The 144,179-nt window shown below is 45.3% G+C and overlaps 3 protein-coding genes and 2 pseudogenes across 3 annotated transcripts; 2 read left to right on the top strand and 3 right to left on the bottom strand.

The window, feature by feature from the left end:
• The first annotated feature begins 5,297 nt into the window (after positions 1–5,297).
• On the top strand, positions 5,298–9,533 carry LOC115332456 (juvenile hormone acid O-methyltransferase-like). Its single transcript, XM_029994839.3, has 3 exons — positions 5,298–5,930; positions 6,168–6,333; positions 8,827–9,533. The coding sequence occupies exons 1-3, from the start codon at positions 5,427–5,429 to the stop codon at positions 8,985–8,987; spliced, it is 831 nt and encodes a 276-aa protein (XP_029850699.2). The 5' UTR covers positions 5,298–5,426; the 3' UTR covers positions 8,988–9,533.
• Positions 9,534–26,642: 17,109 nt separating this feature from the next.
• LOC120839017 lies at positions 26,643–28,038 on the bottom strand (annotated as a pseudogene).
• A 34,159-nt stretch (positions 28,039–62,197) lies between these two features.
• Positions 62,198–62,998, bottom strand: LOC115317890 (annotated as a pseudogene).
• A 1,298-nt stretch (positions 62,999–64,296) lies between these two features.
• On the top strand, positions 64,297–102,024 carry LOC121046485. The gene is made up of 4 exons (XM_040500745.1): positions 64,297–64,344; positions 99,669–99,792; positions 100,273–100,435; positions 101,871–102,024. Exons 1-4 carry the CDS (start codon positions 64,297–64,299, stop codon positions 102,022–102,024), a joined length of 489 nt encoding a protein of 162 aa, XP_040356679.1.
• A 2,107-nt stretch (positions 102,025–104,131) lies between these two features.
• Positions 104,132–105,957, bottom strand: LOC121046487. The gene is made up of 4 exons (XM_040500748.1): positions 105,770–105,957; positions 104,952–105,065; positions 104,366–104,613; positions 104,132–104,235 (listed from the first exon to the last, which is right to left on the bottom strand). The coding sequence occupies exons 1-4, from the start codon at positions 105,955–105,957 to the stop codon at positions 104,132–104,134; spliced, it is 654 nt and encodes a 217-aa protein (XP_040356682.1).
• Positions 105,958–144,179: the final 38,222 nt, after the last annotated feature.

The raw sequence follows: 144,179 nt of genomic DNA, 5'->3' as shown, positions 1-144,179 counted from the left end.
CTTATAACCTATGGTGTGTTAAGAAATCAATTTTTTTGGTATTGTGACTCCCCCTACTGTAATGCCCTTCGGGGCGATGTAGGAAATACATAAATACAATAATACCGTAACGTGAAGAAGTATGTGGTCTAATATCTTCGTCCTTACTAAAACATGGCTTTCCCCCAGTTTTGATGACTCAGGGGTATTCCAAGATACTCCTGGGTACAAGCTTTTTCGTAAAGTTCGGACAGCCGGTCGAGGTGGGGGTGTGTTAATTGCAAGCAAAGAGAATTTTGCCTGACATCTTGTCAATGTACCGTCACCCTTTGGGATGCTTTGGAGACGCTGCAGCTCTGCTGCCTCCACAATCCTCGTCGGGGTGTGCTACCGTCCTCCTCCCAGCGACGCTTTATTTCCATCGTATGTCAATAAAGCCTCTCATTTCTGGCCAATAAATTTCCTCGACCCAAGCTTCTGCTCTTCGGTGACTTCAACTACCCTGAAATTCAGTGCTCAGAAATATTAGTGCAATCAGCCTCAAATCCAACCCAATGCTTTCAATTCGTTTACGTTTGCCATACTTTTAATCTCGCGCAGGTTGGGAATCAGCGAGGAAGAACCGCAACTCGTAAACCTAACGTTCTTTACTTTATCCTGACATCCGAACCTGACAGCTTAAAATTAATTAGATTTCTTCGTTAAATCAGCGATCACAGGCTAATGCATGCCACCTTCGGCTTCCCACTTCAAACCCGTATTGACAGTACAAAAATAATTAAACTCTACCGCAAAGTTAATACGATGCAAATAATACATAATTAAGTAATTTCCTTCCATCGTTTGAACATGAATTTGATGGGCGCTCTGCTAACGAGAACTGGGAATTATTCGCAAATAAAATACGCCAACACATTGAACAATACATGCCATCCATAAATACAAAAAAGTAATTTATCTTCACCATAGTACAATGCCAAGCTAAAGCGCTTAAATAATAAAAAAAGGCGAGCATTTCGAAAGACTCGGTTGTCTGGATCAGCGCGACTATGGGACACATATAATCATATTACATTATCACACATATTAGAGTGGGCACGGCGATCCCTCTTGGACAATGCATCCAAAGAATTCGTTCAATTTTATCGTCCAGGTTTCGCTGCTCGGTCCCCTCTTGGTGCCATCTTTCGTCGGAACGGAGACGGAAATGAACATCAGCTGCACGACTGACGATCTACCGCTGGCGACAAGTCTGGCATGCACCCTCACCGCATGGAAATGACGCAGCCGCCAACGTTGCACACTTCCTGCCAGCAGTCTCCTACGGTGCTACTGTATTGCCTTTATTTATTATCGTGTTGCTGTTGTTCTTTTTTTTCTGTCATGTTTTTCTTGTATTTTTCTCAAGCAATGCTCACCCTTGCCTTGGCCAACTTGTAGGTGGCTGGCAGTATCTTCAAATAAATAAATAAATAAAAACAAAGCATGAATACAAACATACAATCAGGGAAACCAAGCGAACCTTTTTTGTTGTATAAAACTCCCGCCAATTCTCGAAGAACCCTCAGAAAATTTAGGAAAGCGATAAATCCCCAGACGCCTGATACGGCGGTAGCCAAAATAGATGAGTCAGGTGCTTGTGTTGATAACAACCAGTGTTCCACCGTTCTTAACAAAGCATTCTGTTTCATATTGCCGCGCGCGCAGCTGGCCAAGTAGGCTGCACGCGCCTGGTATTATGCCTGTCTCTTTCACGAAAAGCCGGGGTTCGACTCCCGGGAGCGACGCACCTTTGGTGTATTCCTGCAATTTAGTGTTCTGGTAAATTCGAGAATCCTGTTCCATGTTCGAGGTCCGAATGCTCTACGCGTCGAGCCTTCTACGCCAATAATTCGAGACGCCCACGCGTGTACATAGGGGCTTCGCGCGGCGAGCCAAAGTCAGATTCGCCTCAGCGTTCGATCCTGCTGTTCCGCCGCCTTCGAGGCCTGCGACACTTTGTTGTTATCCTTTCTTCTTCTTGTTTGAGGCACAAGTACGCCTCATTAAACGTTTCGTTTCTTCAGCTATTCTTTGTTTCATTACCTCTTCATTCGTGACAATATTTACTAAAGAAAATCTTGACACACTACCCTCCATCATCAGCGCTCAGTATCCAATGACGGATCCGATTACTTTTGCTCCCACTGGTATTGTTAACATAACAAAGAAACGTTCCTCCTCAATGGGTATTGACGAAATTAATTCCATGTTCTGAAAAACACTAAAAATATCTGCAGCGCTTTGCTCTCAATGATATTCGTCCGGGCTAATTACACAGGATAGGAAAGTGGGGAGGGTCATTCCTATCTTCAAAAAGGGGACCGGTGCTCACGACATAACTACCGTCCCACTTCGCTAACTTGCGCATCATCCAAAACTATGGAACACAATATTGACTCTCACGCTGCGCGTTTCCTTGAAACTAATAATTTTATTCATACATCGCTACATGCATTCCAAAAAAGGATTCTCATGCGAAACTCAACTTGCCATACTTGCCCATGACATGCACATGAACCTCGATAACAACATACAAACCAATCTAAATTTCTTACATCTTGCAAAAACATTTGACAAGGTTCCTCATCAACGCCTAATGCTCAAACTTTCCCAACTTAACTTAGACCCGCAGATACTAACACAGATTGGTAATTTCCTGCAGGATCGGAAACAATTCGTAAACGTCAGTAATCACTAATCAAACTACGTATCTGTAACCTCCGGCGTCCCCAGGGCACCGTTTCGGGTTCCCTTCTGTTTCCTATTTACATTATTGAACTTCCCTCTTCGGTTTTCTGTAACATCCGCCTATTTGCTGACGATAGTGTTGTATATCGTAACATTACTAATATAGGTTACCAGGTATCTCTTCAAAATTATCTTAATAGTGCTCAAAACTGGTGCGATTTGCGGGAAATTTCATTAAACATTAGTAGATGCACATTAGTTTCCTTTCATCGGCGCTCTAACCCACCAACCTACAACTATTATATATATAAAACCGTAATTCTATCAGCACTAGGCTATAAAAACCTAGGTGTGCACATCGCTAGTAACATATCTTGGGAACTGCATGTTAGGCATGTCGTCTCTGAATCTAACAGATCACTCGGACAACTAAAACGTCACCTCAAACTCCCACTATTAAACATAACACTTGCCACCTATAAAGCACTAATTCACCCAAAGCTAGAGTACGCTGCCGCTATATGGGACCCATCCCAAAATCACTTCAGTCATCAAATGGAAGCAATTCAAACTCGTGCAGTCAGGTTCATTTTTTCTAGCTATTCACATGAAATAAGTTTCACCGGCCTAAATAAACGTGATCAGCTAGGTCACTTCGCCTAAAATATTTTACGCTAACACTCTTTTAGAAATTATATTACGATTTCCAGCCAAGTTCACCGTACATTATGCCATCCACACGAACTCATCGTACCGATCGTCCACTCAACGTTATGCGCACCAAAACTAGGACAGTGACCTAGACTGCTTCAATTTTCCGACGCTCAGCGAAATAATGAAATGACCATCACCGCAGCATCGTTTCCATATCTTATCCTCTTCATTTCAAAGAGGAATTGAGCGAAGTCATTCTCACCGATTCCTCATAGTCGAAAAAGAGGAAATGAAGACAACGAAAGTGTCGTTACGATGTTTTGCTTTTCACTGATTTCAGTTTAACCATGTGTACTATATTGTTCGTTTTTTTACTAATTATACAAACGCGAGTGGTTAAACCTTCTGTAATACCCTCATTGGGGGGGCCTTGAAGGTCAATTGAAATAAATAAATAAAAAATAAATTTCTAAGAACGTCTTGTTCTTAGTTGTAATTTTCAAACTACATGATTACTGGCCGTGACTTGTTAGTAGACATTTTCTGAAGACGGTGAATCCTTTCCATGGCTGCAACTTCGAACCTCAATGTTGTTTCCGGAGTCGTTGAACTACTTTTTTCATTATATATTACTCTGACTTTCTCAGATTCTACTAATCTGTTGGTTTCCAAATTACTTCGTCTACTCCTGTTTCTCAGATCAGAAACTTTCGTTTCAAGCTTTACCGTGGTCAATTCTCAACGCGCTAATTCCCATTGTGCGTCGATAATTGTTGCAGTGAAAATATCAATTTTAGGTATAGATGCTTCAGTAGCACCCAGTCTTTTATTAAGGCATTTGTTAGTTTCAGATAATTGTGATATGCAAGCGGTCATATGTTTCTAGAATTCAAATATATCCTACCATGTGATCGGATATGAATTCTTTTTGACATCCCAGCCCCTTATCAGTACACGTGAATCCCAACGGCAACGGCTGTAGCAACAATTGTTTGAGCGAAAAAAATAATCATCAGAAGTCTCGCATACTAGCATGTCAGCAAAGAGAGGTATCTGAAACATGTCTTCTTCACTGTCGCCTTGCTTCCTGGCGGGTGATCCGCGCATTTATTATATTCTAACCCTGAAGGTTGATGTGGATGTGCCATCCGGATTGCTGATTGGTCGATGAAACACTTGGTTAGAGTTCTCGTCACTGGACACTTTTGAATGACAGGCAGTTTGTTTACTGCGTGTTCTTGAAGGATGTTCGTTCAGCTTCGCAACCCTGCGCGTTCTTTTCAGCCGATAAGCTTTTGTCGGACAGCAGCAGCAGCAGCAGCAGCCAAAAGTACATGTAAGAAAAGAGTGATCTCTAAAAAATGTCTCCTCCGCTGTCGGTTTGACCGCTCATAGGTAGATGTGGTTCATGCCGGAATAAGATATATTTTATTCCACTCCATGAAGAATATGACATAGTGTGTGTTTTCACTGACATAAAATACAAAACAGATTAAATTGCATTTATTATATTTAGTGCATTTCTTTATTATCAGTGACACTGTTTTTCTTTTTTTCAAAGAGGATATCTAGAGCAGAAGTTGAAAATATAGAAACAAACACATTTACAATCCGGAATGAGTGAGTCAGTATGCTTGCCGGGTATTATATGAGAAAAATTGATGTTGCTCGCGGAGCAGATTCCCCAGCTTTCAAGATATATCTCTTAATCAATCTAGGTCGCTGAACACAACGCAATACAGACGATGAATATTCGACATGGTTCAGCACGTCAAAACCTTGTTTTTCCAGCGAAGGGGCCGACACACTTCCAGGTAGGCGTATCTTTATCGTCAGCAAGATAAAGTGACGCCATCCGTAATCTCAATACTTAGAACGTATCAGATAAGAGATAGCAAAATGTGTTGTAGTCGACGCCATGGTACAAAGGTTCCAAAACCACTTTGCATCCCAGAAAGCTTGTCGCATATCTTTCTGGCAACTTGTGGGAGAAGTAAACTGGAGCGTCCTAGGCGGCGAAAGTGAACTTACAAGTTAGACTAGATTTTGGGCGAACTACCGTGATGGCGAATATTTATCCAGACGCTTACGTACAAGGCAATGACTGGATGAAAAAGGAGAACCTCGCCGCATTGACGAAGACTATCTTTCAAAAACCTGCTGCCCAGTGTGAACAGATCCTTGACGTTGGTTGCGGGACGGGGGACTTCACAAGGGATGTGCTGTTGCCCAGTCATCATTCGTGCAGCAAGATTGTAGCTGTTGACGTATCATCAGCCATGGTAGACTACGCGAGAAGAAATCACGGACATTCGCGAATCAGCTACGAGGTCCTCGACGTAACCACGACGGACCTTTCCCTATTTCTGGACAAGCACGGAAAGTTTGACCGGATTTACTCCTTCTTCTGTTTGCACTGGATCAGAGACCAGGAGGCGGCTTTCAAAAATATTGGTAGGCTTTTGAAACAGGATGGCGAATGTCTGCTTTTGTTCTCCGCTCCATTTTTTTTGTACCGGGTATGGCTCGAGATGGCCGGAATGGAACGCTGGAAGGGCATCCTTTGTGTGAGTATGAAATTATGGTTGAAAAAATATAAAAATCGCTAACTATACATTGTCTACGGAAAATGCACATGCAGCTCCTTTTTGGATTGTGTGTAAACTTCTTTCAAACGTGACTAGTTAGCGCTTTGTATGTTTTTATTTCATTGTGAACCATCTTAAATCAAAGTATAAATGTTTAATGATATGCCCGTGAATGCAAATTGAGCTGAACATGTGTCTTTTTGTTTTTCGGAACAGGACCCCAAAGACTTCTTTGCCGATATCTGGCATCGCGATCCGTTGCCAAGCCTGAGCGACCTCGAGAATTCTTTGCGGAACCTGATTATCAACTCAGGAATGACAACCCTCGCCTGCGAGGTTTGCCCAAGTGAAGCTTACTTCCGCAGCGAAGCAGAAGTTCTCGGCAAGTTTATCTCGTTCTAATTGGAAAGCTTACAAAATGTACAGAGAGGACACTTATTGCTGTGCAGAGTTACGCCACTTCGTTATTTTAGATCATTAACTGTGTATCACTAGAAAACATGCCGATGTCCAGTACGCCAGATCTCAAGTGAAGTACGGCTCCATCGTAAGCGAAAGCGTTTTTTTCGACCAACGTGAATATTTGTGCCAATCACAAGTAGAAAAGCCTCTAAAGTCTCGTAATTCAATATCCCTGCAATTCGAGAGTCTGAAGCGGTGAAACATAGCCTCGTTTTTAAAAGATATTATTGCGTGCGTTTGAGCGTTCCGAAATTTCCCTAACATCGTAATTAAAAAAAAAAAAAAAAGAAACGTCATTTTTTATTTTACTTGATGCTGAAAGCTCACACAAATTTGAGTTTTGTAGTTAGGCAATTTTCTGATTTCTCACTATAGGAGAAGTGTATGTGATTTGATATAACTAGAAAATTAAGGTGACCTGCATAAGAAGTAACATTTTTTACAGAGCTGAAGCGCTGATCGATCGGGTGCGTGCGATTCTTCGATGCGTCTGTTTCATTAAAAAAGTTATGTAGCACACTGAGGCTAAGAGAATTCCCCTTCGTCGCTTGGTACTTTGTTCTGCGTTTTCTAGTCGTTTTCTGTTAAGACGGCAATTTACAGTTGTGGCGAAACGGTCTTGATGGACGCTTGGATCGCCGGGCTTGTCCTTCGTTGCTTGAGAAAGCCTTTTGTGTAGTGCATTTTCCAGTCGATCTTCCTTTCACTAGGCGTGAATGGTGATATTCACAGCCGATAGCAACCTTATCTATACAATTGCACTTGTCTAATACTCTTCACTGCTAAGATGTCAGACACGGGTCTATCAGGCGTCTGGAATTCTCGGAACAAGTCTCTGGCAGAGGCAGTAACACCTGTGTCTGAGCGACTCAACTGGGGACTGCTCCTTGCATGATTATAAGTCGGGAATATACTTAAATTATTTCGAGAAGTTCGCGATATATTTATGCTCTGTCATGCGTAGGGTTTAACGTTTCAAAAAGACTGCGGGATCAAAATTAACCATTGGGCTAGTTGGATATACATTGTTAAAATAAAAAAAAAAGCCCAAATGCCAAGGAAAAGAAGAGAGGACAGGACAGGGCGCTCTGCCACTCTTCCTTTCCTTGGTGTTTGCGCTTTTTATTTTTAACAAGACTACGGGATGTCGCGTCCCCTAAAGGCGGGAGTGCAGTGTGTCACCCGGAACGTCGGAGGGGAATTGTGTTGACCTCAGCTTGCAACAAATTTTGCAGAAAAATGAGTTAGGCGTCTTTGATATTACCGCGCGCCATGCAAAGAAGCGTTTAAGCTCATATTGGCCGTGATAGTACAAAGTGTTTCTCCAAACGCAAGTCATATCATTCCTGGGAAAAGTACGCTTCTCAGTGAAAAAGGTAGACGCCGCATTGGCGTCTGCCCAATGGCCTATTCTGAAAAATGAATAACATTCGGTTTAAATAGGTGATTAACTAATTTCAGGTAATTAACATTATAATTACAATATTTTCATAAATCGTTTTAATAACAAATTCTCTAGGTGTCAGCAAAAATAACACTAACTCACAGTTGTTTGTTTTAAATATTTCATATCGTTGTAGTACATGGAGTTTTTGACATCTCTGACAGTGGAAACAATTAGAAATATGCCGATGATTGTCCATGCCAGACACTCAGTTTACTGAAGAACATCGAATAATGCCGGAATACAGTTAACCAGAGTGCATTCATTTTGTTCTGTGGAATACTGCTGGACTTCGAAATAGGGAATGAGATGTATTTCACACGAGGATACTGTTTCCTTTTTTTTTTGTGGCTCCTCGTCTCTTCTGCAATAATATACAATAGACATGTGCAAGGAATCCCTACTTTTTTACAGCGCACCCAATCTGATTTAGGTAAGTTTCATTTTGGTAAATATGGTATATTGTGTTCGTCTGATAAAGCATATTGTGACACTTTACAATATCATCGCCTGCGTATTTAACTTGTATTAAAGCGAGTTTGAGGAGCAAAGAAACCCTGGCAAAGGAGTGCAGTAGTTATAAATAAAGGAGTGAATATAGGAAGCAAAATTGGGATGAATGTTCCCTTCTCGGGTAAGGGTGCAGTATGTTTCACCGCTTCGAGTGCACAACCTAAATAGCTAGATTATTATTACAATGGCTGCGATCTGGAAACCAGTTGATCGCAGTGCTTCCGATGACTTCTGATGGTAACAAAATGTAGAGTTTTAATTTGGAAAGAAAAAAACACGCAGCCGAGACGGTCTCAAATTGTTCCAACTCAAAGGAGGGTAATGGACAGAAAAAAAGTCGTCACTATCAAACACAACCATATAGAGTGCGGTTTGAATGATGCAATCAAGAACGAATATTTTTGCTGTATTAATAACGACCAAGTGTTTTACTACCGCTGTTTACATTTCATGCAGCGTTGGTTCTTCCGGTCGTTACGGTGAAGGCGGGCACAACAGAGAAGGAGACGTCGATCATGAGAAGCGAACTGTCGTCAAGGCTGATGGAGAGCTTCAAGATTACGCCCACGGGTTGTAGCGTCTCCGTTAATCTCTTTCGTTTTTACACTAGAAGGTAAACCGAGAGGCACATACAGACATGGAAAGCAACGTGAAGTATTATAAAGTACCTTTGGAGACTTTAGAGGTCAATGTCAGGACAGGCGCTGTCACTGACCGGCCCGTAAGGCTCAGCCCAACCAGTTAGTTATCTTCGAATCTAGAGCACGTTCTATAGCAAAGCCGAGAACATGGCTGTTAGCCTTTAGGCGCTACATGGCGTCTGTACTCACACGTATCTTTAGAACAAACTTTATTTCATGATGATTCCAATTGTAATATATGAAGTGTTGCCATACCAGCAGAGGCACGCACTGACGCATGGCGTGTAGGATGTATACATACTATAGAAGCCTCGTAACGTTTAACGCGGCAATAATTGTGTCCAGTATGGAAAGGGAAAAAAAAAACAGGACAGTTCTCGACCAGGGTTCAAGATTGCAAGTCAAGTCCACGTAATCCTCATTTCTTCCGACGGGCTTGTTCAACATCGTATGTGGACGTCACTGCGTGTGTACTAACAAAATAAAACATGATTAAAACTTACAAAAACACTTTTTCCATGCTATGAGAGGGTTGCATGAACTTATTGAAAGATTTTGTAGGGAAATCGACGATATTTGAGAGCCCCGGGTTCTCATTCCACGATCCGGCCTTAGGCCCGCGTGCGCAAGTCTGAAGCCGCCTGGCTGCCGACCGGCAGCCATTCCGGTGGTCTACTCTCACCACTCCTTTGCCCATCTTCCTCCCGTACGAGGTGGACAAAGGGAAATTTCCTCTGGCGGGGTCGCCTCTCGGGGTGCGAGGCTGAAGCCGTCAGCGAGGGAGAGAGAGCACGTCCTCAGGACTTTCTCAGGGGACTGTTCGGCCCGACTTGAAACTGTTGGTACATGCGGTCTCGCACTCTGCTGACCCACCTGCCATCAGGCGAAAGTACGACGGAGTAAGGACAATCGCCACCTTGTCGTTACTAAAGTGACTCTGTCTGTATCTAACCGAAGTCAAGACACCCCCGAGTGCCCCCCTCTTCTGCGTGCCCGTCGATCACTCTCTCCGTGAGTTCCTGTTAGCGGGTGCAGCCAGCAATCGAACCCGCCATAGCGACGAATCTGATTGTCTGCGGGGTGGTGGTTTCGCGGTAGTACTCCTCTTCACACGCCTCGCACCCCTTTGAGGCATCCACAACCTCTAACCTTAAAAATAACGGTAACAGAACCAGAACTTTGCTTATTTCGTACGCTCATGTTCCCAACTTAAAAGATAATTAAGGACGCATTTTTGAAAGGGTAGGACTTTTACGCATGCCGTGCTTCGAAGCTGTTCTTATCGAATCGTCCTACAAAGCTGTCGTCTTTTTACTTTATTACAATAATGAAAAACATTATACCGTATGTTCACGGCAGTTTACGTTCCGAAGGCTTCAGTCGAGCAGTAAATCGTTCCGGAACACATAGAACACACATTGAACCATCAATACCACACATCTGCGTGTCAGAAAAGAAATGTCTAATAAAATGAAGAGTGTGGCATCGCCAAATAACGGGCGTACTTGCCGTCAATCTAGACATTAAAGGGATACTAACACAGCCAAAAGATTTTTTTTTGCCAGGCAATTTATTATGGTTGTCGGCAGTCTACCCAATTAATATTTTGCGACAGGTTACGCATATTTTTAATAAGGCCAAAAAAACGCCACTGCACGAATCCAAAACCAAAACCTGCGAACGGAGGCCGGAGAACTGGAGAGGAGAGAGTGAGTGGCGGAAGTCACGTGGCTACACCCAACCGTGCGCTTTTCTTTTTCCCCTCCGTTTTTTTTCTCTCTTTTTTTTCTTTTTTCTTTTTGCGCGGAGCAGAGGACGTGTGTGGCGGGGAACCGTTTGCCGTGCAATTCCTTTGCAGTTATCTTTGTTCCGCTCGCTGTTCTGTACTTCAAGATGAGTTGTTTTGTGCATTCTAGATTTGGAGATGAGCAGTGAGTGCCCGTGGTGAATTTCTTTGATCGACTCCGGAAAGAAAGCCCCCAAGACGTTGCGTGAAAAGCTGCCTCACATGTTATGCGTCCGAAAATAGTGGCATTGCGCGGCAGAGTCTCCATGTGTCCGAATGACCAATGGGATCGGGGCCAATGGCTGGCTGCAGTTCCGGCAGAACATTTACGGGCACCTCGGAAAGCGGACGTTACACGATTTATATGTTCCTTGTATTTTGTGGTATATTGAGTTCGCAAGTATCATAAAGAAACCCCATGACATTTAGTTCCGCGAAGTTTCGTCAAATATTTTTTTTTTCAGTTATAATTGTAAAAGACGAAATGTAAATAACGCAATATTAAAAAAAAAAAAAAAAAACCATACGCCCACATTTAGGATTGAACCCCGTTTCGCCGCGTGTGAAGAGGACATCTTTCCACTGAACTACTGGGGAAACACTTCCATTAGTAATAATTAGAGCCCTGCGCGGATAACAGTTTGAGTATCCGTATCCGAACCGCATCTGCATACTTTGTATCCCTATCCGAACCGCATCCGCAAAATGTGGAACCATGTCGATGTTCTTACTAACCACCAGAGGTTACGATTACATTTAGACTAGCAAAATCAGCGTAAATCACGCCGACCGCGTTCTTCCCCGCCGCATGCGGAATCGGAAATTTGCACCTGTGGCCCCTTAGCTCTCACCTGAAGTCTAAACACCTGAAAAAAAAGGTAATAAAAAATAAAAATAAAAAAAAAATTTGGGAGGAGAGGAAGAGAAGCAGTGCTAGGAAGACAAAATCTTTTCTGTGATGTTACCGAGCGTATGCGGCCGCCTCGAGGGTCATGACGTTTCGTGTCAGCCCGCCGGCAGATGCGCCGCTGAGTCGAAGTCCAAGGCCTGAGCGGATCAACTAACGTCTTAGCTATAGAACTCTAAGCACACAAAGAAGAAATAGGCAATTTACGGGCTGCCTATGTGTGTGCGCCGCTGATTCCGAAACTTGCAAACCGTGGCGCCACAGGGTCGCGCTCGCTGTCGAAGCACTTCTGTTTTTGGTATTATAACCACACAACTCTCTGCGGAGAGGGGGAGGTTTCTTCTACTTCCTTGTGACTTGTTCGTTTGAGGTTTCCTTTGTCCAGAGAACGTTTTCCGCTCTTTTCCTGCCAAAGAACTAGCTTTCTCGGGACGATTGATGCCCTGCATTCTTTACTTTTTTTTTTTCTATAGATAGGATTTTTGACGAGATGAAATGCATTAACTGAAGCGGTCTTCAGTAAGAATCAGATCTTTCTCAGGACCCATATCGTTTCTTCGAAACGCGTTTTGTGGAAATACGTTGCGTAGACAACTTTTCACTGAAATACATTTCATGAACACACGGTTCGTCGACGCTGTACGTTTAGTGGGCACATGCCCCTGCGACGTTTTGTCGACAACGTACTTCTTCACTAAGCCGCTAAAAGCTAGCGCGCGATTCACTAAGGCGTGCTTAACCAAACCATGTCCTCGTCCCTCGTGTAATCCAGGCGAGACGCAAAAATTAGTTACGAAAATAGCTGGGTTGTGAACGACGAAACGTCTCAGGTTTTTAATGAAACGAACACAAGACGCCTTTCGATCAGACGTCGCATGTCGACGAAACGATCTGTAGATGAAACGTCAGTCGACGGACTGAATGCCACCGGGCAAAAATTTAGATCCGGATCCGCGGATGTCCACATCATGAGCCCCTTACATCCTCCCCCATCCGCCAAAATTTGTCTAATATTTATCCGTATCCACCAGTTTACTGCGGATATCTTCGGATATCCGCGGATAACCCGCGGATATGCAGGGCTCTAGTAATAATACAACCGGTCAACTGTAGATTGGAAAGTTTGCTGGCCACTTTCCCCCAGGAAAGCCCTCCCGGGTCAAAGTCGGGCCGCACCACGGATTTGCCATATTTGCACCTGCTAAGGCAGGTCATATTTGCCCTATTTGCCATATTCGCAACTGCAATGAGAGGAGATCCCACTTTGTTCTTGACCTGCAATGGCAGGTCAAGAACAAAGTGGAATCTCCTCCCACCCCTTTCCACTTCAGCGGAATGATTGGTGGAGAGGAGGTCGCATCCTCTCGAACGTTCGCTCTTCTAAAGTGGAAAGAGGTGGTAGGAGCTTCCACTTCATTCTTGACCTGTCACCGACTACAGTAAAGAAATCGTGGGCTTGCATATTCAACTCGAGGTACGCACTTCGTGCTTGACGTGCGCACGAGCGATGTATTTAGAAACGAGAAGGGGGCGCGGGTCGGCGACGTCTTCGTGCAGATCGGCTGGATTCGGGATGAATACCAATTCTTTTTATCAGTCCGAAATTTCTCTTTCGAAGAAAAACAGAATTCGCCGGTACCTCGAACGACAGTTCTGAAGTAGAGGTTCCACGCCTGTCGTCCACTGCCATCGCCTTCCCCGCGAGCCCCACGATACGTGAAATGACGCTATCTTGAGAATTACGCAATTAACGCACAAAATGCTTCCAACTCCCTGTGCAACTTTTTTTTTTTTTTTTTTAAATCAGCGTATTTGCAGTTTTTTTGAAAACCACAAAAAAAAAAATGGGTTTCATGTTTTTTTTTTTTTTTTTTAATATCGAGTGTCTGTCTTCAATGACCAACAACTTTGTTTCAACTTGCTGGTTGTTTCTAAACCTTACAAAACGGCCCGTTACTACGGAAAAGAGACTGAGAGGGACTCAAACCGGCCAGTTCTTGATCGGCGGTTTTCGGGCGAAAAGAAGCCGAACTTCGAGCCGCAAATTCTGTTCTGGGTAGTTGGGCTCTCATATCTCACGTACAACTAAAAACCTCGGCGAGCATAAATACCCTGTCAGTGTCCCTTTAAATATTCATCCAGGTGGTTGTTCTAGCATCTTAATGGCTACGTTTACATGAATGCGATTGTAAGTCATCAAATCAAAAAGACACAAATCTCACGCAACCTCTCTTCCTAATTCTTCCCCTTCTATCCGTCTCTTACAAATCAACTGTCAAATCTCGATTCAAAACGCTACGGTTGCATTCGTGTAAATGCAGCCCGCATGTATGCAGCCAGTGAATAATTCTTTGTTTTACGTGCTCTCGTGTCTTCATGCGTGTGTTTGCTTGTGACCCTGCACGTGCGTGTCCGTGTGCGTGACCGTGTTTGTGCATCCATGTGTTTCTGTGCGTACCTGTATACTTCTGTGCGCGCGTTGGCGCACGGAAGCAAGTGGTATGACCGATATGAGTGGGTACCTAACAAAATTTTATATCTTGACCTCCATGCAAAGCAGAGTCAAGTTTATATCGAATTTGTGGTACAAGCATATTTTTTTTTGTATCTTTGAAAGAGCGAGCTGCGAGAATCGCGCTTTGAGAGTCAACAAACAGGTTTGTTGACTCATCTTCCAGTTGTGACGTTTTGCAGCGAGAACAGCATTTCTTAATTAATGCGTTTTGTGAACATTTTCGAAACTCATCACCCGTGATGATATTCTGTAAAATTTGAATTGATCCTGTTACACTTATGTTGGGAATAATGCTAAAGCAATTATTCATCCAAATGGCCAAAAGCCCATTAAAGGGCTGCAGTTAATTATTTCACATGGCAATTATTTAAGCGAGAAAGAACCGTAAGAATTCACAAATATCACCGTTTATGTTTTTAATTAATGCAATATTCTATGTTAGTTCTTAGGAGCATAAAAACCCTTTCTTTAAAGAGACACTTAATACACCAAATATGTTTAAGTTCCTATATCGTAGACGTATGCCAAAAAATAAAGTTTCAGTGAACAATGTTTTAAGCTAAAGACAGATCTTGAGATAGGTGGACTATTCAGGCCAGCAACTGGTATATAAGCATGCATATCCCACCCTCACTACAACCGCCATTTCGCAAAAGGAGTAGCCCAACTTATCGACAGTTAAGAGTCACGAATATAATTATAGGACCGTGGAGTTATCCAGTCAAGATCAAGCAGGGCCAGGCCAGGAACCGAAGGACGACTCCAGGCAGGAACGTCAGGAGACTGGGTGGTGTCTGACCATAAACCCTCTTTAATATATACAGAAGCATTTTCATCGTCAGAAAGCACACTCTCGCAGCCTCTTGGTGCTCCTTTGAAAGGGACACTTGCCCCCACCTACTCAGTGAGGAGTCCCTGCAGTAATGCTCGCAGCCATTGGTAGCAAAGCGTTCGTTCCCGGAGCCCGAGCCCCGCCCTGGTCTCTCTTTCCCTGGCACACACGCCCATCTCGCATCAGCAGACGTCCCTGAACAAGGCGCCTTGTCACTCTTGGGCCGAGACGGCCGCCATCGAGTCTGGACTGAAGAATAGACACCTTCCGAACACGAAAGATATTCCGGCTCATCCCTCAAACGTCCTTCGCTGCAAGAGGTTTAAAGGGACCATGAAATGACCTTTTTACTTTTTCCAGATAACTTTTACATTAAACCGTCAATGTTCACTGAATGCCGAACAGGCATCCGTTTTCGTCTCGGTTTATTAACTTTTACACAAAACATTATTGAAATATCGACTTTTTCATTCTCTCCAACTGACCGCACAAGAAGCCGTGACGTAGACCGTTTCCGGAACCGGAAGTTCTCTCGGCAGTAGGAGAATGGGAGTGTTAGCGGCAACGAGTTGGGGTGCGCCGGTAGGTTTTACTGTGCTGATGTCACCGACGTATTTCCTGAATCGGCGCCTCTCATCGCCGCATCGCAGCTGAGCGAAATTCAATGAGATATGTTGCGCTACAGCGACAGCATGGGACTAGTCCCATACGCCGGTATGCCTGTTGGGAAGTGCAGCGAGTCTTGTCACCACCCCGTCATTGTTGGCAGAAGGGCCGGCCCGTGTCAGTCGTTTGCAAAGCGACGTAGATGGCGTTTTTCGCGGCCTCGCAGATGCAGGAGCGAGCCGACGTTAAAAAAGATACGTTTGAACTACGAGTGTCAGCAAGAGCCACGTAAATACCTGCTTACACTCGGAGCGGACGCGCGCGCTTGATGGAAGTCTTGTATTCGCGCTGTTGGTAAGCGCTTCGGGACCGTTCTTTTACGATTGCAACTCGATACTGACGCGACACTCGGCAAAGAAAGGTTGGACCGGGGTCGACAGTGACGTGCAGTCTGTCAGAATAAAAATGGCATACCAATAACAAAGTGTACATACCGTGTTACGAAGGCAATCCATACGGCGTTTATTTCAGCTCTATATCACACAAAACAAGAAGATAGAATCGACGAGAGTCCCTTTTCGACGAGTGTTCGTCAACACTGCCTCGGAAAACAAGGGGAAGAGATTGACCTCCTCACCTCTTAATCTAGAATTGAGGTCAGTGATCAAACTATAATACGGGAAGGGTCCACAAGGGTCGCGCGGGCATATTCCATTTAGCACGCCAGCCGGTCGTAGGCAGACGGTCTTGCGACGAAGCAACGCAGCGCCGAGTCGGAATGCCTGCTAGGCCTATACGCTTCGTCGGAGTCGGTGAATCCAGCGTTCTTGTTCGTCGTGGTCTGTTTTAAGTACTGTTTTCTTGCTGCTTGAAGTCGGCACGCGCGGGAAGAACACGTAGAAATATAAACGTTCAGTCAGTCAGAGTTTTGAGAGGAAGGAAAACAAAGAAAATAAATGTTCTTCGGTCGCCGTCACCCAAGTAACTGGCGGCCCTGCCCTACTGCGCACGCGCAGTAGTTGCTTCGTTTACCACACGATAGATGGCGCTTGGCTCTCAGCATTATCAAATTTGGCAATTTTCGCCACACATCTCTAATTATGCTACAAAATGTGGATCTGAATATTATTTAACAAAACTTTTAGGAAACATTCGCCGGCTATTTATTGTTTACGATCGCGGTGCTGGTGAGGTAGGCTCTTACCCAATAGGCGATGTGGATTCGGCTGACGTGCACCGATTCTGCGTATGCATCGTAGTGAACAGGCGAAGGAAGGAAGGCGCAAAAGAGTCCAGTTTTCTTTTAAAAGTTCTATAGCAAATAATTTTTTTGGGCTCCCTATTTTTGTGTTTTTGTGTTTCTTTTCACACCTTTTACGACGTGCGGTGGATGAAACTCGATTTTAAAATCATTTCATGGTCCCTTTAACTCGGGGACTCTGTCAGCGGGAAGAGACTGGGTTAATCTCTTGCCCAGATGTGGCGCCGTCAACACGGCGCCGGGCGATGTTGTCAGTGATTAGCGGCTCCGACAGCCGGTCGCCGACTGTCAATGGCATGACACACCCCGTCCCGGAGGAAGGGAGGGGGGCGAGAGGAAGGAACTCGACCTCCACAAAGGCCAGTCTCAACAACAGGGTGTCTCTCTTTTCCTTCTTAAAGACCGACCAACGAAACCATTTTCCGCAAGGTAGGAAAATGGCCCTCGCGCCCTCCTCTTTTCACCCTCTCCCAAAAATCACGTGACGGCAGGGGCTCGTTTCGTGTCGGCATTTTCTGTAGGGATAATCCTCAAAAACCGCGAAATGAGCGGCTAGCTGCGAGCGCCATAACGACCTTGAGATGTCCAGGTGTCTTCCCTCGTTGACGCGGTCACGCTCAATCCGCGAGATTGAGGAAGCCGGCGCGACCGAACGCTTTTTTCCAGGAGCTGCAGGTCCGAAGCCGCTCGGTCGGTGAAGATCGAGGGGTCTTGGTATGCTGGGTTCATTCCAGCAGCCGCTCTCTGGCATCGCGCGGCTGCTGGAACCATTCCCGTCTCTGCAAGAGGATTGACTTGCGCAATAAAGGATTCAGGTCGTCGATAATACTTTGGTTTCCGAAACTTATAAATCAAGTGGCTTTCCCTAATCTCTTCATTACTGTTTGAACACACATCTCTTATAGGTTGTTCATCCCATTTTGTGCTCTTTTACGTATTTATTCGTCCTTACCTCTGCTTGATGACTGTTTTATAACTTGATAAAGACCTTTAAATATTGGCGCGGGCTTGCGCGATCAACGCTGTCCCAGATTTATTCAAAATTGGAAAGATTAGCGTCAGGAGGGGTTGAAGCGCACCTCGAAACGCACAGTGTTCGGTTTCTAAACGCTGTTTTTATTTTCGCAAAGAAATAAAACAAAAATACGTAATAATTTTCACACCAGTGCAATGCAAGAGAGACTTATATTTCCAGCAAGCTGCTTTACGCCGTGCTTCCATGTCATCCTTCAGGCCGCGAATGTTTGTGCACACTGATTAAACTATTTACGTGTAGGTTGACATGCACTAGAAATCTGGTACTTTCTTTTAGAAGCAGCATGTTGGTGCACATAAATTCCTCCAGCGTCTTGACTTTTAATCGCGTGGAAGGAAAATGGAAATATCCCGGGCATGGATGTGCCGAAGGCTAGATCCAATGGTCGCCTTTTATTTCTACAAACTCCCTGGCAGATTCACTACCCTATAGCCTGGTGTACTTTCTCTAAGAAGCGAGGTTTTGATAGAATTTCGTTGCTCGGCCGCTATTTTTTTGTAGCGGCGCGAATAAAAAAAAAAAAAGAGAGAGAGAGATAGAGCACTGCCTCGGGTGCTTTGACCTTACGCAGTAGAGCGTCACAGGAGCGAGTATTTCCACAAAATAAATGCGAGGACCTATAGACCTTTTGCAAAATGCGCGCGAGGAATTGTGGGAGAGACTGTCCCTCGCCTGGCCGCTCTGCCTTGAGATCGCATTGCCTTTTCGCTTGCCTCCTCTTAATCCTCTGTCTTTCGATTTCCTTACCTATTTTTATCTATTCCAGTGTATTTTTATAGCTTCTTGGTGTTTCCATTCTATTCTGCGCGCAATATTTCTTGTATATATATAGTGTTTGTGTCTTTATTTTGCCTTTTTCGACGGGAGTGCCGACGGACAACACTCCGCTTCGCGCGTCGTTCCCCGGGTGAGTACCGTTGCTACCGACTCATATCGAGCGGTTAGCTGTTCATTTTGGTTCATTTGACCAGCTTGCAGTCGAGTGGAGCCGTTTATGAACACCCGCGCACGTCTCATACGGGTAGGCAGAGCTCTGAATCAACGATCGCGACCCGAGAGCCGCGAGTGCGCTGTGATTTGGCCGCCCGCTCTCGCTCCGTTGACTCGCACTGTAGCGTGTGCCTTCGAGTGCCGCTTACTTGACCAAGATACAGCACGCCGCTTTGTCGCCGCGAACTATTTGTCCGAATGTTTGCGAGGCTGAGGCATATGCAACGCTGCGGCGCCTGACAACTGCGGTGCGATCCTTTCGCAAACGCCGACGGCTCAATGTCGCGGTTTGAATGCGCCTATGGCATGCCTTCGTAATCCTTCTGCTAAGCGGTTGTCATTTGCCAACGCCTTTTTTCAAGTGAAGAGGTGTATTGCCGCAAATCATTAATCCGAATGCCTGCGAAGCCGTAACACCGTTCGTCATATCCAACGTGCGATGTGCGTGACAAACTGCGCGCAGCGGCGCGAGCCCTTCGCAAGCGCCGGTGGCCCAATGCCGCGTCTTGTATGCGCTTATGGTATGCTTTCTTAATCTATCTGCTAAGCGGTTGTCAGTCGCAAACACCCTTTTTCAAGTGCAGAGATGCGCTGTCGCCCAGGCAGTCAACTTAAAACTCGTAGTTCCTTCGACAATTTTATTTCTCGATTCAAGATGTCAGCTTATGCTCGAGTCAAGATGTCAGCAACTGACAATCGCCGAGCAGACTGATCATGAATGCATGCCAAAGGCGCATACAAGCCGCGACGTTGAACCGCCGGCGCTTGCTAAGGGCTCGAGCCGCTGCGTGCAGTTGTCAGGCGCCGCAGCGTTGGATATGCCGAATGGTGTTACGGTTTCGCAGGCATTCGCAGAAATTATTCGCGACGGCAAAGCGGCGTGCTGTATCTTGGTCAAGTAAGCGGCACTCGAAGGCATAGGCTATAGTGCGAGTCGACGGAGGGAGAGTGGATGGCCAAATCACGGCGCACTCGGCTCTGGCCTCGCGATTGTTGATTCAGAGCTCTGCCTACCCCTATGACATCTGCGCGGGTGTTCAAAAACGGCTCCTCTCGACTGCACGCGGGTCAAATAAACCAAAATGAACACCTAACAGCGCTATAGGAATCCGTAGCAATGGTAGTACTCACCCCGGGAACGACGCGCGAAGCGGCGTGTTGTCTGCCGGCACTCCCGTCGAAAAAGGCAAAATAAAGACACAAATACTCTATATACAAGAAATATCGCGCGCAGAAGAGAATAGAAACAATTAGAAGCAATAAAAAACACACTGGAATAGATAAAAATAGGTAATGGAATCGAAAAACAGAGGATTAAGAAAAGGCAAGCGAAAAGGCAATGCGATCTCAAGGCAGAGTGGCCAGGCGAGGGACAGTCTCTCCCACAATTCCTCGCGCCCGCAGGCCGGGGCGCTTGGGAAAATTGCAAATCATCTATTTCTCCCTTTGTATCAATCACTTTTGTGGCATCATGACGAACACACTTTCACCATGAAATCGTAACAAATAATGATTGATGATGAAATTGATTGGGTCCCAATAGTATAGAGCCACATTATTTAGGTTGCAAATAAACTGGGCGTCATTCATGCAATGCGTTTACTTCCACGTTCGAATCTGTTGAGAATGAGTAGCCGAAAAGCGCAATCTGCAGGCTGCTTCCTATCTCCCCAACTCAGGAAAGGGAGGGGGGAGAAAGGGGTGGATGTTGTGGGAAGGTGATAATATTTATTCTCACTCAGGAGAGTCGCCGGTCGTTAAAAAGTCGACTAGCTCATAACGGGAAAGCCTATGGGGCCATATCTATAGTAACCATGAGTAAAATGTGGTATACAGCTATGTTACTGAGAAGTTGCGATAGTGCAAACGATGGTGCGTTGTGGAGGCAAGTGAAGCAAAGACCTATCTTACGATTGTGCCGTCTTCATTAGAAGCAAGATTTTCAGTTTGCTTCTTCAACTCCTCCTGACGCCAATCTTTCCAATTTCGGGTAAATCCGGGACAGCGTTGATCTCGCAAGCCCGCGCCAATATTTAAAGGTCTTTATCAATTTAGCAGACAGTCATCAAGCAGAGGTAAGGACGAATAAATAGGTAAAAGAGTCCAAAATGGGATGAACAAGCTATGAGAGATGTGTTTCAAACAGTATTGAAGAGATTAGGGAAAGCCACTTGATTTATAAGTTTCAAAAATAAATGTATTATCAACGACCTGAACCCTTTATTGCGCAAGCCAATCCTTGTGCAGACACGGGAATGGTTCCAGCAGCCGCGCGATGCCAGAAAGCGGCTGCTGGAACGAACCCAGCATACCACGACCCCTCGATCTCCACCGACCGAGCGGCCTCGGACCTACATCTCATGAAAAAAGGCGTTCGGTCGCGCTGGCTTCCTCAATCTCGCGGATTGAACGTGCCCGCGTCAACGAGGGAAGACACCTGGACGTCTCAAGGTCGTTGTGGCGCTCGCAGCTAGCCGCTCATTTCGCGGTTTTTGAAGATTATCCCTACGGAAAAAGCCGACACGAAACGAGCCCCTGCCGTCACGTGATTTTTGGGAGAGGGTGAAAAGAGGAGGGCGCGATGGTCATTTTCCTACCTTGCGGAAAATGGTTTCGTTGGTCGGTCTTTAAAGCGTAATGGCAACATGAATGGGATATGTGTAGGTGAGTTATATGGTGAGAGGTGTATAATATTAAGGTATAATCGCCAGAACAAACAAATATATAATGTTATTTCACTTTTCAATGAGTGGTAATAAAGATATGGCTCCAAATAAGAACATAATGAGAGTCAAAGAAAACCCAGAAATCGGGTATTTTTAGAAATACTTTGAGCGAGTGGGAGGCGCAGTAATTTCAATAATGTGTTGACATTAACACTCGTGCTACAGGCACTAGGCTGGAGTTGAAATAACGTGTGTGAGAATTAGGAGACGGTAAATCCGCGCGGGCACGGGATCACAACGGTTGTCTTGCTTCTGCTGCTCGATGGGTTGAATTGTCGCTCCACCCTGCTTATCCCGTGCTTTAAAGGGATGGTGAACCGAAATTTGGATTTCAAGGAAACAATGCAGGAGATGTAGACGGGACGCTACAATCCCTAAAACACTATTGGTAAGGCGATGTCTCGAATGGACGGCCGCATTTTTAGAGAAATAGCTCGAGATTGAAGCAGGCCGACTGGGCGCGTGACGTAGAGATATCTCGTTTCCACTTCTCTTCGCTTCGCACCCTCAAGGCGGCGAGGCGGAGAACACGCGAGGTCATTCCCTCTCCTTCTCGGAGAAACATGACGTGTAACCTTCTGTCAAATGCGCCTCCTTTCTTTTTTTCTTTTTTTTCAAAAATACGGTCATCCGTTCGATATATCGTTGTATGAATGAGGTTTTGGTGTTTGTAGCATCCGGGTGCACGCTTTTGCCGCGTGTTTTGTGAAATACAGATTCCGGATCAGCATCCCTTTAAATATTTCTAAAATTGACAGATTTGGGGTTTATGAGGACGCCCAGCACGTTTCTAGTTAGAAACATAAGTTTTATCTAACTATACAAAATGCCATTAACATCTCATTCAATTAGCCTACTTATCGCGCCGATTAGCCCCCTTATATCATGCCCCCTTGGCCGTATAACTCACCCGCACAAACCAAAGTAGTGTAGCTTTCACGGCTTTCTTTGACAAATCTTTAAACCCTAAAACAACAGCTTGTATAGGAAACTATGAGTTGGGTAATATTCAGGAATCATAGCTAATGACTTTAAAACTAGCTGTTGATGAGCAGTTTGCACTAGTTTTGTTATTACATTCAGCTCAAAATATGTGCGCTAATCTCTTATGTATTCCCTTTTTCCTCGGCTGTCATATCTGATACACCGTTTCTGAGATCATAAAACGTGGACAAATGTTGTTTCAATAGAAAACTCTCGTGACATTCGGACTTTAAAAAATAATAATATTGCTCAATATCAAGATGTCATGTAATGTTTGTGCACCTATTTGAGTGAAAGAACCTCGATGAAGAGGCAAGCGAAAAAGGCTGTAATGCTCAGAATCACTTGGAATGCTTTTAGCAGTCCAGCGTAATGCGCGTTCCGGGATGTAACGCTGTCACCCTACTCTTTTAGGCTGCGTCCGTGCACGCCCCCCCCCCCCCCCCCCCCACCCCCAAAGAGCTCCCTGTAATCTGCAATTCACACAGTCAGCGGAAAGCAGCGCGGTCGCACGAAGGCCGTACCAAGATTAAGATCATCGGGGAAGGCAACGGCGCACGCCCGTGGATCGAAGATGACCACGAAAAACACAAAAAGCAGCTGCTGCTGTTCAACAGTGCAGTCTAGCGGAATGCGCGCTCCGGGATGTAACGCTGTCAACTTGCTATTTTAGGTAAGAATATAATTTACTTTATACTGTGAGCAGTTGTTTAGATTCCGCTGGGCTGCCCAGTGTGTGACATGGCGAGTAAGAGCGATTGTCTAGTTTGCTTTAAGGCCGACGTACAGACCGGCCATTCTGCAGGGAAGATAAACCCCCTAGCTTCCTCCTCTCCTGCGAAGATAGCGGAGGGTGGAAAGAAGGGACAAGTAGGGATAAACTGTCCCCGCAACGTGGGAAAAAAACAAAGCTGCCGCGGCGCGTAGTTCGGGGATGGGGGATGTTGATGCGTGAAGAATGGGCCTGTCAAAGCGTTACCTCGGACGCCGGATGATGGGTATGTTTGAGGATTTGGCAAAATTACCTGCGACTTGAGGAGGCACAAAGCGACCGGACACAGCGACATATTCTTGGAGTAAGAACGTTGAGCGAGACATGAGTATAAAAATTTGGTTTTCTCGTGGGATATTTGGTATTCTGTGTATAATAGGAACATGCGTCCAACTTTTACCCAAGAAATAAAGCAGCTCACATATTAATATGTTTTTGCGGTTCACTATCGAAAAGACGGAAGATGTTTTGAGTGTATTTCTTCTAGACATTTTGTAGCCTTCCAAAACACTTGAAAAATAAAATTTGAAATAGATCTAGAATCTTCGGAATATAACGGTAGTACTTTTACTTTCAGAGAAGTTACAATTGTCACAAAATTGGTCGGTAAAATGATTGTTTTCTTTGTTTGTTTTTGTTTTTCGTGCTTGCGTATTAGAAAGGTTATAACTTTCGCTTCAGCCTGTAATAAGACATAAATCATCGGTGACACTCTGCTTTCGAAATAAAAACAAAGATCACCGTTTTTTTTTTCTGCTCACAGATTGATGCTGTTACATTCCCAAAACAACAGAATGCATGGAATGCTTTTGTTGCCCTTGCATTGTACTGCAAAGCCACATGAGGACTGGCAAGAGTCAAGAGCCGTCGCCTAAAAATCCCGGTCTGTGGAAGATGTACTACATTCTCTACTGGGGGCGCCTTGCTAACCTAGGAGTGTGGTGTGACCCGAGATACTTGGCAAGGAAGCGAGAAGGCGGGCATGAAGTCTTCACGAAACAAGAAATGATGCCGGCATGCGTTGTGAACCATGTCCGATCTCTGTGCCCGAATACTCTTGGTGTCTCCTACATGAGGCACAAATAGGATTAAACGTCAGTATTGATCTATCAAACAACGCTTCTATTGTTTATAGTTGTTTTACGGATCTGAAACCTGCAAACTATGAGAAACGTGCGTGTAGTTGTGGCAGAGAAGAAACCATGGCACGCGCCATACGCATGAACACTTAGCACGACACCTAATGAAAGCATGCGCCATACACTGATTTACCTGAATAAACGCCACGAAATTGATACCCCTGATTAGCAGTGCTTAGGCATTTAAACAAAAGGTATATTTACTTCAGCACATAGCATACACCTGACGTCACGGTCGGAAAGAACGGGGCCCCGTTCAACGATGGTTGACTTAGCGCTGCGCATGTGCCCTTAGCAACGCGTAGAGGAACGGCTCGGCATGCGTTGCCGTTCAAGGTATTTTCAAGACAAGTACTTAGCTTTCGACGTGGGAGTTTGAAACAAGATATCGAGTTTACGACGATGACGTTTAACCAGTAAGTGCGAAATGTTTCAGCGTCGGTGTGATCGCGCCACGCAAGAGCTGCCGTGTCGGCAAAAAAAAAGCTTCATTACGCGGTTGAAGGAGTATAAACAAGTGAAATCCCACATTCAGTGGACGAGCAGTTCTAGGAGCCGCTATTGAAAGTTTTTTTCAGGTAGCGAAGTTGTTCCGATTTCGCGAAGTACTGATAAAGATCGCTTGGATTACCATGTCGCGTGAGGTACTACAAGCCTCTACTGCGTGTGCACGAACGCTTGAATGCACGCCCAATCGATGGAGGGCACGTACTCCCACCATAAATTTCAAGGGAAGCACACGGCAAATCATAGATGATAATACTTTACCTTTTATCACTAGAATCCTGAGTCACTGAAAAAAAAAAAGTCTTCTCGTGACAGTAAGGATAAGGAGCATACAAAAATAATATGAACGGGCGTATGATGATGTTGTGTCAGTATAAACTTCTTGTTTGTTTCGTAAAACAAAACGGCGCTCATGACTATGATGTAAGGAAAGCAAGAAAGACACCTTGGGCTCTCAAAAACTCTTATTTACCTTTTATTTTACCATGCGGGAAAATGATGTTGAGCAGGATCCTTGTAGCTGCTAAAACAATAAAGTCAGCGTATCGAATATTAGACAGTGTGTATGTAGCATGCCAGAAGTAGGGTGCTTTCAGGTGCGCTTTGCTTAGGGTGATGACATCTGATCATTTTGCTCTGAACGCTTCTGTTGTTTTTGTTTGTTTTATCCGGAGCGCGAGAAAGCGCGTCTCCCGGCACGTCCTTTTCTCATTGACAGTGCTACGACGGCATATTGTAACCCGCTATTTTTGTATTTTTCACGAGAGCGCGTGTTGTCGGTATAAGTGCTAAAATGAATTAAATTACCATAAACACAAGGAAATTGAGGCACCCTAGCCAGAAGAATAAAAAAAGTGAAAGCCGTTTACAACTCCCTGTAACGCCGAATTAGAGCGCAGCTCTTGAGGAGGAGGAGGGAAGGGTACTGAGGGGATGGTAGACTCCTCCTCCTCCTCCTTCCCTCACTCTTTAATATGCCTTGGGGGGTCACGTGACCTCGGGGGGTGTCACGTGACTTCGGGGGAGAAAGCGGGGTCACGTGACCTTGGGGTCACGTGGGGGTCACCTTGGGGGGTCACGTGACCTTGAGGTGACCTTGGGGTGACCTTGGTTACGCCGACGGCGACGGCGACGCCGACGCCGCTCAAGCCGGAAACGGGCGCCTAAGAGCTGCGCTCTAAAATGTATCCTATCTTTATAGTATGGCGATGGTGGTCCATATTGTCAGAACAGTTAGTTTCCGTAACGAGCACTAACAGTTCCTTCGATGAAGTCAAGATTGGCAGTTGTCCCTGACTTATACCAACATATCAGGCCGGTAATTTATTTTTATTTAAGCCTGATGACACTAAAGGAAACGGCCGAATAGCACGCGCCACTAGGACATTGCGCGCCACAGTGACCCTGCGTGTTTACCATACGAAGCTCGTAATTGGAATCGGGAGTTCGTTCGCGGACTTGTTTTATGTCATTCGAATACACTACCCGTGTGGCGGGCGTATTACACCTCTACCTCAGTGTTTACAACCCCCATTACAAATATCAAGGTTCTGGGAAACGTACTTTTTGTTCAGGAGCCATTTTCGCGGATGGGCTTGTCCGTTGCTTGACTGATCTTGGTTTCGTCCAAGGCTGCAGTTTCCAGAATCAGACGGCGGATCTCCTGAATGAAACTAAGATGAAGAGATTTTATTAAAAACCGTGACTATTGATACATTGCACAATCTACAAGTGTTTTTTATATGGGTGACATCGTGTTCTATTACGCGTGTTATTAAATTTTATTATCTGGGATAAAGTTATAGAAATGAGTACTCAATGTTTAAATCAGTTTGTCTTAAACGACGACGGCTAAATTGATATCTAAAAGAGATTTTAATATGCAACTTACTCTGTAGCCAATAAAATTATTTTAGTCATTTAATTTTACATTATTCTGTTCGTTCATTTTTTTTTAAATAATCTTTACAAGAAATGTGATTAATTGTTTACGTGAAAAATAAACAACATCCCTGAGTCTTGGGATACTCTAGATCTCCTTTGACGCCGTAGCCAGAGCTACGGCGTCAAAGGAAAATGAGAAAATGAAGCGTTACCAGAAAAACTGCAAATACATTTGCTCTGCGCAAAAGTTGTTGTATTAATAAACTCTACGTGCAAAACGAGATACCGAGTGGCAGTGTTCCCTGGTCCTAAAAAAATAATACATAGAAAAAAAATTATTATAATGCAATTAAAAGTAAAGGTGCATGCGAGCTGGACAAGAATGCCGGAAATAATCCCCGTAGAAGGGGAACAATAGGGACAAAGGACAAATATAAATCTCCAAACACAAATATGGCTTACCTTTATGATGGCTATTCTGTTACTTAGGTATTGAGTACAAGAGTAATCTTATTATTTATTTGTGATATGGTATAATATAGAATGTGACAAATTATCTTAATTTGGTAATATTTGACAAATGCTCGGTAAGATATTTCAACGTAAGATACCACTGGGTTATTGGATGGTCCTACCTGAACGCCTTCTTGGAGTATTTTTTCTTGCCACCTTGGCGATCAGTGCGTGACGGGAGTCCTCGACGATGTAGGTTGACGTGCATTGTCGTCCCACGTGTTCGTTTCAGTCCAGAACTGCCAGACTTTGTCTCAGGTTGTACGAGTTATCCAAGTAATGAACTCTTTTGTCCAAGTATACTAACATGGCGTTGTTGAATGATTCAACATGTATGTGTCTTTTGTTTGAATGTAGCCTTCGACATTCTTGAAAATTGTAGTCGACCCCAAGCAAGAGGACAGAAACTTCTCCGCAACAGGATCCTTAATCAGCAGCGTGCTGGGAACATATCCTGTCGTCTTGCAGGGAGATTCCTCCACGCAGTTTCCATGACGCCCACAGAAGTGGTCGACGCAGTTCAACAGCGCCGTCCTCAATTTCGTTGCGCTGCCTCCACATGCCGCCATCGCGAAGTAGGCATGCTTTCTGACTATCTTACACTTGTCAGAAAGCTCAGCGTCTCACGTCCTCCCTTCGCTTTTTTTTCGGGGGGGACCGAACGCGATTGTTTTCATGCCTTTCAAAGTTCCTTTGGCGGCGTACCATCTGTCGTTGGAGTTTGTTGTTCCGTTTTGCTCCCGTATTAGTTTGTTAACCGTTGCGTTGCGGTCGTGTGAATGATGATTCACGATGATACTCGTTTTTCTGAAATATTCGTACAGTTGTCTAGTTCCAAGAGCTTCGTGCTTTTGCGACGAAGGCTCTTTCTTCTTTGTCACGTGAAGAATTCCTACCACTTTGTGGTGCTTCTGCCCCAAGGCAACGACGTCAGTATGGAATGAGTTTTTTTGGCAGGCGTGCCTGGCGTCAGTTTCAATGTGCAGTGATGTCAGGGAGGAACCGCGCTGCTCTGTTGCCCTGGCTTCCTCTTACTGCGCTGCCGCTAGGGAATTCATTATTTTTTTAAATCTCCACTTCCGCTCCAACGTGTGTGGCAATCTTTTCCAGTGAGCGGAGAGAATACGGAATTGCACCAAACTTACACAACTTCTCAAATTGAGTTCCGAGCTTGCCGCTGCACACAAACGCGACTGCAATAAAGCAGTCAACGACGCGGATCTCTCCAACACTTGTGCTCGTGTCAAAACTAGAGTGTGCTTTAGACATTTGCGCTCCACACGTGCTGCAAATCCCCAAGCAGTCACGTTCACAACGCCTAGATCTTCTGGACATCTCCAAGAGTGGTCTCGGACAGCATTGATGATCCTGGAGAGGGCTGCCTTGTCACGCAGTACGAGGGATGCGTCTTCACTAGCTTTCTCTTCAATTAATAATGCTGCCTTCTTAGCTCGCTGGTTCTCCTCTTGGACTGACATCCGCACAGCTCGTGCGATAACAGACGCCAATGGGTCGCCGTCGTACACGTACTTAGCCGTTTTCAACAAATCCTTAAAGTCACTCATTTCTTTTTCGTTGGAGAAAGTTAAATTCAGTGTTCGACGGAAGCTTTTTCTAGAGGAGATGTATTCTGTTTCAGTTCCGTCACTCAAACGTTTTTTTTTTTCTTAAGGAACTGGGAGTTGGCCGATTCTTCATCCATCTCAGCCATACCGTTGGTCAGAAGAGCAGCTGTTAAAAATAGGAAAAAATACATGTTTCATTTAAACTTCTTTTTTAATTATATGTTGTTAGCATTATTACCGCATTTTCCTTAAAAACGTCCAAGAAATGCACAGAAACAATGTATAGCTATGGGATGCAAAGTTTGAAGTTGGATAATAAATAGATGACGTCACACATACCGTGCGTGGTTGATGATGGGTGTCTTATTTCCCCCTTTTTTCACCGCATTTCTCAGATGATCTTTCTAATAGTCAAAAGGGCAAAATACTGGCTACAAAAAAAGTTTTCTGACGTTATGGTGCACACGAAGTTTCCACCGGACTACCAGGTCGTACTTTGCGAGTTATCGCCGAAATTCGGGACCGTATACTAAGTATCAGTGCGTGGTGCATGACAGCTTTCAAACTGTTTTAGGGCACCAGCATTGTGAGCTGAAGAGATGAGGCACAACAGGTCGGGCTGCCTACCACCACCCTTTTCTCGTTCAGCGGCACAAAAAGAGGCAGACAAAGAGGGGTCCCTGCTCTTCAGACTAAGCCGGATAAAGAATCCGCCCTAACAGGGATTGGCAAAATACATGCAAATATGCATAAAAATACAAATACAAAATACTTCGCTAAAAATGTATTTAACTACAAATCTAATCACATTTCCCAAAAAGCATTTAAGTGCAAAATACAACCAAATGTACTTGGTCTCCTCCAAATACGTTTCCAAAGAGATTCCTTAAAATTTGCGTCAACGACTTCAGGACACCTGCAACAGGTTTCTGGGTATTTCATTTTAATTTTTGCATCGCACACTCGGGAGGTAGCGTGCAAGCTCTAGTAGCGTAATAAAAATATAATCACAAAAAATTTTAATCAGCTTCGACGTAATAGGTGAAAAAGTACAGGGCTTCAAGCAGCTTTTTTTCGATTACATTTTGGTATAGACCATCAAAGAACCGAGACGACCAAGACACGCAGCACTAGCTAGAGAATGTTTTATTCTTGCAATTTGCACCAGTAACGAAAATCTGGACGACCGCGCATTTAGAATGTTGCAGGCAAAAATATGGATGGAAATCAGGCTGGAAAGCATCACAGGTTGTCACAGGCACTTATTTAGCCAGTCTGCCTGTGAACGTCCATTTCGTCACTATTCTTGCTCTGGACTAGATCCGTAATCACAAAGTCACTAAACGCTTGTGCTTGGTTGAGAGACACTGGATTCGGTGCAGAACGTAGTTTTCTTCCTGCTCTGGACAGTGGCACTAAATTCGAGGGATGTATTTTAGCCAACGAAATTGTATTTAATTACAATTGTATTTGAAATACCCACGTTTTAGTATTTAAATACGCACATAAAATACATTACCCAATTTGTAATTAAATACAAATGCAAAATACACAAAGTATTTGAAATACGTGTTTCAAATACTTGCATTTGAAATACTGCCCATCCCTGCGCCCTAATACCCTTCGCTGAGTACTAATAGCTAACCGCTCGGGGGAAAAGGTAAACGGGGGAGAGAAGGGCGGGAGAGGAGGTTGGGCGAGAAAGTGAAAAGCGCGAACTCTATAGCGGCCTTTTTAATTAAGGGCGTGTCGCCGGACACTGCCTCTTTGAAATGTGCCGAATGCTCGAAACTTTACCACATCGGAAAGTGTTCCGGCGTTGCAAAAGAAGCTCACAAGGATATGTCGGCTGGGGCCATGAGCACCTGGATTTGTAACACTGGCAGAGTCAACCGACAAAGACTGTCGGGTGAAAGTAGTGAGGAAGTATCTAGTGCAAGTAAAGAAACCATTGGCGGGTGTGGTGGGCAGGGCCTTAGAGAGGCTTTAGTGGTACAAATTACGGAAGTAAATGCAAAACGGATGACAGTCCTTAACAGGATAGAAAAATTGCAAAAGCTTTAGATGTGCAGGGTGCAAAGCAATTCAGCATTCTCACGAAACAAGAAGTGAACGAGGAATAGTTGAATGGAATGGAGACTGCTCTTGCTGCACTCAATGCGCAGTATGAAGAAATATTCAAGAACTCACATAATCAAGGCAAACTTATTGAGGAACTAACGAAAAAAACAAAAAAAACATCTACAGGCATTAATCGTTGAAAGAGATGCGCAAATCCTAAGTCTTAAGACAGCTGTGGATAACGCAGAACAGTACTCGCGCCGTAAAAACATCGAAATACAAGGCGTTAAAGAGTACGAAAACAAAAATCTTGTGAACGTAGTAACAGATCTTGCAATAAGCTTCAACTTCCACCCCCAACAAGTCAAAACATTGAAACAGCACATAGGCCGAGAGCCAGAGAAGAAAGGACCGCTCCCATTGTTGTAAGATTTACGGAGAAAAGCACAAGAGACATGTGGATCAAGAAACGAGTTTCGTTAAAGAGCGAAGGATTATATGTGAACGAAAACTTAACTAGGACGTCAAAAAATATATTCTAGAACACAAAGAAAACGGCGAGGGAAAAGAATTAGAAATTCGTCTGGGTGCGCAACGGAAAAATATTTGTCAAAGAAAAAGATGGCAGTACTGTCATTCGAATCAAAAACGAGAATGGCTTCAAAAAGATAAGATAAATGGAAGGGAAGTTTCAAAGTTTTCAAGAGTGGGACGAGTTCGTACAGTCCGCTCTTAGCGATAAAATATTCATATCACCTTAAACGTCTTGCATATTACTGTTCGAAGCTTAAGGAAGCATTGGGAGAAACATAATGTTTATTGAGCTGATAGAATACCTATACTGGGCGTAATAATTCTTACAAAATGAATGTCGATAACCAAACTTTCAACATGTACAGCTTAAAAGAATTCCGTCGATATCAACTCTGCAGACAAGGACGTAAAGGTGGAGGTATCCTAATGTTCATGAATAATAATTATATAATCAATCAAATTAATGTATCACTTACACAAGCAGAGCTATTACTAGTAGATATAAATAACGCGGTTACTTCATTCACAGTCTGTGCTATTTATTGACCTCCAGATAAAAATATAGGATTATTTATTGCTGAATTATCGGATCTGATAATTAGTAGAAATACGTGTAAATGCTTTTTATTGGCCAGAGACATTAACATAGACGTGCGAAATGCTCCAAAATATAGTGTCAGCGATTATCTCGACGTGATAGCAGGCTACGGTATTGGAAATAAGATTACAGGTGTTACCAGAGAGGAACATCTTGGAAACAAGATAACAAAAACTTGCATTGATCACAAATTGGATAGATTTGATGACATGTAGACAATGGCTAGTGTAATACAAAAAATGCTATCTGATCATTATTTTACTGCCTTTGTCGCACTACAGTAAATTCCAGTTGCAGGTAAAAAAAACGAGGGTAAAGAAATAACCATAATCGACAATAAGATGATCGACAAATTAATTTCGGAGTTTGATTGGAGTTCTTCGGCGCACTATTCCCATACCTCCTTGTACGAAAGTATAGTAACAGAATTTAATAATATATAACAAAATCCAGCAAAAAAAATATAGTCAAACAAATAAATCTGGAAAAAAAATGGGTTGACTCAGAAATATTAAAACTATGTTTTATAAAAGAGAAACTACGGACTAGGTGTAAACGAAATCCGGGGAATGAAGCCTTAAAAGGAGATTTTTGATCAATAAGAAACTAACTAACAGCCAAGCTCAGAATGGCAAAACGCAATTATTGTGTAGCAAAATTTAAAACCATGAAAGACAGTACGAAAGAAACGTGGAACTTAGTAAATGAGCTAACCGGTAGAGAAATGAAACCAAGTATTGACGTCACAATCACAAGATATTTTGGTGATTCAGCCGATATCGTCTCACTATGTGAATTATTTAGTACAAACCTTGTGAACAATGTGTCGGACCTGGGGTCTAGTATTAACTATCAGATGCAAACCGGAAGTTCCCAGCATAAGCAAAATTTGGAATCTGCATATCTTCCTTTGATTACGGAAGCAGATTTACGAGAAATTATACGCACTATGTCAATTAAATAACTGGCAGAAAAAGATAAAATTCGCTTAAGAAATATTCTATGCAATTTCAATAAAATAATAATAAAAACGTTCTACTAGCCCTTTTGAACGGTATATTCATTACGGGAGTTATCCGGGATGGCCTAAAAAGTGCTATAATGAGGCCATTGTATAAAAGTGGTGAAACAAAAGATGCAGGAAACTGTAGACCGTTATCTATTATGCCAGTGCTTTCTCATGTTATGTTATGTTATGTTATGTTACATTGCCAATATAATAAATTCCTTTTGTAATAAATTTGATTTAATTAATAAATCACAGTATCGCTTTAGAAAAGGAAAAAGTAAAACGATGCTGCTCGAAAATTTCCCTGATATTGCGAATGAAGCTCTAAATCATATTAAAATTTGATTAGAACTTTCTGTAGATTTATCGAAAGCTTTTGATACAATAGATCATGCAAAAATGCTTGAGAAGTTGTACACGTTCGGTTTTAGAGGACCATATTTTCAGTTTTTTTTTTCGAAATTATTTTTTCAAATCGAACGCAACGTGTTAAAATAAAACAAAATGTTAGCAAGGAAGTACATATAAATTATGGAATACCTCAAGGGTCTTCATTGGCCCCCTTGCTATTTAATATTTTCGTAAACGATTTGGGAAACATTAAATTTCAGTCAACGGTATTTCAGCGTGCAGATGATACGGCTTTAATTTTTCCACATGAAAACTATGAAGTGGCAGTGACAATATTCGAAATCGACATTAATAGATGATCGAATATGTTTACTGAAAATCATATATTTGTGAATTCAAAAAAGACAAAATTACTGTGCTTTAGAAATCTCCATAAGCATGTTTTATTGAATCCTTCTCTATTCCTTCCTGGAAACAAAGGGGTGCAGGATACTGAATTAAAATATGAGGCTAGCGCAAATTATCCTGGACTAAATTTCAATGGACACATGACTTGGGAATGTCACATTGACTGCATTAAAAAGATTAAGAACTCTCTAATCATTTATATATCGGATTCGTACTTCAGCATGTACTCAAGTGAAGAAAAATATTTATTGTGCCTTTAGGGAGTCTATAGAGAGATATGGCATTTTGATTTATGGATCCAGCTCAAATAACATATTACGAACTGTAGATAAACTAATATATAGGATAGTAAACAACATTGCATATGGTACACAGGTTTAACACTTAGACCTCATCAACAAACTTGAAGCATTTAATATAATGCCCTTGAGTACTTTATTTAAATATATTGCCGCGCGCGCAGGTGGTCAATCAGGCAGCGCGCTCGTGGCCTAAGGGTTATCGCGTCATGCCTTCCGAGCAGAAAGGCAGGGTTCGATTCCCGGCCGCGAAGGCGAATTTCTGTTGATTCTAACGTAATGTTCTGGTAAATTCGAGAACCGTGTTCCTGATTCGAGGTTAGAATGTTCGACACGCCAAACCTTCTACGCCGATTTTTCCAGAAGCAAACGCGTGTACAAAAGAGGCTCCGCGTGGCAAGCCGGAGTCAGTCTCGCCCCAGCGCTTGATCCTGCGGTTTCGCCGACATCGACGCCCGCGACGCTCTGCTGTTTTCTTCTGTTTCCTTTTTTGTTTTGGGCACAAGTTCGCCCCACTAAACGTTTAGTTTCTTCATTATCATCACCTCATCAATTGTCATTCGTGACATTGTGGTGCAGGTGCTGGGTATTCCATTCGATGCCCGTTTATCGTACCCTTCCAAAGAAATCCCGGCCAAGCGATGTGCTCAGGCCCGGAGCCGAAGCCCGAAGAAGCCGTCGTACCAGACGTCAGTCCCCTGACTTGGGTCTGCTGCCGGACAAGACCAGCCCGAAGAAGACGAAGATGGCCAACCAGTCGCAGACCCCCAGCCGCTCCTGTCTTCATCTACCTGCCCGTCGCACCCTGGGCACCGATGCCTTTCGACGGGGACGCCCACAAAGACATCGAGGACTGACTGCAACACTATGAACGTGTGGCTTATCATAACGGGTGGACGCCTCAGCAGTGCTTGCAGAACATCTACTTCTCGCTGGAAGGGACTGCGAGGTACTGGCTGGAGAATCACGAGGCATCTTTAACTTTGTGGTAGGTGTGAAAGCAAGAACTAAAGAAAACGTTTACCAGCCAGCACCGATGCGAGAGGGCCGAAGACATACTTCGAACAAGGACCCAAGGCCCGAATGAAAGCATCACCAGCTTCGTCGAGGATGTTCATCGCCTGAGCGCCCGCGCCGATCCTCAGGCTGCAAAGGAGAAGAAGCTGCGACACCTGATGAAGGGTGAGAAAAGTGAGAGATTCGGCGGTCTCATTCGTAATCTCCAGACAACTGTCGACGGGTTCGTCACGGAGGAGACGATTATGAAACGCGCCCTACTAGCACGCGCCAGAAAATACGAGCGACACCCTGGCGTAACTACTGTGGCGACATCCGGACCCGGCCTTGGTACTGACCTCCCCGGCATCCCTGACATCACCCGTGAAGTGATCCGGGAAGAAATCCGCAAGACGCTCCCTGCTAGGGATCCCCCGTCCTCAATTTCGCTCATCGAGGTCGTTCGAGAGGAGGTTCACCGAGCCTTCCAACCTGAAGTTCCGATCAACGCGACGACGCCAGAGGAACCGACTTTCAGCTACACCGCCATGGCCCGACATCCACCGCAAGCCAACCGCCAGGCTACGGCGCCACCCCTCTGGGACCCTCCAAGACCGCAGTATCCTCAACGTCAGGAAGGACAAGTCCAGGACGTCCGCCCGGAGCAAACCTCGCAGAGGAAGACCGACGTGTGGAGGATGACCGATCGACGCCCGTTGTGCTATCACTGCGGTGAAGCCGGCCACATTTACCTTCGATGCCCCCACAGACAACTGGGGCTGCACGGCTTCCACCCGAACGACCCGCGCCCAAGGTAGGACAAACGCCCTCGTGACATCGAGGATTACCTCCGACGCTCGCCCTCCCCAGTGTCGTTTCTCCGCCGTGAAGCCCGCTCCCCTTCGCCACGACGTTCAGCTTCCTGAGTGCCACGACCCCGCCGAGAGAGCCTGTCTCCCCTGCGTCGCCGGGTAAACTGAGTGCGGCAACGCCTGGAGGTGACGTTACCGAAAACGACGGAAGCAAACAGCCTCCAAGAACGCCGGAGCGCTCCCACTCTCCCGACGCCCCGCATCGCACCGACGCCCTTGCAACGGTGTCCAACAACCTAAACGTTGTTATCGACGGCCACGACGCATCGCCACTCGTTGATACTGGAGCAGACTACTCAGTATTGAGTGGGAGGCTCTCCCGCCACTTCCGAAAAGCCACAACGCCGTGGGATAGACCGCAGATACGAATCGCCGGAGGACACCTCATCACGCCTGTCGGAACGTGCACCGCTCGCGTCGAAATTCAAGGCGAGACGTGTCCTGTGAAATTCGTCATTCTAAAAGACTGTTCCAGGACGTCATTCTCGGCATGGACTTCCTGTATGAATACGGCGCCGTCATCGACCTTGGAGAAAACAGATTGACGCTGCGGACACCTCTCCCGCCTTCAGAGTAACTCCAAACTGCGTCAGCCGCCATCCGAATCCCTGCCGACCACGTGAATCTGCTGCCGCGATCAAGTGTTGTCATACCCGTCGTGACCGATGCAGCTACCCGCAGCGAGGTTTTTCTGAAACGTAACCTTCAATTGCTCCTAGTAATAAGAATAGGCGTCGCAAGAGGAGTAGCTGAACTTTAGAATGGGCACGCTGTGGTCCTCGTGACGAATTTCCGACAAGAAACGCAACACCTCACTAAAGGTGCAGCTGTGGGCTATGTCGAAGAACTCAGAAACTCCACCGAAGTCGCTGCGATTTCTGAAGAATCATCGCCGCCCCAGCAAGACTTTACGTTTCCAGCGCAGGTCGACCTTGACCCCAAGCTTCCGGGCCTAAAACGACAGCAGCTGAATGACCTCCTCGCCGAATACAACAACTGCTTTGCGACGTCCTCGAAGGTGCGCCAAACCTACGCTGCGAAGCATCGCATTGTTGCCGAGGACGACGGGCTCCCTGTGCACCGATCGCCATACCGAGACTCAGTAAAAGAAAGCGAGGTCATACAGGAGCAAGTGCAAGAAATGCTGAACGACGACATAATCCAGGCTTCCAGCAGTCCATAAGCTTCTCCGGTCGTACTGGTTAAGAAGAAGGACCGAACGCTTAGGTTTCGCGTGGACTACCGTCAACTGAACGCGGTGACGAAGAAAGACGTCTACCAACTCCTCCGCGTAGACGACACACTAGACCGGCTGCGCCACTCTCGATATTTTTAATCGACGGACGTAAAGAGCGGCTACTGGCAGATCGGAGTCGAAGAACGGGACCAAGAAATGACAGCTTTCGTCACGCCAGCAACTTTCCAGCGTGTCATGGACACCGTACTAGCTCGGCTGAAATGGCAAAGCTGTCTAGTCTAGCTTGACGACGTCGTAGTGTTTTCAAGCGACTTCGACGAGCACTTGCAACGACTCCGAGCTGTTCTCTAGGCCATACAGATCGCCGGGCTCACCCTTAAGCCATCGAACTGTCGGTTCGCCAATGACGAGCTGAAGTTCCTAGGACACGTGGTTAGCAATGATAGCTTTCGCCCAGACCTAGAGAAGACTCGCGCCGACGCGGCACTTCCAGCGCCGACAGACAAGAAGGCCGTGCAAAATATCCTGGGACTATGTGCGTACTATCGGCGCTTCGTTCGGGATTTCGCAAGGATTTCGGCACCGCTGACAAACCACACAAAGGACACCGAGAAGTTCGAATGGGCCGAAGAGCAGCAGCAGGCATTCGACGAACTGAAGCGACGACTCCAGACTCCTCGTGTTCTTAGACATTTCGATCAGGATGCGGAAACCGAGATTCACACGTGCGCAAGTAACCCAGGACTTGGTGCGGTACTGGTTCAACTGCAAGAAGGCACCGAGCGAGTCATTGCCTACGCAAGTCGGACACCATCCAAGGCGGAGAAAAATTACTCCCCGACTGAGAAAGAATGTCTTGCGGACGTCTGGGTAATCATAAAGTTTCGTCCGTACTTGTACGGGAGCCCGTTCTGCGTAGTCACAAACCACCATTCTCTCTGGTGGCTTGCCAACCACAAGGTCCCGTTAGGACGCCTCGCTCGATGGAGTCTCCGACTACAAGTGTTCAACATGACTGTGGTCTAAAAGTCGGGCTGCAAGCACAGCGACGCCGACTGCCTGTCTCGAGCGCCCGTCGAAACACCTTCCGGCAGCAGCGACGACGATGAAGACGAGTGCTTCCTAGGCGCGGTGAACACCGACGACATGGCACGACGTCAACAAGACGATCCTAAGCTGCGCGCGCGGAACATCATCACGCCGCCCGCCACGGCCTGAAGTCATCCACGTCGTTCGTCTAAAGACGTACTATGCTCGATAGGACTGTGGACCTAATATGTGCCAAAAGACTCCTTAGTTTGCCGTTTCTTTTTATATGCTTTGTTTTGTTGTGCGTTGCATCGGGGCGATGCACTTTTTAAAGGGGGGAGTAATGCCGCGCGCGCAGGGAGTAATGCCTCGCCGAATACAGCAGTCGCTGTATTCGGCGATGAGGTCAGCGCGCTTGTGGCCTAACGGTTATGGCGCGTGCCTTCTGCGCAGAATGCCAGGGTTTGATTCCCGGCCGCAAAGACGCATTTTTGTTGATTCTAACGTAATGTTCTTGTAAATTCGAGAACCGTGTTGGCTGATTCAAGGTTAGAATGTTCGACAAGCCGAACCTTCTACGCCGATTGTTCCAGAAGGCCACGCGTGTACAAAAGGGGCTCCGCGTGGCAAGCCGGAGTCAGTCTCGCCCAAGTGCTCGATCCTGCGGTTTCGCCGACATCGACGCCCGCGGCGCTCTGCTGTTTTCTTCTGTTCCTTTTTTTTGTTTTTTTTTTTGTTTTGGGCACAAGTTAGCCCCATTAAACGTTTAGTTGTTTCAGTTATCATCGACTCATCAATTGGCATTCGCGACAATATGGCTATAATAACAATTTACTTCTCTGGAACAGAATACAAACATCCGGTACAGAAAAGGCCTCTCAGAAATATAGACAGATATTATTTGCCACCGGAAAAGAATTAACATTTTTTATGTCCTCTATATATTCAATAAGATACCAAAGAATTTATTAGTTAAGACACTTTAAAAGAAGTTAAAAACAATTTTAGAACATGGTGTTTGCAAAATCAGATGTAAACATTTTAATATAGATAGATGTTCTCTTTATAAATTACTTCACCTTATCTGTGTAGTACAAGTCTGTTGTATTGCGAGGCACAATTGTTTTGTTCTAAATGCGGACGGTTAAAAGTTATTTTATTGTTTGGTGCTCGTAAAAAGAAAACGTTCCCGTTTTTTTGGTGGGCGTGATATTTTGTATGTCAACTATTTGGTTCTGCCAATGAAAAAACAATATATCATTTTTTTCTTTCCTTATTTTATGTACATTTCCAAAGCAGTGAACTTGTCATTGATGTATTGTGGTTGTTTTGTTTGTGTTTTGTTTGTTTTTCAACGCGAATGGCAGCGTTGTATAAATAACTATTCACGGCTGCCGGGCCACTTCGTACAACCCTTTAGGCTTTGACGGACCCGATTTTCGGTATTCTAAAAAAAGACAATTAAAAATGATCATTAATAATATTGTTATTACTATCCACAAGACAAACAAAAGTGAGACCAGGAAGTTAAGGCGCTGCTGAACGTTTTTGCTGACGGAGAATCTGAATTCGTTCTTAGGTGACATGACACTAAGTCATGTGGCTTCATTTTCCCCGCTAAATTTAGCGGGGAAACTGAATTTCTGTTGAAGTCACGTGACGTCAATTTTCCGCTGAATCTAGTGGAAAAACAGAATTTGTTCATAGGTTACGTGATAACAAGTCATGTGACGTCATTTTTCCCGCTAAATTTAGCGCGGTTACGCCGGCGCCGACCGCGACGCCTGTAAGCCCGGGCACGGACGCCTAAGAGCTGGGCTCTGCGTTAGTGCAAAATCAGCGTAAATATTTGAGTTATTCTGACAAATTCATGAAAAAATGAAAGCCGTTTACAATTCCCTGTAACGCCGGATTAGAGCGCAGCTCTTTGAGGAGGAGGATGGAAGGGTACTGAGGGATAGGTGACTCCTTGAGGTCACGTGACCTCAGGGGGGTCGTCTGACGTCAGGGGGGTCCCGTCCCCTGAGGGGGGTCACGTGACCTCAGGGGGGTCGTATGACCTCGGGGGGGGGGGGGGGGGGGGCACGTGACCCGAGGAAGGATCATGTGACCTTGGGTTGGGGTCACGTGACCTCAGGGGGGGGTCACGTGACCTCGCGGTTTCGCCGACGCCACTCAAGCCGAAAACGGGCCCTTAAGAGCTGCGCTCTAAAATAATATTAATTGTGGATAAAGCATGTGGTGCTACAAAAGTCGCGAAATTTGACAATCGGCATATATTCCGAATTCGCCGTCAATCCCGCCAAATCAAGCGCCCCCCCCCCCCCCCCCCTGCCCCCCTCTAAAAAAAAGAAAGAAAGGGAAGAGACGGATATAGTTCTTTTTTTTAATTATTACAACACTTTCCCATAAACGTATTTTTTGTTATTTTTACGCTCCGTCGTTTCACCCGCTTGCTTGTGTTACCACTGCAGCACGTTTCGTTGGCGTTGGAAGATCGGTAAATCAGTAGTTAGGTTGAGTACTGCGTACACGAGTGAACGTATATGCTGTCCTTTCGCGTTAGCGTTGCGTCTTCCGCACCGCGCGTACGTGGAGCCCAAAATTGCGGTCTTGGATCGGTGCAGGTCGAAGACGCGCATGCGCAGCGTGTAGCATGCAACTTTGACGCAAATGTACAGTGCTTGCGTGACCTTCCATACGTAATAGGAAAACTCTCTAGTATGGTACACTCCTATAACGGCTGCAGAAGTACATTTGGATAGTGAAGCTTGTGTTTGCTTTCAGAAATGGCTGTTCACGAGCCATGATCGCTAGCATTTCCGCCGTGACCGCTTGAGCGGGAGAACCGGGAAACCCTCACGAGCGCTTCGCGTTTCCGCGGCGAGAGGGCGAACAAAGAGCTGGAGACGCGATTGCGCAGCAAGGATTGTAAAGAAGTAAGAAGCTCGATGGGTCATAGTCATGTTGAAGAATACCAGAAAACTCCTTCTGCTATGACTACGCCAGAATAATAGGAATAATTCTAATAATGATAATATTTACTAATAATAATAACTATAATATTAATATTAATAATAATAACAAATATTGTGTTTTATTTACCGTCAAATGCATAAGACGGACGGAGGCCGAGGAAAAAATCTGCATGATACAGAAGTCTGCTCTTGCTTCGTTATCTATGTTATACATGACATTAACGCACCCGAATAATAGAAAAGAAAGGATGCGATTAATCGGGTTATAACTTTGAATCGGTGCCGCCCGTAATATTGAGTAGAAGTAATAATAAATAGTAAACAAAACACCCGTTGAGCTAGAATAAAGTCGAGTGTTTCATTAATAACTCAAGGTTAATAAAATAATTAAAATAATGACAATTAACCCTTGCCAATGGTGCGACTATAGTAACTCCAGGTGATCGAAAAAGTGATAAAAATAACATTTGTTCCTAAACACTCGAAATATGTAAACAATTACTTTAAATTACCGATATTGTAAAGGAAACACGATCACAGAAGACGAATATTGCATGTATATATTCCGAATTTATGTGACTGACCCCGGGATTATATTGAGTATCGCTGGAATTACATTGGATGGCGATGGCTTGAATTACGTGGCAGTTTGATTAAGTCGACTGGCGCGAAATTGCAATTCTTTTGAAAACCTGAAAAAGCGATGTAAATTTTTCAAAGCCACTTCTAAGTTGTTGCGTTGAAGAAGGAAGAGCAATATGCCACGACGTCAGTGCCGATAGCCGCCTGACGGGTTTGTCGTCGGAAGAAAACGCGCTCGAAATTGAAACAATCAATTTAATAGCTGGAGATGTTGGTGCTGGGGCAAATGACGTGGTTTGATGAAAAGTGAGGGGAGGATTTAGAAGCTTCAAATCGCTCAGTCTAAATGTTGTCGGCAAAATCTTACGTCAGCGGGACTTAGTATGAAGGGTAGTTTATAGGTGCCATCCCTAAAATAGTATTCCTAATACCTTCAGCAAATGGTAATTTAGGCGAAAGGCAACAACCGCCACAGATTCATTTTTCCTAAGTGTGCCGTCAGCTTTGGTGTGTTCAATAGGAATCACCATGGATGTTTGATTTCTTTCCTTTTCTTTTTTATCAGAGAGGTATTTTGTGGTGACGGTCGTCATAACAACGTTCCTGTCCCGAGGAACAAGTGCAGGCGAGCCGAGTGAAGCCTTCACGCTGAAGTCTTTCCTTTGTCAAACTTATTTAACGACTTTCAGTCATCCTTGAACCAAGAAACAAACCCCTGGACTTATTTGTGCCGTCGCATTGCATCCTACAAATTTCGATAATGCTCAAGGCATTTCAGAAAACTTTGTTATATCAATCGATTATCTGAACTGATAGACATATTAAAAATGTCTTACGTGACTTTTAAGTTTCAGATGTTTCTAGGGGAAATTATGTTCCGATCCTACGCGTCGTATGTAGTAATGTTTTTAAAGATTTATCGGCAAAATATTTGTCAAATATTATATCACAGCTTCCATGGTTGTTGAAGAAGTGACGTTCAATATTAGATTGAATGGTATATACCAGATCATACCATTCCTGCCACAATTTCGTGGAGAAAGTGTAGATTTCAAAATATTGTTATTTAATGGAAATGCGCCTATTCAGGATGAAATGCAAGTTCAGCCCGTGAAAACTAGGCTCAAGGACCGAAGACCTACCTCTTCCACTTTGTAGCAAAGAAGGGTTATGTGTTACTCACTTTAACAGATTGTGCACTCAGTGTATAAAATATGCCTGCTCCCCATCTCTCCGAACACAACTACATCTTAATGCAAGTCAAATGTTTATCACCTGGGACAAAAATTGATCTAACGACCACCCGGCCCTGGAGGTTACTGTTGAACTACTCAAAAATCGCTTGGCTCTCGTCAAATTCACTAAGTACAGTCTCAAATTGCGATATAAATTGTTGATTTTAAGTGTGTTAGCACTAAACGCGTACCCCCGCCCCCCCTCCCCCGCGATGAGGTGAACATTTCCTTGGTACAATTTGGTTCCACATTACATTTCCTCGGTCGGCTTTCCTGTTTTGTTCCAAGGCCGGGACAAGTTTTGACGAAAGCGGTCATGGTCTTGCCTTCTGATGCGAGGTATGGATTGGGCTGTTATAATCCTGTTTGTTTTTCGTTGCGATCATTGCTTGGATCAAAAAGCTGTTTTACAAGGACACACATGACACGTTCACATTGTTATACTCTGATTTGGTGTGGCCTTTGCAGAAAATTGCTTGTTCCCGCAGCGCTCTTCTTGAAACTCCATAGTCCCGACTCGTTGTTTACTTCACCACGCTGACGCTTTGTATTATATCTTCAATTTTCAAAGGTCGGCATGCGTCGCTTCTGACTTATTTACCTTTCCAGGGCAAAAGTATATAGTTCGTTTCATTTGACAATTTTTCAGAAAAAATCTATCGTGCTAGTTCATAACAAATTATGGTCTTATCGATCAAGGTGGATACAAGAGCGCCGCCTGGTCCGCTGATCTTATTTGGGCATTTTCATATTAATTCGTAATCTTTGACAATAGCTATTGTTCAAAAACTATTAAAGTGGAAATGAAGGATGGTTACTATCTTCTGAAATGCCGAATTAGAGTTCAGCTCTTGAGAAGTAGGGGGAAGGTACGAAGAGAAGGTTATGCCCCTCCTCCCACTCCCCTTCTCCTCTCCAGCTCCTTTCCCATTTAGGGGAGACATTTCGCTAAATTTAGCGAAACTTCCCCGGCTAAACTTAGCGGAAAAATTTATCCAATATATTTAGCGCGACGATTTGTTCGTTAAATTGAGCGGGAAACTTTTTTACTACATTTAGCGGACAAAAACGACGAAAGTAATCTCTGGGGACGGGGAACTAGGGGGACAAAGGAGACACATAAATATCTAAACAATACTAGGTCACGGGTGCGCGACCTAAACAATCCGTCAGGTCCTGGTATCGAACCAGGTACCTCTTAATCTCCAGTAGAGCACTCTACCAATGGAGCTAACCAGAAGTTGGACGTCTGTAGAGCAAATGCGGTTTATCAGCTGACACCAATCTAACACCAGCAAGGGTGGACGGCCTGCTTTTTAAGGTTATGTGGATAATGCAGTAAATGCAAATGTGCAAGCAAGCTGGACAGGAATTACAGAAATAATCCCTGGAGAAGGGGAACTAGGGGGAGAAAAGACAAACCCAAATCGCCGAACACAGCTAGGTGACTGGTTCCCGGCCAAAAAATTTCCACCTGGTCCTGGTATTCAACCTGGGACCTCTCTATTTCCAGTGAAGCGCTCCACCAACTATGCTTTCCAGGAGTTTGACGACAGCAGAGCAGACCGGTTTTATCAGCTGCCAGTAGTCTAACACCAATGCAGGCTGTTCCTCCTTGGCCGTTCACAAGGAAAAAATGTTCATGGCATTACCGCGCTGCTCGGTTCGCGGCCCGGCAACGGACCACGCGAACCAATGACGTGAGATCACGTGATTCGCGGTACGCGGGCCAAAACAGCTCTTTGGTCCGCCGTGTGGATACATCTCTACTGGTTCTCGAGAGACGTTGACTCAGTAGATACATTAATTTTTTCATTACCGACACTTCTTCAGGACCCAAGAAACTTTGCGACCCCACTGCAGTTCGCCGTTTCTTACTTCGGCTGCTGAACGATAGAGGCATATACCCAGGCTTTTTCGCAAGCCAATTTATTTTTTCTGCTTAATGTGCCCCAAAACAGCTCGAGGCCTTATCGGTGCGCGCGTATTGAATACAATAAAATAACAGATAAAGACAAACAAAAAAGGAAGACGGGTTTAGTAAAGATAAAAGGAAATAAATAAAACTACGGAGAACAGTGGAGAACAACAGAGCACAGATGTTTGCCAAACGGCCGACAATTTTCTTCTAAAATTTAAAAAGGGGTGAAAACAATTCTAAATAACTCCTATCGTGACTATAAAGGAGCTGAAGGCGTGTCATCAGGGACCGGACGCAAAGTTCCTGAGGCTAGAAAAGAGATGAAAATCTGATACGCTTTTGAGGAACACTGAAAGACATCACACTTAAAAGCAAAGGTGAATCAATTGTGCCGTTCACTATCTTATACAGAAAGTCATGTCTCGAGCTGATCTTCTTTTGTGCAAGGTTACCAGGTCAAGCAGATTAAGGAAGTATTCATAATCAAAATACATGCGCATCCTAACCCATCTATCGTAAACAATACGCACGAGACGACGCTGCACTTTTTCTAAAATAGATGATTGAGTGAATTCAGTTGTGTTCCATGCGACTGAGCAGAACTCGTCTAGACAAAACAAGGGCACGAAATAGATGAATCATGCTAGCGTAAGTAAGAAAATTCCGCGTCATTTGGAAAATAACGCCTAGCACCTGATAAGAATCATTCACAACTTTCGAAACATGCTAAGTAAACGAAAGGTGGGAATTAAACAGCACTCCCAGGTCACGAATTGTGTCTGACCTCGCGATAGCTGAACCTAACATGGTATACGAGTACTCAATACAGCTTCGTCTTACGGGTAAAGGAAACAACGTTGGCCTTACTGGGGTTAAGTACCAAATTATTTTTAAGCACCAGTTTAGAACCGCCTGAACATCGTCTTGCATCATTAGGCAGTCAGAAGTTGAAGGAATTTCGCGATGAATCTTAACATCGCCTGCAAACTACAGCACCTTTGAATGCTGCACACTGTCTACCAAATCATTGAAAAAATGTCGAATAACAACGGCCTCAGATTGGAGCCTTGAGGAACTCCAGTATTTAAAACATATGAGGCAGAAAAGCACCCTTCATACAGCACTCCGTTAGGTCTTCCGCCAAGATAACTAGACAACCAACTGCAAGACGAGCTAGTCATGCTTAACGCTGAACATTTGGCGAATAACAACTTATGATCTACGAGATCGAAAGCTTTAGAGCAATCGAAATAAATAACATCAATTTGTCCACGGGACGTAAACTTAGGTAAAGTGTGTTCCAAAAATGATACAAGGATTGTTTCCACTGAACGCCCTTGACAAAAACCATGTTGCTTGAGACGAAGAGACGATTTAAAATGAAAATAAATATGCTTATACATTGCCTTTTCAAATACCTTTGAAAACAAACAAAGAAGAGAAATTGGTTGATGGTTATTAACGCAGTCGGTGCGACCAAATGTATGTATGGGTACAACCACTGCATTCTTCCATCCTTGAGGAAATACATTGACCTCTAAGGAGATATTAAAAACATGTAGCAACACAGGGGCAAAAAAATCCCTGGATGCCTTTACAACTAAAGCAAGAATTCCGTCCTCATCGCATGACTTTTTTTGGAGCGAGCTCATTTATTGCGGAGAGCACATCTTCGAGCGTAAGATTTGGAACTGCCAAGCTGCGGGTAGATTCAAGAGGAGCGTCGGTCATAACAGTGCACGAAGTAATCAAGTTACCGACGGAAGAGAAGTAGTAGAAATAAGATCACAGACGGCGATATGGCGTGATCGGACGGCTCAGGTGTATATCTAGAGTCGTCTTGCAAAGCAATAGTTTTCGATCGACCAGATGTCCTCCTATACCTCGCGTAATTCCACAGAGCATTAGCCTCTCGTTTTAATTTGCGTTCAACTGAATTTCGCCAGTTCTCCCGATCACGCCGTATCAACGTTTTGGCCGCTCAACAATACTCTTTAAACAGACCCTGCCATTTCTTTATGCCGGTGCTCTCGTACTTCTTATGATACCTCACTTTTTTACGCAACGCATCACGTAGCTCTCTGGAGAACCAAAAAGAATCGTTGCTAGTTCAACCTCCTTTGCCTGGAATGAAATTATTCATGGCTGCAATGACGTAGTTCTCTGGAGAACCAAAAAAGGATCGTTGCTAGTTCAAAGACTTCTGCGTGGAATGAAATTATTCATTGCTGCAGTTACGATGTCTGTTAGACCTTTAACTGCGCTAGCCATATTGGAACATAGTGAAATAACGCTCCAGTCTACGTTGCGAAGGTGATTGTAAAGACCAAGGTAATCCCCACGAGCGTAGTTATACCCGAAAGACTGATTACTCGCCGACGTCCGAGGAGGAAGTACGATAGAAAGGGTGAATGGTGGATGCCACTTATCGATAGAAACAAGAGGACAGTCAGCAGCCTCGAAAGTGATTGCTGAAATGTTAGGTATGCACAAGACATGTGTATTTCCAGCCCCGTTTGTTGTAGTATTAAGCTGATAAAGCCCATTGAAGTCTACAAACTCCATCGTCTCTTCGGCCCTAGCACGTGGCTCACTTGATGCAGCACGACTTGTGCTTGAGTTCCAATCAACGCCAGGCACGTTAAAGTCACCAACGGTCATCACATCATCGGTTGAAAAATCTACAGTGCCGTAAATGTAGTTCAAAGTGCCTATGACTGATTGTGTTTCAGTTCGCGGTGGATAGTAATAATTTCCAATTATTAAGTTAGACTGGCCCGGAATATTGATTTACACCCAAACACATTTATTTCCTTCTTGCAGATCAAACCTGCGAAAACATAATAACGAGTTACGCACCACCATGAGTGCCCCTCCTCCCAGAGCGGCCCGATAACCAGTTGAATCCCTATCACATCTTTAAACACAATATTCGTCAGTAAAATATTCGTTGCTAGAGATTGATTATGTAAGCCAAGTTTCCGTGATACAGATTACATGAAAATCGGAAGTCGTGACACCTTCAAAGAAAGCATCAGGTTTGGTTCTTAACCCACGAGCGTTTTAGTAGTATACACGGACGTTATCCATCACGAGTATTCGTTAGCTCATGGTCGCTCTGAATTCGGGTCACGCAAGAGCCGCCAAAAAGGGCCTAAAGAGACTATTTTCCGGTCACACGCTAGAGGCATTAATTTTGGTCAGGCAATCAACAGTAGTGCTCACATGAAACGAACTGTATGAATCGTGCTTACTGCGAAGTTCGGTTCACCGAAATGTTCCAGTTTGGAGCACTAAAGACAGGAAGTTGTTCACATCCTGGCACGTCGTGTCCGGGTTCAACCTCGTCACGAAAAGTGCCCGCTTAACAGGTGACCGCGGAATCGAGGAGAGTGAGGCATTTGTGCACGCACCAACTTTCGCGAGCAGACGTCGCTTCTTTCTCGTCACAAGATGAAATCCGTCGTCGGTCACTGAGCTTGTCACAGATTATGGATCCTCGACGAACTGCTGGCGTGCTCAGGGACAGAGCCAGAGGCACATGCCTTAGATGGTGGAGCGGTGTTCCGCCCAGCAGTCTTTTCCTTTGCACGACCAGTGTCGTTGTTAAGGTGGCGGCTGTTTTCGGTACTATTCTGACTACTCGTGGCTTCGGCCTAACTCTTTTGGGCACGAGCCGCTGCACGATCGGTAATCTTGGGAGCAGCACGGACGAGCTGTGTCCAAACGGATTTCGCTTGTTGAAGCTCACTTCTTATCATGGCGTTTTCCACGAGCATTATCTTTACTGTGCCTACAAGCAAGTCTACTTTGGCTGTCAAGGACAAAACGAGAATTTTGAGGGTGCTGCTCTGTACCGTTGATTCGTTGTTGGAACCCTTTTCCTCGCCGCCCTTCACAGCGTCTTTTGGGGGCGTGTCCGTCGTGGTGACATTCAGCTTCGCTTCATCCCGGTCACGCCGCTTCGAACTCGAGTGGCACTTGTAGGTACTCATGCCTTCGGCTATGAAAAAGTTGTAGTCGTTCCCACGAACGTTAATACATTTACAATGATATCGAGGCAGGCATGCACAGCAGTTAATATACTGTTGCTTCCAATAAAAGGGATTAGAGCACAACAACGGAGAGACATCCTTCTTGGCAGCCATCTTGGCACCTTTGTACGGAGCGCTGTCAGATACGTCATTCCCTTGTGGCGTCATTCCTCGCAGGTTTCATGAATGACGCCAATCAACACCGAAGCCGTCGCCACTGAGAAGCACGAAGCGCAGCGGGCTCATTGTGAAAGGTGGGTGTTTTAAAAGGATTGACGACGTCGGTAGACTGAATTCCCCGAAGGATAATAAAAATATTTTTCCAGTTGTCGCCTCGAGAGCCTCCGATCGGCGGCCGTCGACGCTAGAGGATCGAGGGAAAAAGAACGAAGCCCGACAGATACGCCACTGACTGGGCGAGCAGACAGATTGGTGGAAGAAAAGCTGCGGGACGTTTTCCCTCCTGGGAAATCTTTGCCTGTCGGCAATCTGCGGTCTTTGAGGAGCGCCCTCTATGGGCTGGGCTGGCAGGAGGCTGCGCTTACAAAGGACGTCAAAACAACCTGATGGATTTTTTGTAAATTGAACATCACCTTCTTGCTTGGACCAGCCCTTCCTTAACCATGAGTAATGATGTCCTTCTTTATGAGTCGCCTGCCGAAGATTAAGGCGGTGTCGGCGTTCTAGAAATAAGAAAAGTACGGCAATAAAAAGGAGAAGAAGAAACATGCATTTTTGTTTGTTTTTGTATGTAGTCGGTTTTGTGTTCCAAGGATATACCAGTGAAACAGCTTGAAAATTATTAGTACATTAATCAAATAAACAGAAGCTTAATCGTTCAATCACCCACCTTTAATTATTTTTGAAACAATTCAGGTGATATAATTACAATTACAATTTATAATTTTTTTTTAGTTCACTTCGCGCTTGCGTTGACATGGCTGGTGGTATTATAGTCTTAGTTGACTTATGGCTCGCAAATATAATTACTTCAAGCTACTAATAACACAGTTTTCGATAACAGATGTTCTACTCTTCATTACTACGAGAAATTATTGAAAAATAGCGTGTTAAATGTTCTTCGACATGATTATTTTTTTCGTTATACAGCTATTTTGGCGCACGTAAATTGATAAAAGCAAAATATTTATTTCTCAGTTGATTAGTTCTAAATATATTCGAAAAATCTGACTACATGTATGTTTAACTTATATGTCAATCACTCCTTTTAGAACTCTGTGTACTATGGAAAAATGTTCTCAAATCGGGTAATCATCGTGATAAGCAAACTACACCAACTTGACATAAAATATCAAGAATTTGTGCCCTGAACAAGTACTGATGATGTCTCCCGCATGGGAGCCCAAACATCCGTGCAGTATGGGCGCCCAACGGACTTTAGGTTAACTAAACTAGCATAATGGTTATTTTGTTATCTTCACCCGTGTATTGCCCCAGATGAAAATGTCAGGACGATACAAAATACACTAAAAAGAATGGTTTAATCGGCGTTCTTATGCCAAACAAAGTAAGGACAAACGTCGAGAAAGCAGCAGGGAGCGTCGACGGTGGCAGCTAAGAGCGGCAGTGCGTCGGCGTGACAGCTGGCTCCCGGGGGAGTGGATCAGATAATGAATCTGCAATACTACGTTTGGCTCCTTATCTACCACGCTCGCCATCTCGAGCTTTTGACCTGGAATTTTTGGGAGCTAGTTAGGGCGAGACTGACTAGACAAAGTCATTCTGGCCTCCTTATTTTTACACTCCCCCGGGGTAAGTTTATTCCCTGTCACGCACGCGGCAAAATCAGTCACACAACTGAGTTTATATAAGCATTAATGACATTTTTATTACTTTGAGTTATTTGTGACCCATTTGACAATGTAGTGGTCTACTTACATATTCTTACTCTTCTTATTACTTTGTGTTGTTATACAACCAAGTGATTTATTTGCAGTTCAGTCACTGTCATGATCACCCTTTGAATACTTCGATTTAATATCGACCCAATGGAGTTTCAATCGGCCTAATTAGCCTTGTGAACATTATTATGATTACATTGAGCTAATTATCAACTAACATATTTGTTGTAAGCTAAAATCCAATTATGATTACTTTTTTGTTCGTTACTACTGAGCTCATGGACTTTAATTTAGCCGAATTGACCTCATTATCAATCTTGAATACTTGGAGCTAATGTTGGTATTGGTATTTATTGCGTGCCCAAAACACCGTGAAGGTTTTGATATTGGTGCACATAAAAGTCACAATGAGTTCAACATGCAAAGACGTGAAATACAGGGGTGACGCATCAGTCATAATAAAACAAATTACAGACATAACTCGGTATTCAAAGTAAAATAAATTATGAAAAAGAAATCATGCTGCACAAGGCTATTACAAAAAGGTTGAATTGAATACATTTGTGACCCTTCAATCTGCTTGTCAGAATAGGACGTATCGCGGAGTCGCGTGTGTTTAGCTGGCACACGTAAGCTTGTACTACTCAAAATAGCAGGTACACTGAAACCACCTTGTATGAGTTTCTGTAAAAACACCACATCTCGGCAATGCCTATGGTTAATTAGGGTTCTGAGGTTTAAAACTTTAACAAAAAAATATTATTCGAATGGAGTCTTCTGATAAGATACCTATCGTAGACTATGCGTATCAGAAGCCTTAGTACCATTTCAATACGTCTGCAATCGGTATATGATAGAAAGTTCCACACAACAGACGCAAATTCAAATCGTGGCCTAACCAAAGCACAATATAAGCGTAATATAGTATCAGGTGCCTATAAGTGTCGAGTCAAACGTGTGGGCACCCGGAGCTGGCTCATAAATGACAAAGTGTATCTATAACGTCACCTCAAGACATTACAATCCGCAATAAATATAGACTTGCCTTGATAGTTTTGATAAATCTGAGGCGTGTCTTGCGTGCCACAGATTCCGCACCACCAAAAAAAAAAATATGTAGCCAAGCAATATAAATTATAACGTACGCATAATGAATGAACAGCAAACGCATATACTACCCGTGCGTATAAGGTTCAAGAAAAGTTTTTTTTTTTTCAGTGTATTGCGAACTGCAGTTTAAAAGTTTCAAGACATTTTGTAACGTAAAAAGAGAAAAACGCAACAGTGATCAGCGAGCAGCTGTCGAAGGCAAGGACTTGAAGGTTTTTATTGATTTATTTATACATACTGCTGGCCCGCTGGCCGTATCAGGGAAGATAAGCATATAACAGAGCGATACAGTTCATACCTTCAAATGGAGTAGTTTTGTGAATATTTGGATCTGCTCTACATGAGCGTTTGTTACCTTGTTCACGAGCGCAATGGTGATTTTAACGTGGACTGCAAACAAAAATGAGAGCGACCATCAGTTCTGTGTCAAACTTGACAAATCCGAGACTGAAAGGTTCGACCAGAAAGCAGACAGTCGTGAGATGTGTTCTTGACTCGTGCTTGCGCTTCAAGGATGGCGGAGAATGACTGGGAGACAGAGAAGTGAGGAGGGTGGCACTATTTTTCTTAGTATTTCAGTGATGTTCGACAATTCTTTTCGTTTCACTGAAAACACCTTGCACGATTCACAACTTCTTTTCTCTTTTTTTTTCTTTTTTGCCAGAAGCCCGCTGAATTAATTTTAATATATGTTTTAAAGTTCCTGAGTTAGACGCAGAGTTCGCAATTGCTCTATCTCTCTCTCTCTCTCTGGTTAAAAGTCAATGTTGCATTAGTTATTGCGCTTGCGCAGCCACAAAGAAGCCTTCCTGTAACGCAATTACAAATAATCACACGTCATCATAACACATCTAGATCATTAATTCAGACGGCTGCGCGTTGAAGACCACGCTGCCTTTCCCACGCAACTCAAGTTAGCTAGGAATTTTTTGAGTGCTCCTTAGAATAATTGACACAATTTGTTTCTGTACGTGTAATGAGAACTTCAGTTCCCTATGGAGTGGCAAGGCCAGACACCAAGAGGTCCAAACTGCGTGTTCTTCCATAACCCTTCACCCCATCTCAATCGGGTGCCACAAAATTTAACAAGACTGATCTAAAAGTATCCTTGAATGCTGGGCTTACACTCCTGCAAGAATACACTGCTTGAATGAAAAACCCTTCGTCGGTCATCCCAAAACACGGCGCCACGGAGGCTTGTGATTTGGGAATGTAATCGGCGTCTTACGTTTCTTCAATCACCGACCTTCCTACGGCATCATACGTTTCCTTGAGTCACACCAAAACACAATCCGACAGACGCTTAGTAGAAAAATAAAAAAATCTTCGCAAAACACCATTAAATCTCTCCGATTGGCAATGGGCAGCGCTTCAGCGCCGCCTCGAGTTCTACATGCACCCAGTCAGCGCTTCGGGTTTTCTCATAGAATTTCAATCAGCCCTTGTTATAGCCCCGACGAAACTCGGCCGGCCGGGGTGTCACCTTTGCGGATAGTTAGCCCGATGTCCTTACGCGTGAGCGGGCCTCGTCGTCCCAATTAGATGCTATTAAATTACGAGCATCTGCAGCGTCGAAACTGAACTCTCCAGACCTTGGAAGTGACGAGGTGCATGTGCACTGGCCAGTTCCGTAGCGTTAGGGGCGCTGAACGACCTTCTACATTCGTTGAGGACGGAAATAATTGTTACGTTGTCGTCCCTGTAAACTTAGTTAACTCGGAGTGATCCATCAGAAAAGATTTATTTACTTGCCGGCTGGCCTAATTTAAAGGGCCTGAATAGACCATCGCCTTTTTCGCCTTCTGCAAAGTGAAGCCTCAGAAAGAATGAGACGTGGAACGACAAACAACATGGGTACAAAGAAAAAGCGTGAAGTTTTAAGAATAAGCTAAGCGAAATGTTCTTAAGAATAGAACAGTGATACACGCACAAATCTGCGCACTATACTGCGTAAAAGTCGTTTTTATCTGACCACACTGCCTTAAAAAAACGTACCTATGCGTGAATACGACTTTTAGTGGCAGTGCTGTTAAAGCTAGGAGAGCCCGTGCGTTCTCGAGCCTTTAGCGCGGATGAGAATTAAGCAAGCGAGCTCTTCATTTCTTATGAAACGTCACAATGTTTTTCCAAAATATAGTTAAAATTGAGAAATTTTATATTTACTTAAATATTGTATTAGGTTTATTCATATATTTGCTGAGTTCACCCATTAAGCGCTAAAACTGTTGGTTAGTTGTAAGCTTTAGAGCCTATAATTAGATGCCAGGTTTCTGAAGACGTCATTTCGGACATTACTTGTTTCTTTATAATAATAATCTTTATTTTGTTGTGTCCACAAACAGCAGATAGCCTAAATAGTGGTACACAGTTCGTCATTGGAAACTAAATGCAGAGTGCCACTTAGATTCAACATTATACACAAATGATTGACTACAGTGTACGTCGAAAAGTTGTCACGTCACTAAAAATGTCTATAGCAGATTGGTCAAGCCTGTTAGATTCCAAGTGCATTCTTGTTAAGGGAGACGTATCATATAAAGTCCGGGGGTAGAAGGGGCGCTGAAATCGACTATGAGCGCAAGGGAACATGAAAACAAACAGTACTTAACAAAAGCGATGAATCAACACTTCCGTCCACAACCTTATGGAAAAACAAAATCATGTAAACGCCTTCTATCGAGCAAGGTGCGCAACCCCAGTTTCTTAAGTAGTGCATTGTAGTAACACTTGCGCCCGAAATGCCTGTCATAGATTATGCCTATGAAGCGTCTTTGAACGTACTCAATAGAGCATGATGCAGTGCGGTTGATATATTTCCAAATAATTGAAGCAAACTCCAGCAAACTCCAACCAACACGAGACAATCAGGAGAAGAAAATTGCCTCGTAAAACGAAATATCACCCCAAGATTCCTAAGAGAGCCATTACATATAGCTGAAACATGATTATTAAAATTTAAAGACGAATCAACAAAAATTCCAAGATCACGAATGACGGACACTCGGGAGGTGACACTGCTGTTTTTGTGTAAGGGAACGCAAGTGACTGGACGCTTTCTAGACAGTCACATTATTTTTTGTCTTTTGCTCATTAAGCAAAAGATGATTCATAAAACATAAAATTGCCAACGCCACATCCTGAAGAAGTTTGCACTCCAAGTACGAAAAAACACAGCGAAATTAAGTTTATGCAGACAGTAATGTTCATACGTAACTGTTTTCATTGTGCGCACCACATTGTTCACATTGTAGAAAAATATTCACAATGCCGAAACTCGTCCATCGACATGGCAAACATACGCCGCGTGATACATCATATTGAAGGACTGTGACAATAAAGTGATGTAATCAATAACATCGAAGTCGTTTCAGCCAGAGTGTATTGAACACTTGGATGCACACAACCTAACTGGCACTAGTGAGAAAGAAAAAAAAAAGAAGAAAGCGCTGCATTTGAACTAGTGTTGTTACATGAACAAATAAGAAGCACCGTGGAAGTTGCCTATATGATTTCAACAACAATGTTTGCAAATAAATTGGCTTCCTCGGTTGTGCAGTATGCTAAAAAGGCCTATAATATTCCCCCCTTTTCCGTAGCTCAAACGTTTTGCATAACAAAGTGTTTTAATGAATCGGCAAATCAATGCACACCAAAGGGCATCCGTACAGTCGCAATCTGAACCTAGTTGGGTTATTATTGGATGTTCCTTCTGAAGGCCAATAAAAGAACTTCGCCAATTTTTCAAGCTACCTAATTAAAAGGCATCGTCTTGAATGAGGATGGCTTCCTGAATCCGAAATTCTATTTCGTTCCTCCAGATTAATTCTAGTTAGTAAAAAAAGTTATATTTTGTTCGCTGCCGCAACTGAAACATCCTTCTCCCAAGATTTTTCCTTGTTCTCATTTCCCCGCCATCCAAACGTGACGTCACTGGCTGGAATCGTGTCGCCCGGTCGGCCAATCCGGTACGCTCGCGCCCTTCGTTCTTGCGTCCAAAACCAAGAAAACAGGGTTATTCGTTCTACCGGCAGTTGATAATATTTTCTCGTTTCCCAAAGTATGATTTTGACCTAGAGAGGAAAACAGGGAAGCAATTTGGATTTTGAGAAAACTATTTTTGCAACTCGGTACGTTCAAGCCGCTGCTCGCAAGTGTCGTGGAATCGCTAGCAAATCCGTTCGCCTTCAATCAGAAGCTGGTAGTTACGCTAGCGAAAAAAAGTCGAAGAGTCGTGCAATACATTTTCGTACAAATTACCCAAACACCACACAAAATCCTTGGAATGTGGGTACAGCTGCCCCACACGCTGATTTTACCTGAAGGAACGTGTCATTTCTTTAATTTCTTAAGACAACTTACCGTTCAAGACGCCAGCACGTGTAACTACTCTTCTAGGATGTATATGTTCATTGGTGCTGAAAGTATTTAGCAAAATATCTATAGACCCTTCTAAAAAAGCGCTTGTGGTCGGTGTCATTTCAGCATTCGTTCGTGTGGCTCGTACTTTGCTCGCCTTCCAAAGCGGCGAACATGCACGTGCTGGGGCTGTGACCTAAGTATGTAGACTGTAATTCACATAAGCATTGAAATGTATAGAATAAAATTACTTCCATTCGTCTAGGCAAGATGACAGGTTACTCTTCATGAAGATCGTGCTAAAATAGAAATTAAAAACTCCCCCCCCCCCTCAAGAGAAACATGAAGTTTTAATAAAAGCTGTATAACATACACCAATACACTTTTCATATTCACATAGAGAATGTTTGCTTGAAGATACAGCAGTGCGTAAAGTACAGAAATTTGTCATGAAATTTGTAATTCAAAATATGGTGAGAAAAGACACCTAAAACAATTCGTACCAATCTTTCTTTTCTTTTTTTTTTTGTTTTACTGCCTGAGTAAAATTCAATGCGATCAAAAACCTATCAACGAGTGCACATTCCAAGAGGGTAATTTTATGTAAGAATTTTTTTTAAAATTATGTTTTGGTCTTAGACAGCCTCCATCAGTTGCAAATGTGCATGCAATTTTGCAGCTACATTAACATTTTCAAGGTTTTATAAACTTTTCATTTCTTTATAACATTTCTGCGCAGTATAATAAAATCAAGGCATTTTGACCACCGCTTCTGCGATACGATATTTCCCGTCAACTATTCGACAAATCAGCAATGGCTCTATCATATATTAATAGAGCTCGACACCTGTTTTCTAAGCTTTTGTATTACCAGACACGAATAGCAATCTGTCGAACGTGATGCCTAAACTCAGATTTGAACTTTGTTTAGGCATTTCACTTCTCGTCTTCAACAGATCAGTCACGTGAGTGGAACTACGAGAGTAACTTGAGCTAGGTTGGATCTCCAAAACGGATACAGTGTAAAGAGGAAAAAAATAAAACGCTCAAGCAATTGTGGACAACAAGCGGGATTGCTACAACTTTCAACTTCGGCTAGAATTCGCACCAATCTTCTCGGTATGATTAGCCCGTTTTTTTGGACAGATGTCGTCATGGTAATAGCCGGCTTGAGACTGCACTTGACGCTCTTGAAGTTGTTCCAGCTGTAGAGGGATACTCAACATGCAGCGCGCAGCTATAAAGTATTCCGAGCACACAGCCGGGGTCACACTGCTTATACATAATATACGAAAGGCAGTTCGTATACAGATTCGTACACGGGTCTCTGGAAGCTCTGTGCTTAGAATACCACATGGCAATGAGTTGAATGAGAATATCGGGCGCGCGGCATTCGAACAACAGATATTGCGATGACTCGTGTTACTACTGACTGTTTTTGTTTTTTGTGACTGGCCCGGGTTGGTCGTCGGCCTACATGGCGGTTACGTACACGGGGAGAGAAAAGTAGGGATATTTTATTGTTCCCAGTAGACAGTCACCTCCTGGCACCCTTGCAGCCGGCGTAACTTGAAAATTTAATAGCATCACAGAAAATATTTATTTTTATCAAATATCTGGGCTATCAGGTGAGAAAGTGTTATGATCGGGTCGGTCAATTTTCTGCGAAATCGACAGCGCGAAGAGTATAAAAAATATCGACGGAGTTGCCATTTAATCTTCTGTGAAACAGCGGTATTACTTTAATTCAAATATTGTATTGGGGACATCATTTCAACCGGCCATGACTAGCTTCTCTCCTCTCTGACCACTTTGCACTACCTCCGAGGCTGGTTTGTATATATCGCTTTTCAATTTTTGGTTACGAAATGTCGAGTTTGTTTGGTTTTGCAATATAACGAGTGACGTATTTGAGCTACTTTCAGTGAAGTAACCAGTAAAGGTATAGTGATATCATTTTTCGGAGGCACGTGCAAAAAAGGAAATGTGTTCTCACGCCAGCTCTTGGAGCATTTGGGTCAAGGCTCAGAAGTATCAATAAGACAAAAGAGGGCTGCAGCGCCACACTTGCTGCTAAACAAACGAAGCCATCCGTGCTATCAAGCAAAAGCAGCGAGTTTCATTCAGTTGATCTGCCAGCTACTTATACCTTTCTTTTCACCGCGTCTAGTTTTTGTAGACATTTATATTTTTTATCAGCTCAGTTACTAAAACTTCAAAAGTATCCAGAAATGCAGTGCGCTTTCTGCGTTGTTCAACGCGTTTCTCGTGAGACTCCTTAACAAGTAACACATTTCATTATCGTTCGAGGAAGTAATGGGTAAGTGTAATCCATTTACTTTTTGTGTGCGTGTCTTCTCTGAGATCATAGATCTTTTTCCTTTTATTTTGTATTCTCGGTTATTCAGACAGGCTCTATAAATTTCCTTTGGCCATTTTGCGGTGGGGGAACTTGCTCTATCTGAATACATGACCCAATTCGTAGGGGCTCTCTTTCCGAGAAAACGATGCGCAGTTGATATTGCCGCGTGCATGCCGAATGATGTGGGCCCCCACAATCTCGGAAACCTAATAATTTCCAGGAAACTGTTCTTACGCCATGCAATATTCGCCTGTCTTCTTGCATAAAGGCTTAGAGCTCAGACGAACTGAATGAAGCATTTCCTAAGACTGTTGGGACATTTTTAGCCTGAATGCGATCATTCAAGTGCCACATCTTAACCGGAAAACGTCTTCCTTTTTTTATTTTTTTTGCCCGCCGCCTTTGCTTGCTAAACCGAAGTAGTATATTAGTCAAATATATTATCCATTTGATTCTTGCTATCATCATTTGCTTCTCAACGGGACAGTACATTTGGTCCACAAGGGACTTGGAACGTTCAAGGTTGACGGGGACGTTTGTTCATGAGAATCCACCCAACAATAGTATCGTGATGAATCCCGCGGACGTTTAGGCAATCCCTCTTAAATGTCATGTGACCACATTAACGTGTTTGAGGTATTCGCAGCATATACAGTTATCAAGGCGGAGGACAGTGTGCCTGCAGCGTGTGGGGCAGCGGTGAATAATCAATTTTTTGATAGAAGGGACAAAGAGCGCGCTTAAATATTAAAAGATTGAAGGCGCAAAATTGATAACAAACGTTGCCACGGACATGACTAAAATCAGTAATTTGGCAAGGGAAAACAACCGGTGGCAAATGAACTGCACACACGTTCGTTCGACTGCAGTCACGCGGTTTAGAACTATCTGCGTAGAAGCAACCAGGATGTGGCCAAAATGATGGCAGCGGTGTCTCGGCGCCCACAAATAATGTTAAAAAAAACTGATAAAGTATTGTGCTTGTTGTTTTTTAATACTATTCTATATTTTAGCTACTTCACCCAATTTTTGCGATACGCGCGCTTATGTGGACGTCGTCCTAGAGGTCGTCCTACAGGTCGCCCTTGATACCGTCCGGGAGGTCGTCCTAGACGTCGTTCTTGAGGTCGTCCTAAAGCTTGTTCTACATATCGTATTTTACGCCATCTTATAGGACGCCGTCCTCGATGTCGTCCTTGAGGTCGTTTGAGAGGTCGTCTTTGAGGTCCTCTTTGAGACCGCCCTAGAGGTTGCCCAAGAGGTCGTTTTAGACGTCCTCTTTGACGCCATCCTAGATGTAGTCTTTGAGGAGGTTCTAGAGGTCGTACTAGAAGCCGCCCTCGAGATCGCCCTAGAGGTCGTCCTAGAAGTCGTTCTAGCCCTAGAGAATCATCTTACGTGTATAAGAAATTTCCTGGTCCAATAAACAATCTTGATCGGATACCATTCTTCTTCTTTTTCTTCTTCTTCTTCTTATTATTATTATAATTATTATTACTATTATTAGTATCATTATTATTATTAAGGAACTTTATTTTCCATTTCGATACATAAATGGAGAAAACACGGTAAAAAGGGGTCAAACAAGGGAAAAAAGTAAAAACAACATACAAGAACCTTATAAGATTATGTAAGAACAATATGAGAGTATCTAAGATGTTATAAGAGACTGATAAAAAGGTTCTTAAAACTTTCTATATAATTCTATATTGTTCTTCTATGTTCTTATAACCTTCTTGTATGTTATTATACGATCTTATTTGAACATATGCGTTTTTTTAAACTAGACATTTCTTATACATGTAAAGTTTTTCACTAGGAAGACATCGTCTTTCATGGCGTCCTAGACAGCGTCCTCGAGGTTGTCCTACAGGTCGAGAGATCGCCGTTATTGCTAGCGTTGTTAAGGATTGCTACCAACAGGGCGATCTCAAGGACGACATCTAGAACGATTTCCAAGATGACAAATGGCGGTCATCCTAGAGGACGACTCCTGGAGGTCGTCCTAGAGGTTGCCTTCTTAAACGTCGTCTTGGTTCTCGGTAACGGTGGGTAACGGCGGGTCAAAAGACGACTTTGGGAACGACGTCCGAGGACGCCGTTCTCGAAGTCGTCCTAGCAAGCAGGTAAACCTGCGCCGCAGATACACGGAGCGGCAGAACGCACACGTTCACATTTGCGCTCACGCTACGTAGTGATTATCGGCCAGAGTTGAGGTTGTTTGTACATGGTCAATAATGGTGGTGAAACAGCTCGAAGATTACACGATTACAGAGATACGGTACAAGACACGCCCACGAAGCTGCGATGATGGTGGAGAAAGAGCTTGAACAATAAAAGATTACACAGTGACAGAAGATTAAATGATTACACAAAGACAAAGCAATCACTCAATTTCGAAGTGGCGCCTTGCAGTCACTCTGACGTCAAAGATTCCGTCATAAACCATGCACAAAATAAAGTGCTCACTCAAAATTAGTGTCGTGGCATTCAGAGTGAGTTGCGTCGTCAGTCTCATGAAGAATGCTATCGCATTTCAAACAAAACTAACAATAGTGGTTTCTGCTACCAATTGTTTTCCCAATTGAAGCGAATAAAGGTGTTTTATTTTTATTTCACTGGATGCATTAAGAACAATAGAAATATTACCTCGCTACTTTCTACCGTTGGCATTTCGTTCCTGTATCTTTTATCATCACTTCATTCACTATGAAGCTAACGCACCGAGAAAAAAGATCCTTTTAAACAATATTCGAAAAATGAGCCACAAGTCGTCGCCAAAACTAATTAGGCGCTGAGATTCCCGGTACACTCGTTTGGGAAATATAAAAACAGGCTATTCTCAGGCTCGTATTCCACGAGATTGCGGCGGGGAGTGAAAGCTACCGACGCGGACGTAACCTGCTAGCTTCTCTGCGCATTACCTATGTTCCGTTTCCACCTAAGCTTACAGAGCGGTAGATACTACGTGCTTTTTGAACCAGGCATATAGGCATACCTTGTGCTCACGTGATCACACTCCCGCCCACAGCTACATGCAGAAAGTTAGGTCAGGTGATGAATGGGAGGCATCTGATTGATCCTGCAAGCGCGTGTTTCCTTTTGTCCTCTCAGCTTAGTGGTAACCCAAGTACACTTCCTCTTCCCTAAATATCGAGCCACCAGTGTGAAGGACGCTAAAGCATACCGCTGTTTGTTTGTTTGTTTGTTTGTTTATTTTGAGTGCCCCAAAACAGCCAAAGCCTATACATTGATGCACGTGTTAGTAACATTTCAGATAGCATATAAACGCAAACAAGAAAAGTATGGTCGCCTCACACACCTCTAAAGGAAAACCACAGGAATTGAATAGTTGCAAAGCATGAACATTATTTCAATACATGAAGCAAGCACTTCCTAACGTGAGGTTGGTTAGGGTTGAAAATGTCAATGCCATCTGATTCCAGATGATTGAAGTAGTTTTGCAGTCAGCCCGAGGGTGACGTGAAATCGCTGTAATTGACATGGAAAGTGCGACTAGAACGAACTTTTCTACCGGGTATATGATAGTTAATACATGTGACCAGAGAGCTAATATCCTGATTAGAATGTATGCATTTAAACAAGAATAAAAGGTCGCGCGAGCATCGTCTTGATGCAAGGTTAGTGATTTGCAATTGTCTAAGCACTTCGTTGTAATCATATAGATCGTGTGATGGGGATCTAAAATGATAAGTTCTGGCAAATCTTTTCTGTACGCGTTCCACATTATTGGAAGCTGTAGCACTAAGGCTGTTCCAAATCACAGTGCAGAAGTCATGTTTTGGAAGAACTATGCTTCGATAAAGTACGTAGAAAAGGTAAACACTTGAAAAACACTTAATAAATCTTGAAATTGCACCGAGAAGACGAAAGCAAGAGCTCACAACGTATGTCGCGTGCGAGTTAAAGTTGAGTTTGGAGTCTAGCATCACTCCCAGATCTTTCACAATCGTAACTCGAGTAATCGACGAATTTTCTAAGTAGTACAGAAAGTGAGTTGGATTAGTCTTACGCGTGAAAGATATTACATTTGTTTTTCCAATGTTAAGATCAAGCCCGTTATCTTTACACCATAGACAGATGGCGTTGATATCTTCCCACAGTACAGCACAATCATTTAATGACGAAATATTTTTGTAGATCTTGAGGTCATCAGCGAACTGCAAGAGGTTCGAATGGCGAATGATGTTTTGGACATCTTTAACAAATATATTAAAAAGAAAAGGTCCCAGATTGCAACCCTGGGGTACACCAGATGGCACAGAAAAAAACAAGACCTAACATTTGCGTAGCCGACACAGTTTTCTCTTGCAGAAAGATAACTTTCAAACTAAGAACAGTACTCGTCGCTGACACCAGAAACAGAAAGTTTGTGTAACAGTAACTTGTGGTTTACACGATCAAATGCATTGCTACAATCAAAATACACTACGTAAACTTGCTCTCGAGAGCAGACTCTGGGGGCAACATCATTTAAAAAACACGCAAGATTTGTTTCAACAGACCTGCCGGTCAAAAAACCATGTTGAACTTCGGGTATTAAGTGCTTAAAACAGTGTGTTAGATGCTTATGAATGATTTTTTCGAATACCTTCAAAAATGCGGAAAGCAATGATATCGGTCTATAGTTTGTGATATTCCTTGAGGTGCCTGATTTAGGAAGAGGGATTACCAAGCCCTTTTTCCAGGCGGTCGGAAAGAGACTGCTTCAGCGACATAGAAAATATGTGGTGTAGAATGGGAGCCAGTAAGTCGACACACCCCTTAACTATAAAATTCGGTATGCCATCAAGGCCACAAAATCTTTTAAATGGGAGCTGATGAATTGCCCAAACAACGTCGGCAAGGTCAATTGTCGGAGGAGGGAAATGGTTATGAGTAGTTAGTAAAATCTGTGTTTTCGACACTGACTGATGAATAAATGCACAAGAAAAACTTTGCGAATTGATTGAATATCTTATCAGGATCAGAAGAATATGCTCCGTCAATCATAAGTGAAGCAGGACTCGACCTATCTCGAGTATGCTTTTTAACCAATCGCCGAAAATCCTGGGGACGCTTGGAAACACTTCCTTCGACTTGTCAACGATAAGCCTCTTTATCGCACTTATACAGTTCTTTAACCGTGGCTCGGCATATTTTAAACCTGTCATAAACTTCGTTGCTGTTAGTAGTGCGGTAAAGACGGTGCAAATGTAACTTTTTGCGCATTACGGGTTTTAATACGCGAGAGAACCACGGGGGATATCTGTTTGATCGATCAGTTTGTTTACGAGGTATAAAGCTGTGCATGCCGGTCATCAAAATATTGGTCAAAGCAGTGACCGCCTCGTCAATCGAGTGTAAACGAAAAGTCAAGATATGAGGCGTTGGCGTAATCAAACCGATATATGTTTTTGTGTTTCACGGACGAGACTAGCACGTCTACCTTAACGGAAAATGGAACATGCCATATATCGGCGGAAACAATTGGATTGCTCACTATTGCAATATTGTAAGTTTTACGATTAGTAAAAAGAACGTCCAGAGCGTTTCCACATTAGTTTGAAGGAACTTCGCCGCCGTAAAGATCGTTGTAGTGAACAAAAGTTAAGAGCTGATTTCCTTTACGACAGCTTGACTCTGAAGCTTCGCTCGACCACCACGTACCAGGTACATTAAAATCGCCGACAATGATCACGTTAAAGTTGGCGGGGTCGAGTTTTTCTGATAAACTGATCAGAACCTGCTCAAATTCCTTGGAATCGAGAGTAGGGGGGTATATAATAATTTCCTATTAAAAGATTTTTGGGTCCGCCAGTTTTCACTTCAAGCCAAACACATTCTTCATAGCTTTCGAGGTCCAAGCGACGAACTGCCGTAATGTTGTTGCGTATGGCTGTGAGTACACGACCACCGTAATTCTGTCCGGTAACTCCGTAATTGCGGTCGCGGCGAAATATGGAGTAGCTGTCACAAAAATATTCATAAGATGAGATGTCACTTAGTAGCCAAGTTTCTGTAATACAATACACGTCGTAGTCTGAAAACGCTACCCCCTCAGAGAACGTATCGGCCTTAGTGCGAAGGCCCCTTACGTTTTGGTAGTATATTGATAAAGTTTTAAGCTTCTCCCGTGTCTGCATGAGCAAGTTCGTCGGTTCTTAGTACACCACGAAACTGACGAAAAAGACACCCCCCCAGGCCACACTAGTGGGTCGTTAATAATATCAAACGTGTCAGCACTTATTGCGACGTGAAAAGACGAGTATATAGAAAACTTGCTTTTAAGCCTTGTACACACAAGCGTGTCGTCCTTCACCACATCAGCCACAAACTGTTCGATGTCTTCTGTGGTTGTATCCGGGTTCATCCTTGTTACAAACAATGCTTTCCGGGCAGGACCCAGGGGTACGGTGCTCAGAGTTGTCGACTTGCTGGCACCCCCTCGTATTTCTGCCTTCCGCCGGCGTCGAACCTCAATCCAGCCGTCTTCTGGCTGGTTGCGTTTGCCTGAGCTCGGACTGAAGTTATCCGAGTACGTTGAAGGTGCGGTGGAAGCAGAAGTGGACTGTCTGGAAGGTCGTTGGGTCTCGTTGTTTGCCGGTGCCTTGTTTACAGCGTTGGGATGAACAGGCGGCGTTTCATCACTTGTTTGCTTCGTTGTACACTCTAAGAAAAAGTGAGCACCCCTCTCGTCATCGTGCGTTTTGACGGCTGTAACTACCCCCAGGCTTACTTAACTACCCCCTGGGCTCGAGTCATTGAGAGTTAGCACCCTGTTGGCAGGTGACAAGCATGGGGTAGTCACGTTTTATAAACTCTTGAATTGAACATTCAAGTGCATGCAGTCGTTCAATAATAAAAGTCACTTCAAAAATCTCAAAAAGTACTTGAAACTTGTTTTCTTTGTGCGTTGGTTATCATTTATTAAAATTTGAACCGTTCGAAACAAGCGTGTGGCTCAGTTGGCCTAAACTGGCAGAAAACAAACAAGTACAGGCAACCTTGGTAGGCACCTGTTAAAACCCGATGCAGATAAAAAGTATAGCGGTTGTCCTTTTTGGTTTCGTCGCGGGTTTTACCATGTACAGCAGTCAACAGCTGGCAGCTGGCGTCGTGCTCGAGGAATTTAACCAAATCTCTAAAAAAGCACAGGAAGCTACGCACAGGCGTGAGGTGACTTGAATGTTCGCCGGACGAGATACTCTCGTCGTCTTTTATTGTGCGGTTCAGTAAAGAGCGTGCTCTCAATAAAGGTGTGATCGGTCAGTACTGCGTGCAGATCAGTTGCAAATGGCCTCCTCGGTTCCGCCGAACTTGCGCGCCTGTCGTGCCCAATTTTTTTTGCTTTCAAGTGCAGTGAAGTATGAAGCATTGAACACCACGACTGAGGCCGGACAGGACGAACGTACACAGATATCTGGGATCATGTCCGTGTATTTCACTATTTCTCTGTCTCGAGGTACATGATTCGCCTTCTCTGGTTCATTTGGCACATTTCATCGAGCATACTCGATAAAAAAAAATGCTTCAAACAAGGCCGGTTCAGACACTAGCGTTTGACAGCGTTGCGTCGAGAACCGAAAGCCACTCACCGGCACGTCTGTGCTTCGTATCAAGCGTGGAATCCAATTCAAGGAATCATCTTGGCACGCGATATAAGCAGCAGGGATGTCCTGATTTCTTGCTGCCGCAACGCAGTCAGACGCACGTAGTCAAACGCTACTGTCTTAGCCACCCTATTGGAAAAACCAGCATGAAAATCAAACTGGCCATGCTGGTAACTAAGCTGGTCAATCTGGTCAATGTGGTAGCCAAACTGGTTTAACTGGCAATCAAGCTGGTTTAAGCTGGGCAAGCTAGAATTTAAGGTGGTCAGTCTGGTTTAAGTAAAAACCAGCATGGTCTAACTAGAATCTGGTTTTAGATTCAATCTGGTGTAGCTGGGAGCCAGTCTGGTCCTAACTGATCAAACTGGTTTTCCATGGAGCCAATGTGGTCAAGCTGGGAGACAAGCTGGTCATGCTGGGAGACAAGCTGGTGAATCTGGTCGAACTAATAATCGTTTTGGTCAAGCTGGTCATGCTGGGAGCGCGCACGCCAAGGTCGGCTAGAGATAGCCGAACTGGCATTGCTGGGAGCGCGCGCGCCAAGGTTGGCTTAGGCTAGAACGAGGCCAGGTCCTGTTCTTTGTCCTCTCCTTTTTGGTAGACAACCGGGCGAGTCAGGCGCGCTGCAAGCTACCTTTGTGTGCGAAAAAAGAAAGAGAGAGAGAGTGGTAGGAACGGAGAATTTGAAACGCGTTTGGCTATCTTGGACACATTTTCGAAGGGACGGCTGTGTGCGCGTTGTTTGGAGACTACTTGAACGACGGTGCAAGCGAAGCGGGTTTTGAGGAGACAGCGAGCGGCAGTCCGTTCAGTGCGGGAAGATGTCGGACGTCCCGACTGAGGCGTCGCTTCGTGTCTTCGAACGTGTGTATGCTCGTGAATGACGGTGGTGCCGAGGAGTATCGCCAATGCCATCGAAGCCACACGGATTTCCTCGCCATTGCCGACCACGCAAGTTGCCGCTTCGCCCCCATCACTGGCGGGACCCAGGTTCGCTTCTCTCATCCGTGTAGTATTTTCTTTTGCTATTGCCTGTTTTTGGCGTGTGTCTAGTATTTTTCGTGTTGAAAGATAAGCAATCGGGTTTTATTAACATTGTTGCCTTTGTACCGAGAACCACTGTCTGTGCGTCGGTTAGTACTAGCTGTGTCAGCGCCGAGGATATGTAGCATCTGAGTTCATGTGAGGCGGCTGCAAGTACGAAACTAATAAATTGGATGCCGAGTTGGCTTTTCTGAAGAGCTTGGCTTGTTTATCGCGTGTATTAATTTAAACACGTTAAACTGGTTGGGAAGTCCACCAGCATGACCAGCATGCCAAACTGGGCATGCTGGGGCAATAACCCAGCTTGAAGCTGGGACCAGATCAACCAGCATGACCAGTATAACCAGATAAACCAGCATGACCAGTATGACCAGATCAACCAGCATGACCGGCATGCCAAGCTGGGCATGCTGGGGCAATAACCCAGCTTGAAGCTGGGACCAGCTTAAGCTGGTTTTTTCAATAGGGAAGATTTAGATAATTTAGCATACGTATTTCGCGTTCGTTGCAGGTGAAGGCACGGGCCCGAAAACAGCAATTCTGCACTGTCCTCTTGGCGCGAGCGCATAGAACGCACATTTAGCGAAAAGAAGAAAACTGAAATAACGCTTCGGGGAGGACCGGCGGACGGGCTTCGCTAGAATCACCTGCGCGTGCTTAGTGTACTCAACGTGTACCCAACCGCTGCTAAAGTCAGTCTAAATATGTGAAAAGAGAAAAGAAAATGCATCAGTGTGTTCAGAAAGTTGTGATTGTAGAAATTGGTTTCGATAATTAATACCATTAATTAAACAGGCTTCTGTATACTTGAAGTGTAGGCTAGCGAGAAAACGAAACTGATCAAAATGTGACGTGTAGCAACTATTCAAATTTATTTATAACCTGCAGTTCACTTTTGCAATGGCCCTACATTAGAGATACGAGCGCTTTTCTAATGGCATTAGAGGAAAATAATATATACGGCTAAAGCTTGCACAGTCTTTTCGTATTTATGCAAAATATGACAGTGGTCACCATCCTAATCGATCACAGAAACTACAGCAGTATATAAGCTGGTGGTGTCGACTTGAGGTGTATATAGGAATGTAGAGTGTCAATATTTGATGTTGTGTCTTGTGCTGTTTCTGAATGCGTTGATGTATAAAATGCTGTGATGTCTGTATGTCGCGTATGATTGAAGTGTGGCGTGGGATATGTACATACGGCATGTCTGGCGAGGCGCTCAGAGCAAAAATTGCTGGTTTCTTTTTTTCTTTAGTTTGAGCACTGTCCGTTAGGTGGCGCGCGTCGCCGCCCAATTCAAGGAGTCGCGCGTTTATGTGTCTACTTATTTGAGTGAAAAACATGGAGACGTTCCATGGCTCCACAGTGTGTGCATGGCTCCAAGTAGCAGCCACAAAGGGTTCGGTCTGGTTCGGTTCTCGGGCTCTCGTCCAAATGGGATCAGTCCCATAGCCAGTTGAATGGGTGTTCCGTGCGGTGAATAGCGCCAAGTGCGTGCACAGACGCGGTGAGTATTACCAGGGACTTGAAAGTGGATAACGAATGCTAACAGGTGAGCAGGAGCGTTGAACGATCGGTACCGACGCTGCTTAAATCGGTGATGCTTCGCCTCGCCGCTGTCAACCGAAAACGCCAGATTACTTGCGGCAAGCACAGCAAGCAGATGCTCTGTTCAATAAAGACATCATTCCATTTGTCGCTCTTTTGTTTCCTTCTTTGAATGTTTTCTGGCCGCGAAGTAAATGCAGCCGGCCTCGCGAAAGCAATCGCGGACAAACCCCCTCGAATGCGCCCCCCCCCCCCCCCCCCTCCACCTCACATCGTCGCCCCTACTCGTATTAGGTGCGGTGCCGGTGCTTCGAGGCGCGTTTTGGAGAGCTTTGTGCGCACGGAAGGCAGTGAACGGGCGTACGCACTTGAGAATCGTATTTTAGCAAAAAGCAGTCCAGCTCGCTAGGCCTTACTCGTATTGCTCCACAAACGCTTGCCAGCCGCCATGTTGCTTTTGGGGGTGCTCACTGTGATTACCTGCTGCTTGCGTGCCGTGTGACTGCCCATGGGGTTGTTAGTATAACGAAGCGGGGGTAGCGATATCTGTGACGGCTTATGACTACCCCAAGTGTAGTACCCTACGACTATCCTTTTGTTGAGAGTGTATTCTTCGTCACACTGGCATAGCCCGGCCCTGTTAGTTGAATGGTCAACAAAGCGTCGAGGGCTTTCGCAAGGTTTGTATTCACGAAGTCCAGGCGCTTCATGACCAATGAGTTATTGTTTTTCAGTTCCAGCCTCACAGCAGCGTTTTCGAGCTTGAGTGACGTCACTGTAGCTTCCAGCCGGTCGACTTTCCAAAGCAGCTCTGTCAGAGTAGCAGCCGAATTTGCAGGATGTTCGTCACTGCCCATGGCAGTGCGCGTAGTCGAGCCGGGCGACAGCACGTCAGCATTGACGAGGCTTTCCTCACCGCGCGGACGCCGAGTGCAGTCAGTGCATTTGTAGATGCTGACACCGTCACGAAAAAGGACGCCGTAATCTTCTTGGCGAATGTTCAGGCATTTTATATGGAAGACGAAATCACACTCACCGCTGCACGCGATGGAAGTTTACCGGGACGAGATAGGCAGGGTGCACTCAGCGCACACACCCATCTACTGCTGGCGAGGGAGCACGAGAGCATGCGACTGCCCTCATTCAGTGCGCAGCGCTGAATGAGGGCAGTCGCATGCTCTCGTGCTCCCTCGTGCATGTGTCTCACACCAAGCGTATACTAAAAGTAAACGCTCACTTGTGACATTGGTCCATTTATTTATATTACTAAAGTTTAAAATGATTGGCGTTTTTCCCCTGTAGTCAACCATATGGTTAGGGTGACCAGACGTCCCGTTTTTGCCGCGACAGTCCCGTGTTTGAGGTCCGCTTCTGCCGTCCCGTTTTTTTTTGTCCCAATAATGGATCATGTCCCGTTTTCGCAGCAGTGCGTACTTTTGGAATAGGCACTAAGCAATTTGAAGAAAGCCGAAAATATTCCTTCTCGTTACAAATATATTTTGCAAAAAAAAAAAAAGAAACGTAGGTACTTTCAAATCTTTACCCAGAGAGTAAAATTTAGGACTGTTCTTGCCCACAAACACCTTTTCTCTCGCAAAAACGCGTGTGTAGATTTTTTTTTTTTTTTTTTTTGCTACCGGGTATAGCACACATGTAGGATCACCGTTGAAAACACTGCTCTATTTTTCGAAAATGGCGAAGAAACGCACGTGTGTGTTCACCGGAGGACCCTTGTCAATAAAAACAGTAAAAAGAAACTAGAAGATTGCAAATCTTCAGGTATTACAGGCTGTGAGAGACGGGTGCAAGTCTTTAAAGTGGTGGAAACAGAAAATGTATGTTGCGCCGAGATTCCCCGGGTCGTCAAACTGGCTCTGTGCTACCTTGGAACTATGGCTCGAGTGGAGCGCGTCTTTTCATTTATGAACTCCATATGGATATGCTAAAAGTCTCGCCTTCTTGTCTCAACCGTGCGAGCAATGTTACTTGTGAGGCTGAACTTCCCATATAAGTGCACAGTCTTTGCAACCGATTCTTGCAGGATAAAGTCCTGCTTATGAAACCTTAGTCGTCGGCAAAATACGCTTACACCATCGAAGGACACGAAACAGGACCTTCCAAATGAGTGCATGCAACTGAACTCTGAGTTTGACTGTTTCTTAGGCCTTAGTGCGGTATGTTAACGCATTGAAATAAGAGCAGTTATTTCATTAAATCCCCCTTCCTCCTTTCCCCCCCCCCCTTCCCCCCCTTCCCCCTTCCCGCCTCCACCGCTGGGATGTCCCGTCTTCTACCTTGAGGAATATGGTCACCCTACATATGGTGGGTGTTATTGTTTTTATATTCGCCGCTTTGGCCTGAGTAAAATTTGGGTTCTAATGCTAGCAATGACTGCCGCGTGCCGTTTTTGTCCGCCTAAAACATGGATGCCTGACGCGTTTCTGCGATGTTCTTCGCTCTCCCTATCTCGCCTGCCTGACGTTACTTGGCCGAATTGCAGACTGACGATATAATTTTAATCCCCGTTCTGAAGTTTGTATTTATGTGAGTGGCCGTTAAACTGCCGTGAACACATGTAATCATGGTTTTGGGAACCACATATTAGTGGTCGTAATGCACAGAACAAGAGGTCCTTCTTTAATGCAGATGCCATCTAGTTGCAGCAGCATGAATTTCTACACTGCAACACTCGTGGTGGCAAGGTGTTCTTCCGGAATTTTATGGTTTTAACTTCTTTAACAGAAGGTAAAAGCTTTTCTAAAGTCGTCTTTTGTGCTTCCAATTGCGTTTCAAGTTTCATGAAGCTTCTGCATCACTGCACTCTATGCAGTCATGGGTACGAAAAGGAATGGGTGCACGACTACCCTCTATTCATGCGTCCATTCATCCTCGCTCTTTGGCAGCCAGTGACTTTCGCCACTTAGGCTACAACACTTGAGCCCTCTAATATTTAAACCCTCTAAAACCTTGGGTACATTATTTAAACCATCTCATCGAATCCATACGAAAACAGGAATAACCGTCTGGTACGAGAAATTCAGTGTTTATCGTCCTCTGATAAAAAGAGACCATAAAAAGGATCAACACTTGCACCCGTCGAATTAAAAAAAAAAAAAAAAAAAAAGTTTAACTAAAGGATTTTGACGTTCTGGCGCTATGCTAAAAACCACATGCGCGACACGGCACAAAACTTATACTTACGTCAATCAACTGGCTATTTTTCCTCGCCCGTTCACATACCTAATCGTTTCTGTGATTACTTTAGTTACTGATATTTTGGTTTGAGAACTGCCGGTGCATCAGACAACATTAACAGCACAAACTTTTATCTGATTTTACTGTCGACGTTTTAGAAGTTCTTGAGGCGATAAAAAAAATAAAATATCAGTTCTCGACGGGAATTGACGGTATACCCAATTTTATTATTAAGGCATGTTCTGATATATTTGCTCCCCTTTTGGAAGTTATATTTAACCTATCTCTCATGAAGGGTCCTTTTCCTTATTTTGTGGAACTCTTCTATAGCTGTGCCCATATTTAAGGCTGGTGATCCGTCATTGAGTGGGCACAGAGGAGCGGCAGCTATGCGGTCGCTTCCAAATCCCTTCTGCTTCATTTTGCAGATTTTAGCCTTCCTTGGGACATGGCTACCTCCTCCTCGCCAGCCAGCCACCATCTCTGCACCGTCATTTTTCACCGTATTCCTGGCGGCTATCGGTGACGACATCGCGCCCGTGTTGGATGCCACAGTTGCGTCCCTTCCCTTCAGCAAGCCAGCATCATCGTCAACATCAACAGGATTCTCTGCGAATTTAAGCACCTGGTCACCACAGGACGCTTTCAGTGGGCACAGAGGAGCAGCGGCCAATGCGGTGGGTTCAAAATCCCTTCTGCTTCATTCTGCAGGTTCGTAAAAACCCATCCTTACACGTTACACGATCTTGTAATGATTTTGTGCTGCTCCTTCAGTGCCTGCTGGTTCTTATTAGAGTTGCTTATGTGTGTGTTCACATTTTTAAGTTACTTTTGTTGTCTGGGGACGTTGAATCAAACCCCGGCCCTATCACGAACGCTGATATTCTGGCTGTCATTGCTGAACAGTCTGCTAAGAATGATGCGCGTCCTACCGAAATGGTTGACATGCTAAATCCGGTCAAAATAACCAGCATCAACTAGAACTAAAACTGTTAAGACATCAATTCAAGACTTGCAGCAGTCGAATCACTTGTAGAATCCCTAGATGTGCCAAAGCATCTTGCTGAACAGTCTAATGTTGTTAGTGAGGCCGTCCGAGGCGAAATTACCGTTCTGAATTCGAGACGTAATGAACTTGAAGATAGGTCACGTCGTGACAGCTTACTTTTCTACGGTATCGCTGACATCCTTTCCGCAAACTGGTCGCAGTCAGTGACTCATTTCCGCGAAAATCTTTCCACGATATTAGGACTAGATTTACCTGGCGAGGCCATATCCCGTGCTCATAGATTAGGCACATACACAACTAATAACTGCCGGCAAATAATTGTTAAATTTTTTCCTCTGAATTCAAGGCGAATGTATATTCTCAGCGTTTTAAGTTAAAAGGAACAGGAATTTCAGTCAGTGAGAATTTCTGTCCGGCTACGCGGCAGTTGCGTAAAAAGTTAATTAATTTTTGATAAAAGCACCGGTCAGAGGTTCTCGCTCAGACTAAACAGGCTGCACGTTAGCCAAAAGGTGTATACTTACTGCCCTGTAACATATTGTATTTGTGAAGTGACTCCTAGTCATGCTCGTGAAACTAACAACAGTGCATCTCCCCTCCCGGGCACCAATAATAGTTTCCGCGCCGTAACCGGGCACCGATAATGCAGTTTCCGCACCTGTCCCAAGCAATGATAATTCACACGCGCCATCAACATAACTATCTAAACGCCCGGCGACTAACACCATCTCAATATTGTATTTTAACGTGCGAAGCGTGTGCAACAAACGCGATACCTTGTCATTTCTTATCGAAATGTGTACAGCTGATATTGTTATCCTTACCGAACATGGCTATCTAGTAAAATTCCTGAGAGTGAAGTTTTTGTGTGCGGAGATATGTACAAATTTTATCGTTTCAATCGTGACTCGTGCTCAAGTGGTGGTGTTCTTATCCCTGTTCGTGATTCTATAATATTGAGCGTTGTACCACTTAACATATCTTTAGAGTTTGTGTGTGCCCGTGTACTATCGTGGACACTGTTAGCTATAACACCGCAGCGGCGGCCGTCCCTAGAGTTCCTGTATATGCTACCTACGGTAGCAGAGTTGCGCATTCAGCCTCGGCGCGTGGCCGTAGCGCCGGCTTTCCCACACGAGCTGGTTGCTTTCCTCCTCACGTGACTAAATTTGGCGAATAGCGGCGCCGCGCGCGCCGCCGCGCGTGGAAAACAGGAGAGGAGGAAAAGGAGGCGGAAAGCAGGGAAACATACGCCGGGGCAAGAGAAACGTCGGCGGAGCGACCGTAAAGGTGGCTTTCTTGCACGCCAAGGGATGCTTTGCTCCTCACGTGATCGGATCTCGGCGAATAGCGGCGTGGCGGCGCGGGGAAAACAAATGCGCAACTCTGGCTCCCGTAGGGAGCCTATACAGGAACTCTAGCCGTCCCGTACCCCCAGCGCCTCGTAGCAGGCGCCGTCCGAAACTCCGCGCATGCGCCGTGTGGCGGACTCGCTCTTCCCGTTTGGGAGCACACCCCCGCTTTCTCGTCTGCTAGGCGCAGAGCAGGCGATGCCACAGTGCTGCTCGTCTGGTACCCTCTCCCTAGCGAACTGGTCTCAAACTCATTTTAAACCGGCGATTTTGATTGGAGGAGATTCCTGAGTCATTAAAGCATTAACCCTGTCTACGTTTTTTTGTTATTTTTTTTTTGCTTTTTAGAAACAGGATTTCGCAATGCATCTTTCACAATATGCGCTCGCAAACCAGAATGAGCGCAGCAGGTGTAATACAGAAATAGACTTATACTCCGTTTCACCTTAAGTCCGAATGCAGCGTACGCTATAAAGCGACATAGCCAATCAAATAGCGGCAAAGGTGCAATGTCACGGAGTGCATCACCGGGGGACACAATAAGGTGCAAAAAGTGAGCTTTTGTCGCTTTTGGTTGGCCCTATCATCTCGTAGCGTCCGCTGCGCTTAGACCTAGAGTGAAACGAAGTATAACTGCAAGTTTGTCCCATAAAAAAATAAAAAAGTAGTCTACCGTGATATTACAATTAGTTGCGATGATTATCCTTAGCCAGCGGAGTAAGAGAATCAACCGTGGACACCTCTTACGCGTTGGTTTGCTGAATTGTGTTCAGGGAAAATTGGCAATCGCTGTGGCGTCGTCTGCTCTGTGCCTAGCAGGCGACAAAGCGAGGGTGTGCTCGCAGGCGGGAAGAGCGAGTTCGCCACACGGCGCATGCGCGGGGTTTCGGACGGCGCCTGCTATGAGGCGCTGGGGGTACGGGACGGCCGCCGCTGCCGTGTTATAGCTAACAGTGTCCACGATAGTACATGTCAGGAACAAGGATTTTATTTTTTGCACCTGCTATTGACCCCCCGCTTTTGCTATGAGCTTCATGATGTTTCAAAAAGGCTGGGAGTACGGTTTCCTCCTTCGTCTTTGCTTCTACTGGGTGATTTTAATTTCTCCACAATTAACTGGAAAAGCGACACTCTCACAATAAATGATCAGTCATCACAGGCTTTTTCATTTCTTAGCCTTTGTCTTGATTTTAATTTAAAGCAACTTTACAAGAGCCTACACGATGTTCATCTCATTCTTCCAACGTATTATACTTCATCCTCACTAAAACTCCTGAGCTTGTGTCTCCCTTAACGTATTTACCAGGTTTAATTTACCATTGTGTTACAGAGTTTGACCTGCAGGCATCTGCTTCCTCATGTAAAGCACTTAAGATTATTCGCGACTCAAAAATGCTGATTTTGTTTCAATTAATAATGAATTAGACAGCTTTCTAACCAATTACATCTCACATTTCCATACGCAAACGGTTGAAGAAAAGTGGTCTTTCCTCAAACAAAAAGTGAGTGACCTAATTAACCAGCACATCCCTCTGGAGCGCATCCGCTCTAATTCACAGGCACCTTGGTTTAACGCACGCCTTAAGCGTCGGCGAAATAAAAAAGAAACGGTTGTTTCGGCGCGCGAAATTAACAAAATGTGCTGAGCGCTGGCACGCTTACGAAGCTACTGATACGAAGTATAAACCAGCTGTCGCACAATCAAAGCAGGAGTTTTATGAGTGTGCGCTTTTTTCTCTTTTAAAAAACAACCCACGAAAGTTTTGGAGCGTGGTCAGCAGTGGTAGATACAGTGCGCTTGAGCTTTGTGATGCGAATAATATTCCTGCAGATCGAAACAATTGTTGCAATGTCCTGAACGATGTGTTTGCTTCTTATTTTCTCCGCACGACTCCTACCTGTTATCATATTGTTTTCAGCGCTAATGCCAGTCCTATGTTTCCTGTTAGCATTCATTCATTTCGTGTCGACTGTTTAATCCAGAAGCTTAAAATTTTCGCGTGAGCTGGAATTGACGGAATTAATTCAATGTTCCTGAAGAGCACCGCCACTTATTCATCTTTGATTCTTTCCAAAAAATTTTCACAGTCTTTGCAGTGTTGCACGATGCCCAACGATTGGAAAGTAGGGAAAGTGGTTTCTTTGAATAAATCAGGTACTGCTCACTCCCCATTTAACTACAGGCCCATATCATTGACTGGTGTGCCGTGTAAATTACTTGAACATATCATGTTGCCGTTCTTGCCTTTCTTGAGACCAATTTTTGTTTTACTAATTGTCAATACGGGTTCAGAAAATTGTTTTCTTGTGAAACACAACTCGCATCGTTTACTAATGACCTGTTACTTGCTATTGATGCCGGGCTGATAGTTGACTGCATTTTCTTAGATTTTGCTAAGGCCTCCGACTCTGTCTCGCACGACCTACTTCTCTTGAAACTGAGTAAACTTAATATTGATCCTAGCATCTTAGGTTGGGTTAAATGTCTTTTTTATCTAACCGCTCCCAATATGTTTCTGTCAATGGACATAATTCTTCTACTACTCATGTAAAGTCCGGGGTACCACAGAGATCTGTCCTGGGGCCTCTCTTGTTTCTAGTCTACATTACCGACCTCCCGTCGCAAATAATGTCCTGTATTAATTATTTCGCTGATGACTCTGTACGGTATCGCGTAATTACTAATGCCCAAGAGTGTGCTACACTACAGTCAGGCGTCGACGTAGTTTCTTCCTGGTGCGCTGAATCCCTAATGAAACTTAACGTTACTAAATGTAAAAGCATGCGTGTTTCCCGACTCTCTAAAAACATTGACCCTGCCATATACATCCTTAATAATATACCATTAGATGCTGTTCATTCAAACAAGCATCTTGGTCTTCATATAACTCATAACCTTTCCTGGAACATGCACGTTTTTGCGTAATGAGTCGCCACGAACTGACTTGTAAAAGGGACTTGGTTTAAGATTTACATGACCGCGGTAAAACCCATCCTGACAATTGCCCGGCAGGAGGCCTCTGTTGCAAAATGACTAGTGGAGGGCGATCCTGTCTCGCGCCTGTGACATTTTTCCGTGAACGAGATTGTGCCTGGGACTGAGGACGAAGAAGTGTTGGTGGCGCGAGGATAGACATGTTGGTTTTGGAACGACGAGGAAGCAGGGCAATTGTCAGGATGGATTTTACCGCTGTCATGTAAATATTAAACCAAGACCTTTTTATAAGTCAGTTCGTGGCGACTCATTACGCAAAAGATGGTCCCGGGTTTTGGCACCATCTTTTGCGTAATGAGTCGCCACGAACTAACTTATAAAAAAAACTTGGTTTAATATTTACATAACCGCGGTAAAATCCATCCTGACAATTGCCCTGCTTCCTCGTCCTTCCAAAACCAAAATGTCTCTCCTCGCGCCATCAACACTTCTTCTTCGTCCTCAGTCCCAGACACGATCTCGTTCACCGAAAAATGTCACAGGCGCGAGACAGGGTCGCCCTCCACTAGTCATTTTCCAACACACGTCGACTATGTCTTTAATAATGCTAATCGTATGCTTGGGTTTTTGCGCCGCCACTTCCGTTCCGCTAATCTTCCGGTCAAACTGCAATTATATAAAACCTTACTCAGGCCAAAACTCGAATACGCCTGTTCCGTTTGGCATCCGGGACATGTAACATTATCACACATTCTCGAATCAGTCCAGAGCCGAGCAGCCCGTCTTATCCTTTCTAATTATTCTCGTACTGGTAGTGCTTTATCAATGAAGACAACTTTGGACTTACCTGACCTCGCGTTACACCGTAAATACTTTCGTCTTTGTCTTTTTTATAAAATCTATTATACTAAACCAATTCTAAAAGATCGACTACTTTTTCATGCGTCAAACGTGTCACCTCGCAACGATCACCAGTGTAAGGTTGGCACACCGAAATGTCTTTGATGACACAAAAATCCTGGGGGGGGGGGGGGGGGCATGACAGCAGATTCGGCAGGGAAATCATAGAATCATTCGCGATGACCACAGCAAAAAACAACGTGTCTAACCCTTCCCTCCTGCTGACGAAAACTGAGGTTGAATTTTTAAAATCCGAGATAACCCTACCACCCTGACTTGCACTTCGCGTTTCTTTTCTTTCCTTCTCTCCCCCTTCTCTCCCCTACTCCTACTGGGTATAGTCGGCAGCTCGCTGTTTGAAAGTTTACTCGTCTGTTGCTAGTTGAAAGATGTGGTTGTGTTGTCCCTGTTTTAATTGTTTTATTCTTTCTTCATCCATGTCATACGAACATCTATTTTAACTCTTTTATTCCAAGAACATCTGACGAATGGCCTCCAGTGTCCATCCCTGCCTGCCTCCATCGTGTCTATCCAGGACCCCACATGCTTCAAGAAGTTTGCCAACGATTTAATCTGTATCACCCACTCCTCTCTGTAGAGCCTCCGGGCCTTGAGAGTATGAAAATAAATAAATAAATTAGTTAGCAACTATCGTCCCGTTTTTGTATTGTGTGGTTTCGCGAAAGTTTTCGAAATGGTTATGCATAACCAGATCTGAAATTACTTCAGTCGAAATTAGTATTTTTCAGCATGGTTTTGTAAAGGGAAAGTGCGTTGAAACAAATTTTTGCTCTTTTCCAGATTTCTATGTGCCGATAGTCACAAACAGAGGCCAAATTGATGCCATATATTTCGACACCTCGAAGGCCTTTGGCCGTGTAGATCATACTTTACTCCTTTGCAACTTTCTTTTTATGGCTTGTGCCCAAAGCTTTGTGAATGGTTCAGGAGCTACTTGAGTTTACGCAGTAATACTGTTCGTAGTGAGAACTCTTTTTCAAAGTGTTTTACATCACCTTCTGGTGTACCCCAAGATTCGAACCTGGTACCACTGTTGCTTATTTTGTTTGTAAACGATATAGTATCATGCGTCAGGCACTCGAACAGGCTTCTTTTTGCTAACGACACAAAACACTTCTTAAATATTAAAGACTATACTAATTGCACTTTATTGCAAACTGATATTGGTGCAATTTCAGAGTAACACTTTGTCTTTATATCCTAAAACAAAAAAAAAACTAAATTGATTTTTTTTATTGAGAATGCGGGACGTTTTCTTTGCCCTTATGTGCTTGATGAAAATGCGATAGATCGTGCATCTTTGGTAAGAGACCTTGGCGCCTATATTGATAGCACCCTATCATTCACTGCGCACATCTCTAAGATCGTTGGATCAGCGGTAAGAAAGTTGGGAATGATCACTCGGTTGTCAAGTTTTTTCACTTCACTATTATCTGTAGTGCGCCTGTTGTGTAGCCTTGTACGCTCAGGGCTTTGAATTTGGTGCAATTAGTTGGAATTCACTATCTTTGACACAAGTTGAAATGATTGAGCGTGCGCAGAAGAAATTTATGCGAATTATTCATGGCCTATAGGTTGTTCAGAAACTGGTATTTGTTACGATTTGTTGCCGTCTTTTTTTAGCCTTGAAAAGCTACCAACGAGGAGGGCTGTTAGAGACATTTATTTTCACCATTAGGTGGTGCATGGTACCCATAAAACTGAAAATTTACTTATAAATATAGACTTTTAGTTGCCCTTCAGAGCTGGTCGCCATTTGTTAACATTTTACCCTACTAGACTTTGTGAATCATCGCCATAATGTGGAATGCAGATTGTCTTCAATATTTTACGCGATTGTGATGTAGACATTTTACTTGATTTTGTTATCTTCAAGTCGGCCGTGCAAAAGTGTATTTTATCCAAGCAAGAGTCAGTGTAAGGTTGTATTTATGTCCTTTCAAATGTCTGTGTAATTTTTCGGATGTTTGTATTTTAAATAGTGGCGCTGTGAACACGAAATGACAGTGCACCACACAAAAGGCGTTGCAGGCGTTTGTGAGCACTAGAAAAAGGAGAAAACTTTTTTAATACTAATATCGTTATTATCATTAAACGTTTTCTCATTGAATTGCCTATTACTTCCCCGGGTATGTACACAGCTTTTTGGACATAGAATTCGGCTTTTCGTTTGGAAACGAATGCAGTGGCGTCATCTATCGGGTAATTCTCGCACTCTTCCGGTTCGCGTACACTGCCGCTTCCAATGTTTTACGCGTCATTCTTTCACCATAAGAGTGAATCCAGCGTTTCCTAAATTACCCAAGCATCAAAAAGAATGCTGGGAACGTAAGTACACGCACTGCACCCGGCCGCCTTATCCGCATTAAATATTCGAAGGAAACAACCGAATTAAAAAGATCATAAACACGCCTCAAAGTTCCGCTTGTTTTGGACTTTTACCTTAGAACAGTTACTGCTGCGGGAGGGAGTGTGCACAGCGCGTGTAAATACACCAGCGCACGCTCCTTGAGGTTAGGTCATTTATAAAAAAGTTTATTGCGCCTGAGAGCGCTATTGGTGACGTGCGCGTTCGATAGCGTTGCTGTGGTCGACCTTCCCCGATTGGCCGAACGCTGACTATGACGTCGGCAAAGAATTTCTGGTCAACGGATATAACAATAATGTAAGAACTTTTATTTTGACGCTTTTGGCAGTGCTGGCTTCAGAGCGCAATGATTGCAAGATTCCACAATGCTCATTAGAAACATTATCGGACTGATTGTTCTCAATGTAATTACGTCAGGAGAGGAAACCTTAGAAGGGCGCCTCCTAAGGTTTCCCCCATTATTAGGCGCCTCTCGCCCCTAATAATGGATCTATTCCCGAAGATAGCGAGTTGATTTAATTTTGTCAACACTGAAAACCCCGCAATCTGGATCTGAATCGGAAGTGTTTGAGGACTACTTTCTCACATGCACCACTACATTTCAACTTACGGGAGAAGAGGCGAATATACTGCCTCGCGAGGGCAGAATAACAAGCTGGCATATCCAGAAAAAAAATCTACCTTTAGTAAAACCATGCATACCGAAACGTGTGATAGCCACATTGATTATATGTCAATCTGCTCGAATGACACTTATCTGTGTTTAATACGTGTGCTTCATTATACGGTACCCAACAAGGTGAGACTGCCGTAACTGCTTGCTGGTAGCTGGGGTAACCATTATGGTTCGCGTCCCCGGAATATTGTGGGAACCGGTGTCACCACTCTCGTCTTAGCCTGCAGTACTCGCTCGTGAAGCAAATAAGTGGGCTTATTGCCAGCGTGATCGCCTTGCCGGTGTGTCCAGTGATGGAGTAGGTCCTAAAAAAAGAGAAGAAAACAGTGCTTACACCAGGGATACGGTCACGCGTGGTATCTACTCTGCTGAACGAATTCGGCTGCACTCTGTTTTAACGTATCGATGTTTCTTTGAGCGTTATATTGATCATGCTTTATTTTCGGTAGGACTGGTTAGTTTCCTAATACAACGAGTGCTGCAAAGCTGTTCTTTTTTTCAGTGCCGTTTGTCTCTAAAAATAGGGGAAAAAAAAGGAAAAAAGTCTAACTCTTAGGCATGCTGCTTTACGGGAACGTTCAACCCTTAATGATTTCGCAAAACCTTTCTCCTTGATGATGTCCGTATTCACAGATGTTCAATCCCTTCGCGTTAGAGTTTTTGCGAACGGTTCAAGGTAATAGTTCTGCTGTTAGGTGCTCCTTCATGACAGAAGTGCGCTATGCCAAGACGTATTTCGAGCGTCAACCGGTTTTGTCTTTAATACGCGTTTGTGACTATTCCACACACGCATTTCCCACGCAATGAACATCAGTGATGCATAACCGTTGCGCCAGTTTGGCGGTTTATTTCTCCATCATCATTCACGTGACGTCAGGAACTTCTTAGTATACATATCCCAAAGAATCATTGCAGGTACGTCTAGACACGGCATTTAATACACGCAGGCAGAAAGCTGCTACGTGCATTGGGCGAAACAAAAAATCGGATTCCTAGCGTCACAAGCGGCAGCTTGCCTTTTTGAGCGCAAATAAACACTCCCCACTTTAACCAAGCCCTTGTAGATAACCGGGCAGTAATGTTTATATTTTTACCTCACCTACCGGATTCCAGCGCCGGGCGCAAAGTGGATGAGAGCGCTGTGGCAGCGTTCGTAGAGGGGTCGTGTTTAATTAGCGAGAACGCACGGCGGAAAGCCATTCTAAAATGAGTCCTTGGCACGTCGAAGTGCAAAAAGAAGCATGCCAACCAACGGGCAGCACCAAAAAAAAAAAAACTCGCAGGGAACGCGCGGTGGCGAAGCAGACAAGCACGTGCTTTTTCTGGTTGAGGTCGTGGGGAGACATGCACAAGGGCGCATTTGGTGCAAAACAAATGTACGAGGTGCGAAAAGAGCAGAAAACTTGCATGGTGTGTAGTCCCCAGCCGGACACTGAGGCAGCTATTGCACGGATTTCCGATAAGTGACGTAAAAAAAAAAAAATAATCTAAAGTACTCGTTGGCTACTAGGATCATTGAAGGGTTCGCTCGAATGTTTAATTACAGAAGATGGAATAGAAATCAAAACGGCGAGTTGGGCTAGTTGGTTGTACATGCTTGAAGTGAGGCGCCAAAACAACGAGGACACAAGGAGAGAAGCAGACAGGACGAGGCGCACTTTCAACTGAACTTTATTTAAGAAAAACACAGAAAAGCAAGCTATGCCCAATGTACACGTGCGCATGGGTAAGAAATAAATATTGAACAAAGCCTAGCGCGTTTTCCTACGTGACACGTTCATTTTGAAGGAACGTATACTCCCTATCAGATAGAGATAAAGATGGGGCGCTGACACATACATCGGTGCCACGAGATCTTATGGGGAAGGCATCCAAGATTTCGCAAGCGATTTTTGTTGCGCAGCTTCCAACAATTCTTGTTTCGTCAAACTTTGGGTCACACTCGCATCGATCACTTGGCAGTACACTGTGATCGATGCGAGTGTGACCCAAAGTTTGACGAAACAAGAATTGTTGGAAGTGGCGCAACAAAAATTGCTTGCGAAATCTTGGAGGCCTTCACCATAAGATCTCGTGGCACCGATGTATGTGTCAGCGCCCCATCTTTATCTCTTTCTGATAGGGAGTATACGTTCCTTTAAAATGAACGTGTCACATAGGAAAACGCGCTAGGGTTCGTTCTATCTTTATTTCTTACCCATGCGCACGTGTACATTGGGCATAGCTTGCTTTTCTGTGTTTTTCTTAAATAAAGTTCAGTTGAAAGTGCGCCTCGTCCTGTCTGCTTCTCTCCTTGTGTCCTCGTTGTTTCGGCGCCTCACTTCAAGCATGGAATAGAAAGTTGGAGAAGCAGGAAACTATGTCAATCTTTTAACGCGTTTCCCGCGCACGTCAGGCACCGCTGTCATTGTTAGGCGGCTCCTTGATTCATATTGAAATAGACAAAAAATTGGAGTCTTGACTGAAGTCGAGCGAACGTATCCGTGGAGTTTTTTTTATAGGCGGTTGTTTTCTCTCGCCAACCTATTGACACCATTCTTACACTCTTGTTCATGACGTTGTCTCTCTTCTATATTGTGCTTGCAATCTTGTCAAAAGTGCAGCTGGTTTTGATATTTCCTTCGGGAAATCTTTGATTTTTGGCAAACTATGGCGTAAGGGGTACAACTTGGAACCTAATTCATAGTAATTTATTTGGAGGATCACAATATGTAAAAGTCAATGAGTATAAATAGGAACTAATGAAAATAAATTATGGTGTGCCTCCGCGGACAATTTTAGGATTATTACTTTTTCTGTTGTACATAAATGATATAGTAATCATTCCGCGAACTCCAGATATTATACTTTATCCAGACGACATTAATGTGTTTTTTTTTTTTACTGGTAAGGACCTGAGCGTGATAGAGGGTTTATCAAACATTTGGTTTCGCGAACTTGCGGTGTGGCTAGAGTCTAGTTAAATGGAATTGAATACTAACAAAACAAAATATTTTATTTTCAAGCTTGCCTAAGCGGCACAAGAATGTTAGGCGAGTATTTACACAATAGTGTTGGCAAATACTCCGAATATACGGTTTCATTTCATTTCATTTCATTTATTATACCCTCAGGGCCCGAAGGCATTACAGAGGGGGAGAGCAACAAGAAGGTTAACATAATACATATTTAGACACACTCAGTAATAAAGTAATTAGTTATTGTACTTTTAAAGAGCTCAGAGTCCGTGATAATGGCGATCGACCGGGGAAGGTGGTTCCATTCCTGGGATGTACGGGGAACGAAAGATGAATAAAACGTGGTTGTGATAGAGTTAGGAATGCCTGCCTTATGTTGATGATCAAGACGGGAGGAAACATAGATAGGCCGAGCAATTATTTTGTCGCGCAGGAAAGAATTATGGTGATACATTTTATGGAATAGGGAAAGACGAGAAATTTTACGACGTAGGGATAAAGGTGGTAATGAGAGAGTTGTTTTCATAGAGGTGACGCTAGCGGTGCGGTGATAGTATGTGAGGATGAAACGAGCGGATATGTTCTGAACGGCTTCCAATGTAGATACGAGAGTGGCTAGTCCGGGATCCCAGACAGAAGCTGCAAATTCTAACTTGGGACGAATTAAAACTTTGTAAAGAGTTAATTTCAGTGAGACAGGGGCTAATGAAAAATTTCGCTTGATGTAACCTAACATGCGGTTAGCGTTAGCTGAAATATGCTGAATATGTGTTTTCCATGAAAGGTTAGAAGCTATATGTACGCCTAAATATTTGTACGAAGATACCAGTTCTAGATGAGCATTATTAAGGAAATAGTTAGGACAGTCCTGAGACTGGCGAGACACACGCATGACCTTGCATTTGTTAGTGTTAAGCTTCATAGACCACTAGTCAGACCAACGGTAAATAGCATTAATGTCTGATTGGAGTATACAGGTGTCATTATGATTGAGAATCTCACGGTAAAGTACACAGTCGTCAGCGAACAGAGACACGGACGAAGAGACACTAGTGGGTAGGTCGTTAATATAAATTAAGAATAGCAACGGCCCTAAGACTGTCCCTTGCGGAACCCCTGACGCAACTTTGACAAAAGATGAGTTATTGTTATTCACAGTGACAAATTGAGACCGTTGAGTTAAAAAAGACTGTATCCATGCGAGAACGTTATTGTCTATGTTAAGTTTGGAAAGTTTTAGAAGCAGAAGATTGTGAGAAACTTTGTCAAATGCTTTGGCGAAATCCAGGAAAATGCAGTCCGTCTGGGATCCTCGGTCCAGAATGTGATGTAGGTCATTCGTGAAAGATAGTAGTTGGGTCTCACATGAAAATGTTTTTCGAAAACCGTGTTGGGCATTGTTGAAGAAGTTGTTGGATTCTAAGAAGTTGACGAGGTGAGAAAAAATGATATGTTCAAGAAGTTTGCAAGGAATGCTGGTTATTGAGATCGGACGATAATTAAGAGGGGAATGTTTATCTCCAGCCTTGTGAATGGGTACCACCTTCCTTACCTTCCAGTCTGATGGGAGAACAGCGTCTTGTATAGATTGTTCAAATAATTTTGTTAAAATAATTGAGGAGTATTGTTTAGTGTTTTGTAAAAACTTGGAATTAATGCCGTCCACTCCTGCTGAAGATGACAGTTTGAGTTTATCTATGATACGACCGACACCAACGTAATCAAGAAAAAGAGGATCCATGGGCAAGTAATCGGCACTCTCTAGCGAAGAGAAATCGTGCATGTTATCAGTAGAGAATGAATTTGCAAAAGTACTATTTAATAAATTTAAACACTCATCGCTGGCTATACAATCACCATTTGCGGTTTTTAGTGTGATAGATGACCGTCTTTTTGTTTATTGTGTTCCAGAATTGTCTAGGATTGTTGATCAACATTGCGGGTAGGCTATGAGTCATGAATTCTAGTTTGGCGTTTTCAATTGCTTTTTTCTACACTTCAGCAGCAGTACGATAACGCAACCAACGGTGCTCGCACGTGGATAATTTTGCGGCGCGAAATTGACGTTTTTTTTTTTGTTTCATAAGCGTTTTAAGGCTCTGGTGAACCAGGGTGACCGAGAGTTTTCGATAACTCTCCTTAAGGGAATGTACTGATTTGTTAGTTTATTAACTTCGGTTTTGAAAAAGTTCCAGTTTTCTTCTACTGAGCGACTTGGGAAGAGTGATAAATATTCATCGAGGAAAGTTGCAAGGTCAAGATTAATTTTATCAAAGTTAGCTTTGGCGTAATCTCGAATTTGCTTTACATTAGTTGATGGTTTTGGTACTGCTGCTTTTACATTAAAATGCAATACACACTTAGAAAAAAGGGTACGGATAGTCCTTCCTTACGGGAGGAACGGTCTTGTAACCTATGTTTCCTTAGAAAGGGAGAAACTTTCGTCCCTGAAGCAGGGGAGCAAAGTTCCACCGTCGCTTGCATCTCAATATGGCGGCCCCGAATCGAGAAAATCGAGCCCAATAAGGCTTAACGAGGACGCTACGTCTCTTGTACGGGACGAGAGCAGCAGCAAATAAAAGCGCAACACGAGCTTTCCGCAAACTGTGTTTATTTCCGAAGCCAGACTCCCCCCACAGGTACAGACACCTGCGTTTCGAAAGCAGTTACTCAGTCTTCTCGTCGACAGCACTGCGATGTTAAACGGAGACAACCGATACCTAGTTATTTCGCGCACTTTGCGTCTTACCTTTGGTGTTCCTCGAGTCACAATTCCTTCGTCAACCGCACATCACGGAGAAGGGCAAACTCACTCCGCGAAACCAAAAGCCGCTCTCGAAAGAACGAACTCGAAGCCGCTGTTTATCGCGTAGCGTGATAGAAGGTTAAATCGCTAGCCACCAGATGGCGGGGTCAAGCAGAGTAATTGCAAGTAGCTAGGCTAGGTGGCGCTAGGTACCGCCCAATTCATGTTCTACAAAAAATAATTTGCTTCTCTCAGGCCACTACTGCGCTTGAGGACCCTCTACTATACACACATGACACCCATACACTTATTACAAGCATCAGGTGAACATACATTAAGCACATGCACTGCACACACAAATATCAATCCAACGGAACACCACACTAACCCGAACACTACACCCGCGCTCTGCGTTTCCGTCTTTTATACTGGTCGTTTTGAACGTGCGGAACTTTTCGGTGGCTCCCTAAGCAATAAAAAATATTCCCAGCATGTTGATTTTTTCCCTGCAATGTCATACCTCTGAGAGTATTTTGAATGGCTCAGGGGTTGAATCTCTTATTAAAAAGTAAACGCTCAATCATGCCGTAATTATTTGAAAGCCAATAAATGAAGCCGCTCCAATGCGGTTCGAAGCCATGAGTTTGTTTCCCCACACGGCAAGTCGTAGCTTGTATTTCTATCTGTTTTTCTATTTGTGCTGTTCGCGCAAAGCTGCAATTGCCGTTTGAATTAATCTCTGTAGAGTGGATATTCAGTCAGCTGGAAGTGATGCTTCACGGACTGAGAAATTGCTTTTCGATCAACTTGAATGCAGTCAAAGCCGCGACTTGCGGCAGGTGTTAAGTGTACGGAACTACGCCGTGGCGAGCCCGAAAACTTCTAGCGCTCATCCCAGCGCGCCACGGAGGGCAGTTTCTCCAGCAACCGTAGTATAATTAAACAGCAAAATAAAGGGTAGCTTTTTTTTCGATTTTACCTACTATTGTTTTTAATGCCGAAATTCCATACTGTAAATATACGCACTTTACGTCACGCTTTCGTACTGTTCAGTCCTTGCCCCTGAGCGCAATCGCTGTCGGGGACGAGACAATTCCGACAGTCACATTGGCCACTGTACGGTAGGAGCTTCTACTGTTCAGACCAGCGTTCCAACATGACTATCCGCACGTTGATCGATTGCACGTAATCCCTCAAGTGGTATTAAACTTTTGAATGTAAAGCGGAATGTCAACCTGCGACACCCCGCCCCCTCCGATCACAACCCGACCAGCGGCATCAATGCCCAACAGTTTACGATCTCATCTTCTTGTTACACCACTGATACGCGAACACATGGTCACATCGGCGATAATTCCAGTCTTCTGTTCACAACCCAACACTGTCATCACGATGTTGCAGCTATGTTGCTGACACGCACAAACACAAAACCACGTTGAACGCCGGTTGCACTCGGCATCAGAAAACAGAACCGAATTCAAGGGGGAAGGCACCCAGGCAGCCGGCAGCAAAGCCTGCCTGTCTTGGACGCAGTTCCTGCAGTTTCCATAACGTCGAAAACGTCGACACAGTTCCACGTGCTTTCGCTACTGTAGTATGTAGTGCTGGAGCCTGCAGTGGCTGTAGTTCCGTCGTTCCGTGCCGCGCGAGTCACGCAATCCGGAGACGGCCATCCCCCAGTGTACGTGGCGCTGCTGGCACTGCTCCGAACTTCGCTGTTTCTAGCGGCTTCGTTTGCTCGTTTGATAAAATTAGTGATAAAAACGTCAATGCAACCGAAATGTTCTGGACGTTTAAACTAGAAGATGGAATAACAGGCGGCCTTCGCTGCTGCTGGAGCTCAATCAACTCAACAGCTATTTATTAAACAACGCGCGCGACCTGCTCGAAAAACGAAACCGAAAGACGATGAGTCGGGAGGGCGAAAGCTTTCTCCCGTCTGCCTGGAGAAGGAGAAAAACATTTCGTTCCTGCCCTTTTCTCGTGTCCGCTTGGGGGCGCGTCGGTAGAAGGGAGGAAGGCGCGCCGTTGCTACTTTTTTCCTCTATTTTTTCTTAGAGTGTATGGGATGATCACTAACCCCTGGAAGATAGGAGATGGGTGAAACGAGTTCAGGATGAGTTCTTCCCATCCACTCGATGTTCAGAAAAATATCGTTTGAAAAGCGGGGCAGCACCAGCACAATACCACTAGAGTACTGCCAGCGTCGGCTGATCATCCGCCGGGCATCGCGTGCCAATAGAGTACCGTCAGCGTCGTCCTAGTACCCGCCAGATATCACCCGTGTATCCATAGAGCACTTAGAGAGTCGGCTGAGTCTCCGCCGGGCATTGCGTATGTCACTCGAGTAATGGCAGTCTCGTCTGAGCGCCCGGCTGATCTTGCACATATATCTACAGAGTACTTGAAGCGTCAACGCTATAGTCCATTGCAACTCAAGGTAGGGCGAGGGTAAGACGAGCTGGGGAGGAGGAAGCAGCCGGAACGCTAAAGATCTTTTGCATTCCATCTGCTTCCTCCTCCCCCGCCCATCTTACTCTCGCCCCATTTTCTTGAGTTGCAACGGACTAGAGATACTGCCCGAGATATGTACTACAGAAAAATATTTTTATTTGCTCACGCATCCATTACGCTTCGGGCCCTTTTGGAACCTTTATTATACACACATGTAGATAGATTACGCATACCACAAGCATCAGCTGAACATATACATTGAGCGCATACACACACACGGCACATACAAACACTTACCCAACGGCACACTATCCCGATCACTACTTCTGAGAGAGAGAGAGACTTGCGAAAGAGGAAATACTAAGGTGGGAGTTACAGCCAAGGGCCGAACGGTCATCGTGAGTTGGGGGGGGGGGGGGGGGGGGGAATAACACCTGATAGAAGAGAAAATCGTAAAAGAGAGGAGGGTTGTGTTTCGCCAAAACCGACAAGCGAGACACAAGGAGCGACAAACCGCAGCTGAAGGGAGGCGGCAGAACCGAGGAAGGCAAGATAGCTTTGTAGAATACCGGCGAGCATACGATCGTTGAGGCGTCGCAACAAACACGGCGCAAAGAACAAACACACACAACGCACCAGCACAGTGTCCAGGGTTGGGCGCGTCGATAACGTCCGGGCAAGCAATGTCTGAGTTGTCCAAGTATTGTCACCAAGTACACCAGCGTGGTATACCAAACGCAAAGGTAGAAATTAAGTGTATGGCATTTACTAAAATGCCAGGCGCTCGGCGTGTCTTCGGTTTTTGAGCTTCCGTATTTATAATTCGGATTCTTAGGTAGGGCAGGGTTATTCCTGGTCCATTAATCGCGTTATATGCAGAAATGAATCGGAGGAGACAAGCGCCTCCGCGATCGGACAAAAAAAAAAAAAGAATACCTTTCTGTTTAGTATTCATTCAGGCTGCGATGGGCGTCTGGTAATCCTGGAACGCCAGGATGCGCCCCGAAGCGATGCGTCGTAGAAAAAGCAAACGCGCCGTGCGGAAAGCGCTTGGCGCCAAGCGCCGATCCTGACGCGTCGGGGGCCAAAGGACAAAGAACGACCGTTGCTCAGCGCACGAGCACAGCTTGGCACATCGTGTAAACAACACTTGATCAGGAGAGGAGAAGTGGGAAATTTTGCCCGTCCTACACCGTCTCCGCCCCACTTTTTTTCCAACCTTGCTTTGCAAGGCGCCAAGACGTCACGTGAGGCTGCGTCTATAGTTTCGGAATGAACCATTTCTAAATACCGACAACACCAGGCGGTGGCTGCACGAACTAAAAATCGAGGAAGTGACCTACCTGCGCTACCAATCAATAATGGGAGCTACGCTACCTGTTACTTCGCTCTCTGAGCAGCGTCGCGTGCCCAACGCGACTTTAAAGAGGGAAATCCGTAGCGTCCACCCAAACGTCGTGTTTTTCTTTCCGTCCACTTTCTTTTTTTGTTTAACACAATTATATATATGCCGCAATTACGTTTTCTACTCGTCGATCTACAGCCTCATTCCGAATTTCCTCCATTTTTCGTGCCGACTTCCACCGCTTGGCATCGGGCGCTCGCGCGTGCGCAGAGCGCTTCTCGGAAAAGGTTCATTCCTTGAACTAAAAAGGGTGAGTTCACTCTCCCTCTTATTATGCCGCCTCTCTCGCTCGGGTTGTCCCCATCCTCCCCCTCTTCCTTTCCAAGTTCTATTTTCGGGAGGAAGGAAAAATAAACAATCCTGTCAAACGTGTGGACGTTAACCGGTTTGCGTACCTTAAATTATACCAGAATTATGAAAAGACGGTGAGAGTGCAGGCGAGCTGGTGGTAGCTAATCATGTCGTATTACACCTGAGACTACTGAAAGTTCTTCCGATTTCTTCCACCGCAGTCTCAGGTGTAATACGACATGACCAGAATTGTGTCGGTGCAATATAACAGATATTTCGTGGACATCGGCCGTGTCAAAATGGTACCGGCTTCCTTTCAATATCATTTACGAAAAGGCCGAAAATGCCTAATACTGCGCAGCTATTGCGATTCAGAAACGATATTCAGGGAAAAACACGGTTCGTGTACCATATATATTATGGTTGCGTTGCCGCAATATAACAGATATTCCGTCGAAATCGGCAGAATCAGAATGGTACCTGCCCCATTTTCCTGACAGAAAGAAAAATCGGCAATACTGGCACGACTTTTCCGACCCGAGGCGAATATTGCCCCAATATTGTGTGCTGCATGGGTGTGCATAAGCAACTCTGTAGTAACTTCTCGGTACACTTTAGAAACTCAGAATTAGGAAGAGTGTCCTCCCTACAATTTTAGGTGTCTGATTCGAAGAAACCTTAAGCTGGCCAGATCACATCAATCATATTCGCATGGCATATCCAGATCCATTGGAACCTTTTATAAGCTTAAACATCTTCTTCCCTTTTGTCTTACGTGCCAACTCTACTGCCAGTCTTATACAATCCCACTTACATTATTGCTTTCTGCTTTGGGGAACCACAACGAATAGAAATCTAGGCAGACTGTACGGTAACAAAAAAAAAAAAGCTGCTTGCATCGAAAACTTTCACTATACCGACCATTCAGCCCCATATTTTGCAAAATATTGAATTCTAGATATCCATCAACTCTTTATTTTAAAATTAGCGATGATAATGTACCGCGCTTACAGCAGTGACCAAAATGAATTTTGTGAGATCTACCACCTTAACGCAACACAAGAAAATCTAAGAAATGAAATATACACAAAGCCCAAAAACACGAACAAATTATGTCTCCCAAGCTCCAGCGTATAAAATACCACAGCTTCTGAACGATCATCCAAGTGTTTTGAATTAATGAGGAAGGCTACTTCCTTTATTGCCTTCAAGAGTAATATGAAACGTTATATTTTTACAATGGGCAATAGAGTTTTGTTTAGCATTAGCAATTGAATTGCGTATAATGAGCTATGACCACCGTTATTTGTTATTATTCGCGTGTAAACTCCGAGCTCCTGCCAAGTTGTACTTTGCTCCTGGTGTGGTTGAATTAATTCGCTATCCTGTAGAAGGATCGTTTCGTGCCTACTTCGCACAGTGAAACATTGTTTGATAAGAATTACTGTCGTTTTCACTTGTGTTCATATCTAGTCTGTTTTGATTCCCGGCAGAGCAATGTAGTACATGGTGGTGGGGCCTCGTCAGGTAAAGCTGTTTACCTTTCGTTCCTCCACAGCTGAGACTCAAGGAGTCCAAATGAAGATTATTATTATTATTAATATTATTATCCAACGCTACTCCTGGACTACAGACAAATATATCAACATCATAATAGCTAAAACTGCTGAATATTCGCGAAAGTTATTATATAGGGCTTGGGATATTCCTGAAGATATATGTTGACGCTGTTGGAAAATGACTAGTGGAGGGCGATCCTGTCTCGCGCCTGTGACATTTTTCGGGGAACGAGATCGTGCCTGGGACTGAGGACGAAGAAGAAGTGTTGGTGGCGCGAGGAGAGACATTTTGGTTTTGGAACGACGAGGAAGCAGGGCAATTGTCAGGATGGATTTTACCGCGGTCATGTAAATATTAAACAGTCCTTTTTATAAGTCAGTTTGTGGCGACTCATTACGCAAAAGATGGTCCCGGGTTTCGGCACCATCTTTTACGTATTGCGTCGCCACGAACTGACTTATAAAAAAAAAACTTGGTTTAATATTTACATGACCGCGGTAAAATCCATCCTGACAATTGCCCTGCTTCCTCGTCGTTCCAAAACCAAAATGTCTCTCCTCGCGCCACCAACACTTCTTCTTCGTCCTCAGTCCGAGACACGATCTCGTTCCCCGAAAAATGTCACAGGCGCGAGACAGGATCGCCCTCCACTAGTCATTTTCCAACAGACGCCCTACCCACGTTTCAATATACGTCTGTTCAGCAGTTTCGTATGAGAAAAGGTACTGGTCAACCTTCAATGACACAATCAAACACATGATTGATTGGTTGAGTGACTGATGTTGAAGCAGCTGTTGTGTCAACGACTAGCAAGGTGCTCGAACCCGCCATTTCTTTATTTACCTCACATGCAGCCTATCCGTTCCAATATCTTTATAGAGTTACCATTTTACTCATTTATTAATAAGTTGCCCAGATTTGTTTGGACCATAACAAATGACCGCTTGTAGTTGGCTACGGGCTCCGAGAACATCGAACCAGAGCAACCAAAGAAGGAAGTCTCGTTAATGGTCAAGCGTGGAAAGGAGTTCCACCTAGAAATATGACCAGTTCTAGGACACTCGTAACGGCGTTATATGTGAAGAGTCGCAGTGCTTTTTCAATATGTTTTATTAAACGTTATTTTTTTAGTTTGCTGTGCTTTTTTTTTACACAGCCATGATTGTTTCTTTGCGTGGGCGTTTAGCAGACGCGAAATTAAATACAGAGTTTATTTTGAGAAACAAGAAAGATCGTGAGCATTGGTTGAAGGGAGGTAGAGTCAGCACGAAATGAAACCCGAACGCCGGAACGCGGGCCGTTGATACAGGCTGCTCCCCCTGGAGGGCCCCTGAGAACTAATGAAAATGCGCCGGAGCGCGAGGGTGCGGGTCCTACTAAGATGAACTCGACCCTCGCGCGGCGCGTCTGAGAGTTCCATGTTTCGCCGGTGGCACACTGTAAGCGCCGTCACATCCGACACAAAAAGCACTGTCACTCGCTTTGTGTATCGGATTCCCAGCGATATCTCTTCAGCGCTGTCATTCATTTTCGCTTTGTGTATCGAAAGGCCGAAATGAAATTTAAAACATTTCGTGCAAAGACCCGTAGTGCTTGATGAAGTGTCACCGAAACCACGCTTGTGAACAACGTGCCACGCGCGGTTTCTGAAAAATAGTGAAACGTCATAAACGCGAAATAAAACTTGTTTATTCGCACGACCATACTCTTTATGAAAACAAAAAATGCTGCAACAGACCGACGCGGATGCCTCGGTTTTTGAGCAATGCCCATGTTTTGGGGCGAGGTTATCAGTCGAATCTGCAAAAGCAAGGAATTGGTTGTTGACGCTTTCTTTGATAACCACCGATATGCCAGGAGTATCAATTCCGGAGCGGAATAAATTCATCACCCTGTCCTGGCAGGGCCTATCGCAAAGAGCTATAGCCCGGTTAAGCGGCCGCCTGGTATTAACCGGGCGACAGTGCGGCGACAGAAAAGCACCCCGAGTGACGGCGCTTACAGCGCGCCACCAGCGAAACCCGGAAGTCCCAGACGCCCCGCGCGAGGGTTGAGGACATTTTAGTGGGATCCGCACCCTCGTGCCCAGGTGCATTTTCATTAGTTCTCAGGGGCCCTCCAGGTGGAGCAGCCTGTATCGATGGCCACGCGTTCCGGCGTTCGGGTTTCATTCCGTGCTGACTGTACGTGTTCAAAACAATTTAATATGTTGAACATTTTATTTGAGAAATATCTTAATTTTGACCCGATGATGAACTAGTAATATAAGAGTCATAAATATTTCATTTGACTTTCATTCATTGTATATTAATGAAAACAAACCACACGATACCTGTGCACGGCACAGCATTTGAGAGACGACAAAAAAAAACGCAAGTTTTATTTAATGCTAAGTTAAAGGAGCTGTGCAACGATATTTAATTGGAATGTTTTTCTCTCTACACGAGCTTACTGGCACACCTGGGACTCAAGGATACTCACACGCAACGCCATTGGCCAAGAAACTCCTTTGTTGCGGTGTAATTTCAAGGACAAAAGCGATCATTTTCATTCAATCTCTCCTTTGCAAAATTTAATGACGTAACTCGGGGATCGCAGTACACCCAAGTGACGATATTTGAATGTGGTTCATAGATTGGACCCGAGCATTGCGTGGGCACTCGACTTGGGCTCGTGGCAATTGTTAGCTCGAGAAGCATTCGGGTAGTGACCCGTGTCCAATCGCTGCAACGACGACAACAGCCGAGCCATAACAATGTCTGGAACTCAGCGCGTGTCCTGCGCTTTGCCAACCCCAGCGCGTGGCTGTGATCAACACTGGCGGCATATAATCGGCTCCAGATCACGTGGCCGCTTGTTCTGGCTGCGAGTTGAGGGGGTGAACGCTGCTCGTTTTTCTTAATTTTTTTTTCTGGGACTTCTATTGCGTGGGGTGAAAAACGAACGCGTGTTTCATAGGTCATTAACGTTAGGGATCCGTTTTAAGCGGTATTTGTGCACAGTACAAAAATTGTTGCATCGCTCCTTTAAGTTGGGGATTTCTGTTGCGTCAACGCAGCCGCACCTTGCCGTCATCAGCTAAATCTAGCGGGCTAACATGCTACTAGATTGAGTGAGACAACACTCTATCATGTTGTCACGTGCTCGTGCCACCATGAATTACGTATTGACGCGATTGGCGTCACTAAAGGCTCTGTTAAGGCTCTGTTATACTCCGACGTAACGAGTGCGCGCGCGCGAGCGCGTCAGAGCGACGTCACGTCGGCGAAAACCCGCCGCTCTATACTCCGGCGTCGTGGCGTGAAGCGCGAGACACATGCGCGAAAAAGCCATCCGATCCGACGTGCGAACCGCCGGAACGACGTCCGAGGGCGAGGGTTTTCGTCGCACCGGAGCGTCGGACGAGGCCTCCGTCCGGCGCCGGCGTGCGTCCAACTTGCCAGATATCGCCGCACGCACGGTCCGATTTTCGGAAGGCCGCATTGGCCGCAGCCAATGAGCACGGATGGCGAAGGTCATGTTGTCAAGTGACTTTCGGACCGATCGGGCGAGGAGGCGCGACGTGGTTCGGGGAAGCGGATGTGGCGGTGCGCGGTGCGTCACGCGACGCGAGTCGTCGTTGTGAAGGAAACGGACGCCATCGAGTTTTCCCGCGCGTACAAAACGAGCTGCTGATTTCGCCCGCCAAAGCAAGCCGGCCTTCTGGGACCGATCGAGCCCGTCGAAACCCGAATATACTCCGTTTCACCTTAGGATGGACAGCAGCGGACGCTACGAGCCATTCCAATGTCATGTGAGTGTCACGTGAACTTGGGGAGAGACTCAACAATGCGCGCGGTACGTAGTCACGTGATTTGTACGCAGTGCTCGTTTCGCTGGGATGGCTCTAAGGTCCGCTGCGGTCCTTCGCGATTAAGTGATGTTGAGCAGAAAAATAGCCTCACGGAAAATCTTCACACACGCACACTTTAATAGCATGTAATAAAAAATATTACGTTTGTTTGAAAGTCGGAAAAACCAAGAACGGCGAGGGAAGTATTTATTTTTCTAGGCTAGGTGGCGCGAGCTACCGCCCGTTATAAATATGGCCATTAGCATCCATCTATTCATTTGGTAGAAGGACACCCGAAACTGGGCGGAGCTGAACGGAGCGACGCAACGACGCGTCGGAAACCATGTGTCGCGAACCGTCCTGTGCGGCGATTCGGAGCAGCCATCTTCCCGACAGTTCGCACGCCGGATCGGACAGTTTTGACGCGCATGTGTCTCGCGCTTAAAGGCTCTGTTATACTCCGACGTAACGCGCGCGCAGGCGAACGCTGGCCGAAGTCGGCTACGTCACGTCAGTCACGCCGCACGCGTCAAAACTTCGCCCTCTTTATACTCCGGCGGCCCTGGCGACTCCCGCGGCTGTGCGTCGGTGGGCCGCCGGCGTGGCGCATGCGCAGAATCTGACTACGAGGGCACGTTTCCTGCGAGAGTGCGCCACTTCCGGTTCCTTTTCGTTTCGGATAGCAGACGAGAATGCTCGTGCTCACTGATCTCAATGACAATTGCTGGATCGCGCTTGCCGCTCCCGCAAGTGAAGCCACCGGGCGTCACTCGCTTGGGATACGATTTGCCGTTTTTGCTAGCCTTTGCTGCGGTTTTCCAGCGTGCTGACGACACGTTTTCTACTCGTTCGTCGTCATTCGCCGAAGAAGTTTTTTGAAGACTCTGTGTATTGTTGAGACCTTCCGTTGTGAACACGTGGAAAATTCTACGAAAGTGCAGTGTCGCAGGAAAAAGGCACAACGCGTCGAAAGGAAGGGCTGGCGGCGTGTTCAAAGCATCCTTGGCACGCCGAAGTGCCGTGTCTCTGTGCCTTCGCGCGCTTGGATACCGACCAAGAACCGACGCCGTGTGAATGTGTTTAGCGAGTGCCATGTGCGTGAAGCCGTATCAAAAGGTACAACTCGTCGAAAACGTGTCGCCGGTGTCGCGGCGTGATCAAAGCTTCCTCGGCACGCCGAGTGATGCATCTTTGTGCCTTCGCACGCTTGGATACCGGTCAAGAATTGACGCCGCGCCAAAGTTCTGAACGTGTGTCGCGCGTAGATGCCTTTAGATCATTTATATATATCGGCCACGGAGTTCTGGATCGTCCAGCTGTTCCGGTGAGTTGCTATCAATAAAAGGGGGAGATCTGTACGTATTCTTATGTACTATATTAACCATGGCTATGTCCCAAATCTACTCTAATAGATTCCGTGGGAGCACGAATAGGGCAACGTTGTACGTGGAGCGAGGGGGGTTTTCGAAAGCAAAAGTACAAGACGGCGAGAATGAAAATCTTTGAAGCGCGGCCGATATGGTCGTGTGCAATCTGTTGACCAATTACAATTAGGCGAGCCGCGCTCAAACGTCAAATGCAATTAAGTAGGTTGATAATAAGCCAGCACTGATCAGTGATGAGGAGCTGTTGTGCACGGTATTGTGTAAATCGTCTAAGGACGAAAAAAAGACGTACCTTCTCCCCATCTTCCGTCGCTAGTGGACGCTGGATTAAGCTCGTTCCTAAACCGCGAGGGGAAAAGACGCTGATCCAGAGGCACGAACAGCTTCACGCACATTGCACTCGCTGAACACATACACACGGCGTCGGTTCTTGGTCGGTATCCAAGCGTGCGAAGGCACAGAGACACGGCACTTCGGCGTGCCAAGGAATCTTTGAACACGCCGCCAGCCCTTCCTTTCGACGCGTTGTGCCTTTTTCCTGCGACACTGCACTTTCGTAAAATTTTCCACGTGTTCACAACGGCAAGTCTCAACATACACAGCGTCTTCAAAAAACTTCTTCGGCGAATGACGACGAACGAGTAGAAAACGTGTCGTCAGCACGCTGGAAAACCGCAGCAAAGGCTAGCAAAAACGGCAAATCGTATCCCAAGCGAGTGAAGCCCGGTGGCTTCACTTGCGCTGCAGCGAACAAGCGGGGAAGCGCGATCCAGCAATTGTCATAGAGATCAGTGCTCGTGCTTCTTGAGCGCCAAGTTCGAGCGATGGCGTGGACGTACCTTGCACGACGAAAACTCGCGCTTGCACTGTTGGTGCACCACCTGCGCCGCAAGCGTAGGCGGTCAATGTACATACGGTACATCTTTGACAAGCGTACGGTCTACGGTACTCAAGCTTCCTCGTGTCGTAGACACACGGGTGAGGACGAGTTCCCTCGATGAGCTTCTCGACGACCGAGTCCGATTCTTCAAACATGACGCCACACGGAGTGGTGCTCCTGTCGTCTGCTATTGCTCGCATTCGCCGCGCTTCCCGCGCGACGCCTGCCGGGAGCCAGCGCGTGATGCATCCTGGTCCGGCGTCGCCGGCGCGTCCGGCGCGGAATACCGCATGCTCCATTTTGGCGTCGAGGCGGTCAGGCTGCGTCGAACGCCGCCGGTCGCGTCGGTTACGCTACGACGCCGGTCGGGTTTTCGCCCACGTGACGTCGCTGTGACGCGCTCGCACGCGCGCACGCGTTACGTCGGAGTATAACAGAGCCTTAACCGACGCGACCGGCGGCGTTCGACGCAGCCTGACCACCTCGACGCCAAAATGGAGCATGCCGTATTCCGCGCCGGCCGCGCCGGCGACGCCGGACCAGGATGCATCACGCGCTGGCTCCCGGCAGCCCTCGCGCGGGAAGCGCGGCGAATACGAGCAATAGCAGACGACGGGAGCACTTCGTGTGGCGCCATGTTCGAAGAATCCGACTCGGTCGTGGAGAAGCTCATCGAGGGAGTTCGTCTACACCCATGTGTCTACGACACGAGGAAGCTCGAATACCGCGACACGGCCAGGAAAGACAATGCTTGGGAGGCCATCCGGGAGCTGTGCGGTCTCCCCACAGGTAAGCTATTTCGTTGCTCCGCACATCGCGTCTGTGCTTATCGCAGTGCTGTGTTCCGCTGCTGCAGCAGACGCGATCATGTTTTGTAATTGGCTTGAAAGGTGAAACTTTATATAAAAACCCTTCACTGACCTTTCGTGGTGAACGTAGCGGTCGTGGTCGGATAAAAAGAGAGAGCGGATACGCAACGGAGTTTCTTATTGGCTAGGGATAATCCGTCGTGGTAGTTGAGGGGTGGGGGAGCGCGAGCAGCGGCTTTGCACGATCCACGTGTACTTATATAGATTGTCAAAAAAAAACAAAAGAAAGAATGCAATGTGTTTTAAAGAAAAGGTGTAGAGATGAAGAGAAGCGTGCGCGAAAGAGGCGGCTGGTGAACGGCGAGCGGGCCCGGCTTGGACGTGCGCCAATTGTGCTTTCGCACCTTAGTGGAGCTTTTGACAGATTGCCCAAAACCAGAGAATTTGTTTTTATTTTCAGTTGGAGACTGCCAAAAACTGTGGAAGAGGCTGCGTGACCGCTTCACGCGTGAAACCAGGGCCCTGGAACTCACGAAGCGAAGCGGCAGGGGGTTCGTCGCCAGGCACACCTGGGAACTCATGCAGGCCATGGAATTTTATAAAAACTGTGGCCGTCCTAAAAAGTGAGATTTTGAACCATTGTCCAGCGTGGTATGAGGAATTTAAGCGTTGAAACAGACTCGTGTCGTAGATTGAGTTACATATTTTGGTCACAATCCTGTTCTCGGGAATTATAGATACAGGCCTGACGAGAGTTACGGAACCGTCAGTGAAATCGCAAAAACGTACTAGAATGCCGCTTTATTTCTTTCGATCGAACACTGGGGGCATAGCAGCAGTAGCGAACGTCCGACACCAATGACCTCTTGGATGGAATAGTGGATGGAATTCTTTAATCACGTTGGACGCAGCCGCGTCTGTGTACAACGCGGCTGAGACAGGCAGGCTTTGCATTGAGCGAGCCCCCCGCACTGCTGGGAGTTTTTTTTTCGAGTGTGTAAAGACGATAAATAAAAGAAACGGTCCGCCTTCATTGCCTTCTTCATATGTTCGCCGGTATCGCCACACATAACCAAAATAGCGAACAAAACAAAGGTGAAAATACTTCCCATGGCTTCAGGCAAGCTTGGCACGCTGTGCAGAATAATGCGTAGCATTGTGCGTTAATTGATGAACACGTTTAATGCTGATTAGTAGTTATCCCCGATTAATTGGTCAGACGTCAACCTTCCTGGTAATTTACACATGTGAAACCGCGTATCTCCCAATTGAGGGATATGATGGGAGAATAGAATTGAGGGATATGATGGGAGAATAGAAAGATGTGGTTGTGTTGTCCCTGTTTTAATTGTTTTATTCTTTCTTCATCCATGACCAAAACCAACACGCTCTTCTCCCAAGCATGAGGGATATGGTCGGATGTTCTGCAGAAATACTTCACTTCTACTTTAAAATGCGGACAGACCACCGTCATGAAAATGTTTATGTGCGTTCGTTTCTTCCCCTCCCTCACACACAAAAACAAACAAATAAAATGGCGTCGATAGGCGAAATATTTTTGTTTATTGTGCTTGCTTTATTGAGGGCGGTACAGCGTAGCTCTAATTTTAGAGTGATTCAGAAATAAAGCTTATACCAGTGAAAAAGCAGTGAGTGCGCAGGCAAGCTGGTGGATGTTGATCATAATGTAGAAAAACCCGAGACTGTTGTAAAAGCAGGGAAACGGTGTCGAAGAGGAAAGACAGGGGAAGAGAACGTCTTATACCAGTGTCAGACGGAGTTCTAAAGATCCTTTTCACTAAGCTCCTGTATAAAATCGGCAAACCAGCGCACGCCGTAGGGTACGGGCGCACTCAACATCGTGAGCAGATTGGCCGATTTTATAAAGGAGCTTAGTTTAAAAGGACCTATAGAACGCCGTCTGACACGGGGATTACTAACCTGATAAACATATTAAGACATTTTATATTCCTTTCGAAATATCAAATATATGTGAAGCATTTTGCTCATGCGATAATGGTTTTGCTTGCTAAGTGGATTTTGTTTCTGTTCCTGTAGAACGGCGTGCAACCTGGACACGAGACCACTAGCAATGGACGCCGACGGGGATGTCGCGGCAGAAGACCTTTTTTATTTGATCCAGAGTGGCGCACCGTCGCCTTCTGAGGACAACTGCATTGATTTGGAGCAGGTGGAAGTGGGCCAATCATAGCTAAATAATGATGGTGATGAGCCCGCTCTGCGTGCAACGACGGGGGCGTCGTCAGGCGCACCGAAAAAGCGTAAAAAAGTGGCGAATTCGAGCAGCAGCTGCTCTACCAGCTGGACAAGAAAATGACGGAAAATGAGGCTTTTGGCATGTCCATTGGTATGAGCCTGGACAGGTTGTTTAGGCCTGACGCAGCAAAGTGCAAGGCACGAATAATGGACATCATTGCAGAATATGACAACTAATTAGTTGACAAATGCTGCAATTACTTCCGTTACTGCATGTTTTTATAACAAAGCAAGAGGCTGCTGCTGTGTTTTTTTTTATGCTTCCACTTGGAGTGACGTGACTCAAACTCCAATAAAATAATTTTATAAACAAAGTATTAAAAAACAAAAAGATCCGTGCGTAATACTTTTAGCGCCCGACACCTTGTGCCACACAAGTGGAAACACCACTATAAAAAGTAAAAACACCAGTCATTGACTTTTAGTCCTACTAGACTTAATAAAATGTCTGCCTAAGCACAAAAACTTAGGTGGGAAGGCAACTTTTTGCCACAAATGCCTCAGAACAGTGAATAAAACAACACACAATCCGATGCGAAATAATTCTTTAAAAAAGCAACACAGCTAGCACAGAGTGAAAAGCAAGGTAATTTTTTATATATAATAAGCTCTCACAATCTCGTGATGTCTATCAAAGGTAATACAAATGATCAATTGCTTCTGCAGACTGACCCACGAACAGCACCAAAAGCCGGCAACATCTCACAGACTTGTGTTTCAAATGGCTGGCATCGAAGCAATGGCTAGCTAAAATAATTGATTTTGGGTAACTGAACTTACAAGGAAACATGTTTATTGCCCGGATAGGCCCGGCATGTCTTAAAATAAATTCTCGTCGAAACAGGAAATAGAAAAAAAAAATCGCGCGCACTATTTACGTGGCGATGTGTAATTCTTGTTTTGAGGGCGATAGTAAAACTATACCGTATTACAATTATGATGATTAAGAGGGTGCTCTATTTCCGACTCTGCTCCCTCGTCTCACGTCTTCCCGGAGCGCGGGGAAAAAAGAAACTCTTCGGAGTAATGGCGTATACAGAGTACACTCCTAATCATCATTGTAAGGGAATAGTTTCTGTAGAGATAGAGAAAAAAATGCGTCTTGCGGCATACATATGTGGCAAAGAACATTTTTTTCAACGACTATTTATTTTGAGACATGCCTGTAGTATCCAGGCAGTAAAAATTGTGTTTTATAAATTTATTGTTTTTTAAGGAAAGGAAGAACGTTATATAGAAGTCATGCAGCGCCTTCATTTTAGGCTAGAAGAGAACTGACTGACATAGAATGTCTTTTACCATTTAACCAATACAGCAGGAAAAATGCATGCGAAAATGATAAACAAATCAGGTTCAAGAATGAACACTTCCAGCACAAAAAAATAAGGCTGACACAAGTAGCCAAGCAAAAAAATGTGGACGCGCACAAGCCGCTCTCAAATTGTTAACAAGACTGGCAGATGCAGAATATAACATAATTTTCCACTTGCCTGCTCTAGACTGCTCTATCTGGGCATATGCCCAGATACAGCAGTCTAGAGCAGGCAAGCGGAAAATTGTGTTATATTCTGTTTGCAAAGAAAAGTGCTCACACAGGTTCACGTATTAGCTGCGCCTAACAACTTCCAGCTGCCATGGCAGAGAGCCTTCTGCAGACATGAAATAATCTGAGATCTCATCTCTCATGTCTATGGCTGCTTGAGCAGGGCGCTTGCCGGCCGCTGCAGTGCAAGTGCCAATTTGCGACACTGTCTGCCTCCACTGACCTTCCTGCACCGCCTGCCCTTGTGGCCTGTCACCATAATCATTGGAACAGTATGCGTTATCGGACATGAGAAAGTTATGCAAACACACTGCTGCCTTTATCATGTCAGTGACAAGCTCGACGTCACCTTCGACAGTTCCAAGGAACAAACGCCACCTGGAGACTAAAATGCCAAAAGCGTTCTCGACACATCGGCGCGCCCTGGAAAGACGGTAATTGAAAACCTTTTTGTTGTCATCGAGACTCCTTCCAGGGTACGGGCGCATTAAGTACGTGCTCAATGGAAAAGCAGCGTCGCCGAGTAAACAGACGGGCCACCTAGACACACCCGAGGGCAGCCCGAGAGTGTTGGCTTCAAAGTGACGTCTGATGGCACTTTCCCTGAAGAAAGAGCCATCTGACATGCGTCCCTGTGCCCCTACATCTACTACAGTAAACCTGTAGTTGGCGTCTGTGACAGCGAGCAGGAGCAAGGAATAAAACCCTTTATAATTATAACAATCTGACCCACTGTTGTCTGGGCACTTAATAGAAAAGTGCTTCCCGTCAATGCTACCGATGGCATTCGGGAAATTCCACTTCGCACAAAACTCTTGCCGTATTCTTTCCCACTTCGACGTGGTAGGCTTTTCCAGTACCACAGGAGACAGACAGTCCCAGATGGCCGCCAAGGTTTCTCTCAGAATCCCTGAGACTGTCGAGGAGTGCATTCTGTAGCTCATGGCCAAATCCTGCATTGATCCTCCGGTAGCCAGGAATCTAGAAAAAATTATATTCACATATTAACCTCAACCTGACGTGCTTTTGCGATGCAGGATTTTGTGATAGAAGTGTGGTATGTTCTATAAAACTGTGTTGAAAACAGATTTGTTATTGTTATGAAGCCAGTGAAGCTGTAAAATATTTTTCTACCATGCTGTTGAATGTGAAGCTGATACATTAACAGCCGGAGCAGGGCTTGTGGGAGGACTTTTGGTATCCCCTCAGGTTTATTCGCAAGGGAATGAACAGTGATCAGTGTACAGTATTACAAAATGTATATATAAAGTATCGCAAACATAATAATTTTGTTAGAAAGACGAACAGATCCTATTTACCTCAACGTAACTGCGAGCCTTTCTCCAGGGGAGATTGGCCTCCTGTGGGTTGGTGCGTGGAGGATTCGGTGATACACAAGGCTCAACAGTCGATCAAATGATGCCTTGGTCATCCTGCATGAACACAATGACACAGTGACCCAACATGAACAGGTATTCCTCAGCAGAAGTTTTCAAAATCTACACTTTGAAATAAAGCTCTAGGCATCATACCAGCCTAAGCACGTCATAATGGAGTTTCCTCCTATTGTTATGTTTTATATGGAAGCGACGGGAAGTTCCCAGGATCGCTGTTTGATTGAGCGTGGCAGCTTACACTGCTACTATAAACAACCCTAATATATTTTTACAAGAAACGAACCCGCCCATTCTGCTAAATTTCAAAGTTGCAAGCTCGTGACATTGGTGAAAGCACTCTTGTAAGCCACTTCACTACAACGAAACGGCTCTCGACACTGTCCCTTGAACACAATTGTTGGCTGCTGCCATTTAAGGGGGAGCAACCGATATCAGCCCGGATTTGATAACGGAACGTCTAGCTTATGAAGCTTGGCTTCATCAGCTATATGTTCCGTCTCGGCTTGCCCTCATGAGCTTTGAACGGAACGTCAAGCTTCATCAGCTAGAGATAGACGTTCCGTCCCACCTTGCCTTCATCAGCTTTACAGAAATAATACTGCGAACAACGCGCAGTATTTTTCGCGTCGGGAAGCTCGCGCTCCCAAACAGTACGCCGCAAGCTCGATCATTTTTTAATACTTTTCTGACACCGAAATCGCCGTAAGTTCAATATCCCTTTTGAGCGTGCATTCAGTTACCTGAAATACTTGAAGTGGTATTCGGGGTCCCTCTCTCGCAGCTCCTGGACGAGGCGGGGGTATTCCCCGTAGACCGTGCGCTTGTCAAAGATGTGCCGCATGTACATTGACCGCCAACGCTTGCGGCGCAGGCGGTGCACCAACAGTGCAAGCGCGAGTTTTCGTCTTGCAAGGTACGTCCACGCCATCGCTCGAACTTGGCGCTCAAGAAGCGCGAGAATTCTCGTCTGCTATTCGAAATGAAAAGGAACCGAAAATGGCGCACTCTCGCAGGAAGCGCGCCCTCGTAGCCAGATTCTGCGCATGCGCCGCGCTGGCGACCCACCGACGCGCGCCGCGGGAGTCGCCAGGGCCGCCGTAGTATAGAGAGGTCGAATTTTTGACGCGCGCGGCGTGACCGACGTGACGTAGCCGACTTCGGCCAGCGTTCGCTTGCGCGCGCGTTGCGTCGGAGTATAACAGAGCCTTAAGGGTCTGGTGTCAAAGTAGCGCTAGTCAGGCTACGCCAAGCAGTGTTTCCAATTTAGCGGGTTTTTCGCTCAATAGGACGGTTTCCTAAGTTGTATAACGAAATAAATTGCCGTTTGCGGTTGGCGTAATATCTCATGGTTTTCCAGTCATGCTAATGTTTCTCTTCTTTTTTTTTTCTGGTAGGGAATAGTTTTTAGTTTACATTCATCAGTCGTAAAATCGCAATTTTTGTTGTAAGTTAGGGTCTTCGGATCGTGATATTTCCTTGATGCCCTTCAGACAGTGCACGGCGCCAGCAACTTTCCAGCGTGTCATGGACACCGCAGTGGCAGGCCTCAAATGACGGACCGGACTCGTTCACCTTGACGACGTCGTGGTATTCTCAACCAACTTCGACGAGCACTTGCGACGCCTTCGGGCCGTTCTTCAAGCAATTAGGACCGAGGTAATCACCCTCAAGCCGACGAAGTGCCTGTTCACCTATGGCGAACTGAAGTTCTTAGGTCAAGTTGTGAGGAATAAAAGTGTTCATTCTTTCCTTCTTAAAACCCGCGCCGTGGCGGCATTTCCACCCTCCACCGAAAAGAAGGTTGTCCGAAGATTCATGGGACTTTCGCGCGACCTACCGGCGGTTCGTTCGGGATACCGCCTAGCTTTCTGCGCCACTCAAGCACCTCACGAAAGACGCCGTGAAATTCGAGTGGGGAAAAAACAACAACAGGCATTCGACGAGCTGAAGCAACGACTCCAGTCCCCACCCATTCTTGGCCGCTTCGACCTGTCAGCCGAAACAGAAGTTCACACGGACAGGAGCAATACAAAACTCGGCGCGCTAATAGTCCAACAGGAAAAGGGTACACGGAGCGTAATTGCCTACTCTAGTTGGACGTTGTCGAACGAGGAACGAAATTACTCGACGACCGAGACGGAATGCCTTACCGTCACCTGGGCCATCACAAATTCTGTTCATACCTATGCAGACGCCCTTTTCGAGTGCTCCACGACCACCACTCGCTATGCAGGTTAGTAAGCCCGAAGGACCCAACGAGTCACCTCGCTCGATGGAGCCTACGACTGCAAGAATACGAGGTGACCGTGGTCTACGAGTCAGGCCAAAGACACAGCGACGCCGATTGCCTGTTCATAGCCCCCATTGAGTGAGCTATAGGCAGTGCCTCAGACGACGTCGACAACGGTCACTTTATTGGCGCAGTGAGCGTTAACGGTATGGCAGCATTCCAGCTGGACGATCCTGAGCTGAGTGCACTGATCGACCACTTGGAGTGACGAGGGGGTACGATTCCCCGAGTCTTCTCACGTGCCTTGAAAATATTCTCCATCGGGAGAGGTATTTTAAAAAATGAGAACTTCAGGGACAACAAATCGACGTGGCTCCTGGTAATTCCTACTAGTATTCGAGAAGAGATCTTCCAAGCCTTCCAGGACCACCCGACATCACGTCACCTTGGCTACAGCAGGACGCTCTCAAAAAGATCCCAGAGAAGTACAACTTCCCCAAGCTCCCGAATGCTGTCCACCTCTACACACGATCGTGCCACGAGTGCCAACGACTGAAGAAAACGAAGCCGGCAGGTCTCTTTGAGCTGATCGCCCCCCGTACTGCACCGTTCCAGCTGATTGGAATGTATCTACTTGAACCTTTTCCGCTGTCGTCGTAGGGGAGCCGTTGGATGGTCGTGGCAACTTATTATCTCACCCTGTATGCCGAGACCAAAGCACTCCCGTCGTCGACCGCTGTGGAGGTAGCCAAATTCTTCGCTAAGCCTATCGTCTTTCGACACGGCGCTCCTCAAGTCCTGGTTACAAACCGAGGCTCCTCGCTCATGGCGCAGCTGACACAAGAGATACTCCGCCTGAGCCACACTGACCACCGTCGAACCACGGCATACCACCCGCTGACCAATAGACTGACGGAGCAAGTAGAAAAGACCATTTCCGACGTAATCTTGTTTTACGTGGACTTGGAACAGAACACGTGGGATCAGGTGTTTCCCTGCGTCACGTTTGCGTACAACACGGTGGTTTGTGAAACCACTGGGATTACACCTTTTCAGCTGGTGGACGGCATAAAGGTGATGACGACGCTCGACGCCATGCTGCTCCACGATCCGACGGGCGACGGCACGAACGACAACCAGCTGGTCACCCAACGGGCAAAAGAGGTATGCCAGCTAGCCTGCCTTCGAATAAAAAACCAACAACGTGTCGACGCTGGCAAGTACAAACCTTCGTCGCCGCGAACTGGAGTTCCAACCCGGAGACAGGGTGTGTGTGTGGACGTCCATTCGCCGCTGCGGCCTCAGCGAGAAACTGTTAAAACACTACTTTAGACCCTACAAAGACATTCGCCGTATTGGGGACTTCAGGTACCATCTGCTCTTCGAAGGAACCCGACCTCTAGGACGCCGCCAGCCACGACACAATATGGTCCACGTAGTTTGACTCAAGCCATTCAAGGAGCGTTACGACTGTGACGCTGCATGCTTATTTCGTTTCATTGCGTTTTTCTTTTTTGATATTTGTTTTATTTTTGCGTTCTATCTGAACGATGCGCTTTCAAAGGCCTGCGTGTAGAAGGGGGGGGGGGGGGGTAATGCCGCCCGCTGTACCCAGCCAGCAGCGCCCGGTCACGGTATTCTAGACGGTTTGCGTTTATTCTTACTCGGGGGGGGGGGGGGTAACTTTTATCATTTTGCCTAGTTTGTTGTTCCCGAAAATGCTCGAACCTTCTGGGCCGAGTTTTGCCGATGCCGACGCACACTAGATAAGTAGCTTCCCGCGGCCTTGTCGAGTCAGTCTCGCTCTTGCATCCTGTTAAGCTGCCAAATCGCCGCCCGTTTTTCTGCTGTCTCGACTCTCGTTCTTTTTCTTGTTTCGCACAAGTTCGCCTATTAAACCTTTCGTTTTAGTTCATAATGTATCGTCTCCTCACCTAACCTTATCGCCATATAGCCATGTATGGATATATGCTACCATAACTGGCCATGTGTGGCGTCCCCTTGTCATGAATGCTCGTATTTCCGCCTTCATATGTCAATATACTGCCTTCTACCTTTATATGGGCCAGATATATGAAATATATCTGGTCCATATATTCCCTTTTTCCAAAGGTGAAGTCAAGAGTTCCGGAGCTCGTTTTATGTCGAACTGCCGAAATGGTGGTTCTTGGAGTTTCTCTATTTGCAGGTGCATGTAGAAAAATTGTGGGAAGATCACACGACGTGATGCGTTTAAACAGCAACAACTGGGCTGCTTGTTCGACGAAATGACGATGACGAGCCATTGACATTGCGCCGATCGTGCGTCGTACGGTGATCTGATGTTGAAATGACGTCGCGTTGATTTAGCGACAATACGTTTTTACAGCGTAGATGTTAAGGGCTAGTTTCCCCAGGATCGCGTCCCCCACAAAAAAATGAAGACAGCAAACTCTGGACACCCACCGCCATCTATGAGCGACAATGGCAAGCCACGTATCTGGTTGCCGCCGTCGCTCATAGATGGCGGCAGCCTTTCCACTCTGGCTTGCTCACTTGCGGCCGGCCATTACTTTCTATTGCATAGCTCCACTGGTCTTTCTTCTTCACCAGAGTGGAAAGGCTGAAAGCTTTTTTATTAATAAATGATTTTAATGTCGTGATGTCTTTTCCCGCCAAATTTAGTGGGAAACTCATTTGGAACATAGGTCACGTGATGTCAATGTTTCAGTTGAATTTAGCGAGGAACCTAAATTTGTCTCTAGTTTTCGTGACGTCAGGTCACGTGCCATCAAATTTCCTGGAAAATTTAGCGGGGAAACAGAATTGGTACACAGGCTCCGCGGCGTAAAATTCTCCGCTAAATTTCGCGGCGAGCCTGTATTTGTCTGTAGATCCCATGACGTCCATTCACGTGACATCAATTGCAGCCAAATTTAAGGTGGAAATTTAATTGTTGCTTAGGTCACGTGAAGTAAATTTTTACGCTAAATTTGGCGAGGAAATTCAGTTGGAGCATAGGTCACGTGACGTTAGTTTTTTAGATACATTTAGCGGGTAACCATAATTTTTCTAGGTCTCGTGGCGTGAGGTCACGTGAAATAAATATTTCTGCCAAATTTAGCAGGAAACTGAATTTGTGCCTAAATCACGTGACGTCATTTTTTCTGGTAAAGTCAGCGGGGAAATTGACGGCGCTTACTCTCACGGCGTTATGAAATCGGGGAACGGGCCACTAACAGTTGTCGATGTTAAAAGTCAATGCTGGGAATACGCAAAGGAAAATGCAAACCTGTGTAGTAGGAACATTTTTCATACCAACTCGGTCGAAATGGGAGTTGTGAAGTTTCTGATGCGAAATGGAATGCAGAAATAGCTCACCAATCGTATGGCTCGCGCAGTAAAAAAAACAATGAAAAATCCTAAGCCTGTGTATAAACACATTTCATAGCAAGACAACTAGTATTGCAGTTCAAGTTGAAAAGTAAAGATAATAAAGAACCTGAGAGAAGGGCAGCCGTGATCCCATATTTCCATCAGATTTCATTGAATCTAAAAGACGACGGCATAAATTTAGGAATTGCTGTGGAGTGAAATACAGACTTCAAACTGTACCGCCTTACACCATTTCGGTACAGCAATAATCTTTGTCAGAAGGCCCATAGGAAAAGCTCGGTCCCTGTAAACAATATATAGTTTATGAGATACAGCTTGAATATGACATTAAGCACGTGGGGCAATACTCGAGATGCTAAATGATAAGCTCTTAGAACATATATTAAATAAAAAGGCAAACGTGACAAACTCAGAATTAGAAAAACATATGGGGGAATACAAAATAAACGTCGTAACAGAATAAAAACGAATAAAATTCATGGGAAATTATTTCCCTGGCCTCAATAAAACTTGGCAGCACATCTAAAAATCTCCTTATAATTATTTTTTTGCTGTTTGTTTTTGTTAATTTTTAGTTGGAAGGTCACTTTGACTTCCTCCAACTGTGCCAGTTTTTCCATGCCCGGGGGGGGGGGGGGGGGGGGGGGGAGTGCGTCTTGTTATTTTCATTTTAGTGTATGCCGTGCAGAAATAAGGTCAGACTTGAAGGCAGTCCTTAAACGTGATAGGTCAACTAGGGGTTTTCTTGCAGGTGTGTTCCAGTTTTTTCGTCTGTTCTCCACACCTTTCCGTTTTAGGTTTTTGCTATTTAATGTGAAAGAAAGTGCCTCAATATCGCAGTCATTGTAAGAGAGAGTTGAACTGTTCATACGTATGTGTCTACCTTTATTAAGACCTTGCTCTTAAAAGGTAATTTGGTTATTGTGTCTTCACAGAGTGTACCAGTGAATGGGTCGATGACATCAGCATCTGGTGTTTATATGGAGCGAGAAAAAATAATAAAATTAGCTGAGTTTGAGAGGTTCTTCCACTGTTGCCTCTTGCTTCGACTGGAACGTTTCTTGAGCGTTTCGCACCCCAGTTTCAGGTACTACATTGTGATTAACTGACACCTTTAAGCAAAACCGTAATGGGTCCCTGAGATTGTCAACTTTGCGCCAAGTTAGACGTTTTTCTTGTGTGCTGCCTGAGCTGTGCATGGAGTGCGGATAGGCGGGCGGAATGCAGCCCCCGGCAGTGCGTCTTCATTCTTTTTTCCATTGCACTACATAGTATTTCATAAAACTGATAATGCGACCTCCAAAAAGCACAAAAATCTTGTTTGATCCTTATACTTAGGTAAACAAATCGGTCGTCCACCAAAAAAGAAGTCTGCATATCACGTTTAGGTCAATCATAAGTAAATGGTTTCATATTTTTGTAGATATCTCAGAAAGTATGATTTAAAGCCCTCGACACTTGCAGATACTATTGCAGTGTTTTAAATATATTGACTTTCACTGCCACGGAAGAATAGTGTGATAAAACAATAATCGATACTGCTTTCTAAACATTTTAAAATGAAAAAGCTACGACAACAGAGTACCGAAAAAAGAAAGTTTGTTTGAATATACGTGTCCGGTTTACTTACAGGAAATAAAAAAAAAAAATAAAAAAAAAAAAAACGGTCGGGATAAATTTGAAATAGATAAAATATGAAATGTATTAAAAGGTGGGCGTAGTACATTGAAGGAAAAAGTTGATAAGCTGATTTGCGGAAACACGTAAAACCATCAACAACTATAACAACAAGTTTGCGAGAGGACCATGTCTGCGTTATGGCGAATTCCAATGGGCGTTTTGGAGCGCGCCGGGATCATTTGATCAGATCCGGAATGGAGCACACGATCTGAACGGGGTCGCGCCACCTACGGATCCCCGGTGGAACATGACCACTGCTCCGGGATCGGTGGATGCCTTCCCGTCATTCAACTGCCAGGGAATCCCCTTTCCGCGGCCGCCGTAGTCGTTTCGAAGACGTTTTCGCAATCGCGGCGCTAACACGTGTTCGACGCAAGAGCGACAGGAATGTCTCAGGAGCTTCTACCAAAGATTGCCGGAATGTCCGTAGCGCGGTAAAACCTTCTCTTCTCCTTCCTGGTAAACGAACCAGCTGTCGAGCCAAGGGCTAAGCAAGCGGCCATTACAAATTCTTGTGAGGCGAGATCAGGCGAGATGCCCTGCAAGAAAGGAATTCACGTGTGTGCGCCGAGGGCTGGCACGGCTGGCTTCCAGTTGAATCCGCCGAAATCGTCGGAGCGACTTTTTCTCGGATCCAAATTGAAACCTAGAGCGGGAGCTAATCCAAAACGACTCGTGGAACACGCCCGTCTCGATCTCGATCGCCCAGCGAAATAGGCTCGCTCCAGAAAAGTCGATCCCGGCGCGCTCCAAAACGACCGGTGGAATTCGCTATTAGATTGCATGCTAAATGGATCTGTTTCATTTCCCTTCTTTGAGAACGCGTTTTAGAGCTCTTGTGCCAACTAGCATTTTTTTCTAATTACCCACGCTCCGTCATATTCTTGGACAAGACAATGGCTCGCTCGAAACTCACGCGATCGCGCATCACAATTACAAGCCGGGACACTCGCTTAATTAAAGTCGCCTGAAAAGAGCCTGGCCATTCGCGGATTAAAAAAAAAAAAGAAACAATGAAGAATAAAAACTTCGCAAGTACATGTTCACGGCACAGAGACCTAACAAGAACGCGGGCGCCCTAAGAACAAATTTGTTTGTACATGTTGTTCCGAACGCTATTCGGACGACGATAATTTCTTTTTAAATAAGACATTTCACGAACTACACTGAAACGTTCTAAAAAAATGTCTTCGGCTTTTTTTTTTTTTTTTGTTTTTTTACCGCACTTTGATTTTATTAGGGTTAGAGTTGTGGAAACGAATTTGAGCAAAGACAAGTTTGTAATATTTGCGTTTAGAATTTAAAAAAAAAGGGAAACGAACCAATGAAAATAATATCCGGAAAAGAGGTACCAGGGGGACAAAAGAATAATACATATTGGAGATTTGTGCTTGTCCTTTGTCCTATTGTTTTCGTTCTCATGTATTATTATCGTCATTCTGGTGTAGCTCGCTTTTACATTTCCATTAATTGCTTTATGATAGGAAACGAACCGTCCGGCTGACGCTGCTACTCGCGGATGGTGCCACACCCGCTCGGATTTGCTGGTTTTGTTTTCGGGCGATCATCTGATAAAAGCTTTCACGGTTTTGTTTTCTAATTTGTCCTCTGTGAGTCGCAACATAGAAGAAACCGTCTGTTAACGTTTTCCTCCCTGTGCATAGGAATAACAAAACAATTCTTCAGCTTCAATTTTCTTTTTTCAGAAACCTATTTTTATGAAATTGGCGTTTATTTGCTACAGCTGCCTGAAAAAAAAAAAGTGTTATTGTGCATCGTTCAATGACTGCTTTATGCTAATCTTTTTACACCCGAATCACGCTCCAAAGCACCTTGTATAAAAAAAGAAACCGGGGGAGTATGTTGTTTTCGATTCCATTCGCAAACTCCCCTTATATCTTGATCTGTCTCTATGCTGAAAAAAGTGACGGAGAAACTTCATCGTGACGTCGACGGTGGGAGGAGCCTAATTTCTATTGGCGGCGAACTCCACTGGCAGGGAACTTCATCGCGGCGCGTTGATGACGTCGACGAAGAGTGGCGATTGAGTTGAAACTTCATCGGGGATTTGTACCTCAAAAATGTCCCTAGGGGGACATCCGCAACGACGCCTCGGAGTGTCTTGTAAAAGCGAAAATTTCTAACTTCTGAAAACGTAGAATTTAGTACAATTTAAATACGTTTACCGCTGTCAACTTTGGATCGCACCAATCATGTCTTTTTACATAAGTGACATAATTTAGATGATGGCAACGTGTGAGCTGCATGGCGATCGCGATGAATCGCTATGACGGACGGCGTACTGTCGAACGTAAAGTGCTCGTGTGTCTGTACGGAGTTTGGCCTCACTTTTGAAATTTTTGCTGTCCAGTCGGGCTTTTCTAAAGGTTGTCACGTCGCGGTCGCCACACGACAGGCCGGTGACGTAACCCAAGTGTCGTCACTGAACTAGAGGAGTAGGACAGAATGCTGGCCCCAAAGAGAAGATCCCTCGCAAGGACGCGGAAGGTGCATGCTTTTGAGGGCGGACGCGCCTCGTCCGTCGCCACACGTCATCTGGCCTGCAGTGTCGGTAAGTGCTGGGAATCGCAATTAGCGGTTTTAGCGTAGCGTTGCCGTGCGCAGCGGAATTGCTACTGGAGCTCGCGCTGTAACTTTAAAGCATGCTTTTCAGGGCGCTCCTAAAGCCTTACCAGCCTTACCGCGTCCACCGCAGAACACTGTAACGGTCTGCTAAAACTATCTACTGGTAGTGAACAGACACCATGTTGTTTTTGGTCTTATTGACTTTGCACGAGTGTGCTGCCTCGCAATGTTTCATCGAAATGTCGGATCGTAACGCTCAACCTCACGGGTCAATTTCTCTAGACCTGTGCACGAGGCACTCCGATACTTGAATGCTAAGGGGCAGGCAATGGTGCATTACATCAACGCATAAACAGAAAAGGCTGTTAGTTTGTTGTGAGTTAACTTGCGTTTAATTTGATTATGCAGGACTCATCTGCTATTGGCCAAAGGTTGTAGTGAGGACCCAGAACAGATGGCAGCTCCACCACCATGAAATAGAGGGTATAAAAAAAAACAGTCTGGATTCATCTCCACGATACGTGGTTTGCGCCTATGTCACGTCATTGACATGTATTAAACATGAGTGCCATCGGTAGTCTCATGCTGGTGGCCAGTGATAATCCGTAGTTGTAGCTTTGCTACACTGATCATGGTTAACTGTGCTGGCTCCAGTGGCCCAAAGTGACAACTTTTGCGCCCATCTCAGCAATTTCATAAAACTGGGAACACGACCTGCTTTGCATAAGTATGAGGAAGGTCGAAGAAGCTGTCATAAACATATTGTGCGTGGCCGGTAGCTCCCAAGTTGGCTGTAGGTTCAACCGTGTTCATGTTTCTGGCAAGGTGGCACATCAGCAAGACTGACAAAAACTTAGGTGTACGCATGGTGCAGAGGCAATCTACACATGGTCATTCGAGTTTTGTGTCGAACAAGACAGCAGATCCAATAAATGAAACTAAGAGTCAGTTTGCAGAAAGACCGTCTCCGGGCCTGTCTGCTTCCACCAAATATTCCCGGAAACACCACAGCTACCCACCTCACCGAAATTGACAAGGGAATGGCACTCAGACAAAGCTGGCTTACCAGTTCCAAAACTGGTGTCTGCTATTTATATAGAAGGTCCACTTCTAAAAAGGTTTGGTGCAAAGGGCTCTAGGAGCAGGACACACCTAGCTGGGCATTGCCTGTCGAATTCTGCAAAATCATCGGCGTGCAGTTTTGCATATTTATGTTAATTTCTTGCACTCAGGTATGCAAGTCCTCCTTTGGCTAGAGATCACAATCTGTCACAGTCCAGTTCAGAGTAAGTAGCAGATGGTTCTTGCCAATACACAGGGCAATAGTTTTTGTGTACTGTACTGGACAAACACGGGCAAACTTCGTCATAACTTGACAGTTTAAACTTCTGCCCAGGCCCAGCCCAAGTGCACGTACTAGCGCATATTGACACGTGCGCCTCCGAGCAAGCGAGCCCGTGGCCAAATGGTTATCGTGCTTGGCTCTCACGCAAAAGGCCGAGGTTCGATTTCTGGCTGCACATCCACCTTTTTGTTAATGCCCCGCACCTCCACCAAAATGTCACGAATGACAGATAATTAGGTGACGAATGAACAGAAACTAAGCCTTTAATTTGGCAAACTTGTGCCGAAAAAAAAACTACAAAGGTAGCTTCGTGGGCATCGAAGGTCGGCGCAGTAGCGCAATCGAGCACAAGAGCGAGACTCTCTCTGTATCGCCACGCGGAGCCCCTCATGTATACGCTTGGGCTTCTGGAACAATTCGCATAGAAAGTTCGGTGCGTAGAACATTCAGACTGCGAACAACCAACAAAATTCTTGAATTTACCCGAACGCGACATTTACAGAAATAACGAAATGGTGCATGTGTGGCCAGGCATCGTACCTCGCTCTTTTGCGTGGGAGCTAAGCGCGACAATATCCGTTCGGCCACGGGCGCGCTTATCACCTTTCACCGCGCTATTACCTGCACACAACAGTTTCTGACATTAAAGTTTTATAACCTTTTCGTTTTTTCAAAGCACATCAAGACTATATAGATGTTTTCTATGCTAATCCAGCCTCTGTTTGTAACTAGTAGCAGGTAGGATTTTATAACATCCTATAAAGCCGGCAATTAAAACATAATAATAATATTTGCAAAAAAAAACAACTGTGGGGGTATTTTTACTTGGCTTGCAGAATACCGAAAATCATGTCTTGCGGAGGAAAGAGCTGATTTTCTTGAATCTCAGGCAATCAAACTTATGTATCATGATCTGTCCATAGAAATTTTGGCAAGAGTAAAATAAAAGCGGACACAGCGCTAAACAATTTCCCGATGGTGAGGCCGTAGACCTTTATATGAATTACACACATGCATTCACTAGAGTAAGCTTGAATGGGTGCTTAAAACGAACTCGCAAGACACTCATCGCGTTAAATGAAGCGCCCGGTTTCTACCGAGAGCTGTCGTGTAAGCGCATTGATAAAATGTTCTATTCAGACTATTAGAATACACTGTATTGATACGTAAGAATATTTACCGAGCGCACCGCTGAATTCGCATGGCTGAACATCTGGTTGTCGTCTATTGTCATTCCTTCGCGCGAAGCCCACCCACCTTGAGCCCTGGGCCGATTTGCTCATCTTGCGGACGCGGCCACGGCTGCGGCAAAGGGGGATTTTTCTGTCACGTGACCAGCTCCATGGGGACAAGGAAGTACCTAGCGTCCCTGCCCTAATGGCGGCGAAATCCGTATCGCTTCAAGCACAAAAGCCTAACTTCACTCGCAGAAACTGACTGCAGGGACTTTCAACAGGAGTCCAATTGGCCGCCCCTTTATACTGTAGGAGCGGCAGATAAGTTTACGGCCAGGGAGGGTAAATATGAGCCAAAATAAATAAAAAAAACACGCAAGATAAAAGCGGTGGCAGTATATTTATATTATTCTGCCACCGCCGGCGGCTCGCGCCTTCTGCTGTGGTCGAGAGGTTAGAGCGCCGGCACTTGACGTCGCGGCGTGAAAGTCCCGGGTTCAAATCGCGCCAGAAACTCTCTTTTTTTTTTGTGTGTATTTGACTGCACTCCCACTAAGAATGTAGGCGAGGCCCTATGAGCTCTATAAAATCATTGGGCTGATAGTTCTGACTCAGCAGTTTGTTGTTTATGACCTCGGAAGAACGCATACTTGTCTCTGGCTTTCTTTACCAACTTCCCCCACGTCTCCTGCATCTGCCGTACACTCCGCGGAAAGTTGACGATATCTTTCCATGCCCGTCTCTTCGTTCGCCAGGTACTGTGCTGCTGAATTTCTCTAGAATTTGTTGTTTCCGTTTTCCACCTGCTCTAATTAAGTTCATTTGTTGATCCAAAGTCATTTGAGGTGTTTGGGTTAGAGATATGGTTTGCGATGTCGACTGCTGATTCATTTTTGCATTCGTTTGTGACCGTCTGCTATTTTAACTAAAATTCAACAAATAATGTGTTAATATTACAAAACAATTGCTACAGCAAATAATAAAGAGTAAAAATATACCTTTTATCACATTCCATGCAGGTAAAAGTAGGATCTCTTTTATTGCGGTTTTACTACATTCTCAGAAGTTTGACTTGCTGTGTTGCCTGTAGAATTTCGCTCAATCAATGCATTCACAGCTGCTAGCCTTTATTACTTTCGGTTATTTTGTGGAAGTTTTTTTTAATTGTCACAACTGCATTTTTTATTAGTACTAAATAGGCGTCTCCTGTCCTGCTATTGAAAGGAGTCGTAGCAAGAGCGTTGTATATTTAAAAAACACATAAGATGTGTTGTCCTGTCCCCTGTCTTTACGTATATAACTCTTTCTAAACTTACATCATTACCAACGCGCTCACTAACAAGAGTATAAAATTATACTTGCTGGGGAAAGGATGCTTGTTTCGGCTCCGTTTCTGTGAAAGCCGTACCGAAACTGTTACCTTGGTTTTCTTTTAATGAACATTATGAAACGACTGTATTAGCGCGTTAACTTGCCTTCATCTTTTTTTTTTTCTTCCCGGTGTTTCGATTGAACAGGTGGAACTAACAGTTAAAACAGTGTAAGGCACAGTAGTGCACTTGCATTATTGGTAAAAAGGATCACAGTTAAAAATGAGACACCCGCAAAATACAAAAAAAGGAAGTTCCTAGCGTGATTTGAACCCGGAACTTTCACGCCGCGTCGACAAGTACCGGCGCTCTGACCTCTCGACCACAGCATAAGTTTTTTTTTCTTTATTGCATGGAAGCATAGGTGGTGGGCACATGGGTCATAGTTGCAGTTTTGAAACGAGAATTCACTGATATTATACTAGCTCATTCAGATATATTTTCACCAACACTTTTGCAATTCAGACAAATATGCATACCTCTTCGGGTACGCAGGTCTGACTCGGCTGCATTAGAAATCAGGAAACAAAAAGCACTTTTCAAGTCGCCAGTACCATTTTGGCTTTTCCCCGGGTTCATCAAGGACACTTTTTGCTTGGTTGCATGTTTCAATAAAATTTGATTTAGTAGTCCTTGGTGGTTCAGCGTTTCTGTCTATCATGCGAGTCTTCCAGAGACTATGCATACCAAGCAAAATAAAAAAAAAACAGAGGGAAATGTGTCTGGATCTTCCACTGGAAGAAAACGAATAGAGTATGCGTTGATATACAAGTCTTCTTTTATAGTCCTTTGAAGAACATCCCAGAAAAGCTATGCATCTGTGCAAAAAATAAAGCAATGCTCAATAGTCTCTGGCGTGTTGCATAAACGACAGTTGACCGACCACGGTACAAAAATATCTTTGTCACGTAGCTATAGTTTTACGGGTAGTGTGTTAGTATGAAGCTTAAAGAAAAATGTTTTTGCAGTTGGGGGAACGCGCATCCTGCGAACTCGTTTTAAAACATCTTGATCTGTACTATTTGGATAGTGGCTGCATTATAAAGGGTCTGGAAATAGCGAATCTATTAGGTCATGGTAGAGCTCTTTTCTGGAAGCAGTAAATGAATAATAAAAAAAATCGCACTTTTAAAAACTCAAATGCTTCCATGACATCTTTGAGAAAGCCAAAAGGTCGAGGCATTGCCACATGGTCGGATGAAACAACGAAGTCAGGGAGGAGATCCATCAAGTGAGTTTGAAGGAAGGTCCTTATGAACGAGTGGGAAGACGTTCTGAGGAACATGAAACGTAAAACAATCTTCCGTACAAATCGGTGGGTTAAGTGTAGTCCTCCCGCTTCGATAGACCGAAACAGATTGTCGCGCCGTATTGGCTCCCATGAAGAGACCCATATGAAGGTCGCAAATATCCTATGGAAACGCTGAAGGTGTCCTCGGGCACAGTGAATAACCCGAAGCACGTACCACAGTTTGGCGACTAGGAAAATGTTACATGCTGTAGCACGGCCAAACACCGAAAGTTGATTAGGCTTCAGCATGTCCGCTCGGCGCTTAAGTTTTGTGACACTTTCTGTCCAGTAGGGTGAGCTATTTCGAACACATTCTAGAAACGCACCAAGGTAAGTAGTTGGCACGCCAGACCACGCCATTCCTGCATAATCCGACGGTGTTGTCCCCCAAGTCCCTTACCAAAGTTCACAACACTTGGAGGTATTAACCAGCGCTCCAGCTGCCAGCTGCTGGGTTAATTGTAATGCAGCGTAGAAACTTTGCTTATCAACACAGAAAAAAGCTACATCATCGTCATAAGCCAGGACTTTCACTTCATGAGCTAAGAATTTATAACCTTTTGCGTCTGTACTTTTCAGTATACTTAGACACACAGGCTCCAAATATAATGCAAACAGAAGGGGAGACAGGGGGCATCCTTGTTTTACAGATGAATGAAGGTGAATTGGTGTGGAAAGAGCCCCGTTTACTATTAATCGAGTGATTGCTTCGGAATAACATATTTTTACACCGTTAAGGAGGAACTTTCCTACGTTTATGTGTTCTAAAAGAGCAAACCAAAGGATATGGCTAACGCGGTCGAAAGCTCTCGCTTGGTCAATTTGAAGCATGGCCACTTGATCTTGCAAACTGTCGCAGCAATGAAGAACAGATCGCGCTATGTGAATGTTTGTCTGGATTGTAAGGCCTTTAATCCTGCATGTTTGATGAGCTCCAACCACTCTTGAAATGGCACATTGTAAGCGTTCAGTAAGAATTTCGGCAAATATTTTGTAATCGACATTGCAGAGCGCTATTGGCCAATAGCCTTCAACAGTCCTTAACTTGTCCGAGTCGGAGCTTTTTGGTATTAACACGGTGTGACTCCGATAAAACGATGGAGGTAACCTGCCATACTTAAGTGAAGCTGTAAAAAGTTCAAGGAGGAATGGACATATCATGTCTATGTGTTGCTTATAAAATTCCGCTGAAAGGCAATCTGGTCCAGGTGTCTTCGAGCTAGGAAGGGACGCCACGGCCTGGCATATCTCTTTGAGAAAAAACGGTCTAGTAAATAGTTCGGAGTTCTCGTCACTCAAGCTGGCCAGCAGTGAAACGAGAGGCATATACTCTTCGTTTGGTGAGGGGGAGACCTGACCAAATAAGTTTGGTAGTGTTGTGTGAATGTGGTCATAATGCTGTCGGTATTTCTTGAGTAAGCGCCATTACATAGCAACTCTGGAATTTCTATTGCTAAGGCGTGTCTGCGCTCCTCATATAAAGTCTTCTTTGTAGGTTGTTCGGCCGATACAAGGCGTTGACATCTTGATCGCACGGTCGCTCCTCGGTAGCGCTGAAGCTCGTGGCGTTGGAGCTCACATTTCAGAAATTTTCATGAAAAGTACCTGGTTTTTCGCATTCCAGCTCATACAGTTCGTGAAGGCTATGGGTAAATGCACGCCTGTCAGCTTTCTCGTGATATGCTTGAATAAACGCACACTCAATTGCGATGTTTTTAGCTTCTTGCTTAAAACTATCCCACTGCGCAAAAATAGAATAAAACAGGAAATTAGTCGCTCATTAAAGTCATTGTATTAAGAAGATTGGTGTTCAACTTCCACAGAGCCCATTTGGGCCTAGACATTTGTTTACGTGTCTCACCTAGCTTGAAAGCTACAACACAATGGTCAGAGAAGAATACCGGCGTTACCAAATATTCAAGTGTGTGTTCCCAAAGACAACTAGACACATATATTCTATCAAGCCGTGCGTGGCCAGAACTTTGCAAGTGCGTGAAGCGATTAATGGACGTTCGAGAGGCACCGACGTCGCTTAGGCAGTGTTGGCGCACAAGATTCTCGAGAGCAATACTGCTGTTGTCGCGTCTCAGACTGATCGTCGAGCGGTCCTGGGCTTCGCATACACAGTTAAAGTCACCGAACAGAACAATACATTTGTCGGTATCAAAAAAAGCATCTAAATTTTGGAAAAATGAAAGCCGACTAGAAGAGTCATTATTGGCATAAACGCAAATCAGCCGCTAGTGAATTCCCTCTAAGTAAACGTCACAACAGATAAAACGACCTTCAGTGTCAACCGTGTACGAGAGCGAGGTGTAGTTTAAGTCTCTGCGGAGAAACAAGAAACAACCAGCCGATAGCCGCACAGCGTGACTCACACAGACTTCATACCTGTGTAGAAAAGGCTCGAGCGCACTTGTAGTGGCCTCCTCTCACTCTATTTTTGCCTCCTGAATCGCAACAATGTCCTGCCGCTCACGTTGCAAGAGCCGACAAAGCTGCACCTGCCTCGCACGAGATCTTAGACCTCGGACGTTTAGTGCTGTGAAATTTAGGGGAATATTCTTAGCTTCTATTCGTCCTCATAGAGGCCGCATTTCAGCGATGAACGCCACTCGCCACACTTTAGGTAGCTCCTGGATTCGCGTTCGGCTTGGCACGGGACCCCGATGCTTTCTTTTTGGCGACGTCTCCGTCCCCACACGGTTGCGTAGTGTTTAGGACTCGCTTGAACACGAAGTTGGCTCTGTGTCACCCGGTGCCGGTCGCTTAAGTGGTTGGCTGCTGCACGGGGGAGGGCCGTCCTCGCTAACTGCATGCTGAGGTGTCGGAGCTTTGGAGACAGTCGGTGCGGGAGTCGCATCAGGTTCCACGTGCGCATTCTTTGTGGTGCTGGTGTTTGGTGATGGTGCTGATTCCAACACTGGAAATTCTTCATTCTTGTCGATGTTTTGTGATGGCTGGGTGTGTGTACTGTCCCCGGGCCGTGCGTCTTCTGAAAGGTGGGCCAATTCGACGGGTGTCAATTCCCGGTGACGTCAGCTACCTCACTGACGTCCATTAGGAGTTCCGCCGCTGTGTCATCTTCGCGTGCTTGACTTTGTCGTAACATGTCAGCATAGGTGGCGCCGTTGACACACTCCTCAGTTAGGTGACCATACCGCCAGCAGTTGGAGCACCTCGGTATTCTACAGTAGCGTCGAATATGACCCACTTTGTTGCAGTACAAGCACAACGGATTTCGTTCAGAAATAAGGACAAGGCTCTGGCATCCGTAGACTTGAAGGAGATGTGGTATCTGACTGGCATTGACACCGTCTCCTAGTACAAGTACTACCTCTCGATTTAAAGTCTCCATGTGCTCGAGCTCGCTGCACCTCTATTTTTCTCTCTTGATCTATCGCACTTTGCCAAACGGGGCGAGAGCTTCGATAACTCGTCTATCCTTTAGATGCTGTGGAAGTCAAAGAAGCTTTAGGTTTACTTCTTGCTTCTCCGGGTCAATGATGAAGCACTTTCGGCCTTTCACGCGAAGCTCTTGTTGAGCGACGAGCTTTCCCTTGGTAACGGCGTCGGCACACGTCAGCATCCAGACGTGAGACATCTGGAACTGTCCGAGGCTCACAACGTCCTTCAATTGGGCGATGCCACGTAGGGCGTCTCGAAAATCAGGAGCTCGATACGGGTGCGCCGGGAGGTCCCCATGCAAGAAAACGGAATTCAGGCTCAGGTTACCTGATGTCAGACGTGGCAGGATTATCCGCCAGTCTTCTGTAACGTTAGCAGACGTCATAACGTTTCCTCAGCCAGCGGCCGATAAATTTTCCCCGGAGAACATAGAAAACGCGACCGTTCGAAACGGCGTCTTCTTCTTTTTCCCGACCACAGCATAACAGCATAAGGCGCGAGACGCCGTCGCTGGCGGACGTATATAAAATACTGCTGCCGCTTTTATCTCGCGTGGTTTTTTCTTTATCTTGGCTCATATTTACCCTCCCTTGCCGTAACTTTACCTGCCACTCTTACAGTATAAAGGGGCGGTCAATTAGACTCTAGTTGAAAGTCCCTGCAGTCAGTTTCTGCGAGCGAGACTAGTTTTTTGTGATTGAAGCGATACGGATTTCTCCGCCATTAGGCAAGGACGCTAGGTACTTCCTTGTCCCCGTGGAGCTGGTCACGTGAAAGAAAAATTCCTCTTGGCCGCAGCCACGGCCGCGGCCGCAAGATGAGCAAACCGGCCCCGGTGATCGAATATCACCTCTGTAAGGGCCACGGGCGCGCTTGTTCGAAGGCGCGTGTGACAGTATAAGCAGCTCATGACATTAATCGCATCTGATGTGTACCAAGTGGCGGCCACCACCACGGCGCCCTTGGAAGTGCCCGAAAGCCGTGTTTTTTTATACTGACGTGACATCATCTGCAAACCATGTATGCGCGCTACTGAAACTATGTCATGTCAGCTGTGCACCAGTCATCAGGTAGAGCTGCAGCGGAAAAAGATATAGTGACTGACGACCTGAGTGGAAAAATTGCGACACGTGGGGCTGGCCGGAAGAAAGCAGCCCATCCTAAAGCCTACATGTCGAAAGCTATCTTGTCCCTCAATTCTCTGCCGACCAAGCCCCCATTAAAACATGGAAGGTGGCTGGCACTCGCTGTATCGCGCACTTGTGGACAATAACGTCGCGTGTCGCTATTTTGCTGCTACGGTCATTGGTCACTTGTGCTAATCGCTTTCCGCTGCAGCTGTACGCAGCCACCCTGGATAGTGAGGGCTTGAACTGTTCTCAACAGCACATGTTTAGAACCTTTTTCCCAGTCATCAGGAGCAGCTGGTTGCATTGCACATGCTGCTGGGCACCCAACAGTGCTGCATGAATGCCCTAGATGTAGAGAAGTGCAGTCAAGGTCCAGAATTGGCTGGTAAGCATTGTTTAGAGAAAGGTGGAAGGAAAACCTGCATTATATGGCATTAATGAGTTATTTTAAGCCGAGTTTCTTCATCCTTGCTTCATTCAGTTACGTCCAGCGCAGCTCGCGTGTAATATTATAGGAGGTGGCTATTGTTGGTAGTGAGGTGGTGGTCCGACAGGTGCTGTCGTGTACCGGCGCATGGCTCCGTGGATGGCCTTGAATGCCGGTGGTGGCGATGTCTTTCCTTGTCGATGTTTAGAAAGGAGCGGCAGCCGCTGCTTCAGGCGTCGCCGTGGCCGGGGTGTAGACGCCGGGTTCATCCGCGAAGGCGTCCCAGTAACGGTGGGGGCCCGCGTCCTCGCGGGCCCCGCCGATGGCGAGGCCGAACACCGGTGACTGTCTGACTTGTTTAATCCAAACCCCAGGGTCAAGTGCTCCAAGGCAATACTCGCACAAGCTGAGCACGCAACACTGCGGGTGGGGCACGCGCTTTTCTCGTGCAGAATTCGTGCCCATATGGCCGCTAAACTTAGAATACTAGATCGTGCTCACCGCCTTTTTGCTTGCTCAACGCAATACGGAAGAGCTGGACTTCCACAGCACCAAAAGTATTGATGGGAGCCACAGTTATCTTGCCATTGGAGATCAGTTATGACGGACAGGTATAGCAGAAAGGAAAAAGAATGCAGCATTTAGTGTTTTCCCTCTTCATTTTCTGACCTTGTGTTGCGTTTGGAAGTGACTGATTTCGACCATCTAGTCAAGCTATAGATGCACATTGCTCAGGGCTGCTTGCCTCATAGGTTGCGTGTTGTAGAAGAAAAGCCACAGCACGTGTCTGCTGGTCTGAGCACTTCCCTGGTGAGGAAGGTCCTCGCATAAACGAAATGTCTTTTCAGGAGTCTCACATTCTTCCTATCTCCAGTTCTGCAGGAGAGTTATCAGAGTAGGTAAAAACAGTGATATGCCATACACTACTGCTCACTACGCCACTAGGATATGCTCTTGTTTTACGGAATTTCTCTAACATGTTCTGTAAAAATGCATGTCTTTATGAGCATTCACCCTTTTTGTGTACATTGTCTGCAGGCTGTGGAGCGACAAGCAGCTACCAGCAGTCATCTTTAATGACCACACTCGTGCTGCACCTCAAGGTGGCGCAGACTTTTCATCTACAATAAAAAGGCTCCCTATGCACCATTTTGCTTCTGCCATGATTTCAGTATAGCATGGAAACAATATTTGCAGAAGTACCTTGGTCGTACCCGATAAACGTGTCACGCATAGAATAACATTTTTGGGTCAGCAAATCTCTGTGCAATTGCTTATGTACCGACAATCCTACCGCAACTTCTGATGCCATTGTGAATTTCAAATATAAGGAACCACGAATTTCAAAATTAACGGTTGTAGGGTGGTGGAGCTCCACAGGGCCAGATGCCAACAACCAAAGTTAATTCTTCATCTTTTCTTTCTATATTCTTAGGACAATAGACTGTTCGAGCCGGAATGCTTACACAGTCGATGAAAAGTGAGATGCCACCCGTGGGGGGGCCCTGCTTTCGTTCTCAGTCGTAATGCTTCGTAGTCTAGCTTATAGAGTTTGCATTTTTGCCGGGTTTCCCTTGCCATAAACATTGTGTTAAAAAGCTTTTTCAGAAACAGCAACTTTTCACAACCATAAAGTTCTAAATTTAAGTGCCATACCAAACAAATTCTGACAGCACATGCTTGGCGTGGTGTTTCTTTAGCTTAGGTACCACATCAATAAAAAGGAATATTATTTAATGTTTATCTTTTTCTATCTAACATAAAAGAGACTTTTCTGAAATATTAGACTTTCCTGCCATGGCTTGGGGCAAGTCGTTTTAATGCATATGCAATTGCTTCAGATAAAAAAAGTGTCCTCGTATCAAACTGCTCCTTTATCTATAATAGGTAGTCGATAAAAGAAACCGAGAAAATTGAATGCCGCTTGTACTGTCTGCTACGTAAATCACTCTTCAGTCAAAAGGAACTTGCCGTGTCTACTAGATTGGGCAAGTTACAAAGCATGACGCAAAATCGGAAGCGGATGCACACAAGTATATTTAAGATGTGATGAATCGAAAGACAAAGCTCGTAACAGGCTCGACATCTGCCAGGCTTCACGTTTGACGAGGGCGACCCTTGTAAGCAGCACATACTTGGGGTGCACAGGCGGCCACCTCTAAATTTTAAACGCTGCCCAGCTTGTCCTCTGCTGTCAAGGAACAGACCATCCTTGGTGTCGAACTCTTGAGGAGCGAGGGGCTCGGGAAGATTGTATTATACAAGCCGGCCTTGTGCACAAAGGCAAATGATGTTGCTGTGCCCTGTACCTTTGCAACCACGGGACCTGCTTTTGAGCATCCTCTTCACCACTCCACAACAGAATTTTAAGCAATGCTTTTTGTTAAGCTTGGCCTCAGGACAGCCCAGCATTCATTGGAGTTGCGAGGAATTGGTGTGCAACACGGCTTCAGGGGTTAGTTGCTGTAACCTGCACACAACAGCCTCTGGCATTAATGCTTTATAACCTTTTAAGTTGTCCAAAAGCACGTCAAGACTAGATAGATGACTTCTATGCTAATGCAGCCTCTGCTTGGGAATAGTAGCAGGTAGGTTTTTATAACATCCCAAAAAGCCTGCAATAAAAAATAATATTAACATTTGCAAACCAAATTGTGGAGGTATGTATACTTGGCTTGCACAATACCAAAAATCATGTCTTGCAGAGCAAACAACTGATTTCATTGAATCTCAAGCGATCAAACTTATGTATCATGATTTGTCCATACAAAGCTTGGAAAGTTTAAAGTGAAAGCAGACACAGCGCTGAACAATTTCCCGATGGAGGGGCCCTAGACCCTCGGATGAAATATACACATTCAATCACTAGAGTAAGCTTGGATGTATGCTTAAAACGAACTTGCACGACGCTCATTGCGTTGAATCAGGCGCCCGCTTTCTACCGAGAGCTGTCGTCTAAGCACACTGAGAAAATGTTCTATTCAGACTGTATTATAATACAGTGTATTGATAGGTAAGAATATTTACCAAGCCCATCGTTGAATTTGCGTGGCTGAACTTCTTGGTTGTCTTCTATCCGTCATTCCTTCGCACAAAGCCCACCCAACTTGAGCCCCGGGTGATCGATTATCGCATCTGTAACATCAAACAGAACGCGACTCACAGCGCACCCATGCACGGTGATGTCTTCGCCACACCAAAATGTGCCTCCAGCAACGCAGAAGCTGAGAGCACTTGCTGCTCGGCTGTCAGCACATGGGGCTCCTCGCGACGCCGCCAAATCTTTCGCGGCAACTGCCAGAGCCAGCGAGTCTTGGGCAGTATTTCCCGGTTAGGCCCTTAACAAACCTTGAACCTAACATATAAAAAAAATTAAAAATGTAGCGATAGTTTGTGAAAGCTTGCCTTGGCTCGCACCGTCCGCGAGCGTGGACGTTGCCTTCTTCGTTGGCTTTGGCAACTCCGGCTGACTGACAACTACAACGTTCTCTCCATCGCCAAGCTGAATCGTGACGAACTTTTGACGTCACCGGAAACTCTATTACTTCACCAGCATAGCTCGAACCTCATCCAATGGATAAACTCAATCACAGCGTCACATCACGTGACCAAGAGGGCAGCCAATCAGCTACCGATTGAGTTTACTTCATCGTTGAGTTTGCGATATAGCATAGACAGACTGAACTTATTTACCGCTAGTCTCAAATTCAGCGGCGACGCTCGAGAGTGGCCCGCAGAAGAGCGGCGTTTTTATCGACGTCGCACAGACTCGATTAGCTTGCAATCAAAACACACCCGTGGAATGCTCCTCAACCATGCGGCCTCCCTGGGAACGCAGAGTGTTTACCTCCATCGGCGCCCTTAAAATTATACGGGCTCTGCTCTTATTCTGCAGCGAAACCTTTCCTGCGCATCAACGGCATTCCGAAAGTTCGCGTATTATACGAGATTTTTTGATCGCAAAATATAGATTCTGGTTCTTATGAACGAGTGACGTACCCGCATCGAATTTTCGGAAGATCGTGAACGAAAAATGGACCCCGATTTATGTTTTCAGGCAGGCGTACTTTCAATTAGTGATGTGTGCGCATGCTTCGAAAGTAGATTACCACCACGCAAAAAAAGAATGATCAACTTGCAATGTATTAAACTCCGATATGCATCCCGATGTAGTAGATGAGTCCTCCAACATATGTTTAGACGAGTATTATAGATGTTTAGCTGATTCTCTGAGTATCGCAAGTCATACTCTAAAAGTACACCTTCGACAGCACGCGGAAACAAAAATTGGCCTCTTAAATGACGTACCGACTGTGCAGCGTCCTTAATCGCCTCACTGAGTAGCACTTGTTGTGCTGGAAAACTCCGAAATAAATTTTAAAAAAAAGGTTTTTTGTAGGATATAAAGTTTTCTTTTTTTTTTTTTTTTTCTCAACCCAGTGCTTGAGTCATAGTTTGGTTTTCATAATCCGTGTACAGTCCTAACATCTTTTTCCCACGTACTAACTGTAAAAAAAGCCGCGGTAAGCTTGGAATAATTGCTCAAGGAGCGCGAAACAAAGCTTCAAACTGCATATTCCCAAGGATGCTGTGCAAAACTTTAATTTATTTTAATTTATTTACCACTTCGCGCTCTGTAGAATTGCCTGAGGGAAGGAAAACGAAATATAAAATACACCTCGAGTACAAAAAACACAACATTAAAAGAAGTTTTACAAATTATTATATAAGCAGCGAGAAATAAAGCAAAACCGACATACCAATTTACTACATAGAGTTTAAATAAGTATATATCTTTTCGCAAATACTCTTAAATTGTTTGCACTAAGAACGTTTCACCACACTCTTGGGTAGTACCGCTTCGTGCCACATAAGGGCAACCTGTTTTTGTGATAATGATGATACATGGGAAAACTTTATTGAGGGGTAATAAAAGCGGACTTTTTGAATCCGGATTATGCTAGTATGATCGGCCAAGAGGTGTCAATCGCATCATTTTGAGTCTTTCGCATAGACATGGAAGGTCAAAATTTAACTTGAGAGTTATCTCACTAGACGCAAAAGAAAAAGGCTCGAGGTACGCCTAAGCACGTCTTAAGAGTTGTGAATGCGAGTGGCCTGCTTGTCGTTCTTCCGCATTGGCCGTAATTGCGTCGGCCGATCGCGCACTCTCCCAGCTCTCTTTGCCGCTTTGGCCTTCGACGCTTCGCGTTACCGGCGCGCTTGTGGCGCGGAAAAGCAGCACCCTGGGGTGGCAGTCGTAGAACCTGACTCGCAGCGGCCAATGGAAGCCTCGACGACGCGCGTCAGCCAATGGGACCGAAGCCGAAATCCATCAGCTTTACTCCGCTCTTTCGGGATCGGGAAAGCTAGGTGCCGTTGTCTAGGCTTTTCGCGTGGTTTCACAGCTGGAAGCTGGCTTCACTTCGAGAAAGGATTTCAGGTGCCGCTTGACGCGGCTTCAAAGCTGATGACGTCGGTTCGCTGCACGGGACAGTTAATGCTATCGCATTAATTATCTCTAAGTATAAAACGAATGGGTTTTGTTTAGACAGGTTCGACTTTTTTAATAGTGCAATCTTGCCAGGAAGAGCAAATTAGGACCGTGCATTGAACCGTCGAACGAATGAAGGATTTGTAAATCGACAAACGGATTCAAAAGGTGCCGAATACAACGTTTTGTTTAAAAGGCTAAAGTGCAATTTTCTTTTCTAGGCATGTAATCAATAAGAGGGTTATAATTCAGATATTCTGTTAGTATACACCCAGGTATTAATAATTGCTTACATTTTCGGGATTGAAGGCGTTTGCTCTATAAAAGGGTATTCACTTAGGCTAGTTGGTGGTACATTTTGGGATTAAAATTACTAAACAAAAATGAGGACCAGTAAATGAAGACTCACACTCAGAAGAGCGCACTTGTAACTGAAGTTTAACCTGACTTAAACTAAAGAAGAAACATATATGCCTTCTCAGCAATTATCCACGTCATGTAAACACATTTTCCAATAATCTACAAATAATCTTTCTAGCTTGAGCTAACAAAGGAGTGTAGATACGCCACCTCCGAATCGTACAATGCCATCGATGGGGTACTAATGCACGTACCGTTTATTTTGTATTCCCAGGTTAGTCGTTTTCTTTGTAAAAAATGTTAGAGGCTTGGTCTGAATTGCTGATGCTCTTATGCCAATTATCACATCCGATAATAAAAAATTTAAGTCACGGTGCAGCGTCAAGCTTTCATCTTTGTTGACACTTCCCCTATAAATAACGAAGTTACCAGCAAAAAGTGTTTTTCGAACAGATAAAATATTTAAATATAATTGACATAAATTAACAAAAGAAGCGGACAACGACTGGCACCTGTGGAACTCATGGTTATACAGGAATTTTATTAGATGAGTCATTAAGAACTGAGAGTGATTGAGCTCTGTAGCAATGAAATGTCTTGATAGATAGAGGAAGAGGCTGATGAATGTTAAGTTTCAATATTTTTAATAAGCTCTTAAGCCGGACTCGCTCAAAAGACCTCGAAAAATTGACAAAGATGGCATCGGGTGGTGAGCGAGAGTGGGTGTTCGCGTATACATCATGTATTTGCGTGTGTCAAAAATTAAATGTCAAAGCGCCTCTCCGTCCGGCGCTAAGAAGAGGGACTGGTGGGCTCTATTAATCGGAGCTCTTGAGTGTCGACTGGAAGTGAGGGACCAGTTGTTTCTCGAAGAATCTTTCTTTGCTAAAAACTATGCTGGTTAAGGAGGTAAAACTGTATCTCTGAGGAATATATTAGGACGAGACTGTAGGTAACATGATCAAGATTCATACAGGGTATGCTGGGTAGCGAAATGAGACGTTAAATATTAGCGCACGGAATGTCTGCAGACTTAAAAACAGAAATAATCTTTGCGTGTGCCCTGTCCCTAGGTAGTAATCTCTGATACAGGCTTTGTTGGAATTATGGTTGGAGCAGAAGAGACTTGTGGCCTTTACTTGAAGAATGTAATTGATTACAATTATAAATTACTCAACCTTAAATGTAATAAACTACTATTTCTTACTAGATCCGTAAAAGGCAGTTTATTGCGTTAGTAGTTACGTTACCAGTTTCTTTCACGTTACTTGGTCGAATACTTCTCAATAAATATATATAAAAATTTCTGTTTTTTTATAATTTTATTGGTGATATTGCCGCGCGCAGGGCTGAGAAAGCAACTCTCGATCACGAACCTCTAGAAAGTTCTCGTGTATTCTTGTTCCAGACGTAACTTCTATCGTTTATTTCTGCTTTTGTTGTTCCAGAAAGTGCGTGTTCATTCTCGCCCCGAGCGCGCTACGCTCGAACCTTCTCCGCCGAATCTTCGAGATAGTGACTCACCTTAGATAAGAGGCCGCCCGCGACCTTGTCGAGTCAGTTTCGCCCCAGCGTTCGACTCTGCTGCTACGCCGACTTCGACGCCCGCGACGCTCTGTTACTATCTTTTGTACCCTTTTATTTTTGGCACAAGTTCGCCATATTAAACGTTTATTTATTCCAGTTTATTTCTTATTCATTGGTCACCACCCGTGACACTTTGGTGGAGCTGCGGGGTAACCGCATGCCCGTGCAGCGCTCCCCTCAGAGTTCCCGCAGTGCAAGTCCGAACCCAGCCTCCCGAGGACCGAGCGAAGACCAGATCGAGACCCGATCCAGTCGCCGCACCCAAGGTCTACCCCCGGAACACGGACTTCTGCCACCCCGGACCAGGCAGCCAACGAGGCCGACGATGGACAACCAGTCGTCGCAGAACCCGTCCGCCGCCGCCGTGATATACCTTCCCGTCGCACCCCGGACTCCGACGCCATTCCACGGGGAGGTCCACGAGGACGTTGAAGATTGGCTGCAACATTACGAACGAGTTGCTCGCCATAACGCATGGACTCAGGAGCAGTGCCTTCAGAACGTCTACTTCGCTCTGGAAGGCACGGCACGCACCTGGTTCGAGAACCACGAAGCGTCGATTTCGTCCTGGCAAGACTTCCAGGCGGAGCTTCGACGCACTTTTGCAAGCCAGCAGCGACATCAGCGGGCCGAAGAACTTCTTCAAGCAAGAAGCCAAGGGCCAAACGAGAGCGTCACAAGTTTCGTCGAGGACGTTCTCCGCCTCATGAACCGCGCCGACCCAAACGCTCCTCAAGACAAGAAGCTGCGGTTCCTGATGCGAGGAGTGAAAGTGACCATCTTCGGAGGCCTTGTGCGGAACCCGCCTATCACCGTCCAAGACTTCATCACCGAGGCAACTAACATCGAACGTGCCCTTCAAGCACGCGCCTCCCACTATCAGAGACTTCCTGGCTCCGCTGCCCCCTCGCCATACTGCAGCAACCCCCCGGACATACGCGAGATCATCCGGGACGTCGTCCGGGAGGGAATCAAGAAGCTCCTGCCTGCTACCCACCAGCCTGCTTCGGTGTCAAAAGCCGAAGTTGTCCGCGAGGAGGTCCAGCGGGCATTCCAACATGAGGCTCCTGCCAGGGTACCAGCACCAGAGGAGCCCTCTTTGACATACGCCGCGGTAGCTCGGAGACCGGCGCCAGCTGCACAGCAGTATTCGACGCCACCTCGACGTATACTACAAGAGCCACAAACCTTCCGACGTGTGGAAGGGCAACCCCAGTTCTTCCGCACTGAACAACCGGCGCCAAGGAAGACGGATGTGTGGCGCACGGGCGATCGACGACCGCTGTGTTATCACTGCGGCGAGGCCGATCATGTGTACCGCCGATGCCCATACCGACGACTCGGGCTGCGTGGATTCCACCCAAACGACCCGCGCCCCCGGTATGGTGAACGCCCTCTGGAGATCGACGAGTACCTGCGACGACCTCAGTCCCCCGAGCCTGCGTCCCGCCGAGAGTTCCGATCGCCTTCGCCACGACGTCCAGCTTCGCCGATGCACCGACCCCGACGTGAAAGCCTGTCGCCCCTCGCTCCTCGCAGGGGAAACTAGTCGCGGCAACCCCTGGAGGTGGAGTTGCCGAAGACGACCGACGTAAAGAGCCTCCAAGAACGACGGAGCGCTCCCACTCTCCCGACGCTACGCATCACAACGACGCTCCTGCTTCGGTGTCCAACAACTTAAACGTTGTTATCGACGGCCTCGACTCATCGGCACTCGTGGACACCGGAGCAGACTACTCAGTCTTGAGTGGGAGGCTCTCCCGCCGCCTTCGAAAAGTCATGACGCCGTGGGATTGACCACAAATAAGAACCGCCGGAGGACACCTGATTACACCAGTCGGGAGATGCACCGCTCGCGTCAAGATTCACGGCGAAACATGCCCTGTGAAGTTCGTCGTTCTGCAAGACTGCTCAAGGGACGTCATTCTCGGAATGGACTTCCTGTGTGAATACGGCGCCATCATCGACCTTGCGGAGGACAAGCTGACGCTTCGGAAGCCTGTCCCATCGGTGGAAAATCCCAAACAGACTTTAGCTGCAGTGCGAGTCCTCGCCAGCCACGTAAACCTGCCGCCGCTGTCGAGTGTCTTTGTGCCCGTCAGGACCGAAGGAGCCACCTGCGGTGTAGCACTGCTGGAAGGAAGCGTCCAACCTCCCTGGACGAAAGATTGGCATTGCAAGAGGCGTAACCGAGCTCCAGGACGGGCGTACCGTAGCCCTTGTCACCAACTTCCGGCAAAGAGTCGCAGCACCTTACAAAGGGTACAGCTGTGGGCTAAGTCGAGGAAATTCAAGACTCAGCCGCGATCACCGTGGTCTCAGAAGACGCCTCTCCGACGCAGAACAAGACAATCACGTCCTCAGAGCTCGACACCCCAGCACCTCTACCCAAAATGTCACGGGTGGTGACCAATGAATAAGAAATAAACAGGAATAAATAAACGTTTAATGTGGCGATCTTGTGCCAAAAATAAAAGGGTACAAAAGATAATAACAGAGCGTCGCGGGTGTCAAAGTCGGCGTAGCAGCAGAGTCGAACGCTGGGGCGAAACTGACTCGACAAGGTCGCGGGCGGCCTCTTATCTACGGTGAGTCACTATCTAAAAGATTCGGCGGAGAAGGTTCGAGCGTAGCGCGCTCGGGGCGAGAATGAACACGCACTTTCTGGAACAACAAAAGCAGGGATAAACGATAGAAGTTACGTCTGGAACAAGAATAAACGAGAACTTTCTAGAGGTTCGTGATCGAGAGTTGCTTTCTGAGCCCTGCGCGCGGCAATATAGCTTAATTATCCCACAAAGTTACGTAATTGTGACCTCATTCATAATATGAAATGAGAGCGATATATTTCCTGAGATTATTCGTTGGAAAATAAAAAAATGAAATATAAGTTCTGCCTCCAGGCTGCGAACGTTGCCAGCCGTCGTACTTTGGTTATGTGCTCGTGAGACTACGAAATAATATTAAAGGTAGACAGTTGAGAGAGCAGGTTTTGGTAGCGTATTGGTTAAGCTGGAGCTGCAATGCATCAAAGCATTTTTGAATGGCATACCCTTGAGCTCATGACGTCAGCGAGCTGATGGCAAAGATCTGATCGAACGGCGTTTAATCGAGAGATCGTTTCGTCGAAACTTCGACGTTTTATCGACAATTAATTTTATCGAGAGTTGCCCGGGTTTGTTTTATTGGTACATCTTGCGACGTTTTGTCAGCAGCTTTTTTTATTGTGCACATTGCCTCGGAGACCGGCATCCTAATGATAGCTCAGCTTGTCGAACCCTTGGTGGTTCTGACAATGCTTTCCGTAACCCCCAGCCTGAGATTCGAATTCTATTTCTGTTAGCCGAGAAGAGGGAAGTACAGGTGAGCGCGCATCGTAACTACGGCACGGTCGACAATTACAACAAAGATAAATAATGCCAGCTTACAGTGACTCGGGAGCTTTACATCTCAGCACATACAATGACATGCCAGTTTCTTTCTAAAAAGCACTCTGCAGCCTGGTTGCACATGAACCAGTTATGACAATGTAAACGAAAAGAAATTGATGCGAACCATGTTAAAACATTAAAAAAAACACCAAGAAAGCAACGGGCACGTAAAAACGCGGAACTGTTTCCGGATGGTGGTGAAAGTTGCGCGCTTCGTGCACCGCTGATTGAAAAGGTGATTTTTCTTATGTGCTTCGGTGTTCCTGGTGGCTAAACGGCAATCCCTTATGCAGTTAGACTATTGGAGGCGTGAAATGCCACCTCGGTCTGATTTCTTCCCAGCGTTCCAACGTCCCGTGCAACTTTTCTGTTCTTCCTGAGCTAAACTGACTGAACGCTGCTTCCAGCCCCGACAAGTCTCCGGCAAGCGCGCTCACTTCCGAGTAGTTCACGTCTAAATTTTTCGTTTTTCCTGCATTTCACCATCTCAGCACGCCTGTCACCGTACACCATTTCTTCTTAATATGAACTGCAGCGTACTTTCTCTACAATCCATCCCAGTTAATCGAGCGCTGGGAACGTCCCTATCACGTAACTACATACCCGGGTGTCGCCGCAGTCCTTCAAAAGGCCACATGAGACTCACAAGGCATTACGACTGGCTCTGATGGCTCGTAGGCGATCGCCGTTATTCGTACAAGTACAAAACCTCGCTTTGTCACCCTATATATTGAAGTCTGGACTCAAGTATATGGAGTATGTACAGTGAACAAGGAAAGCATACAACCAAAAATACATGACAAGACAACAAAATGAACGAACCGAAGCCGAAAGGTAACATTTAAATACCTACACACTAGTGATGGGACTCAGCAGACGAGTTCAGTGGAAAGAAAAGTAACCGAAGCACAAATTTGAATGTGGAATAGATTAAAGGAAAGGAATTCAACCTTAGCAGTGTACAGGTCACAAAAACAGCGCATAAAAAAACAGCAGGTGTTTTAGAATTCACGCGGAAGCTCTTTACTGCTTTATGCTAGAACTTGTGGGCTCTGTCTCCTTTCGCCGCCCGCCGTTGTGATTGACCCGGCTACACCGTTAGTTCCTTTGAACCAAACAAGGGTATATTACAGCTCGAGAAACTGGATCGCCGATATGAAGCCGAGGAGCGAAGATCGTACAACCGAGCACCGGCTTGACTGTCCCTTTAAATAATCCATTGGGGTAACGCCCCTCACATAGAAGTGCTCCCAGCCGTCGCTTGAGGAGCTTGGGTTTGTTGGTTGCCGTTCATGGCGCGTGACGTTGGGGCAGGTGCCCACAAACATGACTGTTAAGTACAAAGCCATATAGGGCTAAACCTAAAGATAGTGTTATGATTAAAACGGGTGGAAGAGTAAGTATGTGAGTTTTCCTTGAACTGCCATCTTTACGCCGAATAATCACTTCATCTTAAGTCACAAGTTTATGCAGATGTGAAAAACTTTTCAGCCTCTCGCTAACTTCCCGGAGCTCCGCACAGGCCTAACGGCTTTACCAACTATGCCGGTAGAAAATAGAAACGTCATCAACAAACCCGGTACCCAAGGCGTCGTCACCACCGTAACCATTAAACACCGCCAGCGGAACCCTCCTATATTCTCTGAAAAAGCAGATGATTACGTGGATCACTCGCTTAAGAGCTACACATGAGTCAGTTACCAGAACAACTGGTATTATAAATTCAAACTGGCCAACGTTGTGTTTTTTTTTCTAAAAGCCACAGCGCTTTGTTGGCTTGATAAATACAAGGACACAAACTCTCACAATAAATTCAAGTTTAGCTTTGTCAAGGTGATCGGCAACCTGAACATCTGAAACAGCACCCTATAAAAATTTTCTCTGCAGGGCCCACCAGGATTTCTAAAAAGTCTTGACGTACCATTTAAATGTTTCTGAGAGGCTTGTGATTTCCGTCGAAAATTTCTAAGAAGCATGCGGCACATTTCAAGAATCTTTGAATGGCGTGAGTGTTTTATCATGGTGTTTTGAGAGACCTGTGAGGTCTGTGAGAATCTTATTCAAAAAAGCACGTGACCAATGAAGACATTGTATTGGTTCTGTGAGAAGGATAACGTGACTCCTCAGGATATATGCATCGGGAAGCCTCTTGGCCATTTTGTATCGGGCGGCCGCAGCAAACGGTCGCACAGTGTCGATATCCCGTCCCACACGTGGATATATCTTCTAAAGGAGGTCAGTGCAGGAATACAATGGGTCCCTTAGTGCTCTGTTTCTTTATATCTTTAGTCCGCCCGGCGTCAGAAGCTCATCCAGCGATCAAACACGTGATGTGTTTTTGTCTACGGTTCAGCTTTTGGCATTTTAAAGGGTTGAAAGGCTGAAGGGTTTGAAGGGCTGAAAGGTCTGAAGGGGAGAAGGACTGACGGGGTGTAGGATCCGAAGGGCTTAAGGGGTTTGAAGGGCTGAAGAATACAAAGGGTAGAGAGGGCTGGTGGGCCCAAGAGGATTGAAGCGCAGAGAGGGGCCTATAAGACATCAGTAATTAAGGGTTATTTTCAAAATGCAGGCCATGAACTATATGCTCCGGCACTACCACACTCAAACTGAGTTGTCAAAAGCTTATATTCACGATGTTCTTCGCCACTTACGACGATTTCTAGACGAAGGATGATAGCAAGGTGCACCCGTTACTTAAGTACCTATCTCATATGCTTTTTCAATCGTGGCCTCAGTCACCTGCAACAGTTGCAATCATATTAGCAGTTTAGAAATAACGAAGAGCTTGTTAATGCACAAGTTTAAAGCGTCCTAACGACCACCTTTTTTAAGTGGCCCACGCTGTTTGAATAGATTCTGTTTTGACTACCCTCATTCACACCATCCTTCTCGAGGAGCTGAGGTTTCAAGGCAGAGGTATAGACCAATCCTACGATAATCTGAAGCACCCTGGAAAACAGGAGATATCCCGGTCGTATGTGCGTGTAGCTGGTAACAGCATGCCATGAAGTATGCACTTTTATGTCTGACGTCAGAGTGCTGTGCGCATGCGTACTGTGTATCTTATCTGTATATATTGAGCCCCAATTTCATGTTCCAGAGTGTCGTTGTTATGTGGCTGCCAGTGTTGCACCTCGCAATAAAGTGCCTTTCCAGATATGCGTCTCGGCCCCAAATGTAAGAGTTGTCATCGAGCGCATTATCTTGACTTCCTACCCCTTGGAGAAAGTATTAATCGCCACGAGGAACATCTCTCCTTCTTTCTCGGCAAAATCCAAATGTACTTTCCTATGGATTTTTACAAAGCTTCCTTAGGGACAACGGTGCCCGCAGTGCTGCGGGCAGGACACTGACAAATTTTACACTTCCGTGCAGTTTTCTTGAGTGTTTCGTATATACCAGGCCACCAGACCATTGACCTGGCCACTGCTTTCATTTTTGTTATTCCGAGATGTTGTTCATGCAGTAAACCCAAAATAACATCTAGCAGGCATTTTGGAACGACAATTATGTTTGTCCAGATAATACAACCGTCGTCGATGGAAAGTTCGAAACGACGCGTCCAAAATGGATGCAATTCGTCAGGCACACTTTAAGGCCATCCACACCATATCATGTTGCGAACGTCCCTCAACTGGTCGTCGCAGGCTGCTTCACGCTCGATGTCGTTAGCTGTGAGTGGGAAACCTCTGAGCGGATAACATTTAAAAAAAAATATCCCCCGAATGTTCCTCAGTGCTTGCAAGTGGCAGTCGCGACAAAGCATCAACGTGGCCGATAGCTGTTCCTGATTTGTGCGTTACTTTGTAACGGTAATCGGCCAAATCTGGCAGCCATCGGTGCACTCTTGCCGTGGCAACAGCGCTTCCCTTTCTCTTGGGGTCAACCAGTATCGTCAGCGGTTGGTGATCTGTCATCACAATAAACGTTCGCCCGTAAAGGTACGTATGAAATTTATTTACGCCGAACACACTGCTCAGGACTTCCTTTTCTATCTGGCTGTAATTTCGCTCAGATGTTGAAAGTGATCGCGACGCTGAATGCTATTGGTCTCTCTTCACCGTTCACAACATGTGCCAAGAGAGCCCCAATGAGATATTCTGACGCGTCACACGTTAGCTGAATATCTTTCCTGACGTCATGCAGCTGTAGAACACTTTGATTAGTCAACATTTCTTTACAAGTTCTAAACACATCGTCACACTGACGAGAGCAGTGCCATTTCGTCTCTCTGCGCAACAGGTGATGCAGTGGTTCTAGCCCAGTAGCTAGACTAGGTAAAAATTTGAATAGAAATTTACCAAACCTAAGAAAAAGATTTCAGCTGGGTCACGTTAGCCGGTTTTAGCGCATTTTTTACAGCTGCTATTTTCTCTGCAGTGGGGTGAAACCCATCCTTGTCAACTCCGTGCCCCAGATGCTTCACTCTTTGTTGAGATAGCTTGCATTTTTCAGCGTTTACCCTTATGCCGCGCTGACTCAGGCGTATGAGCACTTGCTCAAGTCTCTCATTACACTGTTTACGTCTCTGTCCTGCGATGACAGCGTCATCTAAATAGCAGGCTGTTCCCAGCAGATCGTGCAGAACTTGGTCCATAACGGCTTGAAAAAGTGCCGGCGCACACGCTACGCCGTATGGCAGGCACTGGAGCCTAAACAGGCCCAAATGCGTGTTGACAGTGAGCAGGTCTTGTGCTCGCTGGTCTATACTTCGTTTCAGATTCGGTCCGAGCGCGGCCGATGCTATGAGCAGAAGGGCCAATCAAACAGCGCAAAAAGCGAAAAGACATGGCCTGCTCTCTGCAGTTGATAGGACCAGCCGGTATTCACCATGTCTCTGTGCGCGCTCCTCCGCCGGCTAGTCCTATAAAGAGCAGATAACAGGCCATGACGCTGCGCTTTTTGCGGTGTTTGATTGGCCCTTCGGCTCATAACATCGGCCGCGCTCGGACCGAAGCTGAAACAAAGTATAGTTCCACCTGTAAATACGCTTTAAAGAGGAAAAGGACCGAAAACCACGGTTCCACCACGTAAGGTTGCGAAGATATCTTCGGGTAGTAGCAATGGATACTGGTCAACTTTCATGTAAGTGCTAACAGGGATTCGATAATCACCGCAGATCTTAAGCTCTTTGCTGGTCTTTTTCGGCACGATTACAAGGGGTGTGTAGCCCATTCACTCTTCCTTACTCGGTACACGACTCCAGCCTTTTCTAAGTTTGCCGATTTCTGCTCGACCTGCTCGCCCAAAGCGTATGGCACTAGATGCGCCTTACAGAACACCGGGCCGGCGCTTCCTTTCATGCAACTGCTAGCCTTGAAACCCTTCATCTCTCCGTACCTTGGCTCCAATACGTGACGTTACTTGCACGACTTTATGCCATCTGATTTTTATTTTGCTGAGCCAGTCTGGGTCAAATAACGTAGGCATTCTTGCGCCTTCAGTTTCTTTTGCAATAACAAGTGGTAATTGAAAGCATTGGTCAGGGTAGCAAACTTCCACGTTCACAATTCTTTTTATCGCGACAGGCGTGCCATTGTATGTCATGAGTTTTACGTTTGCTTTTCTAATGCTTGCGTGAGGAAAGTGCTTCGCGCACTCTGTTTCGGACATTACCGACACTGTGGCCCCCGCATCTAGTTCCCACAGACCCGCGATGAGTCTGTCGCGTAGAGCTCTCAGAGGAAAGCGCACGAACTCACATGTCGCTGCGAGCATCTTCAAATCGACGACGAAGTCAGTCACGGTCTCGTGCGGCTTTTGGTTTCGTTGATTGAAACGGAATCCTTCCGTGACCAGTGAGTGTCTAGGTGCGTGCTGTTTTTGAAGAATGCTGAAGGCCTCCTGATACGAGACCTTGTTCGGCTTCGGTGGACGGTGTAAGCTTTTTCATCAATGGCCGTCACGAAAACTTGCAGTTTCTTTTCTTCTGCGATGGCATTGGCTGCGACAAACAGCTCGAAACGCTCGAGACAAATCTCGAAGTTTCCGCTGTCCACCTGGAGCTCCGGCAACTTTCCGATAGTTGCGGTAATCTTCAGTTCCTTGGTTTCATCAGCGATCTTCGTCACCAATTGTTACATTTAGGGCCGAGTCAGATATCTGCAAAGCACTTTATTGCGAGGTGCAACACTGGAAGCCTCAAAACAACGACTGTCTGGAACATCAAATCGGGGCTCAATATATACAGATAAAATACACCGTGCGCAGGCGCACAGCACTCTGACGTAAGACATACAAATGCGTACTTCATTGCATGCTGTTATCAGCTACACGCAGATACGACACTCCCTCCGCAACTATTATTGAAAACACTCTCATTAGAATTCATCAGGCCAGAATCGATCAGGAGGTCGCCTGTCCCTTGTGCTCCTCCGTATAACACCAGGAGGTTTCTTACCGGTAGGCACCCAACTCGGGTGACGTGTAGGCTGTGCAGGCAGATCACCGCTGTGGTTACTAGCAGAAGGTGTAGCAACTATGTCTGCGGCAAGCGGCACGTCTAACTTGGGACTGCCTTCCGGCTGCTCCGAACTTTCAATGAACGACCGTCGCAAATGATCAGCGTGCACAAAACTTACTTTGTTTCCGACGACAACCAGGTATCTGGATGGCGACTTCACTTCGGTCACTTTACGCGGCAGCCATTTCAACACATCACCACGCAAAGAACTTACAAATACACGTTCACCTACCCCAAAAGATGTCGGCAAAGATCTACGCTTATCGACACACATTTTTGCTTTTTAAGTTTTCTGGATCATTGCACTTTTTATATTTGGCCGTGGCAACGATCAGCGCGTTCGCAGTTTCCGTCTTAGAAATAATTCGGCGGGTGTCTTTCCCGTGAACGTGTCCGAAGGGCTTAAGGTGTTTGAAGGGCTGAAGATATATAAAGGCTAGAGGGGACTGAAGGGCCCAAGGGGGTTGAAGGGCCCAAGGGATAAAGGGTTATTTTCAAAACGCAGGACAGGGACCAGTTGCTCCGGCACTACCACACTCAAACTGAGTTGTCTACAGCTTATATTGAGGATGTTCTTCGCCACTTCCGACAATTTCTAGATGAAGGATGATAGCAAGGTGCGCCATTTACTTAACGACCTATCTCATTCGCTTTTTCAATCGTGGTCTCAGTCACCTGAAACAGTTGCAATCATAGGAGACGTTTAGAAAATTCGAAGAGCTTGATAATGCACAAATTTAGAGCGTCCTTACGACACTCTTTTTTAAGTGGCTCCTGGTGATTCAATATACTCCAATTTAAGTACCGTCATTCACACCACCCTTCTCGAGGAGCTGAGGTTTTAAGGCAGAGGTATCGACCAATCCTATGATAACTTAAAGCACACTGGGAAACAAAAAATATCCCGAACCACGATTCAGAACAAAATGCGAGCTGTACTGCACCCCTTGACAGGTAACACCATCTGCTTAAGCACTAGGGGTAGTAACACCCGCACTCACCTTACTCTGCGAATACCAGAGATTATTCACTACGTAACCACCACCCCAATAAAATCAACCGCGTCGCAGAAGAGACATCTGGAGGAACGATGATCAAGAACCTACTTGTTACTATTGCTATACACCTGAGCACATTCACCGATACTGCCGCCGCCGACTGCATGACGCAGACGCCGTTGTTTCTCATTCGGCCATGATCGCCGCACCCACAATCTTAAGGACAAATGGCATTCAAGAAAAGTCGAACAACGGACGAACTCACTCTCAGTCGTTTCTCGACACGCTGTCCACCGCCAAATGAAGACAATGACCGTTGCTACAACCGTCGCTCCCCGAGTCATCTAGTGACACTCTAAAACCGCCGTGGCCGATCCTTGCCACTAAATCCAGTTCGCCGCCTATTTGTATTACCCCTCAACGCCGCCTCCCCGCCAACTTTGCCGCCATTAAGCAAACGAAAGAAGCCTGCACTGGCACCGGAGGGAGGTTAGGCTGCACCAACTCACATCGCCGCAAATACTTATTTCAAGGTAACGTCGACGATCACGGTAGAAAACGAAGGACAAATATTTTACGCTTTAATTACGACGGGATCTGCTAAGTCGTGTAAATCGGTTCGTGTTCCTTGTTATCTGCACCGTGTGCTCACACCTTCAACAGTCGGACACTTCCTATGTATTGTAAACTGTGAAATTTTGGAACCGCGTCGTTACTCTACTCTTTCTGTACGCATTGGTAACAGACACTGCGACGCAATGTACATGGAGCTCGGAGGCTCGATCGCCGACGGCATCCTG

The sequence above is a fragment of the Ixodes scapularis genome, unplaced genomic scaffold (assembly GCF_016920785.2).
Source record: "Ixodes scapularis isolate PalLabHiFi unplaced genomic scaffold, ASM1692078v2 PGA_scaffold5__190_contigs__length_132052651, whole genome shotgun sequence".
NCBI classification, from domain to species: Eukaryota; Metazoa; Arthropoda; class Arachnida; order Ixodida; family Ixodidae; genus Ixodes; species Ixodes scapularis.
The sequence above is the reverse complement of the archived record's forward strand: the minus strand, read 5'-3'. Positions and strand labels throughout refer to the sequence as shown.

Coding starts and splice junctions, on each gene's coding strand:
- LOC121046487 (XM_040500748.1), bottom strand. CDS start 105,957: ATGGCGTGGACGTACCTTGCAAGACGAAAACTCGCGCTTGCACTGTTG. Junction 104,614..104,951: donor AGGCTCGCAGTTACGTTGAG/GTAAATAGGATC, acceptor AATTTTTTCTAG/ATTCCTGGCTACCGGAGGAT. Junction 104,236..104,365: donor TATTAAGTGCCCAGACAACA/GTGGGTCAGATT, acceptor CTCTTTCTTCAG/GGAAAGTGCCATCAGACGTC.
- LOC121046485 (XM_040500745.1), top strand. CDS start 64,297: ATGCCATATATCGGCGGAAACAATTGGATTGCTCACTATTGCAATATT. Junction 64,345..99,668: donor TTGCTCACTATTGCAATATT/GTAAGTTTTACG, acceptor TCGGTCGTGGAG/AAGCTCATCGAGGGAGTTCG. Junction 100,436..101,870: donor AACTGTGGCCGTCCTAAAAA/GTGAGATTTTGA, acceptor CTGTTCCTGTAG/AACGGCGTGCAACCTGGACA.
- LOC115332456 (XM_029994839.3), top strand. CDS start 5,427: ATGGCGAATATTTATCCAGACGCTTACGTACAAGGCAATGACTGGATG. Junction 5,931..6,167: donor GCTGGAAGGGCATCCTTTGT/GTGAGTATGAAA, acceptor TTTTCGGAACAG/GACCCCAAAGACTTCTTTGC. Junction 6,334..8,826: donor CAGCGAAGCAGAAGTTCTCG/GCAAGTTTATCT, acceptor CATTTCATGCAG/CGTTGGTTCTTCCGGTCGTT.